We start from the raw sequence: 121,993 nt of genomic DNA, 5'->3' as shown, positions 1-121,993 counted from the left end.
ACAGTATTTGTTGATAAATACTGTCTAAAAAAATACTATCGAAAATATTGTCTTAAAAAAAACCACTTCTGGTTCTTAGTCTCATCTATAAAATGACGCCCCCCCGAAAAAACCCAAAACAAACAAAAAAACCCTAAAACACCAAGCCTATCAATTTTATAAGGTTGTGGGGAGGCTAAATAGTACAGAGTTTGGCACATATGCCCCCAATAAATATCTCCCTTTCTTCCATTCAGGGACCAAGGGGGTTGAAAGTACATGGTCTGGCTTTAGATAGATGCGAGGATAGAAACAGGGAATAAAGTCAGAGGCAACTCTAAGTCTAAATATCGCCTGAGATGTAACAAAATGAATTGAGCTAGTTGTTTCCCTAATTGTGAGTCACTGTATAGCTGGTAACAGGAGAGTGTGTCTGACCTCTCAGCTTGCAGGCCCACCATCATCTGCCAACACGGACTGAGGTGTGGTAGCAGCATCATAGCCTCCCCAGACGTCCACATCCTAATGCCTGGAACCTGTTCTGTGTTACCTTACACAGCAAGGGGGCATTAAGGTTGCTGATTCTCTGACTCTGAGGTGGGGAGAGCAGCCTAGGTTATCCAGAGGGGCCCAAAATAATCACCAAGGTCCTTTTTTCCTTTTTCTGTTTTTGGCCACGCGGGGAATCTTAGTTCCCCGACCAGGGATCAAACCTGTGCCCCCTGCAGTGGAAGCACGGAGTCATAACCACTGGACCGCCAGGGGAGTCCACTACGGTCCTTTAAATGTCAACAAGGGAGGCGGAAGAGTCAGAGTTGAGAGATTTGAAGGTGCTGTGCTGCTGGCTTTAGACACAGAGGAAGCGGCCACGACTCCGGGAAAGCAGGCGGCCACTAGAGGCTGGAAAAGGCAAGGAAAGGATTCTCCCCTAGAGCTGCCAGAAGGAATGCAGCCCTGCTGACACCTTGACTTTAGGCCAGGGAGGCTAATTTCAGACTTCTGACCTCCAGGACTGTAAGAGAATAAATGTGTGGGGAAGATAATAAATCACCACTAAGTTTGTGGTGATTTCTTACAGCAGAAACAGGAAACTAATACACAGGGCCAATGCCATCTTCTGCCGTAAATATTGTATGAGCATAAGTGATGAAAATGTGTTTCTGACAAGGGCTGTTTGACTTGTAAGGAATCTTCGAGAACGTGCAGTCCATACCCTCACCGAGCAGGTGGACACTAAGGCCTCCTCCCGGGCCTCCCGAGGGGGTGCTGGGAGGACCTCACATCTTCCATCCAAGAAGCAGGTCCAGAGCCCAGACGGGAACCCAGGTCCCCACACGTCCCGACCAGGGTTCTTTCTAATACAGGTTTGTGACATAAAGCTCCCGAAATGAGATGAACAACTTTCTTTTGTAATTTATGTGGACTGCACTGTGGAACAGTCCATTTCAGAAGCACATACGTATTAACCACTATAAATGAATAAGCCGTGTTCTCCGTAACTACTAGAAAAACAAACTAAATCTTAATGGTCATGTCTAAACATTTTAGCTACCTTACATGGTTTAAATACTAAGCATTTAGCTACCCTACATGGTTTAAATACATTATTGCCTTTGCTTTTAAATGACGAATTATTGCAAATAAGGAATAAACCATATCTGAATCTGAGCCTCATAAGGAAATGAGAATACTTTGTTTTGTTGATCTTTCATCTTCCAGATATGTTTAATACAAAAGACTTTACTAATAATTCCTTAACTAAGTTATAATAGATGCCAGAGTATTAGACTCATTTCAAAAATTGGTATTCCGGCAGCATGCTTTAGTGATTCTGTGAACCTAAAAGAATTCGACTGCAATCTATTTCAACCACTAGGTTTTCCTGCAGATGTGCTAATCCTCATTCTTGTTTGTGCTGCATGCTGCATATACTTATTTCCTTTGGGTGTCCCCAGATTTTACTTTAATGGCCACCAATGGCTACGTCCTCCAGTCAGAGGTGTATATACTCTGTAATAAATTCCTGTATTTTAAGAGCATTCCCTTTATATAGTCCTGCCTTTGCCTAATGCTCCCAAATGCCACATGAGCTGTCCACATGACTGACAGCTGCATTCTGTAGAGAGGGCTGCAGGTGATGAGATACTGGTCAACAGATTTTCAAACTTTTGAGTATGATTCCTTCCCCCAAACTGTGAGGTGGAGCTTTGCTGCATTATCAAAAATAGATCAGAAAGTACTATGACTATAGTTACGAAAAACCTGTTATATTATCAAAAATAGATACGATTCCAATTTACTTGAAGGGCTGTCCCAGGAAGAGATGATTCTATTTCATTCCAGAAGGCAAAGCTAAGGCTATTCAGTGGGAATGCAAGAGAGGCAGAATTCAGTTCGATGCCTGCATACATTTGTTTCAATGCTCTGGGACTTTGGGCAAGTCAATGAACCCCTGCAGCAACAATGCTCTCCACGGTTGAAAAACAGGGATAATAGAACACCACGTGGCCACGAGGGTGCAGTGAGGGTGAAACACAGCCGTGTCTGAAGAAGAACCTTGGAGAGCATTTCAAATACTCATAGTTTTAAAAGAGATACTTACTCTTTTAAGAGTCCTATTTGGATTTTTTTTAAATGGTAAGTTTACTAGTATAACTATTTAGCATTCTTAGGACACACGTAGATAATTTCCAGTTGGCCGCATTTGAAGAATTTTAATAATTCTTACCTAAAGAGACATCGAGTATGACTTGTTTCAACCAGTCTCTTAATCTCCCTTAATGTCAACTGCTGTGTTCTCCATCCGGAGTCTGAAAGTCTTGCGTCTCTGCAGCCCAGCACTTTTGTGAAAGCTATCCCTACTTTAATAAAGACAGCTGTGGCTTGACATAGAGAACAGGCTTGTGGTTGCCAAGGGGGAGAGGGGGTGGGGGAGGGATGGATTGGGAGTTTGGGATTAGCAGATTCAAACTATTACATATAGAATGGATAAACAACAAGGTCCTACTGTATAGCACAGGGAACTATATTCAATATCCTATGATAAACCATAATGGAAAAGAATATGAAAAAGAATATATATATATATATTTATAACTGAATCACTTTGCTGTACAGCAGAAGTTAACACAACATCGTAAATCAACTATACTTCAATAAAATACATTTTAAAAAATAAAATAAAGGTAGCTGTGGCTTAAAATCTGCATTGTTAATGTACTTAAATTTCCAATATTGTTGGGATTTGCGGAGAGCCCTATACAAGGTTGCTAGTAAGATAAAGGGCATGTGAAGTAGATCCAGGAAAAGCAAGTAAGATGGGCAACATGCACATTTAAGACACATACACAGTTACAGCCCTGGGAATAGAGTGCAATGTTTAGTTAATATATTTATTACAGCAGGTCTTTAGTCATTATTGCCATGAAACATCTGTCATGAAATTTCACAAAATCCTTTCAGCTATTAGTATTAGCTTCTTTTCTTTTCATGGAGTGACACTTTGTTAATTTATGAAATATTTACAGCGTTTACAAAAAGCAAGAGACTGTCTAAAAAATTTCTTATACATACAAAGTTTATACATTTATACTACTGCATTTGAGATGTCTTATTTGGTAGACCATTAAGCTATGACATAAAATAATTTACAAAGATATATTTAATCTCTCTTAATTCACTGAAAACAAAACCATATTAGCTATAAATAGTCCTTTACAAATCATTGTAGAACACATTAATTGTTTTTTAACTGTAGCCTTAACTTTTACAAATATACTGACTAAATGAATTAGTTCAGATATCAAATAGAACTGCATTTGAAATTGCATTTAATACTACAAAAAAAAAAAAAGACCTGAAAAAGCAAACCGCTGGGTACTTCAAGTAAAAATTTGTAGAACCAGTTTTTATGCACGCCTGGGTGGGGAGGGGTGTCGAACACCGTTGAAATTGAAATGCATAAACACCATACTTTCAAGAATACGCTCAACAAATGTACATCTGCGGCTTTTATTTCAAAGGATGCTGCTCTAGCGACAGCTCACACATCCAAGATGGTCAACCCGACACTTTGGCAGATCAGCTAGTTTGACTAGAGCAACGTTTGCGAACACATTCACGTAAGCAGCATAATGCATCCGACATCTTCAAACAGTGCTATAGAAGGGGTTTCCGCCACCTGAAAATAGGTCAGAATTCTAGGCAAGCTCATGAAAGAACTTGGGAAACAGAACTGGCGATGTTAAAAATAATCAAATCATATTTAACTGGGCCCTATCAGTTTTCTTTAAATATAAAAATATGCTTCTCTTGGGGAAAATACTTCATATTCCAAAATTTCAAAATAATGGAAAGCTCATCTACACAGCTATTTGTCCTTAAGTCATCACACTTACGATGGTATGAAATTTGGCAATTATTTAAACACCTTGCTTGTGGATTATGCCTCGGAAGCTGAGCTCAATTTGGTTTTGGCAGGAACACACATCTTTCACATTTGGGTTCCTTTTAGATCACCCTAAGCAACTACTATAAGCAGTTCGAGGTAAATCCATTTCACAAACATATATTTTTTCCCCTTTAGTTAAAAATGTTGTTGTTCCAATGAGGCCCACAAAATACATATTGTACACATAGTATTTCTGAAGAGGTAAATATAATTTAAATATTATCTTTCAAAAACTGCTTTTGGAAGGTATCAGGATTTTCCAAAACCCCATCTGGGCTCCTTTCTTCCAATTGCCGTGTAGACACTGTAGTTTTCTTGCAATATGTATTCTAGAAGGCACATGTTCAAGAGTTTAAGATTATGTTAGTTCAAGTTCTACATGGAGGCAAATATCTTAACCTACTCTGTACAGAGGCCCCGAATGAAAGTCAGCTATTTCCTCTATTAGAAGTGAGTCTGCACGTGGGGCATCATTTGCGAAGGACTCGAAGGGGAGGTCGAGGGATCGGAAAGCTTGGGAGAGTTGGCGAGCTGCAGCTCCTCAAGTCGCTTTATGTACTCGTCGCGCAAGGCCAAGAGCTCCATGTAACGCTGCTCCACCGGATTGGGCTGCTGGAAAGAAGCACAGATGTGAGTTCCCGCTTTCCGCCACCACGACACGCCTGTGCCCCACATCTGCTGCGGCTGCCGCTTTCTGAACAAACCCGCTCGTTGTGAGTTAACACACATCACTTCCTTCAATACTGCGTCATTTACAAATACAGAAAAGCACAAAGATTAATAAAAAAAAACACCCAGCTATTTGCCACCAAGAGATAACTCACGTACACATATCCACACACATGCGTCAGCATCTTTTTAAAATGCATCAACCCAGGCACAGCTCCGGGCTCCTGTGTCACCTGTCCCTGCTGCCCGCTTTCACTCCCAGAGGCAACAACTCTTCTCAGGTTGGCATGCAGCCTTCCTTCCCAAGCAGACTTGTGACACTTTTCCTCTCAATGAATATCCAGAAACAAAATACACCATTCTTCTCTATTTGGTGAAAATTTACATCAATGGTGGTATTCTGTACTTATCAACCGACATTGTGATCCGACAATATTTTTCTCAAGCGGATCCCAGTTGAATTCGTTGAATGAATAAACCACAGCTATCTATCCATTCCCAATAGTGGGATATTCCCCACTATTATAAGCGACGCCGGGCCATCTTTGGACACATCTCCTCAGACTTGTATGTGAATGTTTCTCGAAGGAATTTTCCTGGTGGGTGGGGAAGGAATTGCTGGAGAGGACAGTATGGTCTTTTCAACTTTACTAGATGCTGCCCAATTGTCCTCTGAGGTGGGGAGATGACCTTATGCTCCCACTAGTGGCATCTGGTGATTCCTGTAGCTCTACATCCTCATTAGAACTTAGCAACGTAAGAGAAAGAGTTTTTGCCAATTTGATGAGTATAACATGGTATCTCATGGTAGCTTTAGTTTTGCATCACTCTGCCTTAGCACATCTTTTCACGTGCATGGCTGAAAGCAGTGACTCTGACGGGCAGCCTAGTGTGAATCTCCAGCCTGCCTCTTAACAGCTGTGTAACAACTCTCTGGGTGCCTCCATTTCCCTATCTGTCAAATGGGAATAGAACCAGCCCAGACCACAGGGTTGTTGTGAGACTGAAGTTAGTCAATACAGTCTGTTCTGGTACAACACTGATGTCTCTGATTGATAAATAGGGGACTGATGGCAGTACAAAGGTAGAAGTTACACCAGAACACAATGAGATTCTCCCTGCTACCAATTTAAGTACCAATTTAATACGTGGTACTTTTATTTAACATCCCTGGGATGTTAATTGTTTAAACTTTTGTACTGAGATAGAAATTACATACAGTAATGCACACAAATCTTTAAAAAATGTTCAGCTCAATGAATCTTTGCATACATATACACTACTGTAATCACCACCCAGGCCAAAATATACAACAGAACAGACCCTCGACTCCCTTGCCAACACGTTAAGGTTCTGAAGTGATCAAGGGCAAGCTTCTAGAAAGCTTGAGCAATATATGAAGACATTAAGAAGAAAGCTGAAAGTCTACAGAAGTGCCTTCCTTTATGGCTAGTGGCTTCTAGAACTGTCCTGCTTTCCACTGCATTAAGCTATCTGCTGAAGCTGCGAGTACCAACAAGGAAGCTGCGAAGACGCTACGCTGATGAAGAAGGCTATACCCTGGATCTGACTTGTACTGGTCAGGAGAATGGTCTGTATCAGAAGCAGATGCTCTCCAGGACCTGCATCTCAGAGAAGGGGGCAGGAGCCCTGGGGTTTAAGACTGTGTATGAGTTTCCTGTGGCTGCCATAACAAATGAACATCAACTTGATGGTTTAAAACAACAGAAATTTATTTTCTCACAGTTCTGCAGGGCAGAAAGCCCCAAATCAGGCTGTCAGCAGGGCCACACTCCCTTTGCAGGCTCTAGGGGAGGAGCCTTCCTTGCCTCTTCTAGCTTCTGGCAGCTCTAGGTTTCCTTGGCTTGTGGCCACATCACTCCAATCATTCCCTGTTTTTACATGGCCTCATCCTGTCTGTCTTTCAAATCTTCCTCTCTTCTCTTCTGAGGAGACGTATCATTGGATTTAGGGCCTGACTAAATCCAGGAGGATCTCATTTTGAGATCCTGAACTTAATTATATCCCTAAAGACCCTTTTTCCAAATAAGGTCACACTGACAGGTTCCAAGTGGATGTGTCTTTTGGAGGCCACCATTCAACCCACTACGGGTTGCCAAGGCCTGATTGCTGCTTTCATCAGTGCTCTGGTTACAGAGGTGCACGGGTTTGGAGGGGTCTCCTCCTACCTCCTAGCCCCATCCCTCCTGTAAGTCCCTGTTCTTTTTACTGCATGACTTTGCAGAATGTAAGGTTTTCTCCAGAATGCATATTGGCATTAGAACAGGAAAGCTTGGTAGAGCACCTGACACCCGGTAAGTGCCGGGCACTGCCCGTTAATACCCTTTGCCCATTTTTCTCTGAATGTGCTCCACCGAGGGCCGGACACTGCTCTAGGTGCTCAGGATCCGTCAGCGGACAAAGGAGGCCCAAATGCCCACTTTTATGGTGTTTCTCTTCCAGCAGGGGGAGACAAACAACGAAGACAACCTGTGAGGTACATGGGACGTGGAAGGTGATGAGGACTACGGAAAAGGAGAGCAGGGTGAGAGGGACGGGGACACGCTGGCTACACTCTCAACAGGGTGGTCGGGGTGGCCCGCCTGAGGAGGTGCCTCTTGGGGGAGCGCTTGAGGGAGGCGACCAAGCAGATGCTTGAGTGTCTTGAGGCTGAGCAAGGAGCCCAGTGTGGCCAAGTCAGGGTGTGTGAGAAGGAGTCGCCGGTGAGGAGGCCGGGAGGTCAGAGAGGTCAGGCGTGGGGCGGGGGCCACACAAGGCCTCAGAGGTCTGAGGCTTTGGGCCTTGGCCTTTGGCCTTGGGCTTTGACCCCGGGGGAGGCGAGCGGCTGCCAGGACGGCGCTGAGGAGAGGAGTGCTGGCATCTGGGGGGTATATTTCACAAGGAGCACTTCGGCTGCCGTGTTGAGAACAGACTAGAAGGAAGCAAGCTGAGAATCAGAGAGTCCAGCTGGAAGGCTCTGCAGCAACGCATGGCCCCAGGCTCGGAGGCTGGACGGGTTTCTGAAGGCCGAGCCCAGCAGGCTCTCCTGACAGCCTGGGATGAGAGAGCAGGGAGACAAGGGTGACTGTCTGGAAAACGGAAGCTCACCTGTAGTGACAAGAGCGTTTGCTGGGGACGGGTATGTTCACAATCTCGACTGTGGTCACAGTGTCACAGGTATCGACACATGTGAAAACCGACCGCACTGCACACTTTGAACGTGTACAGATTACTGTATGTCAGTTACACCTCAATGAAGCTGTTTTTTTCAAGTGGGCGGGCGGGAGGATGACTGTAAGGTTTCTGGGCGGGGCGTGTAGGATGGAGCCGCCGAGCGCTGCGATGAGGAAGCCGGCGGGGGGAGCAGGTTTGGGGAACGGGAGGTCTGTGCGGACGTGTGACATCTGCTGTGCCAGCACCACCTACCAGTAAACATTTACCATCAACAGTCCATTCTTTCCCCTCCGCCACCTTCTCACCCTCCCCAGTCTCCGAACCTCCATGCTCTGTTTCTGGTCTTGGCTATTTTGAAAACCTCTCTTTCCCATATGACTGTTAGAATCTGTTTGTTATTGTACCAGCAAGTACAATTAAGACAAGACAAAGAAATGAGAGGTAAAACAATCATTTTTGCTGATGACGAGGCTATAGAGTTAGAAAACTATTAGAAATAAAAAGACAATTCGATCTAGTAATGGGTACAAAATATGTAGAAGTCATTAGTCTATAAACAAACAAAACCAATTTAGAGGATGTAATAGAAAGAAAGAGTGCATTTGTGACAGTGTATCAAAGGACACAATGATGAGAAATGAAATTCGTAGTCAAGTGACTATAAATCCCACACCTCGACATCTCCCTTGGGGAATGAAGCATGATGTTCTAACTTTTCTATCAGAAATGACTTAAACCCCACCCAGGTAAGCCTGTGAATGTCTGTCCTCGTTGTCATCCTAAGCAAAATGGGAACTGCCCGGGGCAACTCTGGTTCACAGCCACGTGGAGTGCAGAGGTCCCCAAAGGACAATACACGACTCACCAGCAGCCGAAGGTCCCACTCAGGTTTACGTGACTAAATTATCCTTTGGCTTTCGGCATGAGCAACTTCCTCATATTACATAAAAGTACCAAGTTTGCTTATTCATAGCTTGTCAAATGTAAGCATCGGTCTGATAGTTTACCACAGTAACTGCCTGTATACCAACTGGGCCACACAACTGAGTAACGATTTCAGTGGTTAAATATATTCTTTTAGGTCTACGTTATATAATTTGCAAAGTCCTATGTGATTGGACTGTAATCTATTTCTGTATGAAATAATGTCCTGCATAAGATCTTTCGGGAAACCTGATGCACTTCATTCACACTTCCGTTTCCACATTTCTCCTCGACTGTTTATCATCATCAGCTTATGTTCCTGGGCGCCCCTGCCAGTCTGGAAGCTCCTTGTGGGCAGAGACCACCTCTTCTTAATTTCTGGGTCCCCCCAGTGCCTGATGCATGGGAACGCTCAGTATTTCGTAGATGAAAACACAAGGTGCCGAGCGACAATAAAGACACGTGTAGGACCCTTGACGTTCAGAAAATCTATATAGAAAGGGTAAGTTATTTTCTTGGGGTAAATGTCACAGATCCTAAAACACACCAATCAGTGTCTCAAAATAAAAACCTCAATCAAACAAATATGCATTCCTACCTGGCCCAGTTCCATTTTGCTAAGCTCTGGGAGAATAAGGGGGAGAAGCACATCACAGTAAGTTCTGCCAATGATGTCCCTGCAAACTTGACTTGTCACACAATTGTCATTACCTTTGTATATCATAAATGAATTGCTCTAAATGCCTGCAATTTCAAGAATTTCTCCAAGTACAAATGGGTGACGGGAGATTACAGAATCTGTACAGAAATTGTCAACATTTTCTAAAAAACAATAGTTTTTTAAAAAGCCATGATGAATACAGAAAAGGTGAAATTTATAGGACAAACAGTGCTCATCTATATTTTTTAATCAGAAAAGGAACACGCCCATGTAACACTGCTTAGAACCCTGTAAAAATTCCCATTTCCTCTTTACTTGATATTCCAAATGCTGGAGCTACGCTAAAGGCATTCCCTCTGTGTGCTTCTCAAATCCCAAACTAAACAAGTGAATGTTCTCAAGCCCTGGAATCTGTCACTTTCCAAAAGACTACACATTTCAACCATTACGAAATTGCAAAAGGCTTTCATGCAAGCAAGCAGAGACCTTGAAACAAGAGGGCCAGCTTAAACGTGCATTTCCCCAGTGGGAAGAGAGAGCACACACACACTGGAGTGTGGCCAGCTGCCAGAGTGGAATAAACAAACCGAGGGACAGACTGAGCACCGGGCCCTGCTGTTGCCCGACTATTTGTAGCGGGATTAAGCTGCTGCTTACGCAAGACTGGCCTGGGACTGCAGGAAAACGTGCAAACCTTTACAGAGAGCAATCGCAAATATTGACTATTTAGAGCACTTAGAACAAATGGCTCAGTGGACATACTTCTGAGCCCTCACAAACAGGCTGGACTTTCCTTCTGATCTTGGATGCAGTGAGGCTGGGAGAAGGGAAAGCCTGACTGTGCCTTTAATAAAATGTGCAGTCTTTCGCTTCAAAAATCACCATTGCCATGTTGGACCGAGAAATGGCCAAATGACTGTACTATCCTTTGACAGATCAATTATCTTTACTTTAGAAGTAAAGACCTTCAGTAAAGAGCACTCTGATATTAGCTGACAAGTACATACACCTGAACAGAGAGTAGAAAATGTTCCTTTTCCTTAAAGGATCATCTCAGTCTAGTCGCTGGAAAGAACCTTCTTATGATGGCTAACAACTTATAATGATTAAAGAAAATCCTTGACAATCAAAACTCAGAAATTTTCCAGAGCTTTAAATTAGTTTACATCTTAGTAAAAAAAAAAAAATTGTATTATTCATGTTGTCAGGAAAAAATATAAGTTTAACACCAATCAAAATAAATGGTTTAGTGGGGCTTCCCTGGTGGCACAATGGTTAAGAATCTGCCTGCTGATGCAGGGGACACGGGTTCGAGCCCTGGTCCAGGAAGATCCCACACACCGCGGAGTAACTATGCCCACGCGCCACAACTACTGAGCCTGCGCTCTAGAGCCCGTGAGCCACAACTACTGAGCCCACGAGCCACAACTACTGAAGCCCACGCTCCTAGAGCCCATGCTCCACAACAAGAGAAACCACTGCAATGAGAAGCCTGCGCACCGCAACAAAAGAGTAGCCCCCACTCGCTGCAACTAGAGAAAGCCCGCGTGCAGCAACAAAGACTCAACACAGCCAAAAATAATAAATAAATAAATAAATAAAATTTTTAAAATAAATGGTTTAGTAATTAAAAACAATTTTTAACTAAAGTTGTGTTTAAAAGCAAGTGTCATAGATGAATGGATGAAGAAGATGTGGCACATATATACAATGGAATATTACTCAGCCATAAAAAGAAACGAAATTGAGTTATTTGTAGTGAGGTGGATGGACCTAGAGTCTGTCGTACAGAGTGAAGTAAGTCAGAAAGAGAAAAACAAATACCGTATGCTAACACATATATATGGAATCTGAAAAACAAAAAAAAAATGGTTATGAAGAACCTAGGGGCAGGACGGGAATAAAGACGCAGACATGCTAGAGAATGGACTTGAGGACACAGGGAAGAGTAAGGGTAAGCTGGGACAAAGTGAGAGAGTGGCATGGACATATATACACTACCAAATGTAAAATAGATAGCTAGTGGGAAGCAGCCGCATAGCACAAGGAGATCAGCTTGGTGCTTTGTGACCACCTAGAGGGGTCAGATAGGGAGGGTGGGAGGGAGGGAGACGCAAGAGGGAGGAGATACGGGGATATATGTAGACGTATAGCTGATTCACTTTGTTATACAGCAGAAACTAACGACAATGTAAAGCAATTATACTCCAATAAAGATGTTAAAAAAAACCCATTAAAAACAGATGCTTAAGTCAATAAAATAGTTGAGCCAAGTGAACTCAAAAAATAAAAAATAAAAAAAATAAAAGCAAGTGTCATTTTTTTAGTCTGCTATTTTTCCTTTCATAATATTTTTGAAAAGCCATAAAAAAGAACAAAATAATGCCATTTGCAGCAACATAGATGGACCTAGAGATTGTCCATACTGAGTGAAGTAAGACACAGAAAGACAAATATCATATGATATCACTTGTAAGTGGAATCTTAAAAAAGGGTATAAACGAACTTAGTTACAAAACAGAAGTAGAGTCACAGATGTAGAAAATAAACTTATGGTTACCAAGGGGGAAAGGTGGTGGACGGGATAAACTGGGAGACTGGGAGTGACATATACACACTACTATATATAAAGTAGATAACTAATAAGGAGCTACTGTATAGCACAGGGATCTCTACTCAATACTCTGTAATGGCCTATATGGGAAAAGAATCTAAAAAAGTGTGGATATATGTATATGTATAACAGATTCACTTTGCTGTACACCTGAAACTAACACTACATTGCAGATCAACTATACCCCAATAAAAATTTAAAATAAAATAAAAATTTTTTTAAATGTACTACATAACATTATTTAAGTCCAGAAGTAGTACTCAGTCGACATCACTGTAATTCACAACGCTACTTCACTTACTTGTTGCTTGATTCTGGGGTTCCATCTAATGTAGTAATTCACCCAAAGTTCCAAGTGACGCATACTGGCAACTGGATATAAAACTCGATTGATTTCTTTAGTGTAGAAGGGATTTTTGAATTTGTCTTTATTACTGTTTATCAGCGACCATAAAGAAACAGTTCTTTCTGTAACTTTCTAGAGGAAAGAGAAAGTGGAAAGCCTAAGTAAAAACACACCCCGGTACACAAACCATTTTGCAGGCTGCGGCGATACAGCTGAGCATGATAGCTCAAAAAGCCTTCTGCGCCTGGGAGTGCTGAGCACCACTTCCCAATATTTGCATAGATAATGGCTTGAGAGCCACTGTTTCCGCCTGAAGAGAGAGGGGAAGGATGCTCTAACATTAAATGCAACTCACTGACCTAAGAAGACTATTCCTGGCTAGGGAAAACATGTATGAACAGATGGGCAGTACGCGCTTTTGAATTCAGCAGCAAGAAAAATTATCATAAGATCTCGCTGACTTTTTCCATTTTTGTGTTTGTTAGAACTACAACATCTCAACCTGTGTCTACTTGACAGTAGGCATCTAGACAAAGCGTTATGTTAATCAAACATCCAGATGTTTAATGCATCATGCCAGTATCCAGATATTTGAAACACGTGGATAACTGACTTCACTGAATCTTCAATTTTCAGTCTGGTGTCCATCATCTCATACAGATATTCACATCTTCATTGTTTTTTAACTATAGATTTTTACCCATTTTGATCATAAGTAGAGGAAAATCAAAACTTGGGAAATAAAAATACAAATATTAAAATTACTGAAGGCAGAATTGGAAACTCTTCCTAGTAATGACGTCAAGGAGAAAGGACCAGTAAGCTAAAACTGGAAGCTGAAAAGAACAGCTTGAAATAAGTGACTGAAGAAATTTTTTGAACATACACATTTCGTGAATGTGAACGGTAATAATAGCAGCATAATTTTGCCTTCCTTGGGATCCACCTAAAACTTCATTTGTCCCTTTCTGATGCCACAGTCTACACTGCCTTGTGTTTATTTGCATGCTTGTTTTTATTTTTATACATACACACAGTTGATTTAAAGTCAAACAGCTTGACAAGGTTTGTTATGAAAAAAGTAGTCTCTCACCTTTCTCCCCCAAGCAACTGTGTTTGATTTTTAAAATTGATTTGGTTATTTGGTACTTACCTCCGTACCTGTGAGAAACACCCTTTTCTTGCTACTTGTTGACTATAAAGTTACAGGCATTAACTCCTGACACTGCCACAGTGAGAATGGCTCCTCCCCATCCTGCTGCGCTCACACCTTCTACCCTGCCTCAGACCCCCAGTTTACAGCGTTGCTTTGGTTAGATCCATGTTTAGGGTTTAGATTGCTATGACTCAGCAAATGCTATTCCCAGGTAAGTCATGTCTTTTCTACTCTGATTTCTTTTCCTGTCCTATTTTTGGTTTTGTTTTCCTTTAATTTAACAGCTGTCTATTCTGCTTGCTTACTTCTCCTGGCATCTATCACTCATTCAACCCCAAACTCTTCCTCCAATGTCTTTAAAACTTTGATCAGGACACTCAGCACATCTGGAGTCCCCAGGTGCATCCTGGGTGGAGGGAGCTGCCCCGGCCACCCCCGCGCCATGCACCCAGCTCTCATTCAGGAAGTCTCTTCTGTTTCGCCCTCTGAGGCTTCCCTCTGGCCTCTCTGTGCTGGAGCTCCTGGCTTCCTGAACTCCAAGCAGTCTTCTTTCTTGATGCCACGTGTGTCTGAGGATATGTTTGGTCTACTTCACATCTGGTTGACAGTTGGGTGGCGAGAGGATTCTAGGTTGAAATCATTTTCCTTTAAAATTCGGAAGGCAATGCTCCACTGACTTCTACTTTCCAATATTGCTGCTGAAGAATTCAAAGTCTTCCTGATTTCTGTTTCTTTGCAAATAACCCACTCTTCTTCTCTTTGGAAGCCTGAAGGGTATTTCCTTTCTCCCTGGTGTTCTGAGACTTCACAAAGATGTGCTTTACTGTGGGTCTCTTCTTGTCCACTGTGCCTGGGCACTCGGTAGGCCTTTCAATGTGGAAACTCACACACCTCAATTCTGGGAAATATTCTCACATTATTCCGGTGATTTCCTGCTCTTCTTTCCCTATTTTCTCTTTCTAGAACTCCTATGATTTGGATATTGGACTCCAGAACTGATCTTCTAGTGTTCTTATCTCCATTTTCTACCTGTCTCTATGCCCTACTTTTTGGGAGACTTCAACCTAATCTTACAACTCTTCTGCTGAATTTTAAATTTCTATTGATAGCACATTTTTTTAAATTAATTCATTTATTTCTTTTTGGCTGCGTTGGGTCTTCGTTGCTGCGTGCGGGCTTTCTCTAGTTGCGGCGAGTGGGGGACTACTCTTTGTTGTGGCGCACCAGCTTCTCATTGCGGTGGCTTCTCTTGTTGCGGAGCATGGGCTCTAGGCACAAGGGCTTCAGTAGTTGTGGCTCGCGGGCTCTAGAGCGCAGACTCAGTAGTTGTGGCGCACAGGCTTAGTTGCTCCGCGGCACGTGGGATCTTCCCCAACCAGGGCTCGAACCCGTGTCCCCTGCATTGGCAGGCGGATTCTTAACCACTGCGCCACCAGGGAAGTCCCTGATAGCACGTTTTTAATTTCAAGTTTTCTTATCTCTAAATGTTCCTTCTAAATAATATCCTGTTATTATTTCATGGTACCAATAGTTTCCTATCTTTCTTGGGATATTAACTGATAGCTTCCTGTCTAGGTTTCTCCCCACCCTACATGGTAACTATTTTCTCCAAGCTGTTTTATTTCCCTCCTGCTTGTTGCTATTATGTAAGCTCTGAAGTCATGAGGCTTGTCAACTTGAGCTTCACCATGGGGAAACCTAGCTGTTGGTAATCTTTAGGTCCTTCTTCTTGGGCTAGTCAGCTTCTCTAGAGATGATTCCTTCTTTTTTTTTTCCAAATTGAAGTGTAGTTCACGTACCATAACATTCACCATTTTAAAGTCTACAGTTCACTGGCTTTTAGTACTTTCCCAATGTTGTGCAACTGCCACCTCTATGAAGTTCAAAGACATTTTCATCATCCCCAAAGGAAACCCTGTACACATTAAGAAGTCATTCCCCATTCTCCCCTCCCTCCGGCCCCTGTCAACCACAAATCTGCTTTCTGTCTCTATGGACTTGTTTTCCTGGACATTTCATATAAATGGAATCATACAATATGTGCCTTTTGTGTCTGGCTCTTTCACTTAGCATGTTTTCAAGGTTCATCCATTTGTGGCATGGGTCAGAATGTCATTCCTTTTGATGGCTGAATAATATTCCATTGAATGGATAGACCACATTTAGTTCATCTATTCATCAGCTGATGGACAGTGGGGTTGTTGACGTCTTTTAGCTATTCTGAGTAGGGCTGCCATGAACATCTGTGTCTAAGTTTTTGTTTGAACCCGTTTTCACTCCTCTTGGGTACATACCACTAGCAACATCCAAGGGTTCCATTTTCTCCCCATTCTTGCCAACAGGCTCTCATCTGAAAGATAAGGACCTGCTGCCAGAATGCTGGGAGTGAGCAGGGGACATGGGCTGGGTCTCTCACAGACCAGCTCTTCCCATTCACCTCATCCCCTGAGGACACTCAGGTCCCCAGCCCGGATACCTACTCTCACCCTCTCTCGAGAAGAAACCTCTGTCCTTAACTCCAGAGACAAGTGGAGGTGATCTGGGAAAGCTACCTGCTTATTCTAAACAGACCTTCAGGTTATCTTTTTTGTTTTTTCCCTTCAGGTTATCTTACCCTTCCCTCTTTGCCCCATACGCTGGTACACCTTTGCCCCAGAACCCGAGTCATACGGGGTTGCTGTAACGCAAAGTGGCCTGGTTCTTGGCTTCCCCACCGCTGGTTTGCGAGTCACTTTTCTCAAGTAAAGTTATTTCCCACTTATCTACTAAGTTTCCAGCTTCCAAGTTTGTTGCTGTGTCGCCTTCCTTATTTCCCCCTGTTCTTGTGGGTTTATGCCTTTTAAAAAAAAATTTCCCTTACTGACATTTTTATGGCATTTTGGGAGGGTGACCTTGCATGCCTTTAACAGCAATTCCTACTCCAATAGCCAAGATATGGAAGCAACCTAACTGTCCATCAACAGATGACTGGATAAAGAAGATGTGCTATGTATATACAATGGAATATTACTCAGCCATTAAAGAATGAAATAATGCCATTTGCAGCAAAACGGATGGACCTGCAGGGTATTATGCTAAGTGAAATAAGTCAGACAGAGAACGACAAATACTGTATGTGTCCACTTATATGAGGAATCTATAAAACAAAAGTGAGCAAATGTAACAAAACAGAAACAAACTCACCAATATAGAGAACGAACTGGTGGTTACTAGCGGGGATAGGGAAGGTGGGAGGGGCAAGATAGGGGTAGGGGATTAAGACGTACAAACTATTAGGTATAAAATAAATAAGCTATAAGCTATGTGTAGCACAGGGAAATATAGCTGTTATTTTGTAATAACTTTAAATGGAGTATAATCTATAAAACTATTGAATCACTGTGTTGTACACCTGAAACTTATACAATATTGTAAATCATCTATACCTCAACAAAAGAGTCACTCCTACTCCCTGAAGGCAAAATCAATGTCTTACCCCTGAAATAAACACCACACACTCAATAACCCCTGGTTGAAGTGAAAACGCCCAAGCTTGGGATACAGAATGAGAAACTTTGCCTTAACCACAAACCAAGCTATCAAATTCTTTGTTATTTCACAGCAGACTAAACACATTTTGGTGAGTCTTTAACTAAAAAGATGTTAAAGATGTTAAGCACTCACCTGTTTCTCTCGAGCGGATTCACAGTTGTATAAGAAAGTACCGAAGCGGCAACTATACAGATGATCCAAAATTACAATCAAAAACCGTTCATTGAATTCAAAAGCTGTAGGGAACTAGACAAAAACAAACAAGCAAACAATGCATGAAAACTTGGGGCTGATCTCGCATAGAGCTGAGAAGAGGTGCATTAATGTTCCAGGAGGACAGCTGAGGCTGTGGTCTGTGGCGCACTACAGCTCACCTGTTGGTGCTTTGCACAGGGCTGAAGAGCTTAACTGAGCGTCAAGTAAAGGAATAAAGAGGGAAAAAGGGAAAATAAGCCCATTTTCTGGGCTCTCCTGAGCGTACAGGACACACAGGATGGTTTAATTATTTATGGTAGTCTAAGGTAGCAGACACGCCTATACACAAATGCCAGCGTAGGATGAATTGAAAAAGACGACTTGCTATTGTCAATTATGCTGCTCCTCCATTAGCAGAGAGAGTACAGTTAAATATTAAAATTTTAAAACTTTATTATGAAAACTCCCAGTCAATATAAATAGTAGTGAGAATAAAAAAAGTGAACCCCGTGTACCCATCACCCGGCTTCAACAATTATTTGCACGTGGCCAAACTTGTTGCATCTCTATCTCTACCCTGTGTTACTCTGAGGCAAATCCCAGATATTATATCAAAATATTTAAACATTAAGTCAGATGTATTTTCATCCTAATATCCCTTACCTGTTTTGACATCTGCCATACACAATCAATAAACTGGAGAAAAATAGGAGATCGGTCAGCGTCGGCGTGGTTTTTGTCGCCATGACCTATTCTCTGAAAGGAAGTGATGATTTGTTTTAATCTCTGGGTACAAAACTGAGGAAGCATATAACTCACAAAATGTGACAATCACAACTCAGCAATCTGCGTTCCAAACGCCAAGCTTCTCAGAGAGTGAATAGTATTTTTTTTCCCATGGCAATACAGAAAATAACGTATGGTTTCAAAGTAACGGAAATTAAGTATATAAACTTCTATAATATATCAATACAAACTGAGAAAGCATCATGATGCTATGTGAACATGACAACTATTTTATCCGATTGGAATTTTGTACAAGTCGTGGGCAGCTGCAGGTAGAGTTAAGTTACCAGTTGCTAAGGGACCAATCCCAAAGTTTCAAGTCTTGAAACCATGTCCAAAAGGGTGTGATTATTATAATTAAAAGTTCTTTAAAAAAAGATTCTTTCTCAAAAACAAGACAAAAACCTCACCATTTATTCATTTACTAAACAATGACTCTTTCTACTTGACGATGCCATTCACACTATTTGTGAAATTTAGATGAAGGCTACAAGGCTACACAGCAGTGTTTCTGAAACTGTCTATGGATTCTCTTCATGAGAACCATGTGCGGAACTTGTTCAAAATGCTTATTCAAAGGGTGTCTGGAAACAAGACACCCTTTCAATAGGAAATTTAATTTTAATAGGTTCTTTAGGAAAATAGGAAATAGGAATTTTAATAGGTTCTTTTGGTTTTCAAAAGAAATAGGAATTTTAATAGGTTCTTTTGGTTTTCAAAATGTCTATCAGAGAATAGTAAAAGCCTCAACAGAAAGTCTAGCATTTCTACAAAATATTTGGCTCTAATAGTTATAATATTAGCTGAGAAAGGAGTATCTTCCTTCTTTTGCACAATTTCAATTTAAACACTTTTTGTATTACTTTCAAGCGAAACTGTAAATAGCGCAGATGGACAAACATGTCTCCTAAAAAGACTGGCTAAACCCAAGGCGTCACACGTTTTCAAACCTGCAGAGTGTTTTTTATTACACTCCTCAGATTTTCTTTTTAAAAGGAAATCACTGGTTTCACAAATAGTTTTTTTAATCCCAGACAGTGGTGATCAGACATTTAAAAAACTAGCTTTATTGTTTACTTACAGATGCGAATTTATGTCCAAAACTGATCCATTCTTTTTGGACCAATATTTCAAAGCCCTCGATGCTCCGGTAATAACTGTCCAACATCAGCATGGCCAGGGACGTCAGCTGGGCAGTCCTGTCCCATCCGTCGCTGCAGTGCACCACCACCGAGCTCTTCCCTGAAGAAACCCTGTCTGCGACCTGGATGGCTCCCGTCAAAACGAGCTGCCAAAGAAAAACATGCGAGTCAGTAGCTAGCTGGAAGGGACTGCTTAGATTTGAACTTACAGCTTTTAGCCCTAGTTAAAGTCCGTTTTAAAATACTATTAACGTCTAGAACAGAAAGAGTTCTGAAAACGGAAGGCCAGAAGCTGCAGGGTCTGTTGCTTTTCCTCTATAGAAACTGCCTTCGAATGCAAGTAGGTATTAAAAAGACAAATACACGAAAAGCCAAACTGCATTTCAAGCTTTCTTTCACATATGTGATTGTACGAGTTCACTAGGGCTGTCGTAACAAAGTCACACAGACTGGGTGGCTTAAATGACAGAAATGTATTATCTCCCATTTCTGGAGGCTGGAAGTCCAAGATCAAGGTGTGGGCAGGGTCATGCGCCCTCTGAAGGCTCTAGGGAAGGACCTGTTCCAGGCCTGTCTCAAAGCTTCTGGTAGTTCCTTGCCTTCTGGCAGCATAACTCCAATCTTCAGATGGTATTTTCCCTGAGCATGTATCTGTGTCCAAATTTCCCCTTTTCATAAGGACACCAGCCTTATCGAATGAAGGGCCCACCCTATTCCAGTCAGACCTCATCTTAACCAACCACATCTGCAGTGACCCTATTTGCAAATAAGGTCACACCCTAAGGTACTGGGGGTCAGGACGTCAACATATAAACTTTGGGAGGACACAGTGCAACCCATAACAGTGATCACATTAGAAAAATCACTGGCCCAAGAAGTCCAGTCTAGACCTTAAAGGCATGATACAATGGAAGTCACCTTCTGGCCTTTAAATTGACAAGATATGAACTCTTATGTGGCTCATAAATAGCAGAATCCTTACCTAAAGATAAACTGACAGCCTCTGGTAGAAATTTGAGACCTAGCAGTGACTAAATGTATGCATACAAAGAGCTACTGCTCTGATGTCATTTTTTGATGATTTAAGTATTTACAGAAGTATACTTTACAAACAGTAGAATTTACCTGTAAGTGTACACTTCGATAAGGTTTAATAAATTTATACAGTTTTGCGACCATCACCACCATCCAGTGGCACAGCAGTTCTATTACCCAAAATAGTTCCGGGTGCCAATCTCTGTTCCCACCCTCAGCCCCAGACAACCACTGATTTGCTTTCTGTCTCTACAGTTTTGCCTTTACTAGAAATTTCATAGAAATGGAATTCTACATTAGGTGGTCTTTTATGTCTGGCTTCTTTCACTCACAGAATGTTTTCGAGGTTCATCCATGTTGTAGCCTGTACTGGTTAGGCTCCATGACCACAGGCCTGGGTTTGAAACCTCACTCCATTTTCAACATGTCTCACCTTGAGCCAGTCACATAACTGTGGTTCTTTTCTTGCTCAAGTGAGGAGTGAATGGTACCCCCAACCAGTATATTTACCTTTTCAGACCTGTGTGGTTATTTCCTTTAAAAAAGTAAAACCACCTACGCAGTGGTTAAGAATCCACCTGCCAATGCAGGGGACACGGGTTCGAGCCCTGGTCTGGGAAAATCCCACATGCCGCGGAGCAACTAAGCCTGTGAGCCACAACTACTGAGCCTGCGCTCTAGAGCCCTCGAGCCACAACTACTGAGCCCACGCGCTGCAACTAGTGAAGCCACAACTACTGAGCCTGCGCTCTAGAGCCCTCGAGCCACAACTACTGAGCCCACACGCTGCAACTGGTGAAGCCTGTGAGCTCTACAGCCTGTGCTCCACAACAAGAGAAGCCACCGCAATGAGAAGCCCACACACCGCAACGAAGAGCAGCCCCCGCTCGCCGCAACTAGAGAAAGCCCGCGCGCAGCAACGAAGACCCAACGCAGCCAAAAAATAAATTAATTAAAAAAAAAAATTTAGGGCTTCCCTGGTGGCACAGTGGTTGAGAATCTGCCTGCCAATGCAGGGGACACGGGTTCGAGCCCTGGTCTGGGAAGATCCCACATGCCGCGGCGCAACTAGGCCCGTGAGCCACAATTACTGAGCCTGCGCGTCTGGAGCCTGTGCTCCGCAACAAGAGAGGCCGCGATAATGAGAGGCCCGCGCACCGCGATGAAGAGTGGCCCCCGCTTGCCGCAACTAGAGAAAGCCCTCGCACAGAAACGGAGACCCAACACAGCCATAAATAAATAAATAAATAAATAAAATTAAAAAAAAAATTTAAACCCACCTAAACTGTATCTTTTTGCTTTGTCTATAAAAAGCCCTTGAAGAGCCATTCTCAAAATCTACAGAAAAGTTATAAAGGTACTACAGAAGGTTCCCATATACTCGACCCAATTTCCCCTATTACTGACATCTTAGAATAGTATGGTACATCTGTCACAACTATGAACCAATATAGATATATTATTAAATTATTAATAAACTTAATTTTAACGAAGGCCATGCTTTATTCATATTTCCTTAGTTTTTACCTAATGTTCTCTTATTCTAGTCCAGAATCCTACCCAGGATACCATATTACATTTAGTTGTCACAATTAGATTTTTTGCAATTCATTTTTGAGGATGATAAATTATGAAAAAAAACCCAAAAGTTCAAGAGACTAACTAAAATTATAACTCCTATCAAGTTGGAAAATAAATTTTGACTAGAAAACACTCTATCTTAATAATTCACCTATTTAAGGTTGGCTTTTTGTTTGTTTATAGAACTAAATGGTGACTTCTAAAATTGTTAGTTCCCTCACATAACTTCAAGTACTTTTTTTTTTTAATATTTTATTTTGAAAATATGTATATGTCATTTTCAAGTACTTTTTTTAAAAATTATTATTTATTTTATCTATTTATTTTTGGCTGCGTTGGGTCTTTGTTGCTGCGCACGGGCTTTCTCTAGTTGCAGCGAGCGGGGGCTACTCTTCGTTGCGGTGCGTGGGCTTCTCATTGCGGTGGCTTCTCTTGTTGTGGAGCATGGGCTCTGGGCGTGCAGGCTTCAGTAGTTGTGGCACAAGGGCTCAGTAGTTGCGGCTCGCGGGCGCTAGAGCACAGGCTCAGTAGTTGTGGCGCACGGGCTTAGTTGCTCCGCGGCATGTGGGATCTTCCCGGGCCAGGGATCGAACCTGTGTCCCCTGCATTGGCAGGCAGATTCTTAACCACTGTGCCACCAGGGAAGTCCCAACTTCAAGTACTTTTAAAAGAATGGAGGTTTTTGATGCCTCTATCAAGATGAAGGATTGAGTATAATAAAAACACAAAACTCATTCTTTAAACAAAGTCAATTTGAGATAAGTTTCAATAAAAACAATTGCTCTAGGTTCTTGAGGGTCATACCCAGTAATGGTTCAATAATAAATTATCTACTCCTAAATAAACCTGGGTGAAAGGCTCAACTACTTGCTATTGACGAGTTGGAAAGTGACATCTCTACAAACTCTAAAAAATATTCTGGAGATAATATTGTGAAATCTTTAATTTAGGTAAGCAAATTGTAAAGAAACACAAAATTGTCAAATGTAGAGCCATATACAACAAATATTCTCTCTCTCACTGTTCAGTTTTTTTTTTAATTTAAGGAATCAAAAAAATTTCCTGATCCACTAAACCATTACTTTCTTTTTTATATATGTGTATCTTTTTTCAAAAAAATATACTTGCCTTGATATGTTCCAACCAGTGAGTAGATTCTAAACTGGACAACCAGTGAGATTCTTCCACATTAGGATAAACAATGTCTTTGACTTTTTTCAAAGATTCTCGCATGACATGAATGTTATGAATGTCTAAGAAGAAAAGTTCGGCGTTATGATATGCATCATCACTTTCATATCCTCCTCCTGTTGCCTAAGAAACAGTAAGATACACAAAACAGTAAGTTGGGTTTTCTATTTCTTCAGTAACTTACACAAATATTTCAAAGGTTATTGGTCCTCCAAATCTCAACCTAAAAACTTGCAACTTAGATACAATCATTGATGTGACCTGACTTCCTATCTGACACTAGGCCTCAACAACATTAGTCACACTTTGAGCTAGGGAAAAAAGATGGCGAGCTGGCAATTTCCTGAGGATCTGTATTTGCGAGAAAAAGTCATTTTCAAAATGTTCTATAATTACTAGCTCTTCTTCCAGATCTGGAAAGGCAAGAGCAGGGTGTGAATGGTCGCTGTCTTCCATCGGATTTGAACAGTGCTCTTCAGGGGCAGGCTCCCACGGGACTGGATGGGTAGAGGAAAACGACAGGCTTTGGAGACAGACAGACCCAGGTCGATAGCTCAGTTTCAGCCCCTCTTTGCTGTGTGATCTGGGGCAAGGCACTTAACCTCTCTGCGCCTCAATGTTGTCTCCTGTAGAACAGGGGATACTACTACCTAGGTCTCATAAGATTAAAAGGAGCCAGGCTCTATAACAGCTAACACCAGCCACCATTTAATGAGCCCCTCTGACATCCCAGATACTGTGATTCTTGCTTTACATAATTTTATCTAACTCTTACAGCAATGCTGCAAGACAGGTATTACTATCTCCATTTTGAAAATGAGAAGAGATGCTATTTAACTACCCCCAAAGTCAGAGGTAAGCAGCAGAATTTAAGTCATCTGACTTCACAGCCTGAACCTTTTCTAGTGCCCCATGACTGTCTGTGTGCTATGCAAACACCAGGGACAGCGCTGCACGTGGTGGGCCCTCGAGGGACAAAAGGTTTCAAGTGGGGACGAGATGGCTACCACCTGCCGCGGCGCCTACCAGCATCCACCCGCTAGGGTGGGCGTCACTTCCCTTTCACAGGGTCGTGAAGATGCCCGTTTTCCACGAAGACAAAAAGAAACGCTCCAGCTTTGTTTAGGAACCTGGCTGCATTCTGCTTAATGCTTTAAAATGCCATGGAACATGTGGCCTCTGGCCTTTTAAGAAAAAGTTGAATTATTCACGGACCTGCGAAGAAAGCACGCTGAAATGGAAGGATGCTAATTAACATCATAAAAACATATGAATATGTAAACTCACCAGTAAAGGTAAATAAATAGTCAAAGCCAAGTTGTACTATCTTGGCAGTGCCTGCAGGGAACGGACAGACAAGCGACATGCCTGCCATTGCCACGGAATACCTCTTCTCTTTTCATTTACAATAGAAGGAATATAAACTTGTAGCTCGGGACAGAAGGGCCAACACATCCTATGGTTTTTTTCCGGGGTTAGTCACAGAGAAGGTTTCCTGCAGTAGAAGTAAGGCTACCACTTGAACTTCAAACCTGGAGACCTATGTACAAGCCAGAAGCCTTGATCTCCACAGACTCTAGGTAAGAAATTGTACTTTATTTAGACAGAAATGTGTTTTTAAAGCTTGCTGCAAATGGCATCAGTAGTAAGTAGACAATAAACGTTCACTTTGTTGTTTTTAAATAGTTATCAGCTAATGAATCCATATACAAATGGGTCATATTCCCCTCTCCTTGGTTACCCCTACCTCAGGGAATAACACCTTGCAGCTGCCATCAGAGGTCACAACAGAGGTGCACCTATCCCCCTGGCAGTCACTGTTGTGAACTGGATCTGCAAGCCTCTCACACAACGATGACACACGTTACCCTCCCACGGACACATGACCTGTTTCTCTGTACATGTGGTTTGTAAACAGTTAGTGATTTTCAAAGACATTCCTAACTCTGGAGCTTCTTTCATAGATCACTGAAGATGATAGGAGGAAAAAGTAATAACTCATTGCCAAAGTTTCTGCCAAAAACAGACATTGACACAGTCCCACTTTAATTCATCACAGGCTGCTGGATCTTATCTGCCTCTAGGTTTCCTTTGTTTGTTTTTTTGTTTCATTTAAAATGGTGCAGTGTTGCTTGTTACATTATGGGGTTGTAAATTTCTAAATATCCACAAGGGCAGAACAATTAGGTCCAAAGAGGAGAGAATTCAGAAGGGTAAAAATCAATTAGTCAAGCATAGACTGAGTTCCCAAAAGTTCAAATTCCACATCTCTGATTAGTTTTGAAGTTTTCTTTTCAGTTCTCTTCAACAAAAAAGAACAACCCACATTACCTAGTACAACCACGTACACAGCCTGTTGCTATGGATACAGATGACTAGGAAGACACAGCCGAGGGAGGAGGGGAACCTGAGTGTGTTTTTTTTATAGAATGATGCACAGATCTTTCAAGCCTAGGTTTTTTTCCTTAATTTTTTCCTTCCCTTCATTCCTAAATGGACTAGAAACACAGCCGTATTTCCTGAGTGTTAAAAAGGCATTCAAGAATTCTACTGCTACAACAATGAGCTTTAGAGTTAATACAATAAAGTTATTCATTTTATATATTTTAAAATATTCTTTCTAAATACCCCATTGTAATGTTATATGATATCTGTTTCAGGCTAAATGTATACATGGAAATACTTCATTTTATACATGTATTCAACTCTGAATTATACCTGAAGGATAGCAGGAACAGAAATATAAAGGTAAGGATAATACAACAAGATATTCATATTTAGACTTAATTTCCTAAATGTTGTCTTGTATTTCCTAACCTATTTATCGATTTCACTGCCTGATTGCTTTACAAATAATTTCAATATCAGTTTTGTTATGTAAAACAAAACCAACTGCAGTAACAAATACCGGGTCCAAAAGTAAATGTGTAAGGTGCACAATCTGTGTGCAAATAATTATGAGTGGAGCCCCACACATGTGCCTGTGTAGACAGACATCACAGGGTCCATTTAGGAAGCTACTGCATCTATCTGAGCTGCTTGAGGACTTGTTTTGCTTTCAGATTCTTGTCTTGTGCTCTGAATAATTGAAGATGCCAGATAAATGACCTTGGGATAAGCAAAATATTCAAGATGATGAAATTTAAGCCTACATCTGACAAGAAGCCATACATCTGAAAGGTGGAATGGGGCAGGCCCACTGTGAATACTTATAAGTGACAGCTGGCAATGGGAGAAGGAAAGGAAAAAAAAAAAAACAAAACAAAAAGGTGAAACTGAATGTCAAAGGTATTTCTGAATCTTGGGCCCTGTAGTGCAGGGGCAAACAGCCTTCCACCTTGAGCATCTGCTGAGGGGTCCTGCAGGCAACACTGCCTTGTCATTCAACTTTAGGGGCAGTCTGCATACTCTACTTAAGAAGGCCAAGAAGACCCTTGAGACAGATTTCTTTGAAAATATTACCATTATGTGTGTAACTGTAAAATTCACATACATGGATCTACTCATTTCTTGGATTGTCTCATATAAATGAGAACACACATTTCTGAGTATAGTGAAGAGAATGCTTAGATAAAGCTACAAATTTAGGATTTTAACAATTACAGCTTCCCACAATCCTCACAGATGCCTCACTAGTGTATACACTGAGAATGACTGTCAACAGCCTAAAGGGCTCTAAAGAGATTCTAACTCTTTCCCAAGTTCACTACAGCTCTAGACTTCTAGTTTACCTAAAGCTTATTTTCATTTGGTTTTAATGTATTCAACTTTTAAGATATGTTTTGTGATTAAACCTACTTTCTACGTTCAGTGAACTCGTTTTCCTCTTTAAGCGAAGTTTAATTTAAACCCACATGTTGATACGCCATGGCAACAACCTTCATGTAGAACACTGCACACTGTACGTAAGGCAAGTTTCTACCATGTCATTAAATATACTTACCTTGTTGGCCACTGCATTTACATTGGGTCTAGCATCATAGATTGTGAGTTTGTTAATTTGTCTATTCGTCTCCCTGATGACGTCGAGATATTTCTCATCATCTTTATTTCGTTTACCACTCATACCAACAAGAGGCTGACTACAACGCACGATGACCGTCTTGTTTTCTGGATGAATCCATGACAGCACCTACGGTTGGTTCAGAAATTTTAAGCTATCGAGAAAGAACCAAATGTCAAAACAATTAAAACTATAAAAAAAAGAGAGCACTAACAATCATGATGAAGTGAATCTCATTTTGCTGAAACGGGATGCTTGTTCACCTGCCATTTCCATGTGTGCCCAGAAACACACATTTAACGATGATGACTATTCAGAGCCAATGAGAATAACCAATTGCTTTACTGGTCTTTTCTTAATTCGCACCACATCTAAAAACATTAAATGCTTACCTAAAAATAGTTATATCACTTAAAGGAAACAGAAAGCTTCAGATATTTTATTTCAGTCCTGTAGCTTGCACTGGATTTGTCATCACCCAGAAACAGCTTTAGCAAAAGGTGAGAGGTAAAGAAAACCACCCCGGTACCTCACATCTGCAGGTCATTTTCCCAACAGTCTCAATTCTAGAATCTAACACAGGGGCTTGAAAACCCAAAGGAAGCAAACAGGATCTCAGGACAGCCAAAGAGCTGCCAGAGTCTCCACAATGAAGCTTGGACACCCGCCTCCTGGGAGAGCTCTGAGCCTTTACTCAGAATCAACCTTCTCCAATTTTACACACAATCCCAGCACACTTGCTACCTGGTCTCTCAGTTCATAGCACCTGAGAAACAAGACCTGTAAAAGGAAGCTAAAAATGTAATAGAGCAAAAGCTACAGAACTGTCCACTTTCAATGAATGAATTGTTTCATAGATGAATTCTATCTCAATAAAGCTGTTAGAAGAGAAAAATAAAATAAAATAAACAGAAGCGGGAAGGTAAGTGTGGTGGGTGACAGCATGTGCTCCGGGGCAGGCGCACCTCTGAGGTGGCTCTGACCTGGGCACTGAGTTCACAGCCTCTGTAGCGTCCTTTCCCTCTTTCATCAAATGCGGAGCCACGTGACAGCATGACGCTGCTGGGCGGATGAATGGAGAACGCATGTACCCAGCACAGGGTACGAAAACCCATGAAAAGCAGACACAAGAACCCCAGAAGCACAAGTGTTCGAGCTCACTTAATACAAGGCCAAGTACGCTGTGGTCTTTGAAGTCACCTCCCCACTATGGCAAATGACGAGCACTGATGTTCATAAAAATCACTGTGTATAATAATGACAACACGTTAGTGAGAAAAGATTATATGATAATACGAATGAATACTCATTCAATTGAGTCTCTGTGCCTGCCAGGGCCCAGTCAAAATACCACTGTGGCCCCCAACTAAGAGTCCAAAGGCTCAGGACTGGGAGGCCTGGGCACAAGTGCTGGCCTCCCTCAACCTCCATTTTCTAATCTACAACGTGGAGGTGAGACCTGCCCTGCCCACCTCCTATGGCTTTGTCTCCAAGAGGGAAAAGACGTGAGATCGCTTTTAAGTATCTATGTATTTTTAATTTTTTTCAGGTTTATTGACATATACTTGACCTATAACACTATGTAAATTTAAGGTCTACAACATGTTGATTTGATACAAGATCATTCTTTTTTTTTTAAATTTTATTTATTTATTTATTTATTTTTGGCTGCATTGGGTCTTTGTTGCTGCGCGCGGGCTTTCTCTAGTTGTGGCGAGTGGGGGCTACTCTTCTTTGCGGTGAACAGGCTTCTCACTGCAGTGGTTTCTCTTGTTGTGGAGCACGGGCTCTGGGCATGTGGGCTTCAGTAGTTGTGGCGTGCGGGCTTCAGTAGTTGTGGCACTCGGGCTCAGTAGTTGTGGCTTGCAGGCTCTAGAGCGCTGGCTCAGTAGTTGTGGCGCACAGGCTTAGTTGCTCCGCGGCATGTGGGATCTTCCCAGACCAGGGATCGAACCCGTGTCCCCTGCATTGGCAGGCAGATTCTTAACCACTGTGCCACCAGGGAAGTCCCCACTCTTTTTTTGGGGGGCCGCGCTGGGCAGCTTGTGGGATCTTAGTTCCCCAACATAAGGCTGGAACCTGGGCCCTCGGCAGTGAAAGCGTGGAGTCATAACCACTTGACCACCAGGGAATTCCCGATATGAGATCACTTTTAAAAGAGCAAATCGCTGCACATACAAGACAGTTATTATTTGATAAAGACCCTCATCAAGTTTTAAATTTAAATCAGGTCATATGCAAGAAACTGCCCTGTTCCCCCCGTGCCCTCCGTTCTTCTGCCCTTCTTCTCTCTGCTTGGGAGATTTAAGACTGGAATCACCAGGCCATGTTAAGAAATGCTATTCTTACGAGTTGTTTCACCTCTTACCTGCTTTTTCTTTTGGGATCTCAACTACCTTTATAAAAAGGATGCTTGCTATATAGCTGACCAGGTACAAGTAATGCAAATTTCACAACATCAACTACCATGAGTCCTTTTAAAGTATGTGCTACTATATTAGGCTATTCTTTTTGAAGTTAATATGTAGAAGCCATAAATAATTAAGGATGTACACAAATATTTAGCCACCAAAAGATGTTTATCACAGCACTGTTTATAATAGGAATAGAAAACTGATGGACAGTTTTCTGTCAATCTACACAGTACATCTACACACTGGCACATGAACAGAGAGTCATCGGTGTAGAAAAAGCAGATTGAGACATAAACCACAGAATAATTTCCTTTTTTTCAAATAAAAATATGTATGCATAGAAGGAAGTCTGGAAGCACATAACTGTGGATCTCACTAGGTGGCAGTCTCCTTTAGGCTTACCAGTATTTTTGTAAGTGTCTAAAATAAATATGTATTACTTACATGTTAAAGAATTCGATAACATTAAGACCAACCTGTTTGAGAACAAAGGAGTATGTATCCATTAATGGGAACACTAATGCATGTGGATTATTTTGTTATTCAGTGATATTTTATAATACTCTGCATCTTATTTATGGACAACATAACAAGACTGCTTTCTCATCAATGCTTTTTGTATCTTTACATGGCTTTTTTTTTAAAAAAAAGAACTGAATATCAAATATTAATGATTTCATATCAAAAGCAAATATATTTCCTGGGTTATAGTCAAGAGTCAGGTGGTTAGAAGGTATATCAGAAAGAGTACATTATCTATTACTAGATATTATTAAGCATGGTAATCTATAAAGATAGAGAGGTGATGGACAGCTTAACCTTAGTTTTTTGTTTTTGTTTTTTTTAAAATAAATTTATTTATTATTTATTTATTTATTTATTTTTGGCTGTGTTGGGTCTTCGTTTCTGTGCGAGGGCTTTCTCTAGTTGCGGCGAGCAGGGGCTACTCTTCTTCGCGGTGCGTGTGCTTCTCATTGTCGTGGCTTCTCTTGTTGCGGAGCACAGGCTCTAGACGCAGGCTCAGTAGTTGTGCCTCACGGGCTTAGTTGCTCGGCGGCATGCGGGATCTTCCCAGACCAGGGCTCGAACCCGTGTCCCCTGCATTGGCAGGCAGATTCTTTTTTTTTTTTTTTTTGGCAGGCAGATTCTTAACCACTGCGCCACCAGGGAAGCCCAACCTTAGTTTTTTTTAGGAAAAATAAACGCAAATTGGTGGCCATCACAAAGTAAGAAGGATCAATAAAATGGCTAAGTAAAAAGCTAAGCATTCTATTTGCTCTACAGTGGGCTCCCATTCACTCAGAACCGGGGGAACCACTGGATCAAGATGGCAGCCTGAGCACAGTGGACTGGGTTGTTTCATTTCCTCTCCTACCCCCGATCCCGTGAAATTCACACACACACACACACGCACGCACACACAGTAGATGTTCAATAAATATTAATTGAATGAAGGAGTGAACAAAATCAATTCACACTATCCTAGCCCAGTTCTCCTGTGGGTGAGGCATGGATTAGCAAGACAGCTAGCCAGGGCAGGGGTGGAGCACAAGAGGAGCGAAATGGTAATTCTAGCTTCATTAGCACAGTGTTCTAGCAAAATGAGCTAAAGAACATACTTTCAAGTATAATATACATCATGAAGATATGAACGGACACTCGTGCTTAGCGAAGCAAGTGCATTAAAAAAGTTACAATTCATATTATGTTGATAGCATAACAAAAGTTTCACACAAATATCCTTTTAGGGACAAAAATGTCTAGACTTGGAAGTTAAAGGCAACATGACATTAAATCTTAATTTTTCAACCCTTGTTTTTCAAAATCAAACCAAAACAAAATAAGACAATGTACTTATTATGACATGCCCTGGAAATTAACAGAGGGGAAAAATTCTCTAAATTTTTAGCCAACAAGATTTATGGACACAGAGTAGACAGGGTGACTCGTACATAAATATTTAAGAACCAAAGACTAATTTATGAACTAGGTCCAGTGATACCATAAATATAGTTTGGGATAGTCTGCACCTGACCCCAGGTTGCTAATGGTATGAAGGCAGCTTACAAACGTGATGAGGAGAGACGAATCCTAATAAAGGTGGTACGTAAAAGCCTATACTCATAGGCTCCATAACATAGGCTAGGGCATGGTTTCCAGCATAACTCAACCGACATTACCCAGAGCCTAACGCCTGTCACTTATTGTGCTACAAAGACACAAGCCACAGAGACCTTGTCCTTCCTTCTTCCTTTCCACCTGGCGTTACCTGTACCCTCTCCTGTATAAGAATTACTTGAGTTCATTCTCTGTCCTTGATTGCGAGCTCCTGGAAGGTAGGTGACGTCTTACTTCTTTCCCCATTTGGCCTGCTGCTTTGCACTCAGAGGACACTTGATAATTATTTGTGTGACTGAAATTCCAAAAGAGTGTTTCTCTGAATTACTTGACTACTGTTCTCATGGAAGAAAAGGCACTCCTTATAGAAAATATTAATTGCAGTACTCACTGGAATTCGATTTCGGGATCTAAAAGTTGCAACTCTCCTGAGATCATCATCTGAGGCACGATATGGAACCACCAAGAGAGCCGGGTAAGTGTCGCACAGTTCATAGCACTTATTAATAAAAGTGATTCTCCAATGGTGATTGGGCAAGCCCTGCAGGAAAAAAGGAAGTCCACGTCAGCACTGATGATTTCATCTCTGGATCTGGCCTTGGATGGGTCTCCTTTCTTCTTTCGAGCAGAATGTGCACGTGCCTCTGACAGCAGGGTAGTAACGGTGTACTGATTTATAGTAAGGGGGCCAGATCGATAATCCAGACAACGTAAGAACACAAGACAAAACACTGGCGGGTTCCAGAATTCTAAACTATCGTTGGTAAATACAAATTCTCTTGAACTTGAGATCTTCCTTGATTTCATGTCAAACTTTTCTCTACTACTTGTACAATAAAGAGAAACCCAAGCTCCTCCCCGACCTGTGCAAACCACCCCACGCCCTAAAGAAAAGTACACTGTGTAATCTTCATCTGTGTCTGATTGAGGGTAAAAAAGAAATCAGGCAACTTCCACTCCCCACTCAAAACAGAGGGAATGCTTTAACCTGCTCCAAAGTAGAAAGAGGCTAAGCTTGTGAAGAAATTCACAGAAGGGAAGTAAGGAAAACCCCTCTGGGGAGGCTCATTTCGCCACCTCCTAAGAGTTTCTTCAATCAAGTGGTTTGGGATGGGTGACTGCTCTATGGGCTGTGTGAGAAATACACTCATCTACATTCTAAGCAGACAGCTAGTGTGACACGGAAGACACCTCCCATCCTATCGCCCACCCACAAAATTGCAGGTACTGTGGACAAGGTCCAGAGGTGGTGGAATAACTCTCTCCCCACGCTCACAAACACACAAGTACACACACAAAAGTGAGCCGTGTGGGTGCTTGCTCTGGGGACGCAAATTGTACCTCGTCTTTAGGTCTGGCCCTATAGAGCTCGGACCAGACAGATGAGTCTGATGTCGAGTCCAATTAGAGAGTTACAAGTCCCATCAGAAAGGTATAAGAAAAAAAGATGGAATATAATGGCATTCTAGAACTAAATACCTTCAAGAGTTCATATATGCATACAAGCTTAAAAACAGGAACTGTTTTGTTTGAAGCTAGAAGCCCTAAAAAGTAAGTCTTAATATTGTCAATAACACTCAAAAACTAAGGTGCAAATATTTTAATACGTAACGCTACAGAGGTCTCCAAAACATGCAAGATGTTTTAATGGTCCTTCTTCTGCCTCCACAACTGACCTAGAATAGAGGTTATTAAAATGAGAGGTACACACAGCCTTCGAAAACTCAACAAACTAAAGCTGATTTCTGGAAGCAACAGGACATACTACCGCATACATGTGCTCTAGAGATAAACTCCCACACCCACACCCTGAGCATCGAATCTTCTTATGAACAGAGGCAAACCACTGATCAAGACTAAACGGGTCACCACAGAGCACTGAGTAGAGTTCCCTGTGCTATAGCTGATTTACTTTGCTGTACAGCAGAAACTAACACAACATTGTAAAATAACTATACTCCAATAAAAATTAATTAAAAAATTAAAAAAAGACTAAACCAGGAAGTCAACCCAGGTGCCTGGTAGTGGAAGCGGTGGCTAGAAGGTTCTTCTCAAGTCTAGGGTTCTGCGATTTTACTTTACATTCACTGGGCTTGATTTGATTCTCAAGCCTCATTCAACAAAACTTCCCAATTACTTTATGAGTAATTTTGTAGAATGAGATTTATGAGTAATTTTGTAGAATGAGAATTATGAAAAGCCTCGTCACAAAACTCCTAACTGTCCTATGATTTGGTTACAACAGAGGTCAAAGTGTAGCTCTTGTTCCATAACAGGCATGGGAATCTTCTTTAAAATGCAGAGAGACCTTTGCCGCGAACAGCAACAATACACGAAGCCTCCCACTTTATTATTGCAAATAAACATGCATGTGGGTGAAGTTTACTAAGAGGGCAGTAAAGGCAATTCTCATACACATTCATCAAAGCATTCTTGGAAAAGTCATTACAGGAAAACAGTTCTAATTCATTTGAATCTTTAAACTGAAATGAATATAACAGAAATCTAACTGCCAGTAATAGTTAAGCTCCCAAATACATACATACATCATGACATCAACTCCTGAGTAGTAAGGTACAGAAGTCTGGCTTTTCTAGACTCTGAGTATTTGATTCATTTCATGGACAACATATAACGGACGTTCTTCGCGTAGCGGAAGGAAAGAGAACTTAGCCATGCAGCCTTCAGTGCAGCTTGAACATGGCCCTGGGATGAGCCCGTAGGTTCCACAGTACTAGACAGACAGAATGAGCCAGATTATACCACTGCCAGGAAAAATTTATTTAGCAAGGGTGTTACTGATACTCAAAGAGCATGACTGATGGCATATCATCACCAGGCAGGTTTGAGATTCCCCACATCTACAGTATCTACTGACTTACCTGCCTTCTGTATTCTTCAACTGGATTATAAACCATCCATCCATCCACGTCAAACTTTTCTTCATTTAAAAATGCAAATATTGGCTAGAAAAGGCAAAAAAAAAAAAGAAAGAATTTCAAGTTCAGTGTAAAGGAACTAATACTCTATTAATACTACATCCTTTGATTTTTTTTTTTTTTTTACCAGATTTGCCTACCATGAAATCACAACCCCAACTGAGACTTTTAAGCAAGAAATAACAGTGAAAAATTTAGACTAGAGTTACACTACCTTCTATCTTGATTAACAATTGTATATTTTTGAGACCGCAATTTTCTATGGCTACAAACATCTCTTTTGGTGTATTTTTTTAATGCTGTTGCACAAAACTCAGATTTCTAGACCCAAAAATGCCTATCAGTTTTAAGCAGTATTAGCAATCGACGGGTAAAAGACACTAAAATATAAAAGAAAGAGTAAGAAAATTCTTAATTAACTGTTCTCTGCGAATTCGGAATCAATGCCCTGATCTCTGAAACAACAGGCCTCAGGCCTCTCACCTCTCCTCTATGCTCACTCTCAAGGTGACACTGATGAATTTCATGGCTTTGAATACCAACCATACCCTGGTGACTCCTAAATATCTATCGCCCTCCAGCCCCACTGTGATCTGCAGACTTGGCCACTGCAGCCGGCCCCTCCCAGTCTCCCCATTTCAGTAGATGACAGCGCCATCCTTCACACTGACTGAACCCAAAACCTTGGCATTACCCTCGTCACCTCACTGCTACCACCCTGGTGTAAGGCTCTGCCATCTCCACTTGGATTATAATAACACCTCCTAACTGGTCCTCTGCTTTCATCTTTACCTCTAAAGTCAGAGTAATTGTGTCACAACCTAGGTCAGGTCAAATCCTTCCCTTGCCCCAAATCCTCCTGTGGCTTTCCATCTCACTTTGGGTAAAAGTGGAAGTACTTGCCACCTGGCCACGTCCCCCACCACGTCTCTGCTCTTCCTCTTGCTCAATCCACTCCAGCCACGCTGGCTTTCAGTGCCGCTCCCGGAAAGCAACAAGTGCGCACCAATCTCAGGGCCTTTGCACCTGCTGTTCCACTTGTCTGGAATCCTTTGCCCTCATGGTTTCCTCCCTTACTTCTTTCACATCTCTGCTCAAATGTAACCTTAATCAGTGAGCCTTCCTCTGACACATGTTCCCCCACAACAGGACCACCCATTCTCCTTCTCATTTTATTTCCATCACTTCTGACCATTTGACCTATATTTACTTATTTGTTACTGTTGGACCCCTACCGTCCTCCCTCCTAGACCATGGGCTCCATGAAGGCAGACACTTGCTTTTTTTCCCACCCTGGATCCCCAGTAACCGGAACGGTGTCTGGCCCGTGTAGGTGGAATACATATTTGTTGACCGAATGAGGACGGGAAGCCTTATACAGCCCCTGATCAAGCGCTTTCTCTGGAGGCACTTTTCCTCTAAGTATCTTCCTTCCACCCATTTTCCTGTTATCAGCCTGTGGCCTCCAATTCTAGTGTCTCCCTGACCCCAACATTACAGAGAATTTCTGGTAAAGCATCAGTTAGCGGCAACGGTTTTCTGTACTTAAGTGGCAAAGAGGTTTAAGGTGAAAACTGATCAAGATCGTGCTCTCTGGACTGTCTTCTTGAACTTTCCAAAGCATGTGGCACCCTCAGCAGGTCTCAACTCTGGCAGCACTAGGCCCAAGTGCTGTGTATTCTGTGACCGCACATTAGCAATGACGCTGACCTAGCTATGCAATTGAGGCTTTAGGCTGACGGTGAGTCCACAGGAATACTTAATTATTCAGTACTCCCGGGGAAAACAAGTGATTTCTGTTAACTGAAGTTCAACTCAGAGACAGAGGGACTTCTGGTGCAAAGAGCACGGAATCTACAGAACATGTCCAAGCACCCTCCTGGTGACATCTGAGCACGGGATACTGCCCTGGTCAGTACCTGGCCCGGGGAAATACTCAATACTGCTGAACCTTGTGCTGGTGACATACTTGTAGATGACGTAAGGCTGTACTGTCACTCACTTTAGAAGAAAACCTAGAATCTGCTTTCTTGAAATAAGTTCCTGATCTCAACGTGAGTTTTGTTCATTTTTCGGTTTTTAGCTATTTGCATCTTTCCCATGAAACTCAAGCAAATATGGTGGCCTTTTAAGAAGAAAGAATAAAATTGTTCACTCAGAGGCCAGATAAAGCTTTCTCTCCAGAAAAACCATCATGTGTATTAATGCCCAGAGTGTCCTCTGACTTGCCAGCAGCATTTTCAATGTAACTTTCTATTTCTCAATCACTAATAAAGCAACTCCTTCTTTGCTTCAAATATCTATCCTCTTGCGTCTTACATTAAAATTACCAGTAAGTGTAATCTAAGTATACAAAACTGTTATCATCAGAAGATAAAGTTCTGTAGCCCAAACCAAAATTATCCCCATAATTTCTTTAATGTCTGAAAACAAGTCATATAAAAGAATTGTCATTAATATGGGAATGATAGTGTCCTCAAGGTAGCGACCTACCAGGTGGCCTTTCTCATGAAATCAGTCTGCAGTGACACTGAGTGATGTCCACATATATAGGACGAGTGCATGACTGGCATCCTTTACCCGGGAAACGCGCCTATGGGAACTCTATGACGGACAGAGCTTCCAGGAGACTCTTGATGCTAAGAGCCAGACTTGGACCTCAAATATTTCAGGCAAGTTTATGAATCAAATAACAGCCAGATATTTCTTGCCATGAAATACATACCAACACATCTAACACTGAACTGGAGCTTAAGGTGGAAAAGACCAGGTGCTCAAACCAATATTTTAATCATCCAAATAAATCAGCTTACAGTTACAAGAAAACATTTTTTTAAAAAAGCATTACTTGTTAGTTTTTAAAGGAAAACACAATGTAAACACTAAGTTGTCATTAACTCCTTGGCTCTATTGAAGCAAGCCTTCTACCAGAACCAACACTGACAGTTTCTAAAGTTGAATGTACAGGACTTACTTCCCAGATATTTCAATTTTTACCTTATTTCCCTTAAAGATTCAGGTAAGAGAACAAAGCAAGACTTTTAAAACACAAGCTCTCAATAGACTAACATAAAGGTGGATTATTACAAAAAAATTAAAACTACTAAGCATTAAAGCAAGGACAACAGAACCCATTCATCTGTACCTCATTATTAAAAAGTACAAAATTCCCTACAAGTGGTTACTTGTTACAAGGCTAATTACAGCTCTTGCCTGGAAATTGTTAAAACCTAAAGTTAGCGGGTTACGTGTCTTGAGGTTTTTGGCTGTCCTTTATTTTCTTATAGACTCGCAGTTTTTAAGGCTTTGAGTCTTTTAGAACTTGATCCGCGGGTTGACGTTTTCCAGTTGTTCCTAACGACACCCCTGGGTCCGTTGGGACCCTGGTTGGGAAACACAAGTCCCACAGAGGGAACTGCTTCTAGAGACTCTCCCTCCTGAGGGCACGCAGGGAGTCAGGTTCGCCAAGTGGGTGATGACGTGCCCTCGGTGACCCCGTCCCCGCACCCATTTTGCTTCACGGCCTGTGCAGAACCCGAGAAGGATTCAGTCGCAGCTCAGCAAAGCCTCGGGGCAGAGGACGGTTTGCCGAAGGTCAGCGTTCAGCGGGCACTTCCAGAAGCCCTCCTGGCTTTCTCCGGGGGCCTGGGCCCTGCCTCGCCTCTGCCTCGGGACCCTGGGGTGGGGGGCGCTTCCCCGACGTGCCAGGCACTGCCTGTGCCCCAGCTCGCCCCGCTGAACCAGAACCTCCAGGGGGTGATGCCCTGATCCTCAAGGGCCATGGAATACTCCAGAACATGTGGGAATCTTGCCTGAGGGTTCTGTGTGGCCAAGCTTTGGGGGGCTGCTTTACTTTTTTAAAGTGATTTTGCAATAATTATAGATATACGAGAAGTTGCAGAGAAAGGTACAGGGAAGGCCCATGCACCCTTCACCCAGTCTCCCCAATGTGAGCATCTTGCATAACCGGAGCCCAGCATCAAAGCTGGGAAACCGACATCAGGAAACAGACACACTCAAGTGCTCACCCCTGGCTTCAAGTGAGCAGGTCTTCCTTTATTTGGCTCTGTATGAATAATTGGGCATTTCACCAATTCAGATTCCTACTAGTCAAGAGATACCATGCATGGAGTGCATGGAGACTTGAGAGGAGAAAAAAAAAAAAAAAAAAGCAATCGTGTGCATTTTTTCCAGGATTAAAAATAGCACAATGTAACATTTGAAAAATGTTAAAGGACAAAGTTGAGATGAAAATCTCCAATTTCACACTAGGGATAAAAACAGCTCTGACAAAGAGAATGTAACTTGTCTTTTTAACTTAGCTACATTTATCACTGTTATGTCTTGTGGGAGCAAACATCTGAAATGACAGCAAATTTTAGCTTTCACTTAATTAGCCCTTATTTTTAAATGGCACTTATATAAAGATGCACTGACTTGCTTTAAACATCTAGATTGGATTTATTCTTACTGAGTAGAATCTATAAATAATGAGTGATTCATGAGTTTCCTTCTTTGAGGAGGGAGAACTGTCTGTCACCGAATTAGGATTCCCTGATCTCACGACGGCCCCTCGTGGACAGCCTCTTCTCCCAAAGGCTTGTCAAAAGTGTCGTGTCTCAGAAATGGATGTTTGAGAGTCAGATTTATAGAAATTAAAGATCATTCAATAGGGAGACAGTTACAGAAGAAAACAATTTTCACAGTATTGAGGAAAATAAATTGATAAGCTATGTAGATGCAATAGTGCTTTCAAATGATGCTGCCACCACACAAAGGCATGGTCATCAGTGGACACGATTTACTACATCTCTGAAGACCTAGCCTTAAAAATGCAGGAAACTGGTCACTAACTCCTTCCTGATAGAATTTTGGAATGTTGGAACAGGAATCTAAGTGAGCATTTTTTTCTAATTTGATTCCTGAAATTGAAGACATGCGCCTTTTTCAAAGCTTCCATCTACCACTGAAGGAAGCAGCAATGTAAAATTATCTCATTTTCATTTTTTAGATTACACTTAAGAAACAAGACCCCTTCGTCTAAGAAAAATAACTCTTTCATTCAGGTTAGGAGAAAAAGTCTAAAATTTTAAGGAAGAACCATAGGAGGTGCTGAAACTTGGCAGAGTTTATAATTCTAAGTAACAGCTTCACGCTAGATAGGGATTTCAGCCTCTTTTCACACGACTTGACATAGTTAATTCATACAACTGCATCAAAAGTAATTTCATCCAAAAATCTGACAAAAGTCTCATAGGTCAAAAAGCCACTTGCACATGAATCACCATTGCTATTTTTGTTTGCATAAAGAATTCTCCTAGTCCTATTTCTACCACTTTCCCTGGAGAAAATGGCTTTAATATTCTTGAGTCACCCTTACCTTCATATATAAATGTACGTATTCATTTTTTCAGGAAAGGACTACAAAAGGACATTTGAAATGTCATTTGAAAGCATTTTAGAAAAAGGACATTCTTTACTACTTGGCCACAATCATAATCATTTAAGGCTGACATTTCTCAGGGTTCATCCACTGCACCCCGATTCTCACTGTAATTCTCTCTCCCGGCAATTTTGGTCGCATCGATGAAAATGCCAATGATCACAGCCAGTCTCCCAAATAAACCTCTCCCCAGGCCAGAGCTCCAGGTCTTCGTAGCCACCGGCCCCCCAGATACCCATACCTGGTTGTCCCACAGACACCTGCAACTCAGCATAGCCAAAATGGAACTTGCCCTCTCTGCCTCACTCCCCTCCTATGTTCCCCATCTTGACCACTGGTCCCACCATCGACCTGTTTATCCAGGCTGGGTTCTTCCCTCTTTATCATCCCATCCCCCCTCATAACTATAACCAGTCAATCAACAAAGGAATCTTTTTGAAACAGAAATCTAATCATGTCACTTTCCTGCCTAAACCCCTTTAACGGCTCCCCTCACCTTCAAATAAAAAATGAAACTTCTTGGTGGGGCGCATTAGGCTCTGCAAGCTTTGGCCCCGCCTTGCCCTCCAGTGCCATCTCTCCCTGCCACCCTCACACGGACACCAACTCCCGGACTCTAATCCGCATGTGGGGTCAGCCTGTGTCCAGCCCCTGGACACCTGCACATACTGTCCCAGCACGCTCATCTTTCAGGATTGGCCCCCTCTAGGAAGCCCTCCTCGACACCAACCCCCTGACTTTCCCCTCTCCTGACACCCTGTGTATCTGTATGTGTATCGTATGCATTTGTTCGTCCACATCACCCAGGAAAACTGTGCTCCCTGGGGACAGGGAGTGGGTATCAGCTCCAGCTCCAGCACGCGGCTGTAATGTAGGCATCGTCTAAATGTCTGCTGACCAAGACTAGGGATGAAAGGAATGAAAAAGAGAAGGAACAAAAAGGGGCTTGCCCTACCAGACATTACATCTTACAAAGCCTTGATAGTCACAAGACTGTTACTGGTGCATGAAGAGTGATTGATGCGTGAAATGAAACATTCAGAAATAAAACCAAATACAGAGAGGAATTTGGTGTGTGGTAAAGGTGGTATTTCAAACCAGTGGATTGGTCTTCAAATGATGTTGCAATAAAAGGGGGAGAAAGAGTTGGATCCTTATCTTACAAAGCAACCCCGGATAAACTCCAAATTGCTCAAACATTTACATGTTTAAAAGGAAATTAAAGTATTAGAGGAACATGGGATAATTTTTTATAACTCTGAGTGGGGAAGACCTTCCTACCTGGGATGTAAAACCCAGAAGCTATAAGAGAGAAGTGCGCAGAAAAGAGTTAACCTAGCAGGTCTGAGACTGCTGTCCTTACAGAGGCCTGTGGCATGGTTGGCCCCTGGCTGGCATCGGGGAACCTGGATTTTGGGAGAGTGCCCACCACTCCTTAACTAATAAGAGTTTAAGTTTATGGCACCTAAAATGTTTATACCAACAACGTGCTTTAAGTTGAACCCCTGCCTTCCTTCTGGGACTCTGGAAGTTTGGTATGTGCCAGGCAGAGGGTGTCCACGTGACCAGCCCCCTGGTTGGTAACATTTCCCATGGGTTGTCACAACTTGCTACTATAGGATTTAAGTGTGTCCTGGTTTCCCCCCGACATCGCCCCACGCACCTTTTCCTTTTGCTGCTTTTGCTCTGTATCCCTTTGCGGTATTAAATCATACTTGTGAGTATGACTATATGTTGAGTCCTATGAATTCTCCTAAGGAATCTGAACTTGGGAGTGGGCTTAGGGACCCCCATCTCTCTCTCACACACACACACGCGCGCGCACACACACACACACACAAAATCGATAAATTCTACCAAATAAGTATTTTTAAAATTCTCCACAGCAAAAGCCACCATAAGAAAAGTCAAAAGATAAATGGGAAAAATATTTACAACTCATAAAGAGTTCCTACAACTAACAACAACAAAAAAGACCAAAATCCCAAAAGAAAATGGGCAGAAGACAAAGAGAATGAAGAAACAGAAATACAAATAGCTCAAACCAAAAGATACTCAATTTCACTCAAATAGGATAAATACAAAATAAAACTAGGAATCTACATTTTCACCTATTAGATTAGCAAAGATCAAAAAATTAGAAAGTATACTGGATTGGTGTGGTAGGCAGAATAATGGTCCCCCAAAGATGTCCATGTCCTAATCCCTGGGACCTGTGTTATGTTATCCTACACAGCAAAGAGGAATTAGGTTGCAGGTGGAATTAAGATTTCTAATCGGCTGACTTTAAGATAGGCTCTGAAGACGGAGGGAGAGGCCATGAGCCAAGGAACGCGGTGGCTTCTAAAAGCTGAAAAATGGGTCTCACGGGCTAAAATCAAGAGCCTCCAGAAGGAACACAGCCACGCTGAGACCCTGATTTTAGCCCGTGAGACCCATTTTGGATTTCTGAACTGCAGAACTGTAAGATGACAGACTCACGTTTTTAGAAGTCACTACGTTTGTGATAATTTGTTACAGCAGCTATAGGAAACTAAGACAGTTGGAGAGGATGTCTGGAAGCAGGCACTCTGACACACTGCATGTGGGAGTGAAAGCCAGTACCTCTTCCGTAAAGGGGAACTTGGCAATATCAGTAATTCCACTTCTAAGAATTTATCGTACAACATACGTGAACACGAACAAAATGATGTTTATGCTAGGTTATCCATTGCAGTAGTTTGTGTAATAGCAAATGATTGGAAATGATGTCAATATCCATCAACAGAGGATTAAATAAAGTATGATACAGTCAACAGAATATTGTGCAGTCATTCACAGAGTGAAGAAGCCCATTTGGTAGGCAATATGTATTGGTAAATTTAAAAAGCAAGGTATGGAAGAGCATATGTAGCATGCTCCATTAGGGTCCAAGGAGGAAGGAATATAAATAACAACTTGCCTGCATATGCCTAAATATCACTAGTTGCCTGTGAGGAGGGGAATGGCATGGCTGAAGGGTGCTGGGAGGGAGCTATTTTTACTATTTTTACTGTTGTGGTTAGTTGGGCCTACTACAATATAACAAGATACCACAGACTGTGTGGCTTAGAGCAGTAAACTATTTCTCACAGTTCTGGAGGCTGAGAAGTCTGAGGTCAAGGAGCCAGCACGGTCTGGTTCTGGTGAGATCCGCTTCCTAGACGGCCTTCGTGCTGTACCTCACGTGGTGGAGCGTGCGAGTTCTGGTGCCTTCCTCTTCTTTTAAGGGCACTAATCCCATCGTGGGGCTCCACCCCCATGACCGCATCTAAAGCTAATCACCTCCCAAAGGCCCCACCTCCAAATACCATCACACTGAGGGTTAGAGCTTCAGCACATGATTTTGGGGGGGACACAAACATTCAGTCCTTTTACCCTTCCTGACTTTTCAATCATGGGCATACATTAGCCATTTTTGAAAAGTTTAAAGTATTGGGTTGGCCAAAAAGTTCGTCCAGCTTTTTCCGTAAGATGGAAAGGCTTTTTGGAAAAAACCGGATGAACTTTTTGGCCAACCCAATAAATGCTTGCTGCATAAATGCCTTAGTTTCTAAACAGCAGAATATTCTTATTGGTCACTTGGTTGCTGCTAGCTCCTATTCATTCACTCTACTGCCATTAGTAGATTCACTTAACAAACATTTACTGAGGGCCCACTTACGAACAAGGTATTAAGTAGAGAAAAAGACAGGACACCACCACTGTCTTTAAGGAGTTAGAAATCCTCTGAAGGAAAGAGATGAGGAGAGCGCAACTACTGCTCACGTAAAGAGGAGAACGGTAAGTGCCATGAGAGGTACAGATAAAGTGCCATGGGGCGCCAGGGGATGCCAGGGTTACTTCTGGACAGATGGGCCTGGAGGAGTGGTGATGGCATGTGAGCTCCCCTGGAAGGGTAAGACAACTTTGGACAGGGTAACGACGACGATGGCAAAAAAGTCACAAATGGGAGCCAAACTCAGAAAACACGTGGCCATCAGCAAACACCTCGGTCTGGCAGCCAGAGCATAGACAGGTAGAAAACCAGGAGACCATGGAGAGATGCAGCCCCACAGTGGAGGAGACAGAGGTCTGCGTTTACACTGACAGGGAGGGAGGAATGGCTGAAGTTTCGGAGGCGAAGGGATGAGATAAGCTGAGCTGCATCCCAGGGACAGTGACCTGATAGGAGGCACGTGTAGAAGTGGGTTGGATCGGAAACAGAACAGAAGTAGGAAAACCAGCAAAAGCACCATCCCCACAGTTTAGAAAAGAAGAGATGGAAACCTGAACTAAGTTGGGCTGGGGAGGAAGAATCCCCTGGATTCAGTAAATGTTATGGAAAAGGGCAATCTCACAATGACCTTGATTTTGGAGGAGGAGGAAGAGGTGGAGAAAGAAGTGACAGCACTAGAGAAACTGGGAGCTCAAAGGAGGCTTGAGGGAAAGATGAGAGATTAATTTTAAACAAAGGTTTAGGCATCAGTTGAAGTTATGGAGCAGCTAATGGGAAACATGAAGCTAAGAAGGCAATGCTGGTCAAAGTGAGAGTGAGAAATACAGCTGAGGGGATGGCACGGAGCAAGGAGGAGGGGAAGGACGGACTTCTCTAGAAAACCCATATTTAGATGACAGAAGGAAGCCGAGGAACTAGAAAAGAAAAGGAAGACCAGGAGATCAAGACCTCAGAAGCAACAGGACAGGCAGGCGGCCGGCAGGATGACGGTCTAGTTGCTCTAATTGAGACTTCTGCTGACAACATCTAAAACTGCTGGATAAAACAGAAACCCTTTTCAAAAATGCATTTATGAGTCAACTAGGGAAGAAGAAATACTCAGAAGCCCAAGCCAAACTGCGAACAGAGCAGAGAGCAAGAGGAGCACGCCGGCTTTCCCCCCAGGGCGGGACCGGTTTTCGTGGCCTCTTGGGCTCTAGGAGAGAGGACGCAACACCCCGGGCCTGCCCCAAGATGCCAAGATGGGTGTCAAACTGGAAACTTCCTTCAATAACACTGCGCCCTCAGGGTGAGGACGAACAGGAAACAAGCAGCTGAGACTCCGAGGGAACTTACCTGTCTAGACGATCCGTGCTGAGTAACGGAGCCTGCAGCACAAGGCAGCCAAAACTCATAAAGCTTGGATGGTCCGAAAAACATCAAGCAGAGAAGTTAATCTGTGACTGTCCCAGGTTGGGAGTGCCCCCCAAATGCCTGGCAGAAGAAAACGTAAAACCGCCTTCAATCCCAGCCTCGGCGTCTTCCCACACATAGATAAAGATCCAAGGAATGAGTCCACAGGCAAAATCATCACAAAATAGCCCAAGAAACTAGGCCCCGCGAGCCAGCAGATAAGATGGCAGCAGGCCAGGCCCAGCTGAAGAGAGAGGGGGTAAAGGAAGTAGAAGACATAGCAGCCCCGAGACAAAGGGATGCTCTGAAGATCCTGACTCTGGGCATTTGATGGGCATTTTATAAACATTCTCTTGCAGCTACTCAATATTTTTTAAAAACCTTTGAATGCTGGTGCAGTGGAAGAGGCCAAGTCCTCCCAAGTAGCAGGGCGGGCAGTGGGGCAATAAGGTAGGACGTGCGGGCGGGCCGTGAGCGCTGTGCTTGTGGGCATGGAAGGCAGCGCGAGGGGTGGTCCAGCCGGGACCACGGTCCCTGGAGATGGGTGCGGGGAGGACGGTCGGCACATCCCGAGGCCGGGGGGAGAGGGCAGCGGAGAGAGAGCCAAACAAAGAGAACCGAGGGCCAAGTCTTGGAGGAGGCACGAAGGGAGGAGATTTAAAAGCATGATTAGACCCTCAATTAGCCAAGTTTACCGTTTATTCTAGAAAAAAAAGGAAACGGAGAACGAAGCCACACTTCAGTCTCAGGCCGCATCCAGGCAGAGAAGTGTGGCTTCTCGTTCAATTCCCAGCCGAAAATGAGCTTTTTGCTTTTAGCTATTAATTCTGTAATCGGCCTAGAAGGTAAGAGTCTGCTCCATTTCAGTCTGGTTTACAATCTCAAAGCAATTTATAAAAATGTCCCCGCCTTCTGAACTGAAAAACGAAGGCACAGGAAAAAGTACCCTATGCTGTTCATTTTCTCTGCGTAGGGTCATTTATACGCCTCATTCAAACAGTCAGAAAAGATGCACAGCCCCATAGCCCAGTGTAGTAACCTTTATGGAATTACTTCTGTAGCCAAGCGCCATGAGAGTAGAGCCAGAGAGGGCACAAGGGGAAACAGCACTGCTTATGCCACACGGCAGGGTGTGACGGGGTTCAGTGAAGCCCGGGAAAAAGGGAAGGGCCCTGCTCGCTGGTCGCCACAGAAAGGCCTTGCGAGCCTGTGGCTTCTCCTGAGATTAGAGCCAGCGGGTCTTCTCTCCTGTGCCCATCTCCACCGCCCATAAGATGGTCAAATTTATCAAAACAAACAAATACCAGAAACCTTTGAAACTCTATGACTGCCGATTAGCTCACAGAATAACAAAAAGTAGGAAACACTGCAATGCGGAAGAGCTGAATCCCGAGAGAGCTACGTTACCCCGCACGCAGAGTCACCGGTGGAAAGAAAAGAAAGGGAAAACAATTCCTGAAGAATTCTGTGTGTTACATAGCATCGCTGCCCGTATTTCCCATTTCTACTTAAGATGCTTTCTGGGTTTAATGCTCTGAAACTGAAGACTTTCGACTAATCCTTTAGCAACGTACAGGCAATGGTTTGTTAATAAGAATACTGACCATTATCTGTAGAGCATCTTTCTTTTAAACGGCTCAAAGTGTCCCACATATGATCACAATTACTTTACTCACATTCTTGGGAAGACTGGGTTGTGGTAATCATCCTTACTCTCTGCACCTGCTGGGAAAAATGGGGCGCTAAGAACAGAAGTGCTGACATTTATTGGGCACTTACCGCGTGCCACGCACTTTTGTGAGCACTTTCCGTTTAATCCTCACAAAACCCCTGTGAAGCAGAGAGTGTTATTATCCCCATTACAAATGAGAATGCTGAAGCACAGAAATATTACATGATTTTCAAAGTCGCCGAGCAGGGTCTGGGCCTCCGGGAGCCTGGCAGCCAGGTCTCCGGCTCCGTTTCTTCAAGCGCTACGTTTCCCTTATGTGAGTCTACAAGCCATGAGTTTAGTCATACACTCAAGCCCTTCACTTAAACAAAAGTCAAGAAAATCCACGCAGGCCTATAGCTGTAAAGATAGATTTAAGTGACTGTATTGGTGCCTAAATTAACTTAAAATGCATTTTATTCTACATATTCTACCATTATCTAAAAGACTGTTCATCAAACTTTCTAGACTATGATTAACAGAAAGCCATACGCTTTACACCATGACCCAGACACACACATACACACACACACACACACACACACACACACACGGATAACCGAAAGATATCTTTCATAAAACCATACTTACCTATATTATGTGTTATGCTCTTAATGTTTTCTATTTCATTAAAAAATGCTGGTTACAACCTAGTCAACTGATTTCACGACTCAATAATACAATGGGATTCAGAGTTTAAAAAAAAACTCCCATCTAAAATTTGAATTATCTCTGACTATCCCATCTGAATAAAAACTGAGCAAACAGTAAAGGAAATCAATGAAAGAGGAACTTTGGCATTGAACATACCACTCCAACAATTAAACTCTTTATTTTTCTGTAGCGCTATCAGGCTCTGTTCATATGTACACAAGTTTTGTTCCTGCTTTTAAAAAAAAAATTACCATCATATCAGAGGCATTGCCACATTTCTTATCATAAAAATGTAGCATTTACTTAGAATTAGTATTGAGTTACAATGCAGTTGAGAAAATGGCATACAATTTCTACTGTTTGAAAAGCAAAGCAAAAATAAAACAAGGAAATAAATGCTTTGGTGGAAATAGAAAATGTAATCTAAATAATTTTCAAGTCTTAATGGATTGACATAATATAGAAACAATCAAGGTAATGGTTTGGGGTCCACTGTGTGTGGCTAAGTTTAATTCAAGTTCAATTCAAAGTTTAAGTCTCCAACTGAACACACTGAGTGGTGAAAATACTAATGGGGAAGGAGGCAAGAGAGCCAGGGCTGGTGTGAAAGAAAAAAGCTCACTCACACACCGCTCACCCCATGGCTGGATTTAGAACCCAGCTCTCTTGGCCTCCAGACACCATTTCAGGAGGCAACAGCAAGTTTACTTCTGGCTTCCAATGCCAATAACAATCACTGAGATAATCTGCAGCTGCTCTAACAGTTTCAATAATATTAACAAAGTGATATTTTTCAAGCAGGGGCCCTCTGTATTGTTGAATGCAATCAGGCTTAGATTACGCTTCCAGGAAATCCCTTTCTGGCACACTCTCGCATTCCCCACAGTGGCAGTTTGGAAACTTTTCTTCCCCTCCTGTCTCAGAGGAATAATTGTCCCTTCTCCTTTCCCAAACTGCCCTACAAATTGGCCTTAATCCCATCCCCCTCTGCCTTCCCCAGGATCCCGCTCAGGAAAGGAACCCTTCTCTCTCTTGCCCACAAATCTTCATTCACCTTTTTCGGATTCTCAGGGAAACACGTCTTCCCTCAACCTGGCCGCTACCACTATTTTTGTTTTTAAACACCACCTACTCTCTCTTTAAACCTCTACCAACTGGCTCTGGTCCCCTCTACCCAGACCATCCTCTGTGATTCAAGAAAGTTTAATAAGTGTATGCCAGGCACTGAACTCGGCGCTGGGGAACAAGATGAGGAAAGAAGGTCCCAGCTTCAAGCAGTCCACAGCTAGCGCGTCCAGCCCCCAAGGAACTCGTAATCATCGAATGTAAAGGACTCTTCCTGAGCCTCCTCTCTGTCCCCGCAGCCTCACACACCCATCGCTACCTTCTCAGGCCTCTGTCTGCCTTCGGCCTCTGCAGACCCCACCCTGCAGGCTCTCCCCTCACCTCTCTAACCATCCTCATTCACCTTGCTGGCTCCTCTGTTACACACCAGGGTTCCTCACCTGGGACCCACAGGTGAGCTTCCGAGGGGCTGCGAGTCCCCTCAAATTGTATGTCAAGTTTTGTACATAGCGCAGCTTTCAGGGGATGAGACACCCTAATTTACACCGTATCACCAAAGGAATCCATGACTCCAAACAGACTGAGAACCACGATTCTAGATCTACACCTCTGAACTCTCTTCTGAGGGGCAGGCCCGCAATTGCTGCCGGAAATTCTGTCAAAAGATGCCAACTGCCCTGCAAGCAAAACAGAACTCCCCATTCCTCCCTCCTCGCCCCCTCTCCCACCTGCTTCCCCAAACAAAATCCTTTTCTCACTTCCCTGCTCTGTCATCACTCGGGCCACAGACCTCAGAAGGAAGGATGATTCAGCCTTCTCCCTGTTCTCCGGGATCAAACTACCGCCCAAGCGTGGGATCTCCGCCCGCATCACCACCGTCTCGCCTGGCCCTCCCTCTGACTCCCCTCCCAGCTTCATGAGCTCTCCTCTCCTATCTGTTCTTTGTGACGTTGTATTCAGTCCCGTCACTTACTTCAAAACCTTCAGTAAGTCTCTGCTACTTCCCAGGATACAAGCGCCTGACTCCAGCAGGGCCGTCCACCAGATGCGCCCAGCTTTCCTCCTCCCCGCCACACTCCAGCCAAACATCCCTGGCGACTCTCGTAAGCTCTCAACATTTCCAGCTTTCCCTCCCTTATGCTGAGGGTCAGGGTCTTATCTCTGCCTGAAATGCCACCTCCTCCGCCATCCTTGCCCACTGGCAACGATGACCATCCTTCCAAGGCCCAACACAAATGACTATCGATTCCATGCAAGCTCTTCCAATCTAGGCTGGACCTGTTCCCTCCCCCCTGGGAATCCCCAGAAGGCTTCCTCGGCCTTTTTCTTACAGCACTGAATATCAACCGCCCTATATCGGAACCATACACATCTGTCATATCACTTCTGTCACATCCCCAAATGGGAGCAGGTATCATTCATCCTACTACGACTTCTCATCTGCCTTCATGGCTCCCCAACACCACCCAACACACTACTTTGAAACGAACCTAACTGATGAAATAGCTGCACACATTGAATGGAATAGCAGGGGCTAATATTCCAAGAGCCATGTCAATAGCTGATCTGTTTGTATCTGTATCTTGTATTGTTTTGGTGACTAGTTTTGTTTTTTTTTTTTAAGATGACTTTTACTGGTTAAAACTTTGAGAATGTAATTTTCCAAAACTTTGTATGAGCAATTCAGTTCCCATTTTTTTTCTCCAGTTTTTCACTTTACTGACTTCCTAAAGAAAAAAGTAGGGATTCCTAGCACAGACACGAAAAATAAGGCAAAGCACCATAGACTTGAGAAATCAAACCCTCTGTGGACCACTCCAATGACAGCAACCCAGAATCCTATGCTCTGGCACTAGATCCACAATATCCAGAAATCCAGCCCATCTGTTTCCATAGAATGGATTTTTCCTTCACTTTCTACTAAACCTGTGTTCAATAAAAAAGCTGTCATTATACAACTGCCATGCAGAAGTCATTATGCTGAGGTTAGAGAGATAAAGCCTGATCCCCGCCCTGATAAGCTTACAGTATAGGAGGGGGATGGGTAATTACTACATAATTATGACATAAGGCAGACTGAGGGAGATAAGTGCTCTAGTAGAGGGACCTGCAAAGTCTAACAGGTTGAGAGGTAAGATGAACTCCCACCAGGGAACGCACATGGCATGGGAAAGGACCTAGGACTGAGCAAGATGGTGGAGGATAGGCTCTAAAGAGATGAGGGGACCGCAGGTAAAGGGGACAGGGAAACCAAAGTTTCCCTGAGTTGAGAAAGTTCTATGCATACCAGAGAAGCACAGGGTGATCCTGTGTGGTTGGAGTCTAGGGTATAAGCCATGGGAAGTCACTGAGAGTTTTTTGTGTGTGGAGAGTGGGACGTAGAGTGATATGATCATACCTAAAAAAAAAAAAAAAAAGACAACAGCACTGTGTAGCATAAGTTGGAAGGGAAGGAAACTGAATGAAGGAGAGTGAGTTGGGAAGCACAGGTAGAAATGGGAAGAAATATTTGAGAGTTACTAATAAGCAAAACCTATGGGATTTGGAACTGATGCGGCTATAGGAGAAGTAAGGCAGGGGAATGAGAAAGTTGACTTCGTACATAAGACACAAGGTTGTAATGTACAGCACAGGGAATATAACCAATATTTTATAATAATAACTTTAAATGGAGTATAATCTGTAAAAATACTGAATCTCTATGTTGTACACCTGAAACTAATACAACATTGTAAATCAACTATACTTCAATAAAATAAATAAATTTTATGCCTCATTGGGGTGGGGAATTGACTTCAAGTTCTCGAATCTGAGCAACCAAGGATCATCCAAATGTCAGGGCTAGATTTAGAAATCACCCATACAGCAATGACAGCTTAAGCTATGGATTAAATGAAATCATCAAGTCAAAGTGAGTAACATGAGAAGAGGGCTGACAGGGAACCACCACCAAGATGTCTACCTTTAAGGAAAAGACAGAGGCAGTGGAGACTGGGAAGGAACAGTCAAGATGGTACAGAAACACAGAAACCAAGACTTGCAAGAAGAGGGTGGTCAAACTTATTGAATGCTGGGGGGAGATCAAACCGAATGAAGATTGAAGTGAGTCACTAGGTTTGGCCAGTAAGAGGTCTGAGTTCCAAGAAGGTACTTGCGATAAAACTGGATACTAGAATGGGCTGGAGGAATAAGTGAACCGGAGATGTGGACAGCCTAGAATATTCTTTCCAGAAGTTTGGATTGAAGTGAGAGATGGGACAGTAGTTTAGAGGAAAGCTGGTCCAACACTTGACCTCTTTTTAGGGGAGTAAACTCTCAAGGAGACAGAAGATACCAGAGAAGGGGGATGACTGATGGAGCAAGATTGTGTAGGAGACGGACTGGGGCCTCAGCTCGAAGGAGGTTTGAAGAAACCTGCTACGTGGGGCTTCGTTGGTGGTGCAGTGGTTAAGAATCTGCCTGCCAATGCAGGGGACACGGGTTCGAGCCCTGGTCCGGGAGGATCCCACATGCCACGGAGTACCTAAGCCCGTGCGCCACAACTACTGAGCCTGTGCTCTAGAGCCCACGAGCCACAACTACTGAAGCTCGCATGCCACAACTACTGAAGCCTACACGCCTAGAGCCCGTGCTCCACAACAAGAGAAGCCACCGCAGTGAGAAGCCCGTGCACTGCAACGAAGAGTAGCCCCCGCTCGCCGCAACTAGAGAAAGTCCACGCACAGCAACGAAGACCCAAGACATAACCCATTCCCTCATTGAATTTTCGTGGATTAGATGTACGTTCTCACTTTCATGGTAATCCTGAGGATGTGTTCCCATTAAACTCTTTTTATCCTAATAGTTTATCTTTTTATCCTAATAGTTTAAAATTTTTAATATTGAAATATCTTTTAAATCACATATTTAATCAAAAACTGAGAAAAGGCTAAGAATGTATTCAACTCTATGATATCATTGCATTTCCTGGAAGCATCACATTTGAATCTACAATCAACACATGATTCATGACTAGTACTCCAGATCCTTCTAGACCACCACGGTCTTTGTATAATTGTCCTTTCCATCAACCATGAATTTCCTTTGACGGAAACAACTGCTGATGAAATTTGGGAAGAGAGAAGCCTTGTCTTGCTAGAAAAAAATTCAGGCCCTCATTGCCCCAAAATAAATAAATAAATAAACAGATAGATAGATAGATAGATAAATAAAAGACAGGCATAGGAAGAAGAGCTCCATTACAAAGCAGCTCTTCTATTTAATGATCTCTTTCATCACCTTCAGTCTAGCTGGAGGCATATTTACTCCATACTTAAAATAACGGCATACGTTTATTTATTTATTTATTTAAAGAATTATCTTTAAAGAATTATTCCCCTGCTCTCCCCTTAGCAGATGTCTTCCACATTTGTTTAAAGTCAAGCAGAGAATCCTGTGATAAACCATAATGGAAAAGAATACGAAAAAGAATATATATATATGTATAGTTGAGTCACTTCGTTGTACGGCAGAAATTAACACAGCACTATGAACCAACTATACTTCAATAAAATTTTAAAACAACAATTTGGGGAAAATGCTAAGAACACTATCAAAAATAAAATCAATAAATCTTTTGAAATTTACATTTCAAAAAAAAAACCAAAAAAACAAAGTCAAGCAGAGGAGAAGGACGGGGTAAGAGGACAGAAAAAAAGAAGGCAAGATCAAGGCAGAATATGAAGAAAGATGGTTTGAAGAGCAAGACACGTGGAAAGCTTTATTTCAGTCCCGTGGTAAAACAAAGTGAGATTACTCAGTCTACTAAATAGGAAGGAAAAGTTCTAGGTATACACAGCCCAAAACTTGCTATGGACTAAGTCACAGGTTGTAAGTAATTAAATGCATAATAAGTCTGTCCTGCCAAATATAGAGTAAATGCTATCAAATGACATTTAAAGTGTCATCCCTTAAAAATAAATAAATAAACCTCCCCTGTCCAGTGATGGCCTGCAGCACCTAAGCCACGAATCTGCATTTGAGAAGCACATTGGCTTAAATGGCACTTAGGCTCACTCTTGGTTCCCAAGTAGGGGGCGACGAGCTCTGGGATGTGACGTCACAGTGCTACACTGACATGCTTGTGGTCACCTCGCCACCTTCTGCCTTTGGAAGAGGGCTGGCCCAGGTGGAGGGCAGGCTCGGGGCTGGCAGGAGTCACCTGGGCTGAGCCACCCCACACAGACTGGCAGAGGAGAGGCCCGCTCCCTCGGGGAACGGGTCAACCTTCTGTAATAAACAGCCTCGTACACACATCACACTGGGGAGTGCAGCACAGAGAGGAAGGAGGGGACACCCAGAAACCCTCTGATGCCACCGAGGAGAACCCTGGAATTTACCAGACTGTGGGCCAGGGGGAAGGCGTATCTCGTGAGGATCTCAAACATATCTCTTCTGCTGTGGCCCTCCTGTTTCAGCGCGAACCTCAGGTTTCTCATGTCCTGCGGGCAGAGGAGAAACGTGCCAGTTCAGTCTGCAAATCGAGTCACATTTGTTAGCAAAAAACCTTCTATTCAGGTAGAAGATCGACTTACCTGAATGGGCAATAAATCTAGACTACTAAGAAAATTACTTTGTTTTGTACAATATTTTGAAACATCCGGTTTAAGAACACCTGAAAATATTCCCATCGTAGTCATGATTGTCAAGACAAGACAACTCGTGTTAAAGAGAAGACAGAGCTAAAGTTCACTTGATAGAAAAATCAAACCTTGCCTTGCGCATCACGTCTGTGTCTGTCTACTCTGACTGGTTTCCGAGGTATTTTAATTATAAAACGGTATTTTATTCTTAGGACTTTTCAAATGTGTATCTGCCATAAAATATCATTTCAAAATTGTCAAACATGTCATTAAAATACAGAAGCTCTCTCCCTCTCCCCTCATGCTTTTAACTTTAAAGTCTCCCTTTTAAAAATTAGGAAATGACTGGCATTTTAAGCTCTAATACAAGTAATGTAATACATTTTTTACTAAACAATTTTACTTTCACAGACTTCTATAAAGACCACATTAAGGTGCCCCATAGTAGGAGTGACTACGCTTCTAGGAACTAAGAAGTAATGCTCAAAACCAGATTTTAAGGATAGTTTCCAATACATATCTCTTTAAGAAGCAGGAAAACCTTCTTTTAAACTGAATTCAAATAAAATAGGCTCCCTTAAATATCAATTTGTATTACACAGCAAAAGATATAACATTCTAACTTATTTTCGAAGCTGGCAGTTTTTGAGGTTGTCTCTTAAATCGCTCATGGTGCTGTGGCTGAGTGATGGCTGTTACCTTCTGCATTGCACTTTCAACACCTCAGGAGTGAGACAGATCCAGCCCCTGCCCTCTCGGATGTCACCATCTTCATATTTTTCCAAGTGCTTTTTCATTTGTTATCTCAACAGCATTCTTGAAGCTTCCTAAGTCTTCCACATGTAGGAGCAGCAAAGGCCTTGCCATACACATCCCAAAATGCAAAGGGGAGTGAAGGGAGTGTAAGGCAACAGGCTCTCAGACCCCTCATCAACGACCCAAAACCGATCTCTCTGCATACAGATGGCATCTACTGGGCCTCGCCAGCGCCAGGATTCCATGCTTTCTTTTTTAAAAGCACGTAACTTAATAACATCCAAAAACTGATTCACGACATATTCCAAGAACACTGGGATACCAGTTGTTGTCTCATGATGCAAAGCACTAGTCAAGTAGAAGGAAAAAAAATCATTTCAATCAGATGACGTGCTTTCAAGGGGTTTGCAACGAACCCCAAGTATAGCACCGGCTAGCTGAGTATCCCCAAGGCTCACAGACGTACGAAGGATTTTCTTCCGACCAGCCTTGGTTCCGATGATAACTCTGTAACATCATGCTCTTAACCACTCAACCAGAAACTAGACCATTTCTAGATAAATATTTATTCTGGTCCATCAGTGATTGAAACCACTACTTTCGATGTGCCAAAGTACAAGTGATTGAAGCGACTTCGTGTGGCCATCGGATTCAGATGTAATCAAAGGACAGAAAGAATCACTACCTTGTCTTGCCAACAAGAAAAATGAAGTGGAAAAGGCAAATGACTCACGGGTGGCAGATCACCAAATCTGTAACAGAAATATGAGCATATACTGAGGCGTAAGTTGCACCTGGTCTCCTAGAGCCTGACCCATCAGGGAAGGACACCTGGGAAAGAGCCTCTTGGTAGAAGAATCTCACAGTCAGACCCCTGGCGTTTAGCAATTGGGGCACTGGGTGCTGAGCCAAGCCTCGTGATAACAAATGAGTAAACACACCCCTGTTGCAACAGCCCTGGTGGGATGGTTTGGCTCTGCTTTTTTTTTTTTTTTTAAGCTCTGAGTTGTCAGCAGGGGATGGCATGGGGCCTGGCGGGTAAGAATTCATATATTCGGAGCTACCTTCTCCTCGGTTGCTAGACGACAACCACTGGGACTTCTATCCATCATGTGCAAGTTGCCACTGGCAAGCAGAAATCCCCATGTACGGACCCGGTGGAGCCAAATTTGTAGGGGTTCTACGTTCTTGTTTCGGTGAAGCAGCACAGTTGTACTGTGGTTACTGCCTGCAGATGAAAGGGGACCTACGGGAGACAGGAGGCGAGTCTCTGTCCCACTGCAGCAGATTCTCTTTCTGTCACCTTCAGGTCTGTTCCTGAGAAAACGGAATTCGACTCTCAACATCCGTGTTTCCAGGGAGATAACTGAGTTAAAAGGTTGTGCTACAACACTGTTCTAGGCCATTCATTGTCTTTGGGTTTGACATTAATTCCAAGAAACATACATATGCAACATTTGAGAATTATGCCTGCCCAGTTGTTCCCAAGACCTTTGTTCTTAGAGTAAACAGTCAAAGGGTAAGAGTGTGCTTTGTGTTATTAATTTGGGGGGATTAACATTTAAATACAAGTTTTTCCCATTGATAAGGCAACAAATAGGATTTTTTTCCACTTGCTTAGAATGAAAGTCACTTTGAAATCATCAGAACCTCCTTTTCCCTGGAGTGTTGTAATATAACGCTCTCCTCCCATGGGTTCTTTTATGCAAAATGCAAAACCTTCCTTAAAAGTAAATCCCCACATTTCTAGGCCCAAAAGGGTAGACAGTAGCTGGGATTATAGATAAGGCATTAAGGGAGCTTGGATTCAACCAAAAACAACAAAAACAAGCCAAGATGGGGAGTGAGGGAGAATTTCAGTTCAAGTCTCATCGTGACAAAATCCTTTGCTTTCTGATAGAGTGTACTAGTCTTGACCTTGTACAAACTGGAGACAAAAAAAGTATCATCTTCATAATCCAAACAAAAGTACAGGAGATGGGCTTTAAGAAATCACAGTGCACAAGACCAGGAAAAGGAGACTTGGGGTGGGATTCTGACTCCTGCATCAGCTCCTCGGGGACCCATAGGCAAGGAAGCCCGTTGAGCAAATGCCTCATTTCCCATCCACAGAATGAAGGACTCGGATTGGCCAGGGGTCAGCAAGTTTCAGCCCAGGTCAGTCTTGGTGTGGTCTTCAAGCTAAGATTGTTTTTTATATTTTAAAAGGGTTGAGAAAAAACAAAACGCAAAGAAGAACATATGACAGAGATCTTGCTGGCCCACAAAGCCTAAAATATTTGCTTTCTGGCCCTTGACAGGAAAAGTCTGCTGACCCCTGCACTAGATTGATGGTCAGATACTTGAAAGAGTCCCAGCCTCTGGGACCCAGCCTTCAGAGATTATCTGGGGATCTGGGGTAGAACCCAAAGCTTTACCTTTGTCAACCCAAAGAGGGCTTCCCAGGTTCCCTTCATGCATATTTAGCTGTGGGAACCACTGGGACAGATGACCTCCAAACCCCTTCTAGCTCTTTCTAGGACTGGGCACTGTAGTCTTCCGATACAGAATACCTGAAAAGGAAGTTTTCTTGCAAGAAGGTTTATTCTGTCGTTTGCAAAATGATTATCTCACCGGATTTGGATTCCAACTTTGCCATCTGTTGGGTAATCTTAGCTAAGTTACCAAACTCTTCTTAGCCTCAGGCTCCCCATCTATACAATGGGGACACCACTGTCCGTCTCAGAGGACTGCCCTGAGGATTTAATGCAAAGCCCCTAGTACCTGTTTGGACCAACAGAGATGCTCAATAAACAGTTACTATTATAACTGGCTGAACGTTATTATCGCTAAATCTCTGCTGTACCCCATGCTGAAACATAACAGGAGGCCACCATCTCTGAACACCATCTAAGCAAAAGTGGGAGGGGCTGTGAGAGGTAAGAACACAGACTCTTCACAGAGGGAAAAATCTCCTGTATTTCTCCTTCCTGTTACGATGTGAAGGTGTCTGGCTGGAAACACATCACACGAAGGAACACCAGGAGCAGACTTGTGCAAAAACAAAAAAGTGTGAAATGTGATTTATGAACTTTTCCTCCTAGTCAGTCAAGCAAACCAATTGACTGGCTCGGGTTCTCACACTTAAGGACGACAGCAGGTCCCTTTCATAGGAACTCTTTCCCCAGGAGGTTCTGGAATGCTTGATCATGAAGGGAGAACCACACCAGGGCCTCAGATAAACAAGGGTCTTTGATTTTTCTTTTAAACCCACATTCACTTTTTACTTATCATTCAACGCTAACGTGCCTATTTTCCCGTAAGAAAGTACTGAATCTCTTACTTTACAAGTAATATCTAGCCCATAGGAATTCTCTCCTCTACTTGTGGCGCCTCCCATTTTTTCAATTCTTGAGATCACACCCAGAGGAACATCAAGTATTAGAGCAGAATCCTGTAATGGACAAAAAGACACAAGTCAATATTTCTGTCAGTACAATTAAAACATCAAAAACATATTTTTTAAAAACCCATGTGCTTTCAGGGCATTTTTACCTTGGCCCTTTTACCACCTTTTATGAATAAAAACATGACAGCGATCACACATGAAAAAGCAAGCATGAAAATAGTCAGTTATGCAACCAAAATCCATCCCCAAATGTGTGCCATTCTGCACTGCCTGCAGAATAAAGCCTGAACTCCTAGGTACACAACTCGAGGGCCCCGGGACGCTGCTCCCAACCTGTCTCTGTGGGCTGCTGTCCCACAACGTTCTACGCTACAACTAAGTAGATGCCCTCACCATTCTCCAAACATTTTGTCTACACTCAGGCCTAGGGGCTCTGTGCACGGTGTTCCCTTTGCCTAGGATGATCTGACTTTCCCAACTACTAACATTCTCCAACGATGCCCCGCTTCCCATTAGATCAGACAGAGTTGACCACTCCCTCCTCTGCAGTTCTGCAGCACTCGGTTCGGACTGGTGTTACACCACCTGCTTCAAGTCTCGCTGCCGTGAACTTCCACATCCGTATTCCCCCACTGGAAGCCAAACATCGGGAAGCGGTGCCTATCTTAGGCATGGGTGCTCTTCCCAAAGGAGAAGGGCCTGAGGGCATACAATGCTTCTCCATAGCTCCTTACCCAACGCTGGACGCAAGGGGTCCAGAGGGCTGCTGGCACGAAGGACGGAATAACGTCAGTAAAGTCGTACCGAGATCGTCACACCAAGATAACAGCAGGGCTTCCCTGGTGGCGCAGTGGTTGAGAATCTGCCTGCCAATGCAGGGGACACGGGTTCGAGCCCTGGTCTGGGAAGATCCCACATGCCATGGAGCAACTGGGCCCGTGAGCCACAACTACTGAGCCTGCGTGTCTGGAGCCTGTGCTCCGCAACAAGAGAGGCCACGACAGTGAGAGGCCCGCGCACTGCGATGAAGAGTGGCCCCCACTTGCCGCAACTAGAGAAAGCCCTCGCACAGAAACGAAGACCCAACACAGCCAAAAATAAAAATAAATTAAAAAAAAAAAAAGAAAAAAGATAACAGCAGCTGCTGTGTTCGGAATACATCATCTGTGCCGGGTACCACAAAAGGCCTTTGCGTGTATCGTCCTCACAACCATTCTGGACACAGGTGAAGTATTCCCATGTCCTGATGTTGCAACCAAAGCTTTAAAAAGCTTCGGTAACTGGCTTAGTAACTACAGGGAAGGGTTGAGATTCAAGCCAAGGTCTGGGAACACACATCAAAAGAGCCATAAAAATGGTCCTACCCTTTGACTCCATAATTGCACTCCTAAGACCTTATCTTACAGCTGTGGAGCAACAGGAGGAAAAGCTACATGCGTGAAGATGCTCGATAGAGCCAGAGGTGGTCATTGGGGTGAAGAAAATTAGTCAGTCAACTTGATGGAATAAGCACGCAGCTACTAAAATAATTATGGTACATGGAAAAATAAGTTTAAGTGCAAAAAAGCAGCATACAAAATACAATGTGACTACAATAATGTAAAATATATATTCATATGGACAGAGATAGAAAGGGCTACACAAATTTTTTAAGCCAATATCTTTTTTTTTTAATTAATTTATTTATTTATATTTATTTTTGGCTGTGTTGGGTCTTCGTTTCTGTGCGAGGGCTTTCTCCAGTTGTGGCGAGCGGGGGCCACTCTTCATCACGGTGCGCGGGCCTCTCACTGCCGCGGCCTCTCCCGTTGCAGAGCACAGGCTCCAGATGTGCAGGCTCAGTAGTTGTGGCTCACGGGCTTAGTTGCTCCGCGGCATGTGGGATCTTCCCAGACCAGGGCTCGAACCCGTGTCCCCTGCATTGGCAGGCAGATTTTTAACCGCTGCGTCACCAGGGAAGCCCCCAATATCTTCTTTAATGCTCTGTTAGATGACTTTGCTAACAAATATTTTAAAAGCTGCTTATTGAGTTTTTGTTCTTTAAAAGTTGTCCTCTGGGGGGAATACAAATAAAGTTAATTTCTTCTTTTACTTTAAATCCTTCTCTTTAAAACACAATACAACAAACTAAGCATCTCTTCACAAAATATAAATATAGCTCATGGGTGTTCTAGAAATTAAAAAAGTATAAGACTGTGGTGTATCCATGCCATGGGATACTGCTCAGCCACAAAAATGAATGAACTATGGATACACACAACGACCCGGAAGAATCTTAAGGGCATCATGTTGAGTGGATAAAGCCAATCTCAAAAGGTGCTGTATGGTTCCATTTACATCATTCTTGAAATGACGAAGTTTTAGAGCTGGAGAACACAGAAGTGGCTGCCGGGGCTGAACGGAAGGAGGGCGTGGCTATAAAGGGAGCATAAAGGCTACAAAGGGAGTTCTGCAGCAACAGAAGAGTCGCATATTTTGACTGGTGGTGGTGGTGACATGAATTTACACATGGCATCAGATGTCACTGAACTGTACGCAAAAACACGCCAAAAATGAGTGCATGCAAAAACCGGTGAAAGTCAAGTACAGAGTCTTAGTTAACTATACTGTGCCATTCAATGTCCTGGTTTTGATAAAGCAGTGCAGTTACTGGAGAAGCGGGGTGATGGGTACCCAGGAACTCTCTGGACTATTTTTCCAAGTTCTTGAGAGTACATAATTATTTCAAAATAACGTTTAAAAAGTGTGAGAGTATGGCTATCGTGGTGAAGAGAAAAGAGCACAAACTCTAAAGTTGGACAAAATTGCTTCCAATCTGAGTTCTGACATTTATTAACTGGATGACTTTGGCAAGTTACTGTATCTCTCAGCCACATTTACCTGTAAAATAGGCATGATTAGAGATAATGGACTTAAAGTAACTGGCATGATGCCCAGTACATGGTAGCTAGATAACAATGCAAGTTATTATTATTATTATTATTATAGCAAAGAATATCTTAGTATGTGAAAGACATAACTGTGCTCTGCAAATATAGCGGACCAGTATGCTGTAGCAAGTAGTTACAGGGCTTTCTGTTTGCACCTATAAGGAGGCATCTTTTAGCTGGTGCCATGCGGTGAGACCCCTCACTCCATGACTGAATTCCAAATGCTTAGAGATTAAAGACACTACTCAGTAACCATCTACATATGTAGCTGAATATTATAATGTATTTACTTCTCAATATAATCTAGTTACTAAAAATATACTATCAAGGGACTTCCCTGGTGGTTAAGAATCCACCTTCCAACGCAGGAGACGCAGGTTTGATCCCTGGTTCGATCCCTGGGTAAGATCCCACATGCTACAGGGCAACTAAGCCTGCGTGCTGCAACTACTGAGCTCGTGCGCTCTAGAGCCCGCGTGCCACAACTAGAGAAGCCCGCAGGCCACAATGAAGACCCAGTGCAGACAAAATTTAAAAAAAAAAAAGAAAAAGATATTAAAAAAAATACTATCGGGCTTCCCTGGTGGCACAGTGGTTAAGAATCCACCTGCCAATGCAGGGGACACGGGTTCGAACCCTGGTCCGGGAGGATCCCACATGCCGCGGAGCAACTAAGCCCGTGCGCCACAACTACTGAGCCTGCGCTCTACAGCCCACAAGCCACAACTGCTGAGCCCACATGCCGCAACTACTGAGGCCCGCGCGCCTAGAGCCCGTGCTCTGCAACAAGAGAAGCCACAAAAATAAGAAGCCCGCGTACTGCAACGAAGAGTAGCCCCCGCTCGCCACAGCTAGAGAAAGCCCGCATGCAGCAACGAAGACCCAATGCAGCCAAAAATAAATAAAAATAAAAATAATAATAATAATAATAAAATACTATCAAGCAGTCTGTTACTATGCTTAGATTATGTTGAAATTTACGAGTGTCAATTCAACTGTACTCCTAAATATCAAACTTGTACCTAAAAAAACATAGAGTAGATAATAAATAAAAGTCTGATATCCTAATATCAAGATGGAAGCAAGAATGCAAATTTAAAAAGCAGAAGGATTAGAAGTGAGTGAGACCTTACTGTTCTTTGTCCCTGCAGCGAGAAAATTCCTATAGTTCTGATTACCCTGACCCAACACATACCAGAAAATGGGACACCGAGGAGAACCAGCTGGCTCCTGACCAAAGGCACCCAGAGTCTAATGAGGCTAACCTGCCACATTCTCCCCGAATGACAGGTTCAAGATCAGATAACCCAGCAAGCCCAACTGGAAGATCCAGGCATAGGAAAATTAGCTTTACTCTCTAGAAACCTGAGTCATCACTATCTAAGTATCATTAAATATTTAAGGATTCCCAAAGGTCCATTCTAACTCAAAATCTATTCCTCTGTACCTGTACGTATCTAAAATAGCTGAGAAGTAAATGTAACAGCTTAAAAGATGCAATCATTTGCCTTCTCTCTCGAGTGCATACTGAGTAACAGAAACTACTGGATGCTAGGGACCACGGAGAGAAATAAGATGTAGGTGCTGCCCTCACAGAGCTCAAGGCCCAGTCTGGGAAATGAGACACATGTACCCAAATAGCCACAATGCTAGGTTGTAAGTGCCAAGAGCCATTTAAAAAAATCCAGACGAAGTGGAACGGGCGGTCAGAGGGCAGGACGATTTCTTACTGATGGGGTCACAGGATGGCTCTGCTGTGATGGCAACGTTAAAGATGATCCTTAAAGGGTGGAATAACAGCAGCTGGAGACTGGCCTTCCAAAAACAGGTAACAGTGACAGTGGCTACACGTGTGGGGAAGCATGGGAATTTTATTTTAAAAAAACAAAAACAAAACCAAATGGGCCAGGTTTAAGATCAGGTGGCAAGGGAATCCCCTGGGGAGTACCCCAGGGCTTGAATCAGGGTGACTGGGATCTGGGAAACGTGTCCTGGGCAGAGGACTGCAATGACGTAATGCTGCCGTATGCACATGCATCCGGCAGCGCTGAGCACTGCGCACCAGCACAGGGAGGGTCCACCCATTCCCTGCAGTCCTGGAAGCTAATGTTTCAGTGCAAGTAAGAGGATCACCAGGAGGGTCTGAAAGTGGAGAGTGTCCGAGGTGGAAAGCAAAAGAAGGAGGTGAGCCATGGGGAAGAATCACAGAGGCAGGCCCAAGTGTCTGGGACAACGGTGGTCCCACCAAGAGACATGAAGGGCATAGGAGGGGGTTTTGGAGAAAGATTAACATTGTGAATTTTAGACACACTGGGTTTGAGTGTCTAAACACCCTGGGTTTGGAATCTAAAAAAAAAAAAAAAAGGGGCTTCCCTGGTGGTGCAGTGGTTGAGAATCTGCCTGCCAATGCAGGGGACACAGGTTCGAACCCTGGTCTGGGAGGATCCCACATGCCACGGAGCAACTGGGCCCGTGAGCCACAACTACTGAGCCTGCGCGTCTGGAGCCTGTGCTCCGCAACAAGAGAGGCCGCGACAGTGAGAGGCCCGCGCACCGCGATGAAGAGTGGCCCCCACTCGCCGCAACTAGAGAAAGCCCTCGCACAGAAACGAAGACCCAACACAGCCAAAAATAAATAAATAATTAATTAGAAAGGGGTGGGACCCGAATTTAAAAAAAAAAAAAAATGGTCATGAAGAACGTAGGGGCAGGACAGGAATAAAGATGCAGACCTACTAGAGAATGGACCTGAGGACATGGTGAGGGGGAAGGGTAAGCTGGGACGAAGTGAGAGAGTGGCATGGACATATATACACTACCAAATGTAAAATAGATAGCTAGTGGGAAGCAGCCGCATAGCACAGGGAGATCAGTTCGGTGGTTTGTGACCACCTAGAGGGGTGGGATAGGGAGGGTGCGAGGGAGGGAGACGCAAGAGGGAAGAGATATGGGAACATATGTATATGTATAACTGATTCACTTTGTTATAAAGCAGAAACTAACACACCATGGTAAAGCAATCATACTCCAATAAAGATGTTTAAAAAAAATAGAAAAAAAAATAATAAAGTGAAAAAAAAATAAAAATAAAAATAAACACCCTGGGTTTGACTGATAATCAAGTACAGATATCCAGGAGGCAGCTGGAAATGCAGAAGTGGAAGATTCCCAAAGGCCCCTCAAACTCAACATGCCCAGAACTAAGCACATGATGTTTCTCTCTCCAAACTACATCTTCCTACCTCACTGGCTAGCACTCCATCCGTCCAGTGACAAAAGCTGGAAACCTACAAGTCATCCTTGACATTCCCTTTTCCACTAGCCTTAATCCAATCTCCATGTTTACTTCTTAAATCCATCTTGAATCTGTCCGCCTCTCTCCAATTCCACCAGCAACTTCTCTGGGCCACTGGAATAGACGCAGGGGTCTCTTTGCATCTACTTCTGCTCCCTTACAATCTGCCCACCACACAGCAGCCCAGGTCATCTTCTACAGAAGTAAATCTGATGCTACCATCCCTCTGCTTAAACCATTTCCAAAGCTTTTCATTGCTCAACTCTAAAAACCTAAATCCTTAACGGGGTCTACAAGGCCTAGGTCATCTGGCCACTACCCACCTCTCCTACTCACCCCCTTGCTGTTCTCCCAACCCCCAACCCAGCCACACCATCACTTTTTCATGCTCCCTTTGGTCCCAGGTCCTCTCCTGTGCTGTTCTCTCAGCTTACTGTCTCCGACCCAGTCCACGCCAAGCATCTAGGGAACTGCTATTCATTCTTCAGACCATGGGTCAAGCATCATTTTCTCAGGACAATTTCCCAGGCTCCTCAAACGACTGCCCTCCTGTGCCGCTCCCAGGCAACACTTAGCATAGCCTGTTGTTACACCCTGGTGTGATTATCTGATTCATGTCTGTCAGTCCCACCGGAACCTAAAGCTTCATGAGGGCGACACCGTGTCTGTTGTGCGTGCCACTCTATCCCAGTGCCTGGCATGGTGCTTGGCACACAGCAGGCTCTCAAATAGTGAATAAAGAATGAAAGGTCGGGTCTGGCGCTATAGAGTTGGAAAGCAACTGACAAGTGAGAAAGAAGAGGGTAAGGACAGGGGAAATAGACATTCAGGGGGTGGGAAGGAGAAATGAACTGCAATAAAGGCAAAAGGACGCATGGAGAAAAGGACAAAGAAAGCGGGAGTAAGCAGCAATACCGACTGATCACTGCAGAGAAGGTAAAGCACTGACAGTCTACCAAGGTCTACAGAACTGAGCAGCCAGAGGGGAGCTTTAACAGGGAGCATGAGCCAGGCCATGAGAGGTGACGGAGCTAACAGTCCGGAAGCAGAAGCAGCGTGTGTGCACTCATTTTTTAAAAAGTCTAGCAAGGAAGGGGAAGAAAGAGGATGGTACTGCAGTATCAGGGTAGCAGGGATGCAAGAAGGTGTTTTAAAATAAAGAGACTTGAGCAGGTCTGCGGGCTGGGGAGCCCATGAAAACCACACACGTAAGACACAGAGTAACCGGTGGGGCACTAGGGCTCCAGAGGGACTCGAAGCAGAAAGGCTCTCTTTGTAAAAGAAGACATCTAGCTCCTTCCTCTGAGATGGCAGAGGAGGAGGAAAGGAATTTATGGGAGCTCAGCGAGGATGACTTTTAACTTTGCAACAAAGCAAGAGATGAGGTCTGCAAAGGAGCTCAGAGGGGTCTGTCACTGGTGTAGTGGGGAATGTGATGAGAAGTCGATCTGAGATGGAGAGAATTGCCAAAGCAGCCACGAGCCCCTTTCTGAGGTCTGAAAGCCCGAACTTGTAGTGGAGCTAAATGATCACTTAAATCCACTGTGTGACTTTCAACAGGAGGGCTCAGTAGCGCACAGCCTCTCGAGCTTGGTGACTGGCAAATTGGGAATGGATGGCAACAAGGGGCAAGGGGACCTGGGGTATCAGCAGGGACTGTTTTAACCTGAAGATCTCAGTCGTTTTGCAGCAGCAAAATAAAGAGACGATTTAAGACTGAAATTTAAAAGAAAACCTAGAGTACAGATCCTACGCTCCCACTGACGCTCCTACTTACAGACACTCTAGGATGTTTTACTATTATAGTCTTTTTAGCATTATTTCACCTCTTTTAAAATGAAAAAAGGTGCTAACTCCATTAGACGGAAGGAACTAAAAAAGGACAATGTTGAAAAGTTTCCAACGTATTTTTTTGAAAAGAAAAATATTATAGGAACCCTTTTTGTTCATGCTTGTAATAAAGCGGGAGGCAATACAGGTCTGCCACTCGTGTCAGATGCCAGCTCTTGGGTGGTACGATACCTCGCACCTGCCCAATGCTCGTTTCAGAACCAGATATTTGAGAGGCAGAAACGAGGGCCATCCATCCACCTTGATTCTCCAAGTCCTGTCTCCGCGCTGGTAAATCATCAAAAAGCAAAGTCAACAGACCCCGTCATGTTAGTCACTCCCAGAAATACCTTTACCCAGTAAAAGTTAACATGTGTTCTGTCCTTAAAGAGGGTCTTGAATGGTATTCAAGACTCTTTAGGTAATACTCTGCCTAAAGAATGAAAGCACTACGGTCCTATCTCTTAGAGGAAACCCTAATGACAAATTTCTCCTTGAATTTAATCCAGGAAGAACGTACTGCTTCCGACTGTCAGATAATGAAAAGTGTACACACGACACGCTGCTCATCCCACCGGCAGTGCTAAGGGTTATCATCTGCTCATATGTGCATCTCCGGAACTCCATCCTATTTTTAAAGAGGGGTTTGTGGAATGACCGGGAGTGAGACCCAGGAACTTTCAGATGGTATCTACCACTGATGGGGAGGGGGGAAAGGATTTCTTCAGCTGGGGGGGTAGATCCACAGGTGTTTATGTTATTCTTTACAAACTTTCTATGTTAAATATTTCAAAATAATTTTTTAAAAAGTGGGGGTGTGAATGGCAGAGATGGGTGGGGATGAATATGTATGAGTTCTAGTGGAGAAAACCGCCAGGGCAGAGAAGCGGAGGGCCGGTTTAGGGAACAGTGAGTAGGGCACCTGTGCCAGCATGCGGGGTGTACAGAGGAGAGAGGTGGGGAGGCGACTCAGGGCTGAGCTGCAGAGGACCAAGAACACCGAGGAATCTGAAATGAGGGAGGAAAGGAGCCACTGAGAGTTTCCAAGTGGGGGGCAGGGAGAATGTCTGTAAGAATGTCTGTGGGAGCCAGAGAGAACGCAGTGGGGAGAAGACGCCGGCAGGGATGGGACAATGAAGACTGCAGAGGAGAACGGAGGAGGGGGGAGGAGGTGACTCCACGGTGACTAGAAGAAGAGTAGCACCATCTAGAGAAGCAAGAACACCCAAAGAAGGAAGTGGCAGGGAGAAAAAGCAGGAGAGTTTTGGCTCGGCTGTGCACCTGGGATGCCAGGTGGAAAGTCAAGGGATCCCCAGCAGGTAGTGAGAAAGGAGAAGCTGGGGCCCGAAGAAAGGTCGGTGCTAGAAAACCAGGACCGGGCTGGGGGGACTAGGGAAGGGGCCGGGCGGCGGCTGCTTTGCCCGGCAGCTGCCGTCAGATGGGCTGAGTGCGTGGGCAAGAGCTCGGCAGGCTCTAAGGAGCTTTGCTGACACACAATGCTAACTGGAGAGAAGCGAGTGCAGCCGGAAAGTGGAGGAAGCTGTGGGGAGAATGAATAGAGAGAAGTGTGCTGAGGGCCCGGGAGCTGGAGAAGCTTCCACCAGGGAGTGGAAGGGGGAGTGGAAGCAGGAGCAAGAGAGGGACCGTCTCCACAGCCTCTGTTCTCGCCGGGGCTCCCAGCGACCTCCCCATGGCCACCCTCCGGGGCCTCTGTTCCTTCTTTATCTCACTGACCCTTGCAACATTTCACTCCCTTGTCCACTGCCTTCCTTCTAGAGATTTCGCTCTTCTCCCCACTTCCACCAAAGCCTTGTCTTACAAGCCTGCCCTCTGCTCTGCGGCTTCTTCCCCTCCCCGCCCCGAAGAGCCGGGCTCCCCGAGGCTCCCTCCGCAGCCGCATCTCTGTTGGCCATTTGGTCCCCTCAGGTAACCCTGTGGCTAGACCCGGCTGTTACGGACACCCGTACGCTCATCACTTCAGCAGCTTCAGACTCATGTTTCCAATGGCTCCTGAGCCATTTCCACTTCGCACTCACGCAGCTGTAAGTCTGCACATTCAGACTTGTCCCCCGGAGGCTCAGCTCCAACCCATTCCTTCTCCTGTGATGTCTATTCCCACGAATGGGAGCGGCTGCAACCACTCAAGCCCAGAACCACAGGGGTGATCACTGCCGACTCCCAACTCCAAATGCCACCCAGATCCTCCTGCCTGGCTCATGGCTGTTCCCTCCTTTCTACTGCAACGTGGGCTTGATTAGGACCTGCTCGCCTGGAATACGGAGATAACTTCCTGGATGGTCTCCCTGCCTCCAGTCTCCCCCTCCCCCAATCTGTCACACATGCTGCGACCCGACTTCCCTTCCTGAAACGCATGTGTCGTTCCCCACGTGACACGCACACTGCTGAATGGTGACTGATGACATGCTAGAGGCTGGCTAGGCTTCCAGCTTCGTCTCCTCCCTTCCCCTCCACACTCCCGCTCCAGCACATGCCTCCGCCCCTGCCGCAGTACACAGGCCCCTCCATAGCACTGGACCCGCAACGTGCAAAAGCGCCCTATAGAGCCTCCTCCCTCTCTCCCTGCTGTCCGGGAAATGGTCCCCCTTCTTCGAGACTTGGTTCGAACATCATCTCGTCTACAAGGCATTCTGTGACTCAGCGTATAGCTAACCCGCCTCTCCCTTGTAACCTCATGGCACGATGCACCCGCCGTGGGCTCTGCCACACGACACCACACCTGTTCGTCTCCATGTCGCGCACCCGGCACCGTGGCAGACTCACCCGGGTGCTCGGTGAGTGTCTCTGGGATAAGGATACGGCCGCATGAATGAACAAAGGGTTAATCTGTCTTTCTCACCCACCACAGCGCCTGAGCCCGAAGTATTCCTGTGAGGGAAACTGGAAGCGGTCTTGCCCCCGGGGAGTCCACAGATGACAGAGTATTACAGGCCTAAATAGCCTCACTGGAGTCACGAGATTGAATGCAAGGTCAAAAGGCGGCTATGGGATTTCTCAACGCCAAACGCAACGGTGGTGTTCGGGACCACCAGGTCTCGCCACTAGTGAAGGCCAGAGAGCGTGACAAATAAATACGGCTGAATTCCTTCCCTGCCACGTGCCACGCTCCGTCCTCGGCCTCACGGCTCGGCGGCGAACAGACACAAAGCATCCCCGGCCTCGGACGGACGGGAACGAGGCAAAGCAGTGAAATATACAAAATAGGAGGCAGTGGCAAGTGCTCAGGAGAAACAAACATAAAAGGGGGAGAGGAGGAGGGGGAGGGGTTTGGGACCTTTAGAGCCCGTGGGCAGGGGAGGTTTCCCAGCGATAAGTGTGAACACGGGGACATGAACACAGAGAAGGAGTGAGGTCTTCGGCGGAAGCTGGCGAAGCCTCCAGGGAGGACGTGATTTTTGAGGTGGGTTCTGAGGGACGAGAGGGCACCCAGGCACAGTGAAAACAGCCCAGAAGGGTCTCAGGTTCTGGGAAGAGGGCCGGGGCTTTGTGCAGCTGGACAACAGCACGGGGAGAAGCGGTGTGAGTCGAGGCAAGGGAAGTCAGAAGGATTTTTCTGCCACACGAAGGACAGTGGATTTTATGCTGCGGGCAATGCGGATCCAACAAGAGTTTTCAGACTGCGAAGTATGCTGCTCAGAGTGGAGGGGGGAGACCCCAAAGGACGCCCAGGGGAAGAAGGCCGTGTGACAGTCCAAAGACCACGGTGCGTCTACTGCCCGGGACATCGGGGGCAGGCAACCTGCCCTTGACACCTGACGAAACAGGACAGCTGACTCCCGAGGCAGGCCGTGCTCCCACTGCAGTGTTTACATACCTGAACCACACAGGTATCCGCTTCAAAAGGCCAGTGAGATGGCGGCTCTTTGTCAAACACATGAGAGACATTCACGTTTTGCAGCAGAATCCACAATTAATGTTCTTATTTAGGACTTTGAGATACACTATGGTGACTGTGTTTTGAGGCTTCTGCATAACCACCCAAAGGGCTTGCTTTATATGATGTTTTCTGCCATTAGCTACTTGTTTTTAAACTTGGACTAAACGATGTGGCCACTCGGTCAAAATATTTATGTAAAACTTGGTGGAAGAAGAAAAAGATTAGCAGTCAGTGTCAAATGGGCATTTTATTCACCCACTCCGCGCTAATCCCTGGCCTCTGGAGTGCCGTATGAAAACAAAATAAATAAAGCTGGCCAAGTGCTCGCCCAATTACAAAAGTAATGTATGCTCACGCCAAGTGGGAGGAGGAAAACAAAAGCATACATAATTCCACCGTCCAACTATGGCAAGTACTAAACCTTTTGGTGTATTTCTTTCTGGTCTCTTTTCGACAGATAGTTTTTGTTTGGTCTCCACAGTTGAGATCACAGAACAGACACAATCTTGTCACGGCACCGCAGTTTAAATAATTTCCCCAGTTCATCACCAGTGACAGCACGAAATGGAACCGGGCATGTGTGGCTGGTCAACAACTTGCTCTAATTCGATTTTTGACGATTCTCGCATATATTAGCATAAAATCTCTCAGTGTGTCCCAATTTGACACTTGGAAGCTGTACAGAATGAGTCTCACAGTACAGTATAATATAATATTATATAATGTTATATTATACTTTTGTTAGTTCAGCCTACAGGTATGTTAACTTTTTAACCAATCCCATCCAACTACTGGATCAAATAAGCTTGAGCCCCTGTAAAGACAGACCTCTTCCATCCTTCACCAATGCAACTGGTTTTTATGAAGTAAATGTTATCTACACTAAAATTTTACATTAGCAGTTTCACTCCAATATCTTAGGCGATTAAGACTACTTCAAACCCCTTCCCCTTCCCTTTAACCCCCTTCCAAGTTAAAGGCCTGATACCAGTTACACAGTCTGTCAATAATACTCCCAACGGGTTTCTTTCTTTCCTGGGTATGTAATCATCTGTTCAAATGATAAATTCTACAATTGTTGCCAACTGTTGCCAAGGGTTGACATCCAGCTCACTGCTCTGTTAATTTCCAGAATCTTCTTTCACATTCTGGAAAACTAAAACATTTGTTCAGCTCCAGTCTTGCTTAGAAGCCTGAAGAGAGTCACATAAATAAAACGCCCAATCTCAGGACCATGGGGGTCTAGGAACACTACAGAAGTGGGCTCCCACAGCTAAGGCAATAAAAGTAATAAACAGCATTTTTCAGAATTTGGACACAAAGATGATCATAATTTTTTAAAAATCAAAAGGTGCAAACTAATCTAGATTAGAACTGTCCTGAAGAAATTCTGAGGTAAAAGCAGTAAAACAAAAGCTAGATTCCCCCAACACTCTCAACATCTCCTGCGTTTAAGCTGATGTTGGGCTCCTCTTCCATGTGCCCCGGACCTATTTATCCCTCCTCGGTCCAGCCCATCAAAATACAGCTGCCCCTTCAGGCTGGCCTGGGCAACGGCAACCCACCACATCCACCACAGGCCCTTCTGGGACAGCCTCAGCAGCTGTTCATTCATTCTTTCCCTTCTGGAGCATCTCGTCTCCATCACATTGTTCCATCAATGGAACATTCCTTGAAATACCATGGCAAACATGTTATGGCCGTGGAATGAAAAGGTAGAGTGGCACTAAGCCACACCATAGTCATCCTAGTTCTAAACTGCTACCTGGTGTTCTGTAATTGAACACTTGGAAAGTTCTAGAGCAGTGGGCCTTAACAAGGAATTCACATCAGATTCACACAGATCAGCATCCTCATCTGTGATGTTTTAAAAAATGACCGCTGTGCCTGGACCACAAGCCTGAGCATTCGGATGCAGTACATCATGGCATCTGTAGTGGCTGTTAAGCGCCGCAAGCGGTTCTCATCGGTGCTTCTGGTAAAGAACCACTGTTCTACACCTAACTAACTTCTCCAAACTAGCAAATGGGTACAGTTACAAAACTCCCCTCCCCAGATTATCAAGGACAAAACTTATTTTAATTCACTCTATTCCTACATATACAGGTGTTAGTGTTAAATGAGCTTTGCAAAAGCCAAAAATTAAGAGTTGAGAAGCAAATATACCCCCATGTTAATCTGATCCACAGTCAATCTTGCAAGGTAGAAGAGAAACAGTTTAGCATTATCTTTAACAGTTAGGGTCATCTTTATGGTCTTAGATTCTACTTACCGTTTCCAAACTTCTTAAATAAAGACGATAATTTGTGATGTAAACTCTTCCCTTAATGGGGCCATTGAAAGGACATATGTAAATAACTTCTTTGTCTATTAAGATAAAAAAAGTACCCTAAAATAATGGAAATATATACCAAGATACACAACAAATGGCACTAATTTAATATAAACTATTTGGCTAAGAATAACTACAATGTAAAAAAAAAAGTCACTGAAAAGGTCTAAAGCAAGCACTGGCAATGCTTCTACATTACCATGCTAGGTCGAATGGGGCTGCCACTACCTAGGGACAAGGTGATAACAGCTGGAGAGCAGAAGTGAAAGAGGGTACTGACGCTGCTCCCCTCAGGTGGTTGTCAAGGTAACTCGTGAACTGCAGACTTCAACCAGAGGATGGCAATTCATGTAGGACAGTCTCACGGACTCACCACCAGATCGGCTTCGAGGTCTGCCAAACCTCTAATCACACAAAACATCATGATGTTTTTAATAAATGAACGTCAGCAGTAGAAATGTTTAGATAGTCTATTCTTTCTCTTTTAATAGGCCAGAGAAGAGTGGAGCTAGATTCATTTCACATATTAAGTGAGATGAAACAGATGGCCAAGAAATTAGTACATCTTTGGTAGAATCAAACAAAAGGAGAAACTAAATCAGGAGAGTTCAGTTGTTATAATAAAATATATCTTTGTCTTATCTTTCAAGGATGTCCTTGAATGTGTTAATGGCATTTGTTTATTTGTTTATTTATCTATTTATTTATTCATAGTAATTTTGAAATCCCTTTCTCCTCAGGTGCTAAATGAAGAATACCCAGTAAGGCTACTTCATGCTCATTCAGTCAGTCACTACCTCAGTGAAGGTTCTGGCACTGATACAGAGCACCAAAACTTTAGATATGAAGATCATCAAAAGTAAGCTATCCTCTTTGTTCTTATCCAGAAATTGGGATGGACACACGCCACCGGTTTCCTTTTCAAGACTAGGATCACGTGTGCAAGTCCGTGGACATGGAATAGTTTCTCATGGTGCATGGCTAACTCCTTCACACAGGTACCACGTCTATGACCTTAATCTGATTAGCACCATGCTTTCGGCCATTTAAGCTAAACAACCCAGATCTTAGTCAATAAAATGAAAGGTTCTCTGAAACAATGGTAACTGTATCATCACCAAATGGGAATCTGAGAGGGGGGTGTCGACTCTAATAAAAAATGTGAATGCCCACAACATGAGCACTTCGCTTAGAAGCTGTCAGGTGCTTCTGGATTCTTAAGCCAGAACGATCTAGTCTTTCCAAAGTAGATACCTTCCCCGTAATATGAATTTATAATGAAGAAAGTAAGTCAACAATCAGAATGTTACATCAACATAACTAACTTCGGCTATCTGGCAAATGAAAGATATTTTAAACCACTATGGTCTCCTATATTTCAAAGAAGAGAATACTTGGACTTTAAGCCTCTAAGTTGAGGCATTTTAAAGCATACATCATAGACTGGAAAACCTTAATACCATTTTGTTCTTATCACCTCAAACCACAAGAACTTATAGCTCCAATAAGAGACTTTCAAGAGATAATCCACATTTTTTTTCCAAAATAATTCTGTCTTTGGTACAGAGAAGAAAAATATCACTATCCTGGAGAGCATGAAGCTCTTGAGAGAACTCTTTGATCAAGAAATGTAACTTCTAAAGAGTCATTGGGATTGAAGCCACTTGATCCTGCTGGACCTCTCATCAATGTACGAAAATCCTAACTTCACAGGCTCCTTACCAGTGATGCGGGCTTCGCCTGGAAGTCGAGGAAGAGCCTCACCGATATCCCGAATAACTCCATCCCTAGAAGTCTGAAAACAAAATGGTGCCATCAGGAGTAATGACATTACATTTGCACAGGATTTTAAGCAACCAAACAGAAATATCGTTTTCAAAGAAAAAAATTAGAGAAATAGTGACCATTATAGAAAATTGGCACAGAAAATCAAAACGACTAAAAAATACAACTCAGCATTCAACATTCATTAGCTGTGTTAACTTTCAGTCTGTAAATAACATTAGCACGCTTTTCAATGATATTAATTAAACACCCCTTCCAAGCACTTTACCGTTAACAGTGTTCAAGAAAGTGATAAAAAGTAAATATTAAGTGTATTCTATAGATACACATATACTGTGGCAGCTTTTTTTTTCATATTAAATATTTAGTCCTATTTTGTTGAGAGAAGGAATGAAAACTTGATTTCAATGGGGCCTTAACTGAGCGACAGTAATTACAGCATCTTCTCACGACACCAGAAAATAACAGTCACTACACACTGGGTTTCCTATTTTATTAAGATCTTTCTTCATGTAGGTGACAAGATAAGAGGACGGGGTGGCCTGTCATTGAACTTTTGAGCCAACAGGGGCCTTGGGAACCATCTACACACAAATTCTTCATGTGACTTTACTAAGTCTCTAGGCCTCCTGGCTTTACAGGTATCCCCATGCATGGTCCTCATTCAATCACCACAGCCGCTCTGCCAGGCAGGCAAAGTATTAGCCACTAAAAGTGAAGGTGAGTTCTGAGAGGCTCATTTGCCATGTGACTTGGATGCCTGGGAAAGGAGTCTTTCAATCTATTCAGCCGCCCCAGCAGATCAGTGCCAGGCACATCACTAACATCTGTTTGGGCAAAAGGTTTTTTCATTGCTGTTTTTCATTCATTTTTTTCTAGTTGTTTTCCAAAGTCACGCTGCAATTATTTCATGTACGAAGCTAGTAATCCTTGCCTCAAAGGAGTTTCGTGAACATTAAGTGAAACAAACTGCACAGGCACACTTCTGTAAAGTACTCTGAAACAAGAGAAATGCGGCTTGTGTATTTAGGTGAGAGATAAGCTGTCAAAGACGGGGGGCTCTGCTGGATTTTTAATGGTTTTAGTCTTTTTATTCAGGTACAAAATGAAAATTCCTAGCTAATTTTCAATATGTTTTAGTGCTTGTAAGCTAAGCATTTCATAAATCGGAGGGTAAGGCAAACTGTTCCCAGCCAGGAATGCCTTCTTCAATGAGGAGCAAAAACCACACGTTTTATATAAACAATAAGACTGGAAAGAAATTATCATCCTCCTTTAACACTGCCTCAAACTAAAAACAAGTATAACGAGCAAATTTAATATTCATACAGCCTTTAAATACCACAGCTCTGGGTCAGGAGAAGAAAGCGTAATTCAGCCACAACATAAGGGAAACAAATGTCTGATTAACACAGGAAAACATGGGATTAACAGAAGATGTACTTTCACAGTAGAGTAACGTTACACAAGGACTTACAATTACCTTCTTGAAGTTACTCTTGTGTTTAGAACTGATCCTCGTACCATAACAATACTAAAATACAATAAAGACTTTTATAATTTGGGGATGAAAAGGTCCTTACGAACATGACACCAAAAGCAGAAAATGTAAGAAAAGACTGATGATGTGGTTACATAAAAATTTAAACCTCTGTATTTCAAAATCCAAACACCATAAATATAATTAAAAGGCTAACAGTAAACTAGGAAAAAGTCTTATATGTTATTATTATATGTATTATAAAGAATAATATATATTATAAAGAGTTGATCGTCATAATTTATAAAGAACGCTTATAAATCAACAGAAAAGGATCCCCCAAACACCCCAGAACACAAATAGGCAAAGGACACAGACAGCCACTTCACAAAAGAATTACAAATGGACAAGAAACACACCTTTAAAAAAAAACAAAAAAAAAAAGGTACCCTTGTTAGTACTCAGGGAAATACAAATTAAAAGACACTAGTTGGCTCCCTTCTGATTGCTTGGGTATCTCTCTACACTGCCTGTGGATGTGTAAATGAACCTCTCTGGTGGATAATCGGTAATATGTATCAAAAGCCTTAAAGGGCCATGAATAAAGCTTATTTAAAATTCCTTCTTTCCAATAGTTGTTCCAATATCTCCCTCTAATTACACAATTTCTCCTTGACACCTGGAACCATTTTCTGTTAATGTTGTATTTGTTTTGGTCCTATAACTCTTTTATCCTCATAATTAGAAAATAACACCAATATTTAGGAAGGTGTTAACAGCCTGTTCAGCGGGCCCTGGCTTCCAATCTCTCCTTCAGAAAGCTTTCAGGGGCAAGAGATTGCCTAGTATCTTAAATGAAACACTGGAAGTAGTTCACAAGTCAGAGGTTCTCAAAAATGAAGTTATGTGAAAGGATTTACAAACAAAACTCACTGAACACACATAAGGTAATCAGTCTTTTACTGAACAAGGTGGGTTAATAAAACCACATGTATCACAGAATTTACATTATGTGAATAAATAATGAAATTAATAATTCAAGAAACCCAGAATGAGCACCTAATATTCAAATACGAAAGGAGAAATGAGAGAAAGAGGTACAGATAAATCTGAAAACTCAACTTACCCTCTTAATAGACTCATTCTCCAAGGAGTGTGAATTATATTTAGAAGTCGGTGCAGAGGCCATACTGGAAACTCTACCAAGAAAGACAACATTCAATATGAACGGAATTGTATGCAATTTCAAACATATTGCAATTGAGAACAAACAGGAGTACGCTTGACAGGCCCTATTTCCCTCGTAGTCTCCGGTGGGAATGAGACACACGAAGGATCAACCACAACACAGCTCATGGGAAAGAGCTCCGATGAAGGTGCACGGAACTGTGGGGGAACAGAGAAGGGGGAGCTCAGCAGAAGACACCACACATGTTCCCGGAATTTTTATTCCTAGCCTTCAAACTGTCATGGGAGAAAACTTAATGTTTACTAATTGTGCAACAGGCTTCAAATTTCCACATTTCTTAACTTTTAAAGACAGTTAAGAGGCAGCCAGGCAGAGTGATAAAAAGGGGAGACTGCTGAACTCACACTTCTTTCCCCTTTAATAATTCTGTTTTCTCTAAATTAAGGCAAGTTAAAGTGGGATGGATTTGATGGAAATCAAATTAGTAAGATTTGATTTAATCAGCATTTTCTAGGGAAAGTATATACTTCATTTAAATAAGGCATATTCATCACAATTCAGACATAAATGAAACCATCATATTCAGAATACATACAATACCTTGGTAACCCAGGGGTTTATTTAGACTTTTGAAGATGATAGCAACAACAGGAAACTAAGTAGTGCTTTGGTTATTTTATTTATCAAAGTTAATGACACAGAGAGATACATATGAAGTCACTGGTGGTTAAACCATATCCAATTCAGCAAGGTGACTGTGGATATTTATAGGATCTTTTTTGCCGGGCTCATTAAAAGACCAACCACTCACTAACAAAATCTGGCATGGAGAACATTACCACCCCTTGGCACAAAACCTAGTGTGATTTGATAGCTGTGCACTGCTGCTCAATGTCCTTAAGTAAGGCCTGAGAGGTGACAAAAGATGCAGATGAGGGTACCCATCAGGACAAAGAGGCAGCAAGATGGCCAGGTGAGAACAATCTTACAAGATTAGCACCGCCAGGCTTCCTCCACCAGAGCTCAGCTCTCCAAGGGCAAGGCTGGGGGTCCATTTGGGTCACGGCAATCTCCTGGCACACGATGACACTCATAACTACTTGATGAACGAATGACTGATTATGTGCAAAACACACACTATTGTGAAACATGATGATGCTCTGAGCTTGTATATCAGTTCACCAAATCCCAGAACACTGGAACTAGGAAACTACTGCAGAGGCTTCAACATGAACACTTAGGGCAAAATAAAATACTTCTTTATAGAAAGGAATACTAAACTTAAAAGACCTGAAACTATTAAGAGGTAGCACGATCTAAAATTAGAAATAACTTTTTAAAAAAGATTAATGAATAACTCTAGAATGAATTAAATGCAGACAAAATAGTTCAGACAATATAGCCTTGAAAAACCTCTCTAATCGTAAATTCAAATCCTGTCAAAATAACCTATTATTCTCTGAGACAGCAGAACGGATGAGATGGACTGGATAGAGCAAGTCAGATGTTTCTGCTCTGAAATTATTCTACTGACTAAACAATATTACATATTTGGGGGATTTTCATCAGGAACGGATATAAAATTACTTTTAGTAATCAGATGCTATAATATTTAAAACATTTTTATCATATAAGTCAATGTCTTCAAACACATGTTAAATTATTACTGTCAAGTCAACGTAAGACATTTCAAATGCTGGGTTACGTAATCAACTCAGTCTTCACGGTCCTGTTTATAAACCATAAAAGAAAGATGAGTCTTCCTGTTTTCATCAATCCTCATTTAAAAACTTCAATTTAAAATGAACTAAATAGGGACTTCCCTGGTGGTCCAGTGGCTAGGACTCCGTGCTCCCAATACAGGCGGCCTGGGTTCAATCCCTGGTCAGGGAACTAGAGCCCGCATGCCACAACTAAGAGTTCACATGCTGCAATTAAAGATCCCGCACACCGCAACTAAGACCTGGCGCAGCCAAATAAATAAATATTTTAAAAAAATAAATAACATGAACTAAATATAAGAGGGAAGTCCTCCTTTTCCCCTTATTTTTAACTATCTGATTGAGCTATAACTCACATACTATATAACACACCCCTTTCAAGTGAACAATTGAACAGTTTTAAGTATATCTGCAGAATTGCACAACCATCACCACAATCGGTTTTAGAACATTTTCATCACTTCCCCCGAAAAACCCCATACCCATTAGTAGTCACTTATCACTCCCCATTCCCCCAGCCCCTATCACATATTTGCTTTCTATCTCTATAGATTTGACCATTCTGGACATTTCATATAAACAGAATCAAATAATATGCAGTCTTTATGTCTAAAGCCCTCATTTTTAGAGTTACCCTAGAAAATGCTATTAAAAGCTGGATTGAGTACAAAGCTGAGAAATCCAAGGGTCTGGGTAACATGGGTTAGTTCCATGATGAGGTTTGCTTTCAAATGTCATCAGTGAGCCTCTCTTTGTTGAAAGGTTGCAACAGACCCTTGAAATGTACAGGAGCTGGAGCAGCCTGACACTGAACAGCACAGGTACTGAGCCGACTCCACTCAAATCCCAACTGTGCAATTCACTATTTGACCTTGGGTAGATTATTTCACTTCTCTGGGCTTCAGTTGCTATTATCTCTATCTTACTACAGCATAGTCGGGCAAAATGAAGTAATACACGTGAAGGGCTTAGAACAGTACATGATATATTTGCTAACAAATTATTAGCGTCCTTTTCAACAATGAAAGGATAATAACTGAATGCTGACGCCACAACCAATTCTTCTACAAATTAGGTCTGACCCTAGAAATACTAGGAAGAAAGTTAACTACCACAGGGATAGTGCGTGGCCAGTGGTGAGCTAGCTATAAAGCTTCTCTTGAAAAAGCACATGGAGGGACTTCCTTGGTGGCACAGTGGTTAAGAATCCGCCTGCCAATGCAAGGGGACAGGGGTTCGATCCCTGGTCCGGGAAGATCCCACATACTGCGGAGCAGCTAAGCCCGTGCGCCACAGCTACTGAAGTCTGCGCTTCAAGAGCCCACAAGCCACAACTACTGAGCCCGTGTGCCACAACTACTGAAGCCCACACACCTAGAGCCCGTGCTCTGCCACAAGAGAAGCCACCGCAATGAGAAATCTGCGGACCACAATAGAGTAGCCCGCGCGCAGCAACAAAGACCCAACGCAGCCAAAAATAAATAAATAAATAAATAAATAAATAAATTTATATTAAAAAAAAAAGTACATGGAAATACTGTCTCATTTGGACCCTGGGAAGCACCTGAGCTGTCTCTAATATACATATCTTCATCTATAAAATATCTCTGTTGGTCTAAATGGGGTTCAATAATAATTAGAAGCTATAGTAAAGTTTACAAAAGTCAGCTACCCTTTTGGTTATAGTGTATTTTGCCCCAAACCCCTAAAGATCAAGCTTCAATCCTTTTTATTTTAAAAAACATTGAATTTGGGCTACCTTGGCTTTAAAGTGAAAATTGAAACTTAATTCCCTATATATATGCTAATTTCAGGAATCTAACCAAAGGTAGACTTCTATCTTTTTTGATCCTGAAAAAAACTTTTGTGATGATTTAAGCCCAGTCTTCTCCTATTACAGAGAAGATGACAGGAAAGCCTAGAGAGGGCAGGACAAGACCCCAGCGTGAGTCAGTGGCAGGACCAGCTCTAGCTGACGTCTCCTAACACGGCAGTATCCTTTCCACCCAGGGAAAAGTGCGTCCAAGTGATCTCTATTTTTCAAGAAACCAGGTTGGATGAGACTGGTCCCAGTCTCAGTAGAGAAGGAGTTTTAGAGTAAGAAACATAGTTAGGAAAACTCATCTAGGCAAGCAATCTCTGAGATCCCCCCCAACCCCTTCAAATAAAGCTACATAAAGGTGGCATTATTTAAAAAATCAAATTTTAAAGTCACAACATGGCCTCAATTGTGTCTCTCTTTAAATTCAAGCCAACTAACCTCAATGGTCTCACGGTATCTCCCTCTCTGTCCCTCCCTCTGTGTCCCTTCACCTCTCTTCCCCCTCTCCCTCTGTCTCTGTCTCCCTCCTCTCTTTCTCTCTCTGCCCCTCTCTCTCCCTCTGTCTCCTTTCCCTACCACTTACCACCTTTCAGATAACCTGTTGCTGCTGTCCACCCCACACACCAGAATACAAGCTCCCACCAGAATACAAGCTCCCACCAGAATACAAGCTCCCACCAGAATACAAGCCCCTACCAGAATACAAGCTCCCACCAGAATACAAGCCCCTACCAGAATACAAGCTCCCACCAGAATACAAGCTCCCACCAGAATACAAGCCCCTACCAGAATACGAGCCCCCAGCAGATGAGGATTCTGGTCTGTTTTACTTAATGCTGCAAGTTACAGCACCTGGTACAGTGCCTGGCACCCAGTAGGTACTTAATAGGTATTCATTAAATGAATGAATGAACTGGGCTTTAATAAAGACTCAGCCAAAAAACTTAACTGTTGTTTGCCCGGTATTTCACTTAAGCCAGAAATTTATGCAAGCCTAAAAAAAGGGTAAAACCAATCCTTGGCTAATCAAGACGCTCAAGGCACCACGGCTCTGCGCAGCAGAATGGCATTAACTTCTGGCGCCTTGAAGCACCATAAGGAACTTGCACCAAAAAGAACCTACCACCCTGCACTACAGACTTTACAATGGAATAGATATTTCAAATTAAGGTACAAAGACCTCTTCCCCCACGCCCTTCTTCCAGACTAAGAAACTGCTCCCCTCCCCACTGCATATGAAAAATAGGATTTCACAAAACACCTGCGGCAGACGTAACTATAAACGCTCTCAAATAAATAAGGACCATTTTTACCCTTACTGGAAACATCTAAAAGCAGTAGAATTAGAAAATAAATTTGACCTCCACCTCATTGGGCCTTTGCAAGCAAAATCTAAACTCCAAGGGGAGCTCAGTTGCCATGGTCACCGATTTGCAATCGATGGCCCTTGATTAGGGGTTTTCCCGCACTTTCCGTGTACAAACAGTGACGAAAGGCACACAGGCCTTCCTCTTTGGATTTTACTCGCTGTGCTTTCTTACTCTGTGTTGCTGTTTAAATGAAGTTTACAGGTGATCTCTCTCTGGAGGCTCCCTTGAGAGCTGTGGGAACCTACCCAGTCTGCAAACCGACTTCGAAAGGCTGCCAGCGAGCAAGAAGTCCTGCACAAGCAGCCTCTGAGTCCAGAGTTCCAGGTCTTTCGAAGGGAGCTTTCTTTACTTGGAAGTCGGTTTTGAAAAAAATGCCAAATACTCAGGGCAGAGCTGCTCAGTACTCCCAGACCCAATGCTCCCCTTGTTATAAAACAAAGTTGTGCAAAGCCCCTTTGGCTAGCCTGCAGTGAAAGTCAGGGATATTATCAAACCAACCACAATTTTAAAAATCATCAATATAATGCCTGAGCTCCAGGATAAAGGAGAAATATAATAAAAGGACAGTGATTTATAATAACATATTTTTCAATACAAATTACACTAAAAACAAAAACACCCCCGTTTCCAATTTGGCCTCTAGGGGGAGTTTCGCCCCCAGTGAGAACCACTCGCAAAGAGAGTTCTGTTCTGCACCTGAATGCCCAGAAACACAGGATTTACAAGACTAACTTGTGCTGACTTTTGCATTAAAGTTGGTCTGACTGTAGGCCACCTCGGAGGCAAGAAATGAAAAAGATGTGTTAAGATGCGCTCATCCAAACCACCCCGCACCAAAGAGAAATGTTCACGCCCCAGCCATTTAGAGAGCAGGAACAATCAATTCAACCTCTATACTTGCTCATCCCACGTGAAGACAAACAATGAACTGCAAAAGTAGGAGTTTATTTCATCTTTATACATTTTGCTTTGAACGAGGGTTGCAAACTTTTTCTGTGAAGGGCCAGAGAGTAACTATTTTAGGCCTTGTGGCAGCTACAGGCAATACGGAAATACAGGGGTGTGGCTGTATTCCAGCACGATTTTATTTACAAAAACGGGCTGCCACCCTCTGCCTTAAACTATCAAAATAAAGTTATTTCCAAGTGAAATTTCTTCAGCCAAAGTAAATAATAATGTCCTTTTTTTTAATCTTTTATATTGTTTTATTAATACTTCTACCAGCAGTCTGTGTGCACTTTTTTTTTTAACATCTTTATTGGAGTATAATTGCTTTACATTGTCGTTAGTTTCTGCTGTATAACAAAGTGAATCAGCTATACGTATACATATATCCCCATATCTCTTCCCTCTTGCGTCTCCCTCCCTCCCACCCTCCCTATCTGACCCCTCTATGTGGTCACAAAGTACCGAGCTGGTCTCCCTGTGCTATGCGGCTGCTTCCCACTAGCTATCTGTTTTACATTTGGTAGTGTATATATGTCCATGCCACTCTCTCACTTCGTCCCAGCTGACCCTTCCCCCTCCCCGTGTCCTCAAGTCCATTCTCTACGTCTGCGTCTTTATTCCTTTCCTGCCCCTAGGTTCTTCAGAACCATTTTTTTTTTTTTTTAGATTCCACATATATGTGTTAGCATACGGTATTTTTCTCTTTCTGACTTACTTCACTCTGTATGACAGACTTTTAAACTAATATGTAAGCCATTAACCCCACCATTCGTAGCTTATACCTTGTAAAAACGCACTATGACCAGCTGCAAAATTGTGTGACACAGCTGAAAAAAGGAAGGGAATCTGTATTCGGACCAGTTTGGCTTTCAAATCCCGATTTTGTCACTTGGTTAATAATAGTCATTCGACCTTGGACAGACTGCAGTTCTGTCTGTGAAATGGGCATGATACTACCTACTTCATGGGGCGGTGATAAGTAACGTGTAAAATGCTGGCACGGCAGAGGGCAAAACAGAGGCACTCAAATACCAGGTCCCTTCCTCTTACAAGAGATGCTTTGAAGTCATTCCTCAAAGTGGCGCTGACACACTAGGCCGGATTTTCCATAAAATACACAATATCTAACACTGCCTAACCATTCTGCACACATTTTCTAAGATAATCCACCTAATCTTGGCAGAGCTCTGGACAGCCTTAAAGCAGGTTATTCTCAAAGCATGCCTACTTCCACTAAAAAAAAAAAAAAAAAAAAAAAGACAACACTCAACTCCTAGCCCAGGGAAACTTTCCATGGGATCCCTAACATGGAGATCTTGCCTCTTTGCCTTCTATTCTGACTCAAGGATATAGAAATACACTAGAGGTCTCAGAGTAGATCTAACTGTAGTTATTCCAAAAGAGTAGCCCCTGTCAATGTTAAGTGGCTTATTGTCCAAAAAGATACCTCCAACACATGTGTTAGAGCCTCTTGATTTAACTCAGCCAAATCAAATCTCAGGGCTCAAGGGACATTGTTTTGATGACTCTTCTTTGGAAATTATAAAATGTTAAACAGTATTTCATTTAGAAACTCACTCTTTGTATCATTTTGATATTTACTATTCATCTTAAAGATCACAATACACTTACTTCCACTTCTTTAAATGTTGCCAAGACCTTTTGGCTAAAAACACTATAATTCAGATTCAGTGAAGAATGCATTTTGAATCACTTTTTCCAGTGGTTAGTGATGGATTTGAGCTGATCCATTCAGCCTAGTCCTTGGTCTCCTCATGACAAATGGCACATCTTCAAGACAGCTGATTGGCTCCAGCGGCATGCGCTGTGGCCATGGAACAGGGTAACTTTAGAAATGCTTCATAGCTTAAAATTGGTATGCTAAAGCAACTATTAGAAAAGCCAGCTACCATCAGGTTAACTTTTTTTAATGTAAAAAGGCTACCTGGTAATTTTATATACACTTAAACAGATCATTAAATTCACCAATGGATTTTGTAACCGCCAAATACCTGCCAGTAAACAAAGTTTTAAAATAGGAACAAGATCAAGTTCCCCATCCACCTGCCAATTCCCAAACTCATGAACCCAGCTGATCTGCTCCATGACAGAACTATTTTCCCCAGGGAGAAACTATTCCCCAAAAGTGTATTTTCAATTTATAAGTGAAAAGTACCTTCTTATACAGAAGTGAAAACGGTAATTGTTGAAGGTAAGAGTAAACACATAAGAGCCACAGCTATAATAGTGACGAAGGTGCTGGTTCAGAACATCGAACTTCCCACAGACCTTCCCAGACTGGGCATTATTAACAATGAAACCTCCAACTGGAATTAGCGCTGGAGGGGAAGGATTGGAAAGAAACTGAAGAGCAGATGCGCAGTTTCTAGAAAAACAAAGAGAGGAGAGAAGGTTGGAGATGACAACCTGCCATTCAGCCCAATTCCTCCAGACACATTCACTGGGAGGAGAAGCAGGAGCTGCGTTGGCACTCGGTCCTTAGGTAACCGCTTCAGGACACAGGAGGCTTTTGCCCACGTACACACGCGCACACACAACGCACATGCTTCATTTCTCTGTATGTTGCAGAAATTTCTAACATTTCACTTCTCATGCTGTACTGCACTTACCTCTCCACTGACATTTTACGTCTCTCTGTTGGATCAGAGCTTCCTAAGGCCAAGGGCTGGTTCCCACTGCGATGCCGTGCGGAGCAGCCCGGGCCCTCAGTTGATGAGTCAGTGAATACACTTCCACCCTCAGAAACCTGCGTGATCTTGGAGACAGTCTTTGGGCATTAAAGGTGCTCCAGCCTCCCTCCCTAGGGCTGATCTTTGCGTTGATAACTCCCTTGCATACCTGTATCATTTTCTACATATGGATATATCCCCAAATAATACGTTGAGTGTGCGTGGTTTTGAACTTTTATACGTAGGTGGAATGGTTACACGTTCTGCGGGCCCTTGCTCTTCTCACACGGCACTGTTGTGAGAGCCACAGATGTGGATGTGAGGCGCCGGGCTCTGCTCCTCTTCCCTGCTGCAGAGCGGTCCACCGTTCCACACGCTGCTTTCCACTCTCTTCTCAGCGGTCACGTGAACTGGCTCCAGGCTCCGCTATTACGTTCCGAACAGCTTGTGGCACACGTGTCAGAACTGCGATGGCATCTGTGTGCCAGGTTTTCCAACACCTTTGTCTGACCTTGCAGGAAACATTTTTTTTTTAAATTTCAAAATATATGGAGAAGATGGATAATGGATGAAAATGGAGGCAAATCAACCATTTGAGAGGAAATGAAATCCCAGGGTTGTCAACACTCTAATTCAAGCAGCAAAGGGGAAAAGGGCAAAATAATGGATGGGAGTCTGAGTTTCTTGGGGCTGCTGAAACAAAGTACCACAAACTGGATGGCTTACAACAGAAATTTCTTCCCTCACAGTTCTGGAGCCTACAAGTTTGCAATCAGGACGTTGGCAGGGCCATGCTCCTGTGAAGGCTCTCGGGGAGGAACCTTCCTTGCCTCCCCCTAGCTTCTGCTGGTTGCTGGCATTCCTTAGCTTGCAGCTGCATCACTCCAAACCTCTGCCTCTGTTGTCACATGGTGTTGTCCCTGTGTGTCTCTGTGTCTTCACATGGTGCTCCCCTTTCTTATAAGGACACCAGCCATACTGGATTAAGGATCCACCCTACTCCAGTATGACCTCAACTAGTTATATCTGCAGTGACCCCATTTCCAAATAAGGTGACATTCTGAGTTACGGGGGGGCTAAGCCTACCAACATATCTTCTATGGGGACACAAACCAAAGCAGAGCAAGCAAGAGGTTGGCTTCAGAAATTAACAATCTACAAAATGGTCGACATACGGTTACCAGAACAATTTAGCTTGTCAATCCATATATAAACGTTCACTGAACACCTATTAAGTTAACCAGCACTGAAATATTAATATAGCTTCTTAGAAGAAATAATGAAAAGACACCAGGCTAATCATTTCTGAGATACTCCTTACTCGGCATATACAATTATTTAATCCTGTTTCCAAAGAGGTCAAATATCAGTCAACAAATGCGTACTAGGCAACTACTCTGGAGCATGGTGAGAATTTCTAAAAAAAATTGAGATAGGTCTTCAAGAAGCTAGCAACGGAGTTGGGGAGCTGAATAAATATAAGACAAGTTAAACAGCAATAAAGACAACGAACAGGTGTAAGTTAAATAGACAATTAAAGCAAATTGGCTTCCATTTACTGATTTTCTGCTACGTGCTAGGCATTGTTCTAAGCACAGATGAACGCCTTCAATACTGCCAACAACCTCATAAGGCAACTACTAATACTCCTTCATATGAAAACACACAACCCTGAGAATAGGAAGGTTAAACATGTCCACTAAGAACTTTCGAAACTGGAATTCAAACCCAGGCAGTCTGGTTCTCTTACCCACTATACCCACTAACAGATGTCTGTTGCTCTAAATTCTCTAATTGATGATCAAATTAAAAAATGAAAACGTTATGCCTCCTGCTTACACAGCTGAATAAAAAAAATTTTTTTGGAATTCCATCTCTATGTAATAAAATCTGGTCACAAAAAAGAACACTAGACTTCATTTTAAATATGATTAACCAAATAGTGACTTTCCCCTCCAAATCCATGTCTGTGAGGCCCTGAGCCAGTATATTCCTTCTTGTTTGACTGCAGTAGTACTTTGTATTGTGGAAGAGTCTTGTCAAACTGTATTAAAAAGAAGGACAAAATTTAATGAGGGTTAAAAATGTCTATCAGAGCACACGTAGCTAGATGAGTTATTCTACAAAGTCATCCCTTTTGATAGTGTGTACTTATTCCAGGGACACTGTCACCATGCAAAGTATTCTTCCAATTCTTTTGAAAATGCTTTTAGAGCTTAAAGCTAGATAAGACACCATCTCATGACTTTTACCATATCTCAATTTTTAAACAAAAAAGAATGCTTCCCATGAGTGCCCACTCTCTTTATTTAATAGATGGGCCTCAAAATGATTTGGGGCTGAAGCCAAATGCCAAGTCTTTACTCAGAGATTTGACTCCATTGAGGATATTTTGTAAAAGTTGTCATGGTCATGGTCTCTGAAGGCAATTCCAAAGAAGAGTTCCAAAAACTGGGCTGGAAAATTTTGATTTGGAGCTACCTGTCCCTTCTCTACATGGGCTAGAAGAAAAAGCAGCAGGTGAGGTTTTTGAATGTTGCCTAAGATCTCCCAATTGTTAAAAATGCTGGGCTTGATACTTCTTAATTAGTCCTAATTTACAAGAGCAGGTTGACCTTGAAGGTTAACAGAGATCAGCAGTAGGACTCGTAGCCTGTGCAATAGGCACTTTGTCATAGTAGTTAAAGGAGTGTCTAAAGGGAATCTCCAAAGACTGGCTTCACTAGAAGCCTTGGAGTTTCAGAAAGAGAGACTTGCAGTGACCCAGAGTATGGACAACGGTTATCTTCCTACTTGGCGCAGTTACCTATTATTCCAGCCACAAATACAAGTGGCCACCCATCCCTGCTACAGACACACACACACACGCACACACTTCAAGAACTTGGCAATATTAGTAGGGAGGAAGTTTTCATAGATGTGGAAGAAATAATCTAAGAAAAAAAGGCAAGGACATGAAGAGGAACCAAAACCAGTGTCAAAAGAATGGCAAAGAAAGAAGATGAAGAAATTCCAGTACCATAACAATGACACATGAATCCGACACAGAATTGCCATGGCTTTTGAAGGAGCAATACAGTCGGCCCTCCATATCTACGGATTCAGAACTCACAGATACAGAGGGCTGACTATGGCACTAGAGCATCCATGGATTTTGGTATCCACAACGGGTCCTGGAACCAATCCCCCATGGACACTGAGGGATGACTGTATATGCTGCTCCATAGAAAAATAAAAGAACTCCCAAGCTCCAGATGGAAATTCTGTTATCGACACTAGGAGGAAAAGCTGGGTAGTGGTGGTTGATAATAGTACAAATGTGGTGATATGTAGAGTCAACAGGGCTATTCATGAGGTATATTATCTTCCTGAAGATTATATCTGAGACATAGATTCTACAAACATAATTCAACATCTAATAATGATTTTTTTAAAAAATCTCAGCAAACTAGGAATAGATAAGGTAACCTATGGAAAACCTATAACTAACATCTACTTAATGGTGAAAGATGCAATGCTTTCCCACCAAGTGTGGGAATAAGGCAAGGATGGTTGCTCTTACTGCTTGCATTTGATATATTTTAGAGATCCTAGTAACTTTAACAAGACAAGAAAAAGAAATAAAAGACATAACATATTGAAAGGAAGACTTAAAATTGTATTTGCAGACAACATGGTCACTTGTGTAAAAAATCGTAAGAATACTAGAGAAAAACTACTAGAACTAGTAAATAAATTTAGAAAGTCAGCATGATATACAATATCAACATAAAAAATTGTATTTGTATCATTAGAAATGGACAAATGAACACTGAAGTATAAAAATATCATCTGCATAATTTAAAAAATGAAATATTTAGGGATACATTTAACAAAAATGCGTACAAGATCCATACGCTGAAAACTGTAAAACACTGCAGAGAAAAATTAAAGAAGACCTAAATACATGGAGAAATATATCATGCTCAAGGATCAGAACACTCAACATTGTTATGATGTCAATATCGATCCACAGATTCAATGCAATCTCTATCAAATCCCAATAGGCTTTGTCATAGAAATTGACAAGATGATTCTGAAATTTATATGGAAAAGCAAAGGACCAAGAATAGCCAAAATAATCTTGCGGGGGGGGGGGGGAATAAAAAAGAACAAAGTTGGAGTACTTCCACTACCCAATTTCCAAACTTACTATAATGCCTCAGTAATCAAGACTGTGTGGTTCTGGCATCATAAGATTAGACATATAGATCAATGGAACAGAATAGAGTGCAGAACTAGGCCCATCTTTTGGAGGTCCTAGCAATGGTTAATTGACTTCCAACAAAGGTAACACGGTTATTCAATGGGAAAAGAACAGTCTTCTCCACAAATGATGCTGGAACAATTTGATGTCCATAAGGAAATAAGTGAATCTTGACCCTTATTTCACACAATATGCAAAATTAACTTGAAATGAAGCACGTAAGTATTAGTTTTATACTGTTGTATAACAAACTTAGTAGCTGTAAACAACACATGTTAATTATCTCACAGTTTGTGTGGGTCGTGGGTCAGGAGTCTGGGCATGCCTTACCGGGATCCTCTGCTCAAGGTCTCAGAAAGCTGTATAGTCAAGGGAAGGGATTACACAGGGTATGAACATGGGGGTGGGGGGCAGAAATCAGGGGTGCCACCCTAGGGTCTATCTGCCAAAATAGGTCTAAACAAAGAGGTAAAACTGCAAAAGTCTAGAGGGAGACACAGGGGGAAATCTTTGTGAACTTAGGCAAAGTTTTTTTTAGAGCACAAAAAGCATAAACCATAAGAGAAAAACACCAATAAACTGGACTTCATCAAAATTAAAAACCTTTGCTCTTTCAAAGGCACAGTTTAGAAAATGAAACAGTAAATCACAGTTCAGGAGAAAGTACTTGCAAATTACCTATCTAATAAAGGCCTGTATCCAAAATATCAATATATAAAGAACTGACAGACAATCCAATAAGAAACAGGCAAAAGATCTGAGCGGACACTTCATCAAAGAAGATATACAAATGCTCAATAAGCACAAGAAGACATACTCACCATCATTAGTCATTAGGAACATGCAAATTCAAACCACAATGAACTACTATTACACACCCACTGGAATGGCTACAATTTAACAGGACAACCAATAACAAGTGTTAGTGAGAATGTGGCCCAAAGAGAACTCTCATACTTTATTTTGCCAGTGGGATGGGAACGCAAAATGGCACAGACACTGGAGAATAGCGTGACAGTTTCTTGTAAAGTTAAACATACACTAAGCATATGGCCCAGCAATGCCACACCTAAGTATTTACACAAGACAAATGAAAATATGAGTCCACACAGAGACTTGTAAGCAAATGTTCATAGCAGCTTTATTCATAATGGCCAAAAAACTGAATTAACTCAAAAGTTCATCAACTAGTGCATGGACATATTGTTACAGCCAAACTATGGAACAGTACTTAGCAAAAGAAAGTCACCAACTGCTGATACACGATGAATGACAAAACATGGATGAATATAAAAAGCTTTACACTAAATGAAAGAAACCAACCACAAAATACTATCTATATAAACCTACTGTCAAATCACTTCAAAGAACTACTAGTATTCAGACTACATTCTCTGACCATCATGCAGTTAACTTAGAAATCAGTTTTTAAAATACCTAGAAAACATATTTGTAAATTTAAAAATAAACTTCTAAACAACTCCACTGTGAATGAAATAATCACAATGGAAATCAGAATATATTAGAACTAAATAATAATAAAAATACTGTGTTTTGAAACATCCAAGCAGCAAAATAAATCCAAAGAAAGAAGAGAGAATGAAGAGAAAAAGATTTCAAGGGTATATTTTAAGTGAAGAAAGCAAGAGGCTGGGACTTCCCTGGCGGTACAGTGGTTAAGAATCCACCTGCCAAGGCAGGGCACACAGGTTCGAGCCCTGGTCCGGGAAGCTCCCACATGCCGCAGAGCAACTAAGCCCGTGCGCCATAACTACTGAGCCTGCGCCCTAGAGCCCACGGGCCACAACTACTGAAGCCCGCACGCCTAGAGCCCGTGCTCCACAACAAGAGAAGCCACCGCAATGAGAAGCCTGCGCACCGCAACGAAGAGGGGCCCCCTGCTCCCTGCAACTTGAGAAAGCCCGTGCGCAGCAATGAAGATCCAATGCAGCCAAAAATAAATAAATAAAATAAAATAAATAAAAGAAAGCAAGAGGCTTTCTTTATTTAAAAAAAAGAAAGCAAGAGGCTTAATAGTGTATGTAGTATGCTTTTTTGGTGTAAGAAAAGGGAGGAAATGCAATAAGTGTGAGAGTGTGTGTGTGTGGTGCACGCATGTGCACACTAGCTCAAATGTGCAAAAGAAGAAACACAGAAGAATGAATTAAAAACTAATAATATTGATTGGAGTGGCTGGGAGAAACAGCATGCCTAGCAGGAGACAGGAGTGAAAGTAAAGCTTTTCAGAATATACCTTGATAAAAATTTGACTTTCAAATCATATCGTTTCATTAAAGCTAATCAAAAAGACGCTGGAGAATACAATTCTGCTCATTCTTTTCTACATAGTGACAAATCTCATAGTGCATAACCACAACCAGACAAACCTTTGGTAAGACTCATCAAGAAAAAAAGAGAGAAGGCACAAGCAAACAATATGAAGATTTAAGAATGAAAAGACAGATGTAAGTACAGATATGGCAGATATTAACTGGTAGTTTAAAACCTTCCCACACCAAAAGCACCAGGCACAGCTGGCTCTGGGGCAAGTTCTACTAAATATTCAAGGAACAAATAACTCCAGTTTTATACAATCTTCCAGAGACCAGAAAAAGGGAATGCTCTCACTCACTGTATAAGGCTAGCAAAACGATACTAAGCTAGACAAAGACAGTAGAGGAAAGTAAAATTAAAGCCCAATCTCACTCACAAATACAGATGTAAAGATCCTGAAGAAAATATTACCAAACAAACCCAGCAGTAAGAAACGCGTCCATGCCAGCAATGCAAACCTGGTTAACGCTACCAAGTTATATCAGAAAATTCCTTAAAATAGCCCATCGCATTAACAGGTTTAAAGGGTGAGGGACAAATCTCCATAAAGGCAGAAACGGGGGTTGATAAAACTCAACATCCATTTGCACCACCCCGCCCCCCAAAAAAGTGCACTAGAAATGCGCCTACGCAAACCCTAAAGTCAACATAATACTTTGTGGTGAAATATGGAAAACATCGTGCCTTCTCAAGTACAGATCCTGGGCCCCACCCCAAACCTCCTGAATCAGAAACTCCAGGCTAGCTGCCAGGGAACTTGGAGTTTGGGAACCGCCCTCAGGTGATTCTGGAGCGCAGGCTCCTCAGAGTCAGAGCTCGGGCCGCGGCTCCAGCATCCGCGTCCCGTGCGGGAGGAGGGCTCTCCGCCCGTCCCCGTCGCCCTGAGTCAGGATCTGCACTTCAACCCCAAGTCCGGGTGGTTCTCGGCGCAGCAAAGCTGCGGACAGCTGCTCTCGAGCTGGGCGGCACGCCAGAATCACCCAGAGCACTTCTTTAAAATGCAGATGTCTGATCTCTTCCCTCCCACCCCATCAAATAAATCTGAATGTCTGGGTGGGGCTGGGCCAGCAGGTCGTTAAGGCTCCCCAGGTGATTCTAATGAGCAGCCAGCGTGGCCAACCACGGGTCTGCAGGTCCGCAGCGCGCAAGGAAGCTTCCATTTCCGCCCTGAGCCAGAGGAGAGGCGTCCCTTGAGTCCTTTGAAGATGCCCCCGAGAAAGAAGCTTGCATCCCACACGTCTACCGATGGCGATTTCTCAATACAGGTTACCAAGCTGAAACCCAGAGAAGAACTCTCTGAAACAAAGTTGTGAGGATTCAAATGAGATGTACGCGGTAGCACCGGGCAAAGGGCTCCGCACCGATTACACCGAACGTTAATTCAAGTTATTACCCAGGCAGCAGAGGCTCTAACTGCTCTTCGAGCATTGACAGCAAATCTCATGACATCAGCATCAAATCAAGGCCAAAATGTATCTCTCAAAGCTATACTGTCCAACACTTGGAACTACTAGTATGTGGAGCCTGAAATATGGCTAGTCCAAACTGAGGCGTGCTGTGGATGTAAAACACCTGCTGGATTTCGACAACTTAGTGCAAATAAGGGGAGGGGAACATCTCACTAATTAGCATACTGATTACATGTTGAAATGATAATATTTTGGACATACTGGGTTGAATAATATATATTATAAAAATTGATTTCATCTGTCTTTTTTAATGCGGCTACTAGGAAAATGGGATTACACATGTGGCTTGAATTATTTTTCTAATGAACAGCGTGGTCCCAAAGGATCTGGAAGCCGGGATGTGAACTGCTACTTAGACCAACTTTCTCAAACTTTAATTTACATGCAGATCACCTGGGGGTCTTGTTAGCCTGCAGATTCTGGTTGTGTAGGTCTACGGGGGCCTAAGATTCTGCATTTCTCCTAAGCTCCCAGGAGCACGGGCATCAGAATAATTTTATCAACAAGGAAAAACTGTTCTGTGGCACAGACACGATGGGAAGCTCTGGAGAAAGGATCATGTCATTTCAGAGTTGATAATAGTGAAGAAAGGAAATGGCAGCAGGGTTACACTCAGCCTCAACTTTAAAAAATCAGTTATTATGTCTCGCAGCAAGGTCTACAGAGAGGTGAGGGCCAGCTCCGACTGTCCTCCACCTGGGAGGGCGGCAGGGACTCCCACTCTCTCTGACAGATCCGGGAGCACCGACGTGTGCAAGAACATCTCAGGACCAGGAAGCTCAAAATGGAATCCTGACTGGGGGTTCTTCTATCCTGCCTGCCACACAACCAGTGTCAACGGCGGCACCCTCCTGGGGTCTCACCGAAACCGAGTGCAATCTTTCTTCTCACTGTGACGCACAGATAGTACTGACAGGTCGCAGCTGGTCACTGCTGCGCAGGTACATTTCCTCTTCCAGTAAAACAGCTCGGGCCGATTCCAGGCCCGCTGGAATGAACCCTGACAGCTCAGTCCCCGCCTAAGTCGTCCCAGGGCCATAAAGGAACTTGAGGGTCATACAAGGGCATTTCAAGCAACACCACCTGATGCTAAGAATCCCCTCTATGGCCCACCTCCGCCTCAAGAGCTCCTGTGAAGGTGAAAGCAGGACACCCTGGCGAAGCAGCCCGTTCCATTGGAAGAGGAAACACACAGCGCCTGCTTCTCACAAAATGCCCAAGGACAAGATAGCAATATATAACAATTATCACAAGGTAAAGAAAGGGCATCACCTATAACAATTATCACAAGGTAAAGAAAGGGCATCACCGTGTTGCCGAGGTCTGTAGGCAAGGGAATAAGAGCTGAATGAGTTACAAACAAGTTACTTCTATTTTTACTTTCAATTATTACCTTCAACTTCCCTTACCCCTTCCCACCCCCAAACATACCAACAAGCAAAGCAAAAAACAAACCTAAACTCAAACTACTGGTGACAATAGTCTAAAAATCCAGGAGCTGGGAAGAAAAAGGTAGGAAAGCAACGTGTGGGACCTCTCGCCCCACTGGACTCAGCGCTTTCTTATTCATTTGCTAATTGACCATGGAAAGAAAGACTAAGCATGAGCTCCCTTTCATCTTGTACTCATCGGGTACACTGATCTCTAGATAGATAACAGAATTTGTTGAAATGAACACATCCCAACAATTCTAAGCTATGCCCCCTTGTCCAGTTCAAGTCAAAGAACATTTACTAAATGTCCACTGCGTGTACAGGGCCATGTTAGGTTTCACCTGCCCAGAAAAAAAGTCTTCAATCTCAGCCCTCTTTATTACAAGCTTGGAAGATGAAAAAAATTACTGCTGAAATACGCAGGTGTTACATATCACAAGAGAGTCAAGGAAGAGCAATACTAAACGTACATGAAATTTTATTTAGAGCTACTTATGGAGTCATTTCAAGATCCTGAGAAACAAATTCAAGTAACAAGAAAAGAGCACTCGGCACCCATCCTGTTCGAACAGGGAAGGTGCTGTGGACCTGGAGAGCAATCAAGCCCCTGGATTTCTTCCCATCCCGACCCCAGGAGTGGAGGAACTCGGCAGGGCCTCAAGCTGCGTTGTGGAGCTAAGGTAAAGTGTTGATTTAAAAAAGGAAAGGCTTCCATTCGGAGACAGGAAAGGCAGGCAATATTCCCTGGTGCAGAGATCGCCTCGTTATCGCCCTGGGATTGTTGGCTACACAGTACTATCATTTTAGGAATAAACAAAATGGAAGCTCACAAGGTGTACCAATGGCTTCAGGTCTGAGAGAGGCAACAAACACTTGCATATTTCAATGTTGACAGAAGCTGGGGGGGGGGGCGGTCAGAGAGGCCACACCTACAGCTCCAGGAGGAGGGGGGAGATGGGCCAAGAACAGGAAGGATGCTGCCCTCTCACACCAGTTCTCCAAATAGCGACGGCTTATATAACGCACAGATGCGATAATAATAACGCCGTACAGTCTGCAAAGGACGTTGATGCACATCTTACAAATGGAGGAACCACCAGCAGCGAGGCGAAATGACTGGTCCAGTGTCACGGAGTTAAGAAGGGGCTTTCTACCACCTCCCACAGACACAAGGCTCCTTTACCACTCTTTGTTCCTCGGGTAGAAATAGAAAGCACTAGTGCACAATGCCAATTTTCTAAAGAGATGCCTGCTACATTCTTAAAAAGAAAAGGATGCAACTCTCCTGGTGGTCCTGTGGATAAATCTGTTGTAAACATTTAACATGAGAAACCATCCTCTGACTACAGGACGGCAACTGGATCTCACTCGACTAACCCCAACTGGGTCTCCTGGTCTTCTCCGGCTCTCGAGGGAGAGGAACTGGAAGAAAGCCTCTCTTGCTCTAGTCCTGTCTGTAGCAACAAACAAAATATGGGCTCGAGTAATTTCTGAGTCCAAACAGTAAAGAGAACTTAGCCGTGCAAGAACTGTGTGAGCTGCTGCCAATGTCACCTGAAACTCAAAGCTCGGGTCAACAATGAAATGCAAGGAAATGTCTAGAAAATCATGCTTACTGGATTTCCAAAAGTTTATTGGGACATGGTTAGAATCATTTTTTTTTTCTTTAAAAGAAAGGAGTTCCATGTAGCTCAAGTCAGTAACAGTTAACATTTCTTGAGTGCCTACTATGTGTAAGATGCTATTGTAAGCACCTAACATACCTTATCACAGAGGCCGGCCAACAACCCTGGGAGGAAGGTACTGTTGTTAGTATCTTCATTTTACAGATAAGGAAGCTGAGGCACAGAGGTAAGGAACTCGCCCAAAGTTAGATAGGATTCAAATCCTGAGTAAACACCTTAAAGGTGACAGCCCCGGTCCCCCCATCTGCCAAAAAGGAATAATGAACAGAGAAATTAGAAAATAAAGAAAGCAGAACTTCAAAGAGGTCTGAAACAGGGAAGGGAAATTACTAGCAAGTAATGAAAACAACCACTTACTCTTTGATAAAATTGAAAAAACTTTGGAAATAAGAGAAACTCTGGCCTTTTGAAATCCTTGGCCACCAGTTCAAAATGTGGCCTAAGCCTCGAAGAGGCTCCGCTTTTCTCCTTATTTTGGAGCCCCCAATAAGAGCAAGAACCCCATGTTCTTTCAGTGGTTTTTAAAGTAACTACATTCTGTTAATCCTCCTTTCATTTTGGAACAAAGAATATTGGCGTATTTTTTGGATAACTTTAATGATTTTTTGGAACCTATAAAAATGAAAACATTTGCTTTGAAGCCACTGAACATACAGAATAGGATAGAACTGAAAAGGTACTAAGCAGATGAAATTCTATGGTAAGTTATCACTAATGCCATTTCATTGGCACTCTTCTGGGGAAGTTGGGTGCTTCTTGACTCTAGAGCTAATTTCAAACTGAACTAGTTTCTTTACAAAGCACACAACACAAGGAATGAGGATCCCTTCACATGACAGGTTCCCAGTACAAACCAGTGTGCGGGAAGAGAAATCTTCATGTCAGGTAGCTCAGAGCCAGCAGACACTGGCATGGGATCAACACCCAACCCTGACCTCAGTCAGCAGGGCCTTCCGTAGCTGGAGTGAGGCAGCTACTGAGAAGGCGAGGGATTTGAAGAGCGCCTCCCTGGGTGTTTGAAACCGCTTACTGTTCGCATGGGAGGGGAAAACGCAAGTAAAAATGAGGCTGTGACAAACTTATCATCCAAGAGGCAATGGCGGGAGAAATGATGACCCCGTAGGATCTCCCGGATTCAGACAGATTTACTTTTGGATTTGGCGATTTGCTTTAATGGAGCCGCCGCTGACCATCTAACACTAGCGATGCTAAGTGATACCCAACCCCCTCTCAATCATGCTGGCCTGCTGGATGGTCATGTCAGAGTTTCAGAGCTCTATTCTTCCTCATAGAGCTCATCTCCGCCGGAAAATCTATCATTGTTTATTTTTTTATTGTCCGCTTCCCCACACAGAAGCTCTGTAAGGCAGGGACCTTGCCAGTGGTGCCGTCTGCTGTCTTTCCAGCACTCAGGACACTGCGGGCACAGCATGGGCATTCTGCGTTTAATGAATGAAACCACTGACAACTTAATAAATACAAGTTAGAATTTTAAGGTAAGGAGACCAATCGTTGAATAAACGTACTAGACTCTAAAAGCCCCTACGGATGCTCTCCACTTTCAAGTACCTCGGGAAGCTGCTACACAGTGGCAGGACCTCTGGTTTGAACCTACTCCGTGCTGTGGAATCTCTCAAGGGTATACTGGGTTTTGTGAAACAGCCAAAAGACATTCAGAGTCAAATCTGGTGAACAAGTGATCATGCCCAATATATATGTTGGATGAAGGGGAAAGCTGTCTATAAATGAACAAGCCCAAGAGTCTTATTTGGCTGGTAAACTGGTTTTGAAGGTAATTCAAACATGGTTTGGACTACAACAAAATCGCTGGCTCGGTCTCTAGACTCTACGGTGGATACTTTACAAGGAACAAAACTTGAGCTGTGATAAAAACTACCCAGGCTACACAGATGCTGAGATGCCCCTAGAAACCTGACTTGTGATATTAGCTTTGCCTTTAAGTTGCCATTAAGTTGTCACATTAGTTAACCTCTCTGGGCCTTAGCTTCCCTATCGGGGAAACAAGAGAACTATATAAACTTAAAGGTCCCAGTCAATTCTAATACGGCCTGATTCCATTCTTGTGAAGGTCTACTATGTCTGTTTAAAAACCAGTCTCAATCCACTTCGCTTCATACTTTGCATGCGTCTATAAAGCCCGTGATATAGTTTTTACAGCAGATTGATTTCATATTTGCTTAGGCAAAAACTAAAATTAGTTTTCACTTCCTGAGCGCAGCAAGACAGTTAAGGGAGGCAACCCGGCAAAGGGCGCTTGCTCGTGCCTGTGCATACTTCCGACTGCGTATCAGGGAACTAACCGTTCCCTCCTCAGATCTTCCCTCAACTGTTGCAAAAGCAGATAAACCTCCCGTGAATGGCACAGAAACACTGGCCGGGAGCGCCGATCGAGTCTTCGCGGACAGTGCCGGGCTACGGCCCCTCCGCAAGACCCACGGGGGATGCGGCAGGCACCCGCCCCGCCCGGAGGGCCAGGGTGAGGACCAGCCGCGGCGCGTCGCCGGGGAGGCAGGGCGGCCGCTCGGCCCGCTCGCCGCCCCGGGACTGGGAAGGAAAGTCCGGGCAGCGGCCGCGACGCCCCCACTCCCCCAGCCTCCCGGCCCGATTCCTGTCCCTACCTTCGCCCGCCGCCGGCCCGGGACCTTGGGCGGGGAGAACGAGGGAAGCCGGAGGCACCTGCCTGCTGCTCCCCGGCCTCAGCCCTCAGCCGGCCGGGACAGCGAAGGCACTCGGGCTAACCCCCCTCCCCCCCGCCCACCCCCGCGGGTGCTGCGAGGCCCCGTGGGACTTGCCGGCCCCGGGAGTCCCAACTTCCTCCTCCCGGCCCCCCCACCACCACGGGTCCCCGCAGCGCCCGGCTCGGAGCCAGGCCAGCCGCGACCGCGCACCCACCTCGGGGTCCGGGCGCCACCGCCGTTGCCAGGCTGCTCGGCTCCCGGGCCCCGCTCCGCCCCCTCCAGGGCCCGCCCCCTGCGGCCTCCCCGCCCTCGGCCACCGCCCGCCGCCCTCCTCCGCGCGCCGGTTGGTGGGGGTGCGTCACGTGCCGGGGGCGGGGCGGGTAGAGGGCGCCGGCCAAGCCTGGGGAGCAGCTCCGAGGGGCGGGGCTCTTCGCCCTGGAGGCTGCTGGGAAACCCTGTTTCAGGGGCCCGGCGCGTGGCGACAGCTAGGAGTTGTAGTTCTAAATACTGTGCCGGGAATGGGCAGGACCAAGATGCTAGGGGCCACCCCTGTTAAGAGAAGTTGGACTAGGCGCCGAGCGGAGGCCGCTGGGAAGTGTAGTCCGAGAATTATTCTTTGCGTCTCACTGTTTTTCTCCTATAAGGGGGAAACCCAGAGGGAAAACTTCTCTAGATAAAACTTTAGCGGCTGTCGCTAAATTGAGCTATTTGGGGTCTCATAGGGTTGGCTGCGTGAAGTTGAGATACTGTAAGGGAAAAAAATTTCACTGACTCTGGTGTCCTTCATGCTACGTCAGCACCTTTACAAGAACTCTCTTGAGACTTAGTGAAAGGAAACATTTCAGGACAAAGTTCCTTCTACTTTTTTGAGGTTTGGGACAGGCGACCATTAACCCAGTAAAAAGAAAGGGAAAAAAAAAGACAATTTCAGGAAGATAATTAAGTGTGTAATTAGAAAAAAATAGAATATCTGTAATAGTCCTTGTGTACATTATAGTTATACATAAGCAGCTCAGGTAAATGACGGTAAATAGGATTACTTTAACATGCCGTTTTTTGCCTCTTCTGCTCTTAGTACTCCAGCATCTAAAAACATGATACCACTATATGTGGGTCTGTGTGTGTAAATAACCATATATCATTATATATATACACACACATACTAACTCTATTGAAGTGTCAAGACTTCTCATCTGAGTAACAAGGCCCTTCAGACGCGAACCCCACCTACTCTTCAGCCACTTCTCCCAATGTGCCTCTTCCCTCTCTCTTCACTCCAAGTTCTGGTCTAATCACAGGGAACTTCTTTCTATTCTCTGGATGCACCACTGTTCTTTCCTCCCTCTAGCCCCTTACGCTTGTTCTTCCTTTCTCCTGGATTGACCAGACTCCTAGAAAGGCAGCAGAATAGCACTTGCTCGGGGCCAGGCAGAACTAGAAGCTCCCCCCTCCCCCAGAGCCCTTCTCATAGCACTGATGAGAAGTGCTTACCCTTCTGCCCTGTCAACTCCCCTCCCCAGACTGGGAACTTCTTTGAAGCACATTCACTTTTGTACCCGATTTCAAAGAGTGCTCAGTAAAAGCTTCTTGACTGCATGCATTGCGTCAGTAACCGAATTCCCGAACCTGTGAGTCTTGGAGCAGAGGGGAGAGAGGGACCTGTGGTTGGATGGAGCGAGGGCGGCCGCTGGGTGGGAGGCCTTGCCTACCGTAGGCACTGCGTTCAAGGATGAGGCTGAAGCCCTTTCCTCAATGGGAGTGGGGGCGAGGGGCAGGGCACAGAGCAAGGACACTCCTCGTCCTAAGGAGGTGGTTACTGAAGAAGATTTCTCCACCACCTCCAACCTGGGTCCAGCCCCGGCCCAGCCCAGCTCCAGAAGGAGGCAGCCCAAGCAGAAAGGGCCGAGAGAGAAGACCAGTCTTCTGGCCTGTGAAATGGAGGGCGAGACCCCTGCCTGCCTGCCTCACAGCGTTGTTGCGGGATCACGGGATCACGTAGGAAAGAAGAAAGTGAAAGCACTTGGAAAACTGTAAAGGATGAACCCTGCAGAGGAGTTCCCACCTTGCCCTGGCGAGCTGGCGGTAGTCTTGACCAAGTCCTGCTCTCCCTCAGGCTGGGGCTGCAGCTCACAGTTCAAAGTATATGTGTGAGTGTCTGTGTGTGTGTTGGGGGTTCTTCAGGCTTCCTTGTGTTTCACACGTGCACACACACTTCAAATGCAGGGACCTGTGGAGAGATGGCAGGCCTCCCAGTCAGGGGCTTCTGCACAACAGAGAGGGAACAGCAGTAGACTTGACAGAGGCTGCTTCTCCGATAAGCTTTCTGGGTAGGGCATCCTGCACCCATCCCCACCAATGGCCGCCTGCTTTTGCTGAGGCACAGACTAGAGGTGCCTCCTAGGTTCTGGGCTCCATCCTGTTCCCCCAAGTTGGGGGAAGTAAAGCAGGCAGAACCAGGAGGGGCCTACACCATTGGCCTGGCTAGGTATGCCCCTTCTCCCACCCTCAGCCTCCTGGGGGAGAAGCAGGCCTGAGAGAGGAAATGGCCTGTTTCCTACTTCTGTCCCTCAGCACACTCACCCCAAGGGCCCTGGTGATGATACTCTGACCCCCGCAGTCCCCACCCCGCCCCGGCTTGATGCAGGCTGGGGGCTGCGATCACCTTGTTCTACCAGGTTCCCTACATTGGGCCTGAAGTGGAGGAAGTTGGAGGAAAGGGAAGGGCGTCCTTATAAAGGAGAAAGCTGAAGACGGAAGTGGTCAGAAATGAAAACTTTTCGATGTAGCTACAGGCCACTGGGCTCTGGCAGAAAGTGCTTGGAATCAGGAAACCTGGATGCCAGTCCCAGCAATTCTATAGACAAGCTGTTAGCCTTCACCTCTCTGATCATTAGCTGCTTCCTCTGTAAAAAGGAGTCGAAGGCCACTTCCCAGGGTTGCTGTGTCCTAGCACAGCAGGGATAGAGGTGAGTGTGCGGTAGAGTGTCAAGGCAGCAGTGTGCCCAAGCTGCCAGGTGGCTGATGGGAAGAGAGGTGGGAGAGGGCGGGGACAGGCCCCTGGGCATTGGCACGAAGGCCCCTGGGCTCGTTCTAGCTCTTCCATCTGTTGGGTGTGTGACTTTGGGCAAGTACATCTCTCGGAACCTGGATTTCCTCATCTGTGAAATGGGGATATTAATATCTACTTCATAAGCTTGTTGTGCAGAATAAACACATGAATGCCTAGGACTAACTTCTGCTTCTAAAAGAACCGCAAAGTCCTTCTGCTGCCTCCTCCCCACCCCGCTCTTTATTTAAAAAGTAGCCTCAGCAGAATGGTGCAGCCACTTTGGAAAAGAGTTTGGCAGTGAATTATAAAGTTAAATGCACACACGACCAAGCAATACCACTCCTAGGTACTTATCTAAGACGCAAGGAAACTTATGTTCCTAAAAAGACTTGTATTCAAATATTCATAGTAGCCTTTTAAAAATAATAGTCAAAAAGGTAAACATCTCAGATTCCCATCAGCTGATGAATGGCTAAACGGGGATAGGTCCACACAATGGAATACTACTCAGGAATAAAAAGGAAGAACCACTGAAACGTGCTACAACAGGAATGAATCTCAAAAATGTTATGCTAAGGAGAATACATAATGTTATATACAAAATGTTATATACTGTATGATTCCACGTATATTACATTGGGGGAAAGGCAAAACTATACTGACAGAAAGCAGATTTGTGGGGCCAGAGGTATGGGAAGGGGATTGACTGCCAAGGGACAAAGAAGGGAGTTTGGGGGGTGATGGAAACGTTCTATGCTTTGATTGTGATGGTGATTACATGACTGTATACCAATGCCCCAAACTCATTAAACTCTAAACATGAAATAGGTGCATTTTGTTGTAGAGAAATTATACTTCAGTAAAGTTGAGTTTTAAAGGGTGGGAGGAAGTAGCCTCAGTGAAGGTTCCTGAGGCTGCCCACAATTGTTCATATGTTTCTGTTTGGTTGGTTGGTTGGTTGGTTGGTTTGTTGGTTGTTTTTAAGAGGCCCAGGGCCTTGAAGGGTAGAGGGTGGTGATGCTTGCCCTACACATACCAAGGGTGTGCTGTAAGGCAAAAGCTTGGGTGGGGCTAGGGAACAGCCACCACCAGGAGAAGATGGTGGCCCAGCCCCGTAGGGGTGGGATGAGGAGTGGTTACCTGGATGGAGCATGACACTTGTGGGCCCCAGGGACAAGAAGTTTCCCCCTCCTTCTCTCTGGGAATTGCCAGTGACCTGTGGCGCACACGGAGGGACTCCAGGATACTGTGGGGGTCCACCTGGACCCTGTGTTCATCTGTAGACCAGGGTGCTGTTGCTGCCGTTTCCCTTCCAGTTCCCTGCGAAACTCAGTGTTGAGTCAGGGCCTCCTCGGAGGGGCCCCGCTGGTCAGCAGGGTCTATTTTCCCAGGTGCTGGGTGGAAGTCTGAGCCAAGGAATGGGACATGAAAACACTTACACACAGAGAGAAACCCAGATTTTTTTTGTCTCAGGGCCTCTTAGACACAGGGACCAGACATGCAGGGATTATTGTTATGACATCACAGTATTTCCAAGGGCCACCTCCGTTTGTCTCCCTCATCACCACTAGGCAAATAGAGGGTGTTCAGGGACGGCTTTGAGGTTTAATCCACAAGCAGCCTGGTGAGAAAATTGCCCCAGGCCCCAGTCAGATCACACATCAAAACGAAGCCACTCGGAAGAAAGGCCAACTCACAAGATACCCTCCCTCTGCCCCCAATTATGAGTTTTATTTAAAAATCTCAGTTTCTTACACTAAAATTTTTTTGAGGAAGTAAGCCCCATGAGGAACTATTTCATGATACATTCGAGTGTGTTTTATTCAAAACAGATTTTAAAAAAGAGCTTTATCTTTTTATTTAAAGGGGCTGGCCTGATTCATGTTGAGGTAAATAGTATGCTATTTTCAAACACTGAGAGATTTGGAGACCCAAGATTGAAACTGAACAAGAATATATGAGAAAGGGAGAAATGAAAGGGGAAAAACATGAATCTCAGCAAATATTTGCTGAACCTGAATCAAATTTTGTTATTTAAGATTAATTAATCAAAAAGAATAAAATACTTAGGAATAAACTTAACCAAGGAGGTGAGAGACTTGTACACGGAAAACTACAAAACATTGCTGAACAAATTAAAGGCAAATAAATGGAAAGACATCTGTGTTCATGGATTCAGAGATCTAATATTATTAAGATATCAATAGTACCCAAAGCGATATACGGATTTAATGCAATCTCTATTGAAATCCCAATGACATTTTATTTTTGCAGAAGTAGAAAAATCCATCCTAAAATTCATATGGAATTTCAAGGGACCCCCGAATAGCCAAAACAATCTTGAAAAAGTAGAACAAAGTTGGAGGGCTCACAGTTCCTGATTTTAAAGCATACTACAAAGCTACAGTAATCAAAACAGTGTAGTACTGGCATAAAGAGAGACATATAGACCAAGGGATAGAATAGAAAGCCCAGAAACAAATCCTCACATATAAGGTCAAATTATTATTAACAAGCTTGCCAAGACCATTCAGTGGGGAAAGGACAATCTTTTCAATAAATGGTGCAGGGAAAACTGGATATCCACAGGCAAAATAATGAAGTTGGACCCTTACCTTACACCATACAGAAAAATTAACTCAAAATGGATCAAAGGCTTAAATGTCAGAGTTAAAACTATAAAACTCTTAGAAGAAAACAGAGGGAAATCTTGACATGGATTTCTTAGATATGACACCAAAAGCACAGGCAACAAAAGTAAAAATAGATAAATTAGACTACATCAAAATTGAAAACTTCTGTGCATCAAAGGACACAATCAACAGAGTGAAAAGGTAACCTATGGTATGGGAGAAAGTTTTGCAAATTGCATATCTGGTGAAGGATTAATATCCTGAATGCATAAAGGACTCCTACAACTCAACAAGAAAAAATCAAATAACCCACTTAAAAAATGGGCAAAGGACTTGAATTGACATTTCTGCAAAGAAGATATACAAAAGGCCAAAGGCAAAGGAAAAGATGCTTGACATTGCTAATCATTAGGGAAATGCAAATCAAAACCACAATGGGATACCACATCACACCCATTAGGCTACTATCAAAAACAAACAAACAAACAAAACCCCAGACAGTAACCAGTGTTGGCGAGGATGTGGAGGGCTGGAAATCTTGGGCACTGTCAGTAGGAATGTAAAGTGGTTCAGCCACTATGGAAAAGTGTACGGTGGCTCCTTGAAAAGTTAAACATAGAATTGCTATATGATGCAGCAATTCCATTCTGGGTATCTACCCAAAAGAATTGAAAGCAGAGTTACAAAGAGATTTTTGTATACCCATGGTCATAGCAACAATATTCACAATAGCCAGAAGGTAGAAGCAGCTCAAGTGCCCATCCATGGATGAATGGACAAGCAAAATGTGGGCTACCCACACAATGGAATATTATTCAACCTTAAAAAGGAAGGAAATTCTGACACTTGCTACAACACGGATGAACCTTGAAAACATTATGCTAAGTGAAATAAGTCAGGCCCAAAAGGACAAGTATTGTATGATTCCAGTTACAGTTATGTGAAGTACCTAGAGTAATCCAGTTCATAGTGACAGAGAGTTAAATGGTGATTACCAGGAGCTGGGGGGAGAGGGACAGGGAGTTATTGCTTAATGGGTACAGGGTTTCAGTTTTTCAAGATGAAGTTAGAACCCTTCACAATTGCACAGCAATGTGAATGTACTTAACATTACTGAACTGTACACTTAAAAATGGTTGAATGGTAAATTTGATGCTCGTAAGTATTACACCACTATTTTTTAAAAAGATTAATTAAGCCTCCACAGTAGTCTGAGCTAAGGGGACCAAAAACCTAGACTCGTTGAAAAGGTCCTTCATGGTCCATTTCAGATGTGATTGTACACTGCCAAGGTCAGCTTCCACCCAGGACTGGAGGTCCCGTGTCCTGCTTCAGAAACAAAGCCTCCCACAGGGAGCCAGAATTAACCAAGAGCCCCAGTCCCAGGCAACTAGAAGGATGAGGGAAGCAAGAACACAGGTCCTTTCCAAAATAAATACTACCACCTCTTCTTTGTGTCACTGCCAAAAACTCATGGGAGTTGTGGAGAGAGATCCTTTCCCAGAATGTCTTCTAGACCCTTCCTCTCCAATCCGGAGGAAAAACACCAGGGAGAAGGCTGGGGTGTGCAGAGGAGCAGGATGCAATGGAATTGCCCTAGAAGTGGCCTCCTAAGGGTCACACCTATCAGGGGCGGGGAGCTGGGGGGAGTTCTTTGGGAAAGTGCCCCAGAGAGAGTCTTGAGTGAGGTGCTCCATTCCCAGTTAGAGCTTCCAGGGATCACTTCAAAGAAGTCCTCAGCCAATGGGGGGGGCATGTGCACCCCCCAAAGGAGCTTGTTAACCCTATGAGTCTTCAAGTGGGGGCCTCCAGGGGTAGCTATTTGTGAGCAGGATGGAGCCTCAGCCATCTCAGCCCTACCGCTGCCCCTGTGGGGCCTCTAGGGAGTAAAATACGGGTGTTTCTAGTGACAGCTGCAGACCACCCACCTGCCCTTCCTCACACCATGGGGCTTATGGGAACAAAGCCGAAATGCTGGGGAATGAGAGCGCTGGCAACTTTTCAGACTGCTAAGGGAGCACCGGCAGAGCCCGGGCCTCAGTGCTACACGTGGGAACTTGCTTGGGCTAAGCTCCCCCTCCCAAATCCTTGCCCCTGCCCCCAACACAGAACGTGGCGCATGCTCTCTGTTAACAGTTTTATTGAGATATAATTTCTACACGATAAAATTCACCCACATAAAAGGTACAATCCAACGGTTTTTAGTGTAGTCACGGAGCTCTCCAACCACCACCACTAAGTCCAGAATATTTCATCACCCCCAAAAGAATCCCCATATCCGTGAGCGGTCACTCCCCATTTCTCCGTCCCCACTACCCCCTGGAAACCACCAATGAATTTTCTTTCTCTATGGATCTGCCTGTTCTGGACATTTCATAGAAATGAAATCATACAATGTGTGACCCTTTGTGTCTGGCTTCTTTGACCTAGTATAATGTTTTTAAGGTTCATCCATGTTGTAACATAAATCAGTATTTCAGTTCTTTTTTTAATTGCAGTATAGTTGATTTACAATATTATATTAGTTTCAGGTATGTACTTCATTCCTTTTTTTAAATTTTATTTATTTATTTATTTATTTAGGTTGCGTTGGGTCTTCGTTGCTGCGCATGGGCTTTCTCTAGTTGCATCGAGCTGGGGCTACTCTTCGTTGCGGTGCGTGGGCTTCTCCTTACGGTGGCTTCTCTTGTGGAGCACGGGCTCTAGGTGCACGGGCTTCAGTAGTTGTGGCATGTGGGCTCAGTAGTTGTGGCTCACGGGCTCTAGAGCGCAGGCTCAGTAGTTGTGGCACACGGGCTTAGTTGCTCCGCGGCATGTGGGATCTTCCCGGACCAGGGCTCGAACCCGTGTCCCCTGCACTGGCAGGCGGATTCTTAACCACTGCGCCACCAGGGAAGTCCCTTCATTTCTTTTTATGGCTAAATAATATTCCAATGTATGTCTATACCTACCACATTTTGCTTATCCATTCATCCATCGGTGAACATTTGGGATGTTTCCACTTTTTGTCTCTTATGAATAACGCTGCTATGAATACTCGTGCACAGTTTTTTGTGTGGACCTACGTTTTCATTTCTCTTGGATATACACCTAGGATTGGAATTGCTGGGTCATATGGTGACTCTCATGTTTAACATTTAGAAGAACTCCCAGACTGGTTCCCAAAGTGGCTGCAGCATTTTACATCCTCACCAGCAATGCATCCGCGTTCCAGTGCCTCCACATCCTCACCAATGCTTGTCATTGTCCATCTTTTTTATTCTAGACATCCTAGTGGGTATGAAATGGTACCACATGGTGGTTTTGATTTGCATTTCCTGGTGACTAATGATATTTACCGTATTTTCATTAGCTCACTGGCCATTTGCACATCATTTATGGAGAAATGTCTATTTAGATCTTTTGCCCATTTAAAAAAATGGAGTTACTTTTCTATTGTTGAGTTGCAAGAATTCTTTATATATTCTGGGTACAAGTCTGTTATCAGATATATGATTTGCAAAATTTTCTCCCATTCTGTGAGTTGTATTTTCACTTTCTGGATGGTTTCTGTTGAAACACAAATGATTTTCATTTTGATGAAGTCTAATTTGTCTTTTTTTTTTTCTTTTGTCACTTATGCTTTTGGTTCCATATCTAAGAAATCATTGTCAAATCCAAAGTCATGAAGATTTACCACTATGTTTTCTTAGAAGAGTTTTAGTTTTAGTTCTCACGTGTAGGTCTATGAGCCACTCTGAGTTAATTTTTGTGTTTGATGTGAGGTAGGGGTCCAAGTTCATACTTGTGCATGTGGATATCCAGTGGTTTCAGCACCACTGGTTGAAAAGATTATTCTTTCCCACTGAATGGTCTCGGCACCCTTGTTGAAAATCAATGACCATATGTGTATGTGTTTCTTTCTGGACCCTTAATTCTAGTCCATTGATCCATATGTCTAGCCTAATGCCAGTACCATACTTCTTTGTTTCTCTTTTCTCTCTGGGTTCATTAGGAAGGCCACCTTGGATGGCTCCTAATATACCCAGTGCTTTCAAGTTCCCCAGGCCCTCTCAACCCCTGTTCTTCTCTGGTCCACACAACAGCACTCAAGGACAAATTAATAAGGTGATCATACCTCTTTTACAGATGAAGAAACCAAGGCTCAGAGAGGCTACAGGTAGCTCAAGGTAACTGTGTAGATAGGTGGCAGAGCTGGGACCAAAACCCCAGTTTTCAACTATAAACTCAAGCTCCCTCCTGGACAGCCCAGCTCTGTTTAAACGGCAAGACTCTGAAGACATGCTATTTGACCCTTTGAAATAAAGGCCGCTTCGGCTTCTCCTTTCCCTGCCCTCGTTAGTTTATAGAGGTGTGAGATTCAACGTAGTTCATTTAAGTGAAAACGTTTTATAGACTCTCAAGGACTAAAATACACATGAGGAGTCACTAGTCCTGTGTTTCTACAATGGCTCTTGCCTGAAATCATCTGGATCAGGGGCTGAAATGGGCCATTTCGCACACCTTCCCCCGCCCTGCAACTATTGCTGGACAGCAGACTACTGTCACTGTATCACTTCTCCATCCCAGTAGAACAGTCACTCCGAGACCCACGATTGCCCCAGTTGCATTTATTGTCCAGGAAGGCCCCAACATCACATGGTATTCCCGCAGGGAGGGAAGAACATACAATATCCCTTTTTGACTCTTAGTATCGTTCAGCCACTGAGTTACGTTCTTAAATAAAACACGATCTCAGTAAACAGGCATCAAGCCCTTGGATGTTCTAGACACAGTAGCAGGTGCTAAAGGGGAGAGAGAGGATGAAGACACAGCCAAGATCGGCAAGAGGTGACAGCTTTACAGGGAGGACAAGAACTTAATCACTTGTGATGTTTCTTCATTCAAATTGTGTGCCAGGACACAGACCTGGTGCCTGCCACCAGTGGGCGGGAGCAAGTACTGGATTACCATCACGATAAGACTCCCCCAAATAGCTCATTACAGCCCGGGCTACAGACCATGAAGGGAGTGGAGCCCATGGTACCATGAAAGCAATGGCCAAGGCTCTGGGCCAGTCAGGACATCAGGGAGTCATCCTGAGAAGAGCTGATTTGAGCTGACATGACGTAGTGACAAGCATTGTGAGCTGGAAATGTATCAACTGCCCTGGGGACCCAGAGGACAGATTGATGAGAACCTGGCTGAGGCTGGGTATGTTTCACAGAAGCAGTGATATTCAAAATGGGCTTTGACCAACGAGTAGAAGTTTACCAGGTAGAAAGGGAGAGGAGGATCACTCAAGCTGGAGTTAGCACAGACAAACGTTAGTGGGACCACAGGTACAGCGTCCAAATCAGGATGCCTTTGAAAAGGGGCACTGTTCACCATTATGCTGCGACGACGGCCATAAGCTGGGAATGTTCCTGGAAACCCGGATGCGTGATTCCTCCGAGCCAAAGCACACGATGGAAGTGGCGAGGCTGCTGGGAGCGTGTAGGGAACAGAGCAGTTGGAGTGTGAGCTTTGAGGGTGGGGGAGGGATCCGCGGAAGGTGAGTGCATTAGGGCTTCGGGAACAAAGTACAACAAACCGAGTGGCTTAAGCAACAGAAATGTATCCTCTCGGTTCTGGAGGCCAGAAGCCTGAGATCAAGCTGGCCTTTCTGTTCAGATGTCCCTTTTTCATGAGGACACCAGTCATTGGACGAGGGCCCACTCTGAAGACCTCACCTTAACTTGTTACCTCTGTAAAGACCCTATTTCCAAAGACGGTCACATTCACAGGTACTAGGGGTTAGGACTTCAACATACTTTGGGGGGGGGGACACAATTCAATCCTTAACAGTGAGGCAGAAGATGGAGACAGCTGTGAAAGAATGACAAGCTAAAGAGTCTAGACCATCCTGAAGGTCATGGGGGATTACTACCAGTTGGTAGGCTGGCATGTAGCACGATCTGTTTCAAAACAGTCACCCTGGCAGCCCAGCCCTTCAATTTAGTCCAATTAGAGATGGACAGCGCTTCGGGGGCTTTTTTTTTCCTCCTCACATTTACAAAAATATCTTTTCTTCGTATTGCACTTCCCTTTGGGAAATCAAAGAAAGCAAAATATGCATCCTGAAAACAATGGGATCCCTTTAGTAGAAAGGGTAGTTCCTCACTCGAAAACCATCTTCACCACCTGCCTTGCAAGATAACAATTGTTAATCTGTTAAAGTACACCGTGTAGGCTGACTCTCAGTGAATGCTTTGGGGGGAGTAGAATAAAAAGCTGTGTCATTTTACGGGGTGAACTTTAGGGGTGGTTGTCAATGCCTTGGTGCTGTGTGTGATGTACAACCAGCACTGAAAAATCTCATTTGCCTTTGATTCCTGACTTACAACCAGGGTTTCCACATGGCTCCTGGTGCCCCAGGAAGTACCCTGGGGACTGCCCAGAGGGTGGGCAGGGCAGACCGGAAGGGCTCAGCTTGGACTGCTTTTACACTTGTCAGATTTGTCTGAAAAAATGCCCTGTACTCTTTTGTTAATAGCTGGGAAAACCTGGGACTTTGTGCCCATGACCGGCTTCTCTCACCCGAAGGGCAAGTCCTTTGGGCCATTAAATGGACTTCATTATATTTATTCATCTGGCAAATGTTTATTGAGCACCTACTATATACCTGGTACTGTTCTGGGGACCGGCATACAGCAGTGGTCAGGGTGTGTTTCTGAGGTAACACCGTTAGAGGGGAATTTGGTGATGATGGAAACCACTTTGAAGCACATTTTTGTCAATTAACAATATTCTCATAAATAATAGCTAATAAAGATTAAATCTGAAATGCTTACTTTGGCACAAATTTCAGTTAGGAGTGTGTAGTGGGTTGAATAGTATCCGCCCGCCCCCCCATTCATGTCCAGCCAGAACCTCAGAATGTGACCTTATTTGGAAATAGGGTCTTTGCAGATGTAGCTAGTTAAGGATCTCGAGATGAAATCGTTCTGGCTTTTGTGTGGGCCCTGCATCCAGTGGCTGGCGTTCTTGTAAGAAGGGGAGAGGACGCAGAGACACAGAAAAGAAGGCCACGTGGAGATGGAGGAAGAGATTGGAGTGATTCAGCCCCAAGCTAAGGAACACCTGAGGCCACCAGAAGCCGGAAGAGACAGGGAAGGATCATCCTCTAGAACCTTCAGACACAGCACGACCCTGCTGTCTCCTTAATTTTGGACTTCTAGCCTCTAGAAGTGAGACAATAAGTTTCTGTTGTTTTGAGCCACCCAGTTTGCGGTAGCTTGTTCCAGCAGCTCTACAAAGGCCTTCCAGCAAGTCTCTGCAGACCCCTTATTTAGCCTTCTCTCACTAAAAGAGGGACAGACCACAGCCGTTTCCACCCACACACGGCATGACACGGTGCAGCAGCAGCCCTGCTGGAGCAGAGAAATGGGCTGCTTCTCGTTGCTTCTCGGCCTTTTCCTCACCTGCTCACTCAGAGCGTGAGTGCTGGGGCCCCTCTGCTCCAGAAGGCCACTGGGAGAATCTAAACAAGAGGAGGGGCGGACAAGTCTGGATCACTTCCGCCCCCCCCCCCCCCGCCTCCTGTCTCACGGCAAACATGCTTTGCACACGGTGATCTCAGCAGCAGCTCCAGCCCTCTGCACACCCCGGCCTAACCAACCCAGGCTGGCCAGCGCAACCTTGGTGGATAAACATTAACCAGCAAAACCCCACTCCCCTCTCCCCACACAGAGCCATCCATTCTGCACCCTCCACCTCGCGGCATCCACTAGGCCAACAGGAAGCGGGGTGCAGTCAAGCCCGCGCCAGGTGGGTCTTCACTCAGTGAAGAGTGCAGAGCGAAGAGTGGTAACTGTGCGAACAAAATGCCCCCAGCCTGACGCCCACAGCTTCCTGTCTGTGGGCCATTTATTTGCTCTGACTCTGACAAGAGGGTCCATTTCTTGAGCCCTGAACAGAGCTTCCCATATAGTATCTTATTAAATCCTCACAACTGCCCTGCAAGGTCAGGATGATCATTAGACCCATTTTAGAGATGAGGAAACAGAAGTTCAGAGAGGGTCGGGGGCCATCCTAAGGTCATGTGGCTCTTAAGTGGCACCCAAAGCAAACTGAAGCCAGGCCAATCCTGTCCAGAGCCCATGCGTGTGCCCTCCACTGTGGAGAGGGCGAGCTTGGTGCCTCAGCCTGCACTGGGCCGCTGCCTCATCTGCTTGTTCATTGTGGTTGTTTAACGGTCACTTCTAAGATGGATGGGCTACTTCCCAAGGCCTCCAATTCCTACAGTAAATTTATGGGAGCTAGAAAGAAGGCATTGCCCCTACCTTCCTCGGGGCGGGTGTGTGTGTGTGTGTGTGTGTGTGTGTGCCTGTTTCAGGAGTGGAGCGATCTAGACCTTTAAAATACTGTCCCCCTCTAAAATGCTTCTAACTTGTGCAAAAGCAAACAAAATCATTGCTAGTTTGCAATTTCTTCCTGTTCGCATCTTTTATTATAGGCCAAATTAAGTTCTGGTTTTATGTGGGCCATGTACACTTTGTGTGACCTTGTACACTTTGTGTGTCCCGGGCCCTGTATAACCCATGTCCGGACAACATCCGTGCCCTGATGAGCCCTGATACCCCCTTTTCTCTATTTTCAGTGCTTCTCGGGATTTAGAGAGCTGCTGCAGTTCCTGGGGGCCACACCTGCACCCAGGGAGCCCCGAGTTGCTGTCAGGACCAAAGCCACTCACGCTCCCTTCCCCAACTCAACCCCAAGCCCTGCTGGGGAAAATGACGAATTCCACAGCCTCTCGGAGTTCTCAGGGCATCGCTGGCGTGGAGCTCCACAGCCCCTTCTAGAAATCCTCTCCAGGGAGCCTCTAACCCTTCAGGCCTTTATTCCGTGGGTGGGACTCATCCTAATTCCTCTCTTCCTCCCCTCCCCCACCGGGGGCTGCCCCTCCTTTATCACACAGGGTCCAGGGCACTACTGGACAACAGTCGCCGCTCGTTCCAGGGCTCCAAGTCGCTGTAGAGACAGTTTCGTTCTAGGGGGTAGTGCCAGACTGGGGACTCTAGTCAATGACCCCACCGCTGCTCTTCCCAGACAATGTCCCTTTGGGCCATTCCCACACGGCACTCCCCAAAGTTCCCAGATTTAGAAAATAAAAATACAGGTTGCCCAGTTACATTTGAATCTCATGTAAACAATGACTATTTTTAGTGTAAGTACATCCCATGCAATATTTGCGATATACTTACACCAAAGTGATGCCCTCACCCCCGTTTGTTTGTTTGCTTATCTGTAATTCAAACGCACCTGGGCATCCTGTATTTAACCCCATACCTCGCACCCTGCAGCCCCATGATTCACACCCCACCTTGGTGTTTGCACAGGGCAGCGAGTCCCGCTCGCAGCCCGCGCTGGAGCCTGAAATGACTGGTGTTAGCAGAAAGCCCAGGCCCGCTCACACCGCATCCTCTGGGCGCGGAGAGTCAGGCCTTGGGCACAGCACTTCCTGGCTTCCAGTCTAATTAGGGGTTTTCTCGTCTTACTCTCCACTGGGCTTTGGGAGCTTCTTGTGGGCTTCTTGTGGGGTGATTCATCTTGACTCTTGTCCCCCACTCTCTCCAGCCAGCCCTCCGTAAAATGCCCAGCAGAAGTCGGGACCCAGGGTGGGGAGAGCTCAGAGGAACACCCACGGAGATAAATGAGCCTCTGATGGCATCTAAATACAAAGGGCTAGGCCACTAGAATGGCGGGTCCCTAAGGGCAGGAATCTTACCTGTTTCCAGCCCTACTCTATCCCCGCCCCCCCGCTCACCCAGCAGGCGTCCAACACCCAGCAGATGCTCAGTAAACACACTTGGCTTGAATCAGCGGTTGCTTTCACGGCGACTGGCCCACCGTGTCTGCTACCCACCTCCACTAACACTTCAGAGCTGCCGGGTCCCCAGCTCCCATGGAGGAGCTGAGCTGAGTTGACAGTGACCGGCTGTAAGTCCGCGGGCCGGAGGGCAGCGGGAGGGAGGCTGAGGGACGCAGAAGGGGCGCACATAGGGGGGGAGCGAGCAGCGAGCAGCGAGCAGCGAGCCGGCGGCGGAGCGAGGCGGGGGCCCGAAGGGGCGGCTGCGCGCGGGGGACTTACGAGAACCCGGCTCGGCGGCCGCTCTGAGCTGCCGCCCGCTGGTCAGGGCGGCCGCGCACGTGACCCGGCGGCCAATAGGGAGGAGGCGAGGCCCGCGGTCAAGGGCACGGGTAGCCGCCCAGGCCCTGGGAGGGCCGTGCTTTTCCGGGGCGCTGTGGGGAGGAGGGGGACGGGCTGCCCGGAACCGGCTGGGACTCCCCCCTCCAGCCGAGTCCTCCGGGAACGGGACTCCCAGTGCGGCCCGACGGGGAAGGGGAGGCGGCCCCTCAGCAGCCGGCCTGCCCTCCCTCCCGGGGAGCCACTCTCTGATGTGCCGGGGACAGCTTCGGAGGCCCCCTCCTCCCTGTTCCACATACCTGGAGCCTGAAAGAGGGGCAGAGAGGTACCCAAACCCTAGGGGATGGTTAGTGAGGGAACCCCCATTGTTCACGATCAGCTAGGCGGGGCTGGATCACTCAGCCCGCACCTCACAGCTCGCACCTAGTAGGTGCTTCCCAAGTATTTGTTGCTGAAGAAGCACGTGAACGGTTGAATGAATGAATGAATGAATGAGGCCTCGGCAAGTGCTGCAGAGGCTGAGGACTGGCCTCTTGGGGGATGCTTCCCAATCATCATCGTGGGTGTCTCCATCTGAGGGGCTGTGAGCATTCTCCAGTGAAGTGTGACTTTTGCTGCTGTTCTCTTGTTCCCAAAAGGGGTGACCTCAAGCCAAATAACCACAGTGCCCCCTCTGGGGGGGATATCGGAAGTCTGAACAATATGATAATACAAGTCTCCTTCTTGTCCCAATGTCCACTCCTTCCAGCACCGCTGTCCTCAGGCAGGGACCCTCATGGGGTCCACACTGCCACACTTCAGGGGCCCTCCAGTTCAGCAAAGCCAGCTGCTGGACCTCCTTCTTCCACCAGAGGCACGGACCCCTCCCTCCCCTGGACCTCCTGCACTTTGTGTCATAGTTCCACCCTCTGGGCGGGTCCAGTCTCCTGGAGTCTGAGAAACCTGGGTTGAAATCCTGGCATCCCCACCCCCTAGCTTCTGTCTTTGAGTCTCTTTATCTGCATCTATAAAACTGGATGGTCATAATAGCACTAGGATCATTACGAGGCCTGAACGCAACGATTCCTATAAAGTGTCTGGCACAGAAGTGGGCCTTGACAAATGGTAGTCCTGGGGCTGCTGGAGGGCAGGGGCTGGATCTTCTTCGCTCACCACCCCATCGAGCTCCGAAGCCTCTCAGACAGCCTGGTGCAAGTAGGCACTCCCGGGAAAGGTGCTGAGTGAGCTGGGCAGGGCTGGGCTTGCAGGCTGCTGCTGGGGAAGGGAGGGAGGCTGACCAGTGTGGGGTAGTAGTTCAAAAGTCCCCACCGCCGAGACCAGTTGGGTCTCTTTTAGAGCTGGGTGTGGAGAACTGCCTTCCTGGGAGCTGAACCCACAGACAGGAATCAGCGTGCTTGGCTGTCCCCCTAGTTCAGTGGCATCCACAAGATGGCTGCTTCTGGAGGGCTGGGCAGCCTTGAAACCCCACTGCAATTTGCCTAGTGACCCAGATTTGTGGCCAGGAGCCGGTCTAACTCCCAGCTGGTTTGGCTGGAGCCAGGGTTTCCAGTTTTAGCAAATAAAACTACAGGATGCGCAGTTAAATTTAAGTGTCAGATAAACAATGAATAATTTTGTAGTATAAGTATGTTCCATGCCATCTTTGGGACATACTTACACTACAACACTATTTATTGTTTCTCTGAAAATCCCATGTAACTGGACTCCCTGCATTTTCCCTGGCAAACCTAGCTGGAGCTTGTCCAGCCGCTGGGGATTGGAAGGGACTCAACCTTGGGGGAGTGGAGAGGGAGGGGACTGCTCCCACCCAAGGCACTTTGAATTGATGTCAGAACAATGGCATGGGTTGTTCTGTTTTTCTTTGCATAGAAAAAGAGCATTCCATGTCACTCAAAAGAAAACAGAGCGGTGGATTGCAGCTCTGCCTTGCTCGACTGATGTTGACCCGGAACATGCCTGGATTCTGAAAGGGATATTGACTCTTAGACAAGTGGCTCTTTCATCTTTCTCTGCACCACGCCTTCTCATGGTTGGTGCCCACCACCCCGTGGCCTGTTTGAAATACACTCGGGATGGGATGCGCAGTGGCCATTTGCCTCTCCAGAGGTCCCTGTTCTGCTGGGCTATTTGGATGCTCCAAGTACAAAGGCCAGTTAGTCAAATGGCTTGAGCGGTGGACTACGGAACAGATACTGTAAAACAAAGAAGGGTAGTTCAATTTCCTGAGTACCTCTGAAGCATCGGGCCTTTTACGTCACATAACTTCTTCACAACAACTCTGAGAGGCCATGCCATTATTCCCATTTTACAGATGGGGAAACTGAGGCTCAGACAGGGAAAAGCCTTGTGTGGTGTCATACAGCAAGCACGTGGTGAGGCTGTGGTTCAGACTCCGTTCCCTCCGAATCCAGTGCCTAAACTCTTCCCCCTCCAGCCCCCTGCCCTGTGACCCTTGTGCCTGCCAGCTTGCTCATTCCCTGCTCCAGGCCTCAGTTTCCCCATTTGGTAAATGAGGGGAGACAGACGAGGTGATCCCTGAGGTCTGTGCAGAGATTGTCTTTTCACTCACCGTTTTCATGCATTCGCTAGTGGCAGGAAAGAGACTTCTCAGGATATTGTCCTTGTCTCAGAGCAAAAAGACTGACCAACATTCATATTGCAAAACTTGGCCAGTAACACCCCCGTCCCCCATAGCATGGGCCTGGTGGCTGTATAAACACACTGAAGGTCAAGGGCTCACAGCACTTCGTATGCAGGCTGCAGGCCACTGCAGAAAACCCTTGGTCTTCAGGCCTGAGTAGGAATGGGGCAGTAGGATTAGCTATGTGCCCAAAATACGGTGCACATAACCCACACGTAACTCATGAAGCATGGGCCCGGCCTCTTCACCTGGACTCCACGCCCCCAAACATCATGAGGACACAGGAAAAAGCAGGTCTGAGAAGACTTGCTCTGCCCTCCCCTCCCAGACCTGCTCTGACCCAGCAAGTGGCCAAGATGCCTCATAGATGCTGCCAAAGCACCTGCCAGTTGGCGGCTGTGCAGCAGCGTGACTGGAGTTGGCTGGGGCTGGGGACCAGGAGGCGACGCTCTCTCTCAGGGGGAGCAGCGTTGTGGTCTCAGGAGTTCAAGGCTTTCCCTTCTAATAGCGAAGAGCAAGTCTGACTCCCTATGAGATCTGTTCCTTTTACTTTAACCGTTTGCGCTCTGTTGCCTGTGCTTAGTCATGCTGGCTCTGCACCTTTTGTAAAAGAATGTTGCCAGTAGCCTGAAATATACAAGATAGACCATTCTCAGGACTCTGACCTTTAAGAGTCCATTCATATAGAGATAAAAAGTTGCAGAACAGAGAATAACATTTGTTCTGTTGGAGGTTTACAGGAACATCGTGACCTGACCTATGTGGACAGCGGCAGGAACGAAGGATTCCAGCACCAAGAAGTCCGCGGCAACCAACCTTGCCCCTCCCTCACCTTGCCTTTAAAAATGCTTTGCCGAAGCCCTTTGAGAATTGGGGGGGTTTGGGGGCAGGAGCCACCTGTCTTCTTGCATGACCCTGTAATAAACCTTTCTCTGCTCCAAACTCTGGCATCTCGGTTTGTTTGGCCTCACTGCGCGTCCGGCACACGAACTTGCGTTCCGTTAACACCCCTTCTTCTTGCCCTGGCTGACTCTTGCCCCATTCTTAAAGGGCCAGCTCAGGAATCGTTACCTTCCCTGCCCTCACCTGCTCACGCAGACAGAGTCGGCACCCCCCTGTGTGTCCCCCCAGTACTCCGTGCCTGTTGCTCTCGGAGTGATTTCACTGTCACTCAGCATGTCTCCCCCACTGGGCTGCGAAGGTGGAGTCCACGTCTTTCTCATTTTGTTGTCCTGGAGTGGCCTCCTCCCAGCTCTTAGTGTGACAGGCTGATTACCTTCAAGTCTTAGCTTAAATGTCATTTCCTCTGAGAGGCCTTCATTGACCTCCCTGGCTAAAACCCACCCCACCCTCGTTGTTCTTTTTTCAATGTCTACATAGCACTAATTGCTACTGAAATCAAGTCATGTATTTGGTTTTCACGGAGGTGAAATTCACATAACCATCTTAACCTGGACAGTTCAGTGGCAGTTAGTATATTCACAGTGCTGTGCAACCATCACCTCTACCTAGTTCCAAAATATTCTCATCACCCCAAAAGGAAACCCAATCCCCATTAGCAGTCACTCTCCATTACCCCCTCCCCCAGCCCCTGGCAACCACTATCTGCTATCTGTCTCTATGGATTTGCCTATTCTGGACATTACACATAAATGGCATCATACAATACGTGGCCTTCTGTGTCTGGCTACTTTCACTCAGCATAATGTTTTCAGGGTTCCTCCATGTTGTAGCAGGTGTTAGTACTTCATTCCTTTTCATGGCTGAATTATACTCCATTGTATGTATCTAACACATTTTGCTTTCCCAGTCACCAGCGGATGGACTTTTGGGTTGTTTTCACCTTTTGGCTATTGTGAAATATTCTGCTATGAACATTGGTGCACAGGTTTTGGTGTGAACATCTGTTTTCAATTATTTTCTGTCTATAGCTAGGAGTAGAATTGCTGGCTCAAATGATGACTCAATGTTTAACTTTTTGCACAACTGCCAAACTGTTTTCCAAAGTGGCTGCACCCTTTCACCTTCCCACCAGAAATGCACAAGGTCTGCAATTTCTCCACATCTTTGCCAACAATTGTTATTATTTGTCATTTTGATTAGAGTCATCCTGTGGGTGTGAAGTAGTATCTCATTGTGGTATTTTTTTAAATATAAATTTATTTTATTTATTTTTGGCTGCGTTGGGTCTTCATTGCTGCTCACAGGCTTTATCTAGTTGCGACGAGCGGAGGCTACTCTTCGTTGTGGTGCATGGGCTTCTCATTGCGGTGGCTCCTCTTTGCTGTGGAGCACGGGCTCTAGGCGCGCAGGCTTCAGTAGTTGTGGCTCGAGGGCCTCTGTGGCATGTGGGATCTTCCCAGACCAGGGCTCGAACCCGTGTCCCCTGCATTGGCAGGTGGATTCTTAACCACTGCGCCACCAGGGAAGCCCACTGTGGTATTTTTAAATTTCTTCTTGTCCTTCCCTCCCGAATGTGGGTTTCACGAGGTCAGGGGTCATGCCTGGCCTGGCCTTTCCTATATCCAGCTCCTGCCCCTGGCACATGGAAGGTTCTCAACACATGGAGGTCAAGTCAATGCATGAGTGAAATCGTTCTTGCTGAATCCTCGGCTCACAGCCCAGGGCCTGGCACAGAGAAGGCCAGTAGTGGCTGTGTGTTGCATGTCCTGACCCAGTGGCCCCAGGATGTGGTCTGGCCCCCAGGGGAAGGGGCTCTCAAGGACCACCCAAAGGGAAGGACCCCAACCATGTGGGTTGTGGCTCAGAGAAGTGGTCCTGCTTCCATGGGACCTGGAGTAACAAGGCAGGGACTGGAGCTGGGGCTCAGCGCATGACAAGGATCCCTGTTCCAAGTGAGGGTTTGCAAGGAGGTGAGTAAACAAGGCAGCGGCACCCCAGGAACACTGGCTCACAAGCTGACGGCTCCTTGGCAGTCCCCCTTCATAACTCCTCCTGTAGCAGCCCCTTGGGAAGTTCCTTCTAGCCTGGCCTCCCCATCTCATGTTGCCCTTTGGGATTTGGAGACCAGGCTCTGGGCTATCAGCCTGCGGGGACTGAACCTCTTCAGATGCAACTCCTGGTAATTATCTCTCAGCTGCAACCACAGGGATGGGGGGCTCCTCTCACTGCCTGGTGGGGGAAGTGTAATAGGGAAGAACAAATTTGACTCCATATTCAATCGGTTTCCTACTTTAACCTTCTTCTTCTATTGCTTTTGCTACAAGTTAAGAATGTTGCCTCTAGCCTGAAATATACAGCATAGACCATTCTCAAGGCTCTGACCTTTTCCATTCATATAGAGATAAAAAGTTGCAGAACAGAGAAAACCATTTGTCTTGTTGGAGGTTTGCAGGAACGTCATGACCTGACCTACTTGGACAGTTGCAAGAACAAAGGATTCCAACACCAAGAAGTTTGCAGCAACCAACCATACCCCCTCTCCTTTTAATATAGAAGAAGCCTGAATTCTAACTTGGGGAAGATGGTTCTTTGGGACACGAGTCCACCATCTTCTCGGTCTGCTGGCTTTCCGAATAAAGTCGATATTACTTGCCCCAGCAACTCGTCTCTTGATTTATTGGCCTGTTGTGTGGTGAGTAGTTCAAGCTTGGACTCGGTAACAGTTTCTCCAAAAGTTAAGCACATAGAGTTACCCTGTGACTCAGCAATTCC

The 121,993-nt window shown here is 44.3% G+C and overlaps 1 protein-coding gene across 6 annotated transcripts; it reads right to left on the bottom strand.

Annotated features, from left to right (window-relative positions):
- Positions 1-3,535: 3,535 nt before the first annotated feature.
- MTM1 (myotubularin 1) lies at positions 3,536-115,682 on the bottom strand. Of its 6 annotated transcripts, none has more exons than XM_061179438.1 (15): positions 115,621-115,682; positions 77,348-77,420; positions 74,679-74,751; positions 72,897-72,991; positions 58,609-58,719; positions 54,288-54,389; positions 34,852-34,935; positions 32,361-32,510; positions 27,378-27,566; positions 23,372-23,557; positions 19,567-19,773; positions 18,363-18,455; positions 17,637-17,750; positions 12,773-12,949; positions 3,536-5,041 (listed from the first exon to the last, which is right to left on the bottom strand). In XM_061179438.1, the coding sequence occupies exons 2-15, from the start codon at positions 77,408-77,410 to the stop codon at positions 4,874-4,876; spliced, it is 1,812 nt and encodes a 603-aa protein (XP_061035421.1). In that variant the 5' UTR covers positions 77,411-77,420; positions 115,621-115,682; the 3' UTR covers positions 3,536-4,873. The 6 variants fall into 6 exon arrangements, with proteins under 6 accessions (XP_061035421.1, XP_061035424.1, XP_061035422.1 ...); XM_061179441.1 differs by having other exon boundaries at positions 3,536-5,038; XM_061179439.1 differs by lacking the exon at positions 115,621-115,682 and adding an exon at positions 100,042-100,091.
- Positions 115,683-121,993: the final 6,311 nt, after the last annotated feature.

This window comes from Eubalaena glacialis, chromosome X (assembly GCF_028564815.1).
Source record: "Eubalaena glacialis isolate mEubGla1 chromosome X, mEubGla1.1.hap2.+ XY, whole genome shotgun sequence".
NCBI classification, from domain to species: Eukaryota; Metazoa; Chordata; class Mammalia; order Artiodactyla; family Balaenidae; genus Eubalaena; species Eubalaena glacialis.
This window is presented reverse-complemented; position numbering and strand designations above follow the sequence as displayed.

Coding starts and splice junctions, on each gene's coding strand:
- MTM1 (XM_061179438.1), bottom strand. CDS start 77,410: ATGGCCTCTGCACCGACTTCTAAATATAATTCACACTCCTTGGAGAAT. Junction 58,720..72,896: donor ATTTAAGAAGTTTGGAAACG/GTAAGTAGAATC, acceptor TGTCCATTACAG/GATTCTGCTCTAATACTTGA. Junction 12,950..17,636: donor AATCCGCTCGAGAGAAACAG/GTGAGTGCTTAA, acceptor TCTTTCCTCTAG/AAAGTTACAGAAAGAACTGT.